Raw genomic sequence first — 144,179 nt, 5'->3', positions numbered from 1 at the left:
ACGAGCCCTCGTGTGCTGCTAGGATTCAAGGTCAGCTTTTCCTCTCCCCACCTCCTCGCTAATGCCGTCACCCGGCAGGTTTTCGGCATTCAAAATTGAAAGTGGCCCATGCGGTTTTCCCTACGTCATTGTACAATTTTGTAGGAGTATTGTGTACTAAATTTCAACCTAATTAAAAGTTTACACCGAAATCCATTCCCTTGTGAGGTTTGATGCGTTCAGTAGCTCTGGTCTGAAAGTAATTGCTGTATTTTAAATTTTCTTTCTACTGTGTGTGTATTTAGTTATAATGAAACCTCATGACTTAACCCCTAGAAAGAAAAAGTGTATTGAGGTTTTACACAACGAAGGTCTAAACAACACTGAAATTGTAAAGAGAAACTGTTCGAGGTTAGCTGTGCTTAGCAACATGCAGAAGCTGATAGCTGGAGGGAATATGGAAAATTTACCATGAGCGGGTGCCCACGCATTTCTCCGCCCAGGAAGGTCAGTATACTTCATCGACTAGGCCGGAAAAACAGGAGTTTCACTTCGATGGAAGTGGCAAAAGCATGGCAAGAGTCAAGGGGAGTTGATTCCAGCTCATCAGTTGTCAGGAAAAGACTGTGTGCAATGGGAATGAAGGCTGGAGTTGCCAAGAAGAAGCCATTTTTAATTGCTGCAATGAGTAAAATGAGGCTTGCATGGGACAGACTTTATGTAAACTGGACAGACGACCAGTGGAGAATGGTGGTATTTTCATATGAAAGCTTATGTTACATTATGACTGATAGACAACAGCTCCTTAGATGTGAGCCCAATGAAAGGATGGATCCTGACTGTCTTGTGCGAACAATGAAACATGCTCTATCAGTTATGGCATGGGGTAAAATGATGTACCAAGGTGTTGGAAGACTGTTCGTTGTTCAGGGTAGCTCCTTAGATGTGAGCCCGATGAAAGGATGGATCCTGACTGTCTTGTGCGAACAATGAAACATGCTCTATCAGTTATGGCATGGGGTAAAATGACGTACCAAGGTGTTGGAAGACTGTTCGTTGTTCAGGGTACAATGGACTTTGATCATATGAAGTTGTTTTCCGGTGCCCTCCGATTAACACTGCAAGTGATGCTTTCCAGGATGAGCAGTGGATTTCCCAACAGGATTTGGCTCCTTGCCATACATCAAATAAAGGTGAGTTTCGGTTATTTTATCTTTGTAATACAATTTCTAAAGTTACTGCTATTACAGATCACCTAAAACTATCATTTCAGATTCGTTCTGTCATGAATGAATTGGGTATCAGAGAACTTCCACGGCCAGGAAATTCACCAGAACTCAATCCAGTAGAGAATTTATGGAAAGTGGTAGGGAAGGGGGTTCAGAAGAAGAATCCTGCAATAAAACTAGAGCTGTTGGAGGTGATTTGAAAGTGTGGAACCATGAAATTGACATCGGTATCATTCCAAAATTGTCACCATGCATGACAGAGTAAAGGCTGTCATACGGGCCCAGGGGAATCCAACAAAATACTTATCGTATTTCAAATATGACTTCTGAATAAGTCACTTGTGAAACACAATATTTTAATGTATGACTAAATTAAATGGAAATCTCATCAAAATATTGAATATTTAACTTAAGTGTCATCAGACACATGGCATGTCATTGCACATACTGTTGACATATTTCCTTGAATTAAAATATTAGGCTGAGTGAGTTGGCTGTGCAGTTAGGGTCGCGCAGTTGTGAGCTTGCATCTGGGAGGTAGTGGGTTCGAACCCCATTGTTGGCAGCCCTGAATATGGTTTACCGTGGTTTCCCATTTTCACACCAGGCAAATGCTGGGGCTGTTCCTTAATTAAGGCCATGGCCACTTTCTTCCTACTCCTAGGCCTTTCCTATCCCATCATCGCCATAAGACCTATCTGTGCTGGTGCAATGTAAAGCAACTTGTAAAAAAAAATTTAGAAACAATCCTGACCTTCATTATAACCTGTCACTTGTGGACTATCATTCTTTAATAAATATTTGAAATTTCAAAAATGAATGGGTTTTAAGAAATCCTGTACTAAAATTCTCTAAATTCTACGTGGGCGTGCAATACTTTAGAAGTAGTGTTTTTAAAAATTTTTTTAATTTTACATGTGTACAAGAAACATGAGTGTTAAAACGACTTCTGCTGAAAACACATGTTACATACAGTATATCAAAGCATTGATATTTGGAAAAATTTTAGCTTTTGTACATAATTTACACATCAGCTTCAAAATGACAGAGAAACCATGAGTCCCATATTACTGGAAATCAGAGCTGTCCTCCTGTCAGAACTTCTTCATTCTTTCTGACCTGACTGACCTTTCTTCGTCAGTTATGGTGTACTGTTTGCGTATAAAAGTTTGTAGTTTAAGTCTCAAGTCTTTGTTTCTCAGGATCCTCTTCTCTTCTCTTCTCTTCTCTTCTCTTCTCTTCTCTTCTCTTCTCTTCTCTTCTCTTCTCGGTCTTAATTTGTTGCATTGTCAAGCCTAACCCATGTAAATCATCTTGGACTCCTTTGAACCAATTATTCTTGGTTTTACTTTTCAAAAAGTAGTTGAAAAGATGTTTCAGTACCCTGGTTTCTGGTAGTCTTGATATGTGGCACAAAAATGCAACCCTCCATTTCCGCATTGTGTCTGTTATTGACTTAGTTTCCTGGTATATAACTTCATTAGGTAATAATCGCCATTGTCCATTTACTTGGTGCTTTTGTTTATGATTGTTCTATGGAATCTTCTTTCTGTCTTCGTAATTTATCTGTTGTTGATTTGGTGTTCAAATTGAATAGTGTTTCACTAGCATAGGTTGCTTCAGGTTTAATAACGTTGTAGTAGTGTTTGAATTTTGCATTTATCAAGAGAGATTTCTTCTTGTAGGTTGGCCAAGTGATACGTTGTGCTTGTTTCAATTTAGTTGTTCTATTTTCTACTGATGCTTTCTCATTTAAGGTTCCAAGTAATAATCTCCTCAAGATACTTGAATTTATTTACAATCTTAATTTGTTTGTTATTATTCAGTGTGATAGTTGGTGTTTCAACCTTGAAGGATGGCATCATTTCCGTCTTTTCAAACAAGATTTGTAGTCCGACTTTTGCTGCTATTTTTTTTTAGTTCTTCGATTTGGTGTTTAGCCTCTTCCACACTATTTGCGAGCAGCGCAAGGTCATCTGCAAATACCAGGCAATTAAGTTTGATATTTTTGTCAATCTTGATGTTTGGTTGGCATTTCTTAGTCCACTCTCCAGTGTACAGTTAAATAGTAATGGTGAGAGACCGTTGCCCTGTCGAAGTCCAGTCCGGATTTCAAATGATTCAGACAATTCCCCTCTGAATTTAACTTTTGATTTAGTGTTTTTTTCCTATTTGTTTTACGTCACACCAACACAGATAGGTCTTATGGCGACAATGGGACAGGAAAGGCATAGGAATGGGAAGGAAGCAGCCGTGGCTTTAATTAAGGTACAGCCCCAGCATTTACCTGGTTTGAAAATGGGAAACCACAGAAAACCATCATCAGAGCTGCCAACAGTGGGATTCGAACCCACTATCTCCCGGATGCAAGTTCACAGCTGTGTGCCCCTAACCGCACGGCCAACTCGCCCGGTGATTTAGTGTTCTTAATGGTAATTCCAATAAGGTTGATAAGTTTCTGGTGTAATCCAAATTCCTTGAGGATGGATACTGTCATACGCTTTCTTGAAGTCAACAAAAGTGATGACTACTATGTTTCTCACTCTTTGATGTTTCATGATCCACTTAAGACTGATGATTTGATATGGACAACTTCTTCCAGGTCGAAATCCTACCTGATATTCTCCAGGATCTTGGTCGAGTTGTTCCTGAATTCTTGTTAGGATAATTCTAGACAGGATCTTATATGTGATATCAAGTAAAGAAATCCCCTGGTGATTATTTGGATCCAACTATCACCCTTTTTGTGTATTGGATGAATTATAGCTGTGTTCCATTCTTCAGGCAGTTTTTCAGAATTCCAGATGTCTATGAAATGTTTATGGAGGTTTTGAAGTGTTTGTTTATTTGCATTCTTCTACAGCTCTGCAACCACTTGATTCTCTCCTGCTGCCTTGTAGTTTTTGAGCCAACCAGTCACTTTGATTACTTCATTGAAATCTGGTGGTATAACCTTTTCTAGACATGTTTTATTTTTTGGATAAGGCTCAAATTGGTTCCTCAGCATTTAGTAATTCTTTGAAGTGATCAGCTAGAATTTTGGCATTCTCTTGATTATTGTGTGCTAGTTTCCCCTGTTTATTTTTCAATCATGAGTGTGGGTGTAGTATAATTTGATTGATATTGTCTAAATTTCCTGTAATAGTCACTTGTCTTATGTTGTTTGACTTACTCGTCTTTTTGATGGTCTCTTTTGATTTTTCTAATTTCTTTGGCCGCTTGTCTTCTAGCAATGGTTAGTTCTTCTCAAGATTTTTCAGTTTTCTTTTGTTGGTCATATAGCCATGCTTTGTGCCTTTTCTGTATTGCCATATCACATTCCTCATTCCACCAGGCATGTTTCTTTCTCCTTCTAATAAGACCAATTTCTTCGGCAATGTTTTTCAGTTTATGAATAATCGTTTCCAGTTTGTCACTTAGATTTGTTTTGGATCTCTGAATACAATGCATTATTTATTAAGTAGCTGGGGTCATATTTCCTCCTCCTAGTGGATTTCAGTGGTTTGTATTTCTTTCTTGGGATTAACTTGATTTTTATCTTTGAAATATAGGGATTTGAATCGATGTCCACCCTACGAAGGACTTTGACATTATAGATTTCTTTGTGGTACTTTTTATCCATTGCTACAGGGTCCATCTGAAACTTACCCATTTTAACATTAGGGCTTTTCCAGGTCATTAACTTGTGCAGTTTTCTCTTAAATCTTGTGGTTTCAAGAATAAGCCCAGGGTCTATGCAAAGTTTAATTAATTAGTCTTTGACCATTCTTGTTCATCAATTTATGAGCTGGCCATTTACCTACCACTGTACGATACTTTCTTTCTTTCTTTCTTGTCCAATTTTCGCGTTGAAATCTCCAAGCATTATTTTAACATGGTTATCAGGGATATTTGATATCAGTTGGTCAAGTTCTTCCCAGTTTCTTCTTTATTTTTCATGTTTTTGTCATTTGTTGGGGCATGGACATTAATCAATGTATATATTTTGTTCTCTACTTTAATCATTAAGGTTGCCGTTCTTGGGGAGTTTGATGAGAAGTCCTCCGCTGAATCTAATATGCTGGTATGGACCAGAAATCCCATTCCAAATTGGGGGACATTCTTCATTACTCTATTTCCTGAAGGTTCTTTGTAAAGATGATATCCTCCAGATTCAAGATTATAATCAGATTATAATACATTGAAACTGACCTCTCACTATCAACATTACTGACTGGGATCCAATAAGGCCTTCATTGCAGCTCCCGCAAAATGCCCTTTATTCTGATTTCAGAGACAGAAGAACGGCAATCACAGCAATATCTTTACCTGCTGTACATCAACTACCAACTAGGTACCTAAACACTGTGTAGGGTTCAAGATATTCTGATATTGAAAATTCTCGTAGGATGGGAATTTGCTTTATTAGATTAGAAACATTTTCTAAATCACCTTTTATTATGTCTCTTGAATTAGAGTGATTCCACATAATTTTGTCAATTGCAATTGTAAAAGGTAAATAGTTTTGCATTTTGAGCCAAATCTGCAAAATTTCATGCTTTTCAAAAAGTAGGCGCCTGTAGTCGTGGGCTTGTTTTAATTTGTGATATAGCCGGGCTGAGTGGCTCAGGCGTTCAAGGCGCTGGTTTTCTGAGTCCAAGTTGGCAGGTGTCTGTAAATTTGTAAAAGATCTCAGACAGGATAAAATTCCGGCACCTCGACATCTCCGAAAGCCATAAAAGTACTTAGTGGGACGTAAAACCAATATCAATATTATTATTAATAATTTTTGATAAGTTGCTGCCATGGTTTTCATAACTCCACCCTTGCCGGTCCCAAGCCTAGATGAGAAAGAAGTTTAGAATAGTCACATGGAACATCGGAACCCTAACAGGTGAAAGCTACGATTGGACGTAGTAGGAAGGAGGAAAATGAACACTGAATACATATAGGAGACCAAATAGGAAGGCCAAATAGATGGTCAAAGGACATAGTAATAGTTCTAAGTTCGTTTATATGGGCAATGACAACAAGAACAGAACAGAACGAGTATTGTACAAGATTCAGACTTTACAGATAAACTTGTTGAAGTCAAAAGACTGCACTTTGTAGACTCAGTTAATATAACTTCCAGGAACTTTCAGTCTGTTGAAACATGAAATGTAATAAGAAAATAATATCAGAATGACATGTTTTGTTGTATAAGAACATCTTCAGATTCTATCAAATCACTTTTAGACATGCATATACTGGTATATGTGATATTGTTTATGTTGCATAACCTTATCAATGATTGTGAATTGTGATATTTTGAACAAGTGTGACATATTACATGAATGTAGAAGTCTATTATTGAACACTTCAGTAAATTTGAGAAAGTTTTCTGTACTTATCAGCTGGACTCATACATCATATTTGTTCATAATATCACCAATTCACAATCATTGACATGTTTATGCAATGCAAGCAGTATTGTACATATACAGTGTACATGCATGAATAAAAGAGATTTGATAGACTCTAAGGACGTTCTTGTAAAATGAAAGATATCATTCTGTTAATAATATTATTTTTCTTACAGGTATGATATAGTGTTCTAAGTGAATCCCACAACACAAATATTTTTAAACTCCAGAAAGGGCACAAAGATCGAAACATATGAAAAAGTACTGGGGGAGGACCCCAAGGCCCGAATAGTCCCTTCAAAGAGACTTACATTATGAACTGACTAAAGTGATCCTATGTAGTCATAAAAGTGAAAGAAAAAAAATAGTGTTCCAAGTGTTATTTTTTGTATTTTGACAGACTGAAAAATGTTAAATGTTAATAATGCAGCTAAGACTTTTGTTTGGGAATACTTTTGTATGTGGTATGTCACTGCCTTGTTGTAAGGCATACACACTTACTCACTTATATCACATGAGCTCGGAGGCTAGAATTTTGTCGTGCAGTAAATGTTATTATCAACTGAAATACAAAATTACTCAAGTTGGATATGCACGTGATGAGAGGGAAAGCTTTACATGAAGACCATTTCATATCTTAATTTTCTCATCCTATACTATATTTCCTGTGCGGGCTGGGAAGACTTGGGAGGAAGGAGATGCTCGACTAAGTGGTATATAATACCAATATAATATTTTCAGATTCCCTATGGGAATCAATATCTAACGTAAGTGGTATGTTCTGAGCCGTAAGTGGAGAGATGGCGTGGAATGAAATTAGTAGACAAATAAGTTTGAGTGAGGCTTTTAAATGTAAGGACCCATTATACCAGGTGGGCAAAATAAAACTGGCCTGGAAAATATTTACTAGAGAACTGATGCGGGACAGACCCTTGTTATTGAACATCATAGAAGATGCTGGAAATGGCCACCGTTGACGTTAATGCAGCGCTGTGCTTGATTTATCAAACTGTGAGACACACAGAGCAATAGCTCTAGGATTATTGTAATACAACTGTTGCTCCATCTTGTTGAAAATATCCATACAATTGTTCATCTTCTGTGAGTTGATACACATATGGATTAAACAGTGTCAGGACATACCGGTTAGTGTGAAAGAATTGTTTTATGATGTGGACACCAGACATTGTGCACCACACACCTATCTTAAGATTATGCATGGCTTTTTAACATACTGATGGCGATTTTCTGATGCATAATGGTGCATGTTCGAGTTCACATACCTTGATGGGCTGAACCAGGGCTCATCTGAAGACATGAAAAGATGAGGATCCAAAGTTCTGACTCCACTTCATTCAGAAACCACTGACTGGTCTGGATGCTTTAATGCATGCACAACAGTAAATTTGTAAAGATAAGGTGTATACATAGGCATTACAATTATTGTAAAGTATTGAGTAAGTGGAATAAAACTTCGTTAATTAATTACATGCATGTCTTTTTAAATAATGTTTTGACACAACGATCTCTTAATTCCCACATGCACAGATAAACGGCGTTGAGATTTTGTCAGACTTTGTTCCAGGCTTTTCTTCACTCGAGCAATGTTTTCTTGTGTTAGAACTCGTGGACATATTACACATGACAGTAACCAATTGGTACATCAAAATCACGGTTTCCAGCATTTCCTGTAATCGGCAGCTCTGTTCATTATCAAGAATCAGTTTTACGTCAGTCTTATTAATATTTTCCGGGCCAGTTTTATTTTGCCCACTCTGTATTACGAGGCACGTTTTTTAATTAAGGGCCGTTTGAAAATAACAAAACAATGAAAGACGATTTTCTAACACCACATTTATTTGCAGATTCTATATACTTTACTCTATTTTTCAACATAGCTGCCAACTTTGTTTAAACACTCATCATACTTTACAACTAAGTTTTGAATACCCTCTTCATAGAAACTTGCCGCCTGCTCCGATAACCGAGAGCTTAGACACGTCAGGAAAAGCGTTTGAGAGAACTGTTATTGTGAAGTGTCCGTCCTTACGAATCTTCAACTGAAGCCACCAAATTGTCTGTGATCAGAGATGGGCAACCGGAGCGGGCCTCATCATGGATGTTGTCACGGCCATCTTTTAAGTCTCGTACCCGCTTACGCATTTTGCCTTAACTCATAGTATAAGCATCATATACTTCGCAAATCTGTTGGTGAATGTCCGCAGCAGACAGGTTCCTTGCCGACAAAAACCGTATCGCAGACCGAACCTCGCACGGGGCGGGCGAATCGATAATCTTGAACATTTGAGCAAGCACAGAACAGAACCATACAGGTTAGCAACAGAGCTGCAACTGAGAACCATTGTTCCCGAGGCATGCCGGCACAAGACGCACGCACTCTTTGCGACATGGGCGCGCACTACTAGTGTCTACAACAAAACGGCCCTTACTTAAAAAACATGCCTCGTATAACAGGAAAATAAAGAGATTAAGCCAGAGGTGCAGATTAGAAAGAAATAGAGTTAGGAATGGTTACGGAAGTAAGGAGAGATTGAAGGAGCTTACTGGGAAATTGAATTTAGCGAAAAAATCAGCTAAGTATAACATGATGGCAAACATAATTTGCAATTATACATTTCAGGGAGCAATGGAAGGATATGTATAGATACTTTAAGGTAAAAACAGATATCCACGAACCTACTACGCTGGCATAGCAGGGGGAGAGGTGATACTCCCAGGTGGCGGATAGGGGGGTCCTAACCAGCTTGCCGGCGGACTTGAGGGAAATAAAATACATCTCGCGGACCAAACACAAAAACCCCCCTGTGGGTGAGAGACGCAAAGGAAGAATACACCCACGGTATCCCCTGCCTGTCATAAGGGGCGACCAGGGGATGATCCAATTAGAACCATGAGACTACTTGTAAGTATTGAAAGGTGGACCATTACTACATTAATTTAATAATTATATTGTACTTGTGTGCCTTTGCTGGCAAGACGTAGTGTTTGCAGTGCACTATGTCTTCTGGTATGGGCTAGAGCAATTTTGTTACTTTCATTGATCTGTCTCAGCTTTATCCTTGGCTTTGACAATATGAAAGTGACTGAGGTATGAGTGATGCTAGTAATGCCATTCCTTCTGCAGCCAGTCCCTGCTATGAATGGTGTGAAAATATTGCTCATAGGGTCAGTTGGTGCTTGCATTTCAGTGGGCTTGGCAGACTGATATGTACTAGCAACTTCTGACTCGGTGAGGAAAGCAACGGGAAACTACCTCACTCCTCATTTCCCTAGTACGCCTCTTCAGTGATGCCTAGGCCATCTATGACAGCTTATGGCGGAACTGTTGAGGATCCAACCAGCCTTCGGGCTGAGGACTAAACATACATACATTGTACTTGTAATTAGTACCATCACGCAGGGAACACCATGGGTCGCATTTACTTGCGCATAGTACCACTGTGTTAGGTACGCAGTAGGTTTGTGATTAGTAGCAACAGTATGCGAATCAGGAGGTGAGTCTTACATTACCTGTGATTCGTACCCCTACATGACTGACACCATGGGATTAGCGACACCATGATTCTGCCTTACCTATGCTCAGTTCCCACTATGTGAGGAATTCCACGGGATAGTACGAGTTCCTGTGGTTAGTCCACTTATGTGAAGAACGCCATAGGTTTGCGTTGCCTGTAAATAGCGCCGCAATGTGCAAAACACCATACATCTGTGTTACATGTGCGCATTACACTACCTGTGAATAGTACCATAATGTGTGGAATACCACGAGTCTACGCTACTTTTGATTAGTACCGCAACATAATGCATAGCATGGTTCTACTTTCCTAGCGATAAATACCATTGTGAGGGACCGATGACCTGGATTGTGGACCCCTTTCGACTATAAGTATAATCGATTCAGCATCGTGCTATAGAAGCAGTCCCTTGGTCAGTAATACTCTTGTTTTGTGCCAGCTTCTGTGCATGTGAGGCACTGTGGGTCAGATCCACTGATCGTTTTAAATTCATATCCGTCCATCCATTCATTCTTCGTCCTCACGCTTTGAATTTTGGTCAGTGGAGGATTTTGGACTTTTTAAGTTGTCATTTCATTTCGTCTCATTTTGTACCATTAGGGGCCGATGACTTCAATATTAGGCCCCTTTAAACAACAAACATCAATCAAAACATGTATCAGGAAGGACATTCCAAGAATCATTAATGAACAGGGGGAGTGTATATGTGAGGACTCGCAGATCAGTCGGCAGTATGTAAAGATAGTTGGATATAAAGATAACGTCCAGATAGAGGAGGCAACTAATACTGGCAAAATACTGAAATTTATTTATGATAATAAAGACATGCATAACATGATACAAAAGTTGAAAGCTAGAAATGCAGCTGGGATTGATAAGATTTCTGGGGATATATTAAAGGCTATGGGTTGGGATATAGTGCCATATCTGAAATACTTATTCGATTACAGTTTGCATGAAGGAGCGATACCAAATGAATGGAGAGTTGCAATAGTAGCTGCAGTGTACAAGGGAAAGAGTGGCCAACATAAAGTGGATAATTACAGACCAGTCAGACGTGTAGTTTGTAAGCTCCGGGAAAGTATTCCTTCTGATTATATTAGACAAGTTTGCAAAATTACGAACTGGTTTGATAGAAGGCAGTTCAAGTTGACGAAATGTTTTGCCAGTGATGCTCAACTTGTAGGATTCCAGCAATATATAGCTGATATTTTAGATTCAGGAGGTCAAATGGACTGTATCACTATTGACTTATCCAAGGCCTTTGATGAGGTAGATCATAGGAGGTTACTGACGAAAATAAGGGCTACTGGACTACTAGACAAAAGAGTGCTTGAATGGGTAGTTAACTTTCTAGAAAATAGAACTCAGAGAATTAGAGTAGGTGAAGCGTTATCTGATCCTCTATAGATTAAAGGGGAGGGCGGGGGTCCCGCAGGGTAGTATTAAATTATTGGACCTTTATGTTTTCTTATATATACATATGAGTAAAGAACTGGATTCACAGATAACACTATTTGCAGATGATGTTATACTGTATAGTGTAGCAAATGAGTTGCAGGATTGTGGACGACTGCAGGAGGACCTAGACAACGTTGTAAGATGGACAGCGGATAACGACATGATGGTAAATGGGATAAAAAGTCAAGTTGTAAGTTTCACCACAAGGAAAAGTCCACTCAGTTTTAATTATTGTGTTAATGGAATGATAGTACCTCACGGGAAACACTGTAAGTACCTAGGTATTAAAATAAGGGATGATCTTCATTGGGGTATAAATGAGGTTGTTAAGATAGGTTACAGATCTCTTCACATGGTTATAGGAGTATTTAGGGGTTGTAGAAAGGATGTAAAGGAGAGGATGTGTAAGTCTCTGGTAAGGCCCTAATTAGAGTATGGTTCCAGTGTATGGGACCCACACCAGGACTACTTGATATGAGAACTGCAAAAGATCCAAAGGAAAGGAACATGATTTGTTCTGGATGATTTCTGACAAGAGTAGTGTTATGAAAATGTTGAAAAGTTTGGGCTGGGAAGACTTGGGAGTAAGGAGACGAGATGCTTGACTATGCGTGAAATGATATTAGTAGATGAATAAGCTTGAGCGGGATTGAAAGTAGAAAGTATCATAATATGAAGATAAAGTTGGAATTCAAGAGGACAAATTGGGACAAATATTCATTTATAAGACGAGGAGTAAGGGATTGAACTACATTATCAAATTTCCAAGTTCTTTGAAAATGTTTAGGAAAAGGTTAGGTAAAGAATTGATTAGGAATCTACCACCTGGGCAACAGCCCTACATTAAGGTCAATTTTAATAACAGTCCAGGATTAGGCCTTGGTAAAAAATTTAAATTCCATAATTTGAAGAAAATATTTCTTTTATTTTAACTGCACACATTTAGATGTACATATATTTTACAGAAACCTCAGTATAAAAAAAATAACAGCAACAGTATAATCTGCTACTTTCAGGTATCTTGTTTGAAGACCTTCGCACAGTTTTAAAATGCCCTTCTTAATCATCTCTTCTCTTTAATCCTTGCTGCTTGAAATCTCCTGCTTTCTGACAGGTGCTTTAACCAATTTTGTCAGAATAGTCCACGGACCATGCATGATGAAGTAAACTTCCAACTCCTAGATTTATCAGTAGCCAGAGAAGTGCTCTGAATTTCCAAAAGCTATCCTCTAAAGCTTGTTGTAAGATTCTAAAATTTACGAAGTTAGGTTCTTTGTATGGCAAGGTATGCTGGCAGAGTCAAGAAAATAACTGAACAAAATCTACTTTTCAAGAATCTACTTGACAAGGAAAGCATTTCACTGACAACTATTCAATGGGTGGGAAGTGCACATTCTTATCTATGAACTCCTTGCTCTGAATTTATTAAACCTCTCTGGAGCATTGCAGAGTCAAGTTCAAGGTGTAACAAGAAAATATATAATTATTTATATTAATGCTTTCACAGCCTGTAATATTTGTAAACATGATTATAAGCTTTTTGGGCTTATGCCATGTCAAGAAAACAAGGTGAAATTCTTTGTTTCACAGAGAACTTGCTCTATGTCTTCAGAAGAAAGTCTCATCTGTTCATGAAGAAGATTTCTCTAATAATAAAGGTTTGAATTTAAGAATGCTTTACTGTTGGTCTATTGTAAGTGGTACTCTAGATTGTCATCCAATGGCTCACTGCGTTAATCTTCCGAGTGGTAGGTGACGACACTATCTTAGCTCCAATTAAGATGTTCCTTGTTCAATTGATGTGTGTTGCAAAAAACAGCAAGGTCATCAGACTAATAAGGGACTAATGTGGTAGGAAAAATTAAATAAAAAAGAATCCACTTTCGTCAGTGGTGGCTAATTTCTTTATGGAGCCATTTTGAGGAGAAAGCTTTTTCTTCGGCACCCATCAAACCGATGATTTGGTGGAGGTATGTTGACGATACATTTGTGGTCTGGACTAGGTCATCAGAAACTTCAGCTATTTGTAAACTACATAAATCATCAGCATCCTTCAATTAAATTCATTATAGAGCTGGAATCGGATGGATACCTTCCTTTCTTGGATGTTCTAGTAAGCAACCAGACATCTCCTTAGAGTACACTGTTTCATAAGCCTGCCCACATAAACTGCTATCTCCATGCAGATTTTTACCACCATCCAGCACAAAAATAGAGCATTATCACGACAATTGCCACGTGGGAGAAACAAATTGTGAGTCATGAGCTATCCAGGAGAAGATGGACACACGCAGTCATGTTCAAAGGTAATGGTTACAATGTTGTACAGATGAATAGAACCCTGCATCCCAGAGGGACATCTAAGCATAGCTCACAGAACGAAGAAGTGAAGGGAACTGGACTACCTTTCTTTCATCCACAATACCACAGATCGAATTGCCAAGGTCCTCTGCAAACACAATATAAAAACTGTATTTGGCCCAGTCACAAAAAGTGCTCACAGTTTGGGTATATGAGGACGGTTTGAAAAGTTCTCGGAATCACTGCTAGATGTCAGTGCTAGAGCAACAAAGTTCCCGCGCAATAATCACACATCCTTTATGAGTGAACACGTGGCGCGTCAATGCTCTAGCTGCAGCAGTGTGGTAATGATGACTCTTTGTTGTTCCCGTGTAGTGATTTGTGACAATGGAAAAAACTGAGATTCGAGCAGTGATTAAATACTTTGTAAAGAAAGGTATGAAAGCAAAGGAAATTCATGCCGACTTTCAGAACACACTGGGGGACTCTGCTCCTTCATTTTCAACTGTTGCCAAGTGGACCAGCGAGTTTAAATTTGGTCGGGAGAGCTTGGATGATGATCCGCGTAGTGGACGGCCAAAAAGTGTAACGACCCCAGAATTTATCGCAAAAGTGCATAAAATGGTCATGGAGGATCGTCGACTGAAAGTGCGGGAGATTGCTGAAGCTGTAGGGATGTCTTCTGAACGGGTATATTATATTTTAACCGAAGAATTGGGTATGAAAAAAATTATCCGCAAGATGGGTGCCACGGCTCTTGACATTGGACTATAAACGCACCAGACTGGAAATGTCCGAACAAAGTCTGGCCCGTTTTCAGTGCAACCAACAAGATTTTTTGCACCGGTTTGTGACTACAGATGAAACTTGGGTCCACTACTATACCCCAGAGACAAAACAGCAGTCAAAGCAGTGGAAACGTGCTGATTCACCACCATCAAAGAAAGCAAAGGCAGTGCGTTCGGCCGGAAAGGTCATGGCCTCAGTTTTCTGGGATGCAAAAGGAATTCTGCTGATATATTATCTTCCTACTGGCCAAACAATTACGGGGCAATACTATGCAGACCTCCTAGATCAACTACAGGAAAAGATATGCGAAACAAGGCCTGGTTTGGCAAGGAAAAAGGCAATCTTTCATCAGGACGCTCCACTGCACACAAGTGTTATTGCCATGGCAAAACTTCATGAACTGGGGTACGAATTGTTGCCACATCCACCTTATTCACCTGATTTGGGACCATCAGACTTTCATCTATTCCCCAAGCTGAAAATTTTCCTCGGTGGACAGAGATTTTCTACAAGGGAAGAACTGACAGCCGAATTGGAGAGGTATTTTTGCAGGCCTGGAGGAATCTTATTTTTGAGATGGGATCAAGGCATTGGAACATCGCTGGACCAAATGCATTAGTCTACAGGGAGACTATGTTGAAAAATAAAAGTAGTTCCACCGAGGTAAGATACTTAATTCTAGTACATTCCGAGAACTTTTCAAACCACCTACGTACATTGGCCAAACATGCTGATCTATTGGCACACACATCAAGGAACACCAACAAAATATTCATCTCAACCAGCTAGACAAGCAAGCAATAGCTGAGCACGCCCTATCGTCAGGTCATGATGTCATGTTCCGAGATGTTCAAGCCCTTACCCACACTAAACACTACAGGTCTAGGGCTGTATGGGAAGCTGTGAAAATACATAAAAATCCTAGTAATTTCAACAAGGACACTGGCTATCGATTAAGTAATATGTGATTGCCAGAATTAAGGATTTATATAGGTCGTTCTCTTCCCTATACGTACTTTGACTGTCGTTATTTTGTTTCCGTGTTTTCCAAGTTTACATTCGTCTCGTCACCAGTTGGCTCACTCTAGGTTCATAACCTGTGTACCTGTTACTGTATTATTCTTACTTCTTTTCACTCTTGTGTCTTCAACGTCATCATAGAACGTCTTTCCCTCCACCGTCCAATGCACACTCATTTTTCTTGTTTTTCTGCTACACGCTTTTCTATCCATCTTCAACTCTATTCTCTTCTTCTATCCTGTCAGTCTCTGTTCCATTTTATTTTATTACTAGCTGATGTACCTGTGCTTCGCTACGGAATTCTACATTGTATACAGAATTCTAGGTTAAGCAGTGTACTCGTTGTGAGCAAGATTGTCTAAAATTTTATAGCTCTTAACGTTACCCTAGAAACGCAACGGGAGGTCACCAAACATCTTTTCTCATATGAAGACTGAGGAAATTTTCACTGTAATGGTAGACCCAATTTCATACCATCAGTCACAATCAGGTTGGGATGTTTTCATTATTATGCCTTTTACATCCTCAGAAAGACTGTCTTAGTGGTTTTGCCAACTGAAATGAACGTACAATGACGTCAATAGGAATGGCGCGATTAAAAGCAATGCTTTCATATTACGAAATACTTGTTCAAATGAAACACCACATATTTTCTCACTTTTAATGAACTGGACTACGCTGCCTATCTAACAGTCGCAAGTTCCAGACCTGGAATGACCAAACCGCAGACAGCCGTGATCCATGAACACTCTTCGGCTTTCTTCGGCGGGGAGAGGGTCGAATAGTGGAGACTCCCATCGTAAAACCCTGCCCAATTACTATTCTGTTTCCTAGGAGTACCCAATGAGTCGGAAAATATCAATTCACTACACTGGCGGCGGAAAAATCTATCTGACTTGAAGGCAAATGTGTCTTCCAAGCCAGAAGGGAAACCCCTCTTCGCTGCTAGTTTGGAATAAATTGAAAGTAGAATTTAATAAAAGTGAAGAGAAATACGCTTTTATAAGAAACGGCTATTTTCAGAGTTGAATTTTGAGTTATTTAGTGAATACTGTGGTGCTATAATTTGGAAAAGCCTAAATTGTTATTCTAGACCAGGCCATAATACTACTACCACTAACGGAGGGTCTGCCGTAAATATGCACACTAATTAAGGCCACGGCCGTTTCCTTCCCATTCCTATCCCATCGTCGCCGTAAGACCTATCTGTGTTGGTGCGACGTAAAGCAAATAGCAAAAAAAAGTATGCACACTGCCCATTCAAAACAGCGCGTCAGAGTAGGGGTCGAATAGCTGAAATACTATGATGATCCAGTGTGTTACGTACCAGCTGTATCAGAAAATGTATGAACCAGAGGAATGGCATGCTAAAGAAGAAAGTTTTCTAACTCCCCGGCTATTTCCCGCCAATATTCAGTCAGGCTGTTATACTCGGTACGCAGCAGGAATCCCATCTATCGGAGTTGAGAGGCAGCGTAAGAGACAAAGAACATCACAACAAACAATGGTCAATGTAATGTTATTGTCGATCAATGTTCGATATTTCGATGTTTCGATATTATAGGCCTTCACATTTCATTTTCTTCCGACTCTGAAATACCACTCTTATCATAGTCGGTACGGTAAAACTGAATAAAAGATACATGATTGGAAATTGTATTCTCTATAACTTTTTTAATATAGTATAGTAATATTCGATAGGACCAATAACATTGGTATTTAAAAATGACATTTTAGGCACCTTCCCCTAAACTACAAATTCATCCAGGATGAATAAAATTGTTTTTAGCTTAGACTCTAGTTTCTTATTCCCCGACTCTATATACCGATTTTCATTGAATTCTGTTAACCCATTTTCTCGTGGTTCGGCGCTGATATGGACTTAGCAACAAAAATAGAAATTCATGAATATCTGTGTTATCATAGCCGGTACGGTAAAAATGTGTAAGATATAAATGGTTGGAAATTTTTTCTCTATAACTTTGGTTATGTAGTATTTATCGATACGACAACTAATAATATACATATTTGAGAATTACATTTAAGGCTTCCCCTAAACTACCATTTCACTCAGCGAAAATAGAATTACTTATAGCTTAAATTGTAGTGGCTCATTTTCCGATTTTGCATACCAATTTTCAATGAAATATGACCACTAAAAACGTAAATATTTAAAAATTAAATTTTAGGCCTTCTCCTAAACTACCATTTCACTCAGCGTGAATAAAATTATTCATAGGCTAGATTGTAGCGACGTATTCCTAGACTTTGCATACCAATTTTTATGAAGATAGGACTATTAAAACAAAATTTTTGAAAATTAAATTTTAGGCCTTCCCCTAAACTACCATTTCTATCAGCGTGAATAAAATTATTTACAACCTAGATTGTAGCGACTTATTTCCCGGCTTTGCATACCGATTTTCATTGAATTCTCTCTGGCCGTTTTCTAGTGATGCGTGTACATACATACAGACAGGCATTACGGAAAAGTAAAAAGTGCATTTCCTGGTTACCATGGACATGACCGATACAGAAATACCATTATTTTCAAATTCTGAGCAATGTACAGACAAAACTCTTATATATATATATATATATATATATATATATATATATATATTTTTACATTTTTAAAATTTCTTTTTCTACCACATTTGTCCCTGATTCATCTGATGACTTTGCTGTTTACTTTGCAACACACATATGATTGAACAAGAAACATCTTAAATGGAGCTAAGATAGTGTCATCACATCCCACTTGGAAGACTAGCACACAGTGAACCATCGGATGATGAAAAAGAGTATCAAGACATTAGATGAACAGTTATGCACTCTTAAATTCAAACCTTAATTATTAGAGAAGTTTTCTGCAGATGCAAAGCAAAGTTCTCTGCAAAACATAAAGAATTTCACCTTGATTTTTTGAGATGGCTAAAGCCCAAAAGCTTATTATCATGCCTACAAGAAAATATGGTAACTTGTGCTAAAATTCATAAATATATTTCTTCTTCATAAAGTGAAATTATTTTATGACAGTAACCGTAGATGTATTATAGTGAAAACCGTTTCTTTTCCCTTTTGACTCAGTTTATAACTGTTAAGTTCTTCAGTCTGTCAAAATTAATTTATGGATAAATAACATTTAGAAAATACCTGAAAAAGAAAACAACTCAATTAAAATAGAATGGCAACTTTCGTTCCTGAAAGAACATATTCAGATTCTGTCAAATCACACACTTTATTATTATTATTATTATTATTATTATTATTATTATTATTATTATTATTATTATTATTATTATTATTATTATTATTATTATTATTATTATTCAAATAACCCTTTTGAAGGTACAATAAATCAACTCGGGTTATTTTTCTTTGCATTTAACTTTCTTCGTTTCCAAACTTCCTTCAACCGGGCGAATTGGCCATGCGGTTAGGGGCGCGCTGCTGTGAGCTTGCATCCAGGAGATAGTGGGTTTGAATCCCACTGTCTGCAGCCCTGAAGATGGTTTTCTGTGGTTTCCTATTTTCACACCAAGCAAATGGTGGGGCTGTACCTTAATTAAGGCCATGGCTGCTTCCTTCCAACTCCTAGGCCTTTCCTATCCCATCATCGCCATAAGACCTATCTATGTCGGTGCGATGTAAAGCCACTAGCAAAAAAACTTCCTTCATTTTCTGAGAATGTTGTTCCTTTTCCTCTTGAGTCCATTTTCCTTCAGTTGTTAATTTCTTTCTCTCCTGAAATCCTCCCTTTCGTGTTACTTCTCTGAAACATGTTCTGCATTCTATCATATCTATTTTAATTCCAGCGCTTTTCATATCCTTTTCAATTTCAATGAACCATGTTGGCTTGGATTTGAACTGTTCAATAAGGTGAAGATTTGTTTAGTTCGTCTATTGTTATTTTCAAGTAACAACTCTCATTATTGTTCCGTATTGAAGATGACGTTAGGCATAGATATCAAGGATAATTAAATAAAAAAACACCTATTCAATACTTTCCACGTTTAATGTGGTTATTATCTACATGATTTTATGTAGACTATTTGGTCAGGTACATGTTTCACCCATTATTTTGGGCATCTTCAGCCTGTAAACAAGCAATTTGGCTAAATTTGATGAGAAGAAGAGATAAAGTGACAGGGCAGAAATCGGGACTTATTCAGTTAGATTTTGAGTGAAATATAGGTGGTAAGAACGGCGGGTGTAAAGCAAGGTATGAATATTACAGGCAGATCAGAGGAAGTGCAGGATGTATTAGTTACTTGTAATTTGGTAGCCAACCAGGCAAAATACCGTTTAAATAGGTACTTCAACCTTAAGGTCAAGATTTGTAAACTAACTAAAGACATAGCCTTTCTAAAACAGTGTCTAGAACTAAAATTGATCCCAAAATTTTTGAAACCTACACAGCGAAAAAACTTATCTAACCAAAGTTTGATTAGAGTTCAAAACAAGGTCAACGACATTTGGTTAAGAAATGAAATTAAAGCGTCATATAAAAAGAAGTCGCTTTTAAATCTGCAGTTATATAGAGTTCATTTAGCGTTAGCTCAGGCTTTACATCCGTTAGAATGGAACTCTTTCCAGCTACATGTGGACAATAAACTGATTGCTTTATTGGATAGGAAGCAAGTTACTCTCGACAAGAAACTATCTCAATTAAAAGCATCCCAATCACGATTACCAAAACGCAGTTCAGACACGCAAAAAGCGGCTCCCTCACAGAACAATACACCCACAGTAGTTAATTTGACAGACGTACAGTTCTCTGAAGAAGAAATGGGGATCTTGAATAAAGGCTTAAAACATAACTGGCCTAGCAAGAAAAAAGAAACGGATATTATCAACACAGTAGCTGAGATTGAGGCTAACATTTCTAAACTCCCTTTAGAAACACAAAATGATACCAGATCTGAGGTAAAAAAGAAACTACCAAAACTAGCGGAAGAAATAAACGCATATTCAAATTTCGACCACAAAAAATTGATCCAGAACGTAAAAAAGAAAATAGACGACAACAACATTATTGTCACAAAAGCGGACAAAGGAGGATCCACAGTTCTCCTAGATCAAAACACATACATTCAAAAAACAGAAGACTTTTTTAAGGACAAAATATACACAATAGTCAACAAAGATCCAACCACGAGAATTCAGCGAAATCTAAAAACTCTAATAAGAAGTTCTAACTTTCTTTTCAATGAACAAGAACAACAAAAACTTTTTAACATGAACCCTAGTATTCCGACAGCCAGAGCCTTACCAAAGATTCATAAGAAGGACATTCCAATACGCCCTATCATAAACTGTAGAAACAGCCCCACCTATAAAGTATCAACATTCACGGCTTTCTAAAAAAACATTACGTATTCAATAAAAAACACCCTTTAAAAAATTCATTCACTTTTTGCGAAATTTTAAACAAGTTTAAGCTGCGCCCCAATCACTCAATGTGCTCCTATGACGTCGTAAATATGTACCCAAACATCCCTACCAAAGAAACTGTAAGAATTATCAGTGATAATATCAATAAACACAGCGGCCTTAGTAAGATGGAAATTGAAGAATTCATGAAGATATTAAATTTTGTCTTAAGCAACAACTTTTTCTCTTTCAATGGAAAGTTTTACCAACAAAAAGGCTTAGCGATGGGCGACCCTCTTTCTGGCATCTTAGCAGACATTTATATGGACACAATAGAACACACAAAAATTATAACACAAATAAAAGGCGTATGTTTATGGCTGAGATTTGTAGACGATACCTTCATAATTTTCGACAAAAATGTCACTAATAGTGACGAGATCTTGGAGTCCCTAAACAAAATTGACCCCAATGTTAAGTTTACTAAAGAGGATGAGGTTAGGAACTCATTCAACTTTTTGGACTTAACTATTACACGCGGACATAATACCTTCGATTTTCGAATATACAGGAAACCTACACACTCTCCCTTAACTATTATGAATTCATCCATACACCCCAAGTCCCAAAAACAAGCCTCTTTCTATAATTTAATTTATAGAGCTTTAAAAATTCCTCTTTCTCCCAACAATTTAAAAATTGAACTGAAGTACATAAGGAATCTTGCTCAACTGAACGGGTTTAAAATAGATATGGTCAACCGTTTGATTAATAAAATCAAAATTAAATTGTCCACTAACCTCATCCCAAAAAAAACCTCAAAAACCCAGTTTCGCCACATTTACATATAACAACCCAGCCGTCCATCAGATCGCAAATACTTTAAAGAAGCACAATATCAATATAGCCTTCAGGACAGTTAACACTAATCGAAACATGTTTTTTAACCACAACAAGGTCAATCACAATAGCAACCATTATTCAAGGTCCGGCATATATAAACTAACATGTACACAATGTGTTTTTTCTTATATCGGACAGACTGGCCGCAGCTTTAACACGAGATATCTGGAACATTATAACGCTCAAAAACACAATAAGTACTCAGCGATGAGCCAACATATGAGAGAAACAGGCCATCACTTTACATCCATAGAGAAAGATCTTACCATCATTAGAAGCATAGGTAAAGGGAAATTAATGAATGAACTGGAAAACCTACACATCTTTTTAGACCAAACCTACAATAAAAATAAAAATCTCAACGACGTCAATGAAATTAAAAATCCTTTGTACGAATTAACACCTAGATTAATTAATATCGTGAATTCAGATCAAAACAAAATCCCTCATTTATTTAAATCTCCACACTCAAATGCTTCATCCATCATGCCAAAAGTTAAACCCGCCCATATTGCTTCTAGAAACTCCCCTCCAGCAACAGCACACACGCCCATAGACCAGCCTACCCCCACTCTCCCTCCATGCCCCGCCCCTCCATTACCGCACCGTTACAACACCAGGAGTAGAAATGGTGACAAGACAGGCGCTGCCGGAACAGACAGATCCATCTAGTATTAACTGAACAAGTAAGTCATTTTACAGTTAAGAGGTGTTAATTTAATACATTTTATCACAACGCGTGCTCAAAAAATTTTTAATTCAAAATTATTTTCTACTTCATTACAGATATTCTTAAGATCCCTCCCAAAGACCAAGCAACACATCAACGGGAACAATTTTCACACAAGACTGTATCAAGTGTCTAGGATGTCTCTTCCCAATTAAGCAGCAGCCTAAAACTATGAAACAGCTAAATATTGTACTCTTGTCAATTCCTTGACGTTACATGAGACCCAAAGTCAAGACGCTAACAGTTTCATTCACAACGTTTTTGACCAGTCTACCTACAACAATCGGCTTTTGAATCTCCACTTGTACACGACAACACATTTAAAAATGAAAATCGTGGGTCAAACAAGCTCCAGTTTTAATATCACCCCTTCTCAAGAAGAAAAAAGAAGATCCGTTTCATTTTATTTTTAGTTTTGAACATTTTAAGTTAACCAGAACTGCCAAGTTAAAACACATTCAATTTAAATTTATATTTTCAATCTTGACCAACCTACAATCAGTTCAAATCTCCACTTATTGTTGACGACACATCCTGTCACCAGACACGATACGTCAAGTACTTAATATGATATAGGGGTCACATAAACCCCGATTTGCAATCCTCTTCACCGAAAAGAAGATCCATTTTAGTTTTGGACATTTTCCATATTAAATATATTAGGACCAAAAAACTTTACTGTATTGACTTATGTTTGTATATATTGTATATAATGTATATGTTGTATATAGTGTATATATTAGTATGCTTATATTAGTTAAAAAGGTCCCAAACCTTGACCTAAAGGTTGTTTACAGGCTGAAGATGCCCAAAATAATGGGTGAAACATGTACCTGACCAAATAGTCTACATAAAATCATGTAGATAATAACCACATTAAACGTGGAAAGTATTGAATAGGTGTTTTTTTTATTTAATTATCCTTGATATCTATGCCTATTGTTATTTATTCTATAAATATGTCCAAAAAAGTGGAGTCTTTTTTCCTCATTACAGTTGTCAGTGTTTCAACTTTTAAATATAGCTCTATCTTTGATCGTAGTCTAAATTCAGCATTGTTGTTTGTTTCTTATAGGTCCTAATATTCTTCTCAAAATTCTTCTTTCACCTTTTTCTAATTTTTCAAGATCTCCAATTCTTGTAAGTTTAAGAGTTTCTGCTGCATATAGAATTTCTGGCCGGGCCACTGTTTGATAATGTTTCAAGTTCCAGGATAGAGATTTCTTATTGTATATATTTTTGTCATATTATTATTATAATACAAGTAGTGATGAGAAATATTGGAAAGAAGACAGTAGGACAATGGATCCATGAAATTCAGCAATCAAAGCAGTTGGATTTAAGATAGCAGATGCAGAGAACTAAATTAAAATTAACATCCTTCTTAAGACTTACAAAGTTTCAGCAGAAATGACGCACAGAAGGACTATAGCAATTTGAAATGAATTGAAAAAATTGCAATCGGAACAAATAAAAAAGCACTGGGCAGATCACAAGAACTAAACAATACAACCTTCAAAGTGAAAGTGAATGCGGAATGACTCATGTGGCCCAATATGACCAATAAAGTTGTAATAATAATAATAATAATAATAATAATAATAATAATAATAATAATAATAATAATAATAATAATAATAATAATCCTAACAGTTATAGGCCTACTGTAGACAGGGGAGAAAAATAAATTACAAAGCTTTGGTCATTATTTATATTTACTCTGTGGAAGTGGAGTTTGCTGTTTCAACCTTCTCACAAATAAATAGCTGATGTTATACAAAATTTTCTTAACAAACAAAGCTGAAGGAGAAGAACATTAACTTATGAGGGGAAAGGAAAACTAGGTATATGAATATTAAGGGCATGCATGGATAACAACTAATAGGGAAAGAGGACAAGGCAAAAAGATAGCAGGAACATACCTAACAGTTGTATCAAGGTGTAAAAAAAAAGAGGTAAATATGGTTCTGGAACAAGAAGAGGTTGTTGATTTTGATGAAATGGGAAATCCAATTTTGAGGTCAGAATTCAACAGAGCTTTGAGAGACCTAAATAAGAACAAGGCATCTGGAATTGATGACATACAATCAGAATTTCTGACTGCCTTAAGGAAACTACCAAGGTAAGATTATTCCTTTTAATGTGTAAGATATATGATACAGGAGAAATGCCATCCGATTTTTGGCAGAATGTTGTTATAGCTATTCCCAAGAAAGCCAGTGCTAACAAGTGTGAAAACTACCACACCTTCAGTTTAATATCTCATGTCTGAAAAAATTTTATACATTATTTACAGAAGAATGGAATGATAAGTTGAAACTGAGTTGGGAGAAGATCAATTAGGCTTTGGAAGAAATGTAGGAACACGTGAAGCAATCCTAACTTTGTATCTGAACGTAGAGTATCGAATTAAGGACAACATGGCGTTCATAGATCTAGGAAAGTCGTTCGATAATGTTGATTAGACCAAGTTATATAAGATTCTGAAGGTGACTGGGATCAGAAACCGAGAACGAAGAATTATCTACAATCTGTATAAAAATCAGTCTGCAGTGATAAGAATCAAGGGCTTTGAAAAAGAAGCAGCAATCCAGAAAGGAGTGAGGAAAGGCTGTAGTTTGTTTCGCCCTTCGTTTTCAATGTTTATGTAGAACAGGTGGTAAAGGAAAATCAAAGATGAATTTGAAAAGGTAATCACAATCCAAGGAGAGGAAATCAAAACCCTGAGATTTGCTGAATGGTATGGACACAGTCTTGGAGGAGGAGTACAAGTTGGAAATAAATAAGTCCAAAATAAAAGTAATGGATTGTAGTCAAACAAAGTCACACGATGCAGGAAATATTAGATTAGGAAATGAACTCTTCAAGGAAGTAGATGAATACTGTTACTTGGGTAGTAAAATAACTAACGATGCCAGCAGTAAGGAGGACATACCAGCACAAGCAAGGAAGACCTTTTTTAAGAAGAAAAATTTGCTCACTTTGAACACTGATATAGGAATTACAAAGATTTTTTGAAGACTTTCACTGGAGCGCAGCATGGTATGGAATTGAAACACGGACAATAACAATCTCAGAAAGAAAGAGAATAGAAGCTTTTGTCATGTGGTGTTACGAAAGAATGCTGAAGGTGAGATGGGTGGATCGAATCACAAATGAAGAGATACAGAATTTAATTAGTGAGAGGAGACCAATTTGGCTAAATTTGATGACAAAAAGAGGCAGAATGATAGAACACATCTTAAGACACCCAGGACTTGTTCAGTTGGATTTTGAGGGAAGCGTAGGCACTAAGAACAGAGGGGGTAGACCAAGAAATGAATATGACAAGCAGATTAGACCAGATGTAGGATGTAGTAGTTACATAGAAATGAAAAGGTCAGTACAGGATAGGATGGCACGGAGAGCTTCATCAAACCAGTCTATGGACTGATGACTCAAACAACACATGAGGGTATCATTTTCTACTGTTTATGGACACGACAAAAAATGGAAGTGCATTCTAAAAATAAATATTCTGCATTTTGTGAGATATTAATAAACATTTTGAACAGGTAACTGAAACAGCAGGTTAAACATTACTGCCAAAACCGTACCTTTCTTCAACTGCTTGGTTTCTACAAAGACTTCAGGAAATTAACAGCTCCTTGCACATACTGACTTATTCTTTTATTGAGTGTGTTTTCTTTCACCAGCTATTCCAGGGCAATATGAATAATAGTACGTGGGTACCATGTATGAGACAGATATGAGGTTTTTCTCTCCACCTTCTTTTCTTTCAGAAATAGAATTGCATACATTAATCAAAACAAGCAAAGTATGAAAATTTTCACTTAATATTAATGCCAGTAACATGATAAGGTACAGTATCTTGGATATTTTCCACTGTCCTATTGCAGATTCTGAAGAAAAGGGTTCATATCGAATGGCATATTGATATGGTATTATAAAGTGTGGTGATTTTTAGCATTTTGAAATCAGAGATTTACCATTTTGATTCTTACATTTAGTCTTTTGTAGCATTTATACATTTTTAACTGTTTCATAGCATTTTGAAGAAAAATTGCGTTAATTCTAATAAATAGGTAACTTTGTCTTTTATTGACGAGGATAATAATAATAATGCAAAATAAAAACATGTAAAGTATAATAAAATTGTACATTCATTTAATCTGACGTAGGCTAAAGTTTTAAAAAAGTATTCTACTGTTCCAAAATCAGAATAATAAAAAAAGAAAATATAGTATTACTGTTACTAAAAGTGTTCTCATTCCATATTCTGAAGGAGTAGGGCAGACCACCTAGAGAGTAGGGATGGGAATTTCTCTTGCCCGAGAATCACGAGACAAATAGCCAAAATCTCACTAGTACTGTGATACAAATATTCTGGACGTACAGTACTTTGCATACCCCTGGTACTTCATTTTAAAACTACTTTCTTCCACTCTTGTTCTTCACATACTGACCACCATCTTAGTCAATCACTTGACTCTCCCGCTCCCCTGACATCAATTCTGTTTCTCGTAATTTCCAGAATGAATTCACAATCATATAAATATTTATAAATATAAATATAAATCAGACGACATACGGCTAAAATCATCCAAAGGGTTAAGAGAAATTATCACACCGAGATGTTACACTCTATTGACGAAGCATTTACTCAATATAAGACAAGAGATTACTACAAAACATTTCGGCAATACCAAACTAATTATACTCCCCCAACACTCCTAATGAGAAATACTAATGGAAAACAGGCACATACTAATCAAGATAATGCGGAAATTTTAGCTAGATACTTTGAGAACTTACTTAACAGTGAGGAACCTTCAGAATATCTGCAATATGACACACATCCAAAAAATAGGATACCTTTAGAAAAGGTTACACCGCCCGTTTATAATGAAGTACGAGCAGCAATTGATTCCCTTAAAAATTATAAAGCACCGGGAGAGAACCAAATCGTCGCAGAGGTATGGAAGAATGCTAATGACCAAACCGTTCAGAATCTACATAAACATCTTATAGATATTTGGAATACTGCTACAATGCCTGAAGAGTGGAATATGGCAATAGTTCAACCATTGCATAAAAAGGGCGATAGATCTGATCCAAATAATTATCGGGGAGTATCATTATTGGATATTACATATAAGATTTTATCTAAGATTATCTATAACAGAATAGAGGGACATCTTGACTGTGAACTAGGGGAATATCAAGGTGGATTTCGTCCAGGAAGAAGCTACCCTGACCAAATCATCAGTTTAAAATGGATTATGAAACATCATAGATCGAGAAACAAAAATTTAGTTATTACGTTTGTTGATTTTCAAAAGGCGTATGATAGTATACATCGTGAATCACTGTTGAATGTCCTTCAGGAATTTGGTCTACATTCCAAACTTATTAGCCTGATTAGTATGACTCTTAAGAATACTCAATCTAAAGTTAGATTCAGAAATGAGTTATCTAAATCATTTGCAATTACAACAGGCCTCCGCCAGGGAGATGGACTTTCGCCATTATTGTTCAATTGTGTATTGGAAAAAGTCATGCGAGAGTGGACTAAAGTATGTCCTCCAAAAGTCAAAATTGGTAAAAAATATCAAACTAAATTGCTTGGCATTCGTGGATGATCTTGCGATACTGGCAAATGGTTTTGAAGAGGCTAAAGTTCAATTGAAAGAACTTGCAAATGTAGCGAAAAAAGTTGGATTGCAAATTTCGTATTATAAAACAAAAATAATGCCTACTTTCAGAACTTTAAATTCAGAGCTATTATTAAATAATAATAAACGAATTGAAATTGTAAGTACATTTAAATATTTGGGTGAAAATCTCACTTGGAATCGCAATGAAAAACCATCAATAGAGAGCAGAATATATAAAGTGAAGCAGGCACAACGGATAACTTGCCCTACATACAAAAAGAAATGTCTTTCGATTAATGCTAAATTTAGGCATTATAACTCTGTTATTAAACCAGAAGCAACTTATGCTTGTGAAACATTATTTAAACTCAATACTAGATCAACAACAGAATGCTTACAACGAGTTGATTGAAGGATACTCAGGACGATCATAAACAAGAAACATCAGGTGGATGGACAGTGGAGATTGTTGCCGAATGAGGTTATCTATCGGGAAAGTGTGTCCATCATAGACACGATGAGAAAAAGAAGAATTGCCTTTTTTGCCATATATTTCGACTAAGTGATAACAGAGTTTTAAAACAATTATTTAATTACTTTTGGAATAATAAATCAAAAAACAATTGGTTTAAAGAAGTCCGAAGTGATTTGGAGGAGTTGAATATTACCATGCAAACCATAGAAAACAGAGGCGAGAAAAGTATTTTGAAGAATAAATGCATCAGGCTTCCTCTGACCACTGTACAGAGGAAACAATATACAGTGGAACCTCGATTATCCGTTCCCGGAAAATACGTTTTCCCGGAATATGCGTTCAAATTACGTGGTCCCGCGAGCAGCGTAATTAAATCACGTTGTAAAAGTCCCGCATTATCCGTTCCTCGAAGAAACGATTTCCCGGATCAACCGTCCAGAAATTCCAGTCCCATCAACGCTAAATCCTCGGTCAATCGTTTTTTTAATAAACTGTATCTCACGAAAAGACGGTTATGGCACACTTGTGGATCTTGGCGTTAATGCCCCGTCATTGCGATGTTTAGTAGAGCAAGTACTGTACCGGTACTGGAACAGCGATCGGCGGTCAACTTGCATAAGGGACCATCTTAGCATCGCATTCGGGGGGTATTGTTTAGAGAATTTCGTAAAATCATAAAGCAGACAGTGGCCACAACAATTGTAAGGAGACACGGCGCATTTCGACAGCTCCTGCTTGAAGACGGAACGAGTTTCGTCCAATGTTTGCACTTATAAAACGCCCATATTATGTCCAGGGTTAGATGTTTATATTTTTACACTTTTTCGATCGTACTGCCGAACAGGTTTTCAGCACTTTGCTCAGGGCACTGTACAGTAACTGGGCTTTCAGGCAGGAATCGAAACTGCTCCTTCTTAACACAAATTCAGTACTTTTTATATTATCGTACATGATTATGTTAGCGAGACCAGAACAGATGTTGCACCTTACATTAAAAAAGAAAGCCATGGGAGGTCTTGGGATTGCCTATTACTGTTTAAGTCCTAATGTAAGACTGGGAATTTTACGTTTCCGTGTTAAAATACCAAAAACCGCAGTCGTTTTATTTGCGCACGTTACATTTAAATCGTTTGCATCATTTCCAACTCGTACTGACATGTGCAGCGAGCGCGGTTTCCAGATGACCTCAAGGTCACGAATAATCGTAATTTCTGAAGTTGAGATGATATTTCTTTTATCTTTCCAATTTGATTGGATTTGTGACGGGCAGAATTGAATATAATGCATTCGAGAACTTTTAAGGATCGATACTTACATTCGAAACCATGTTTTCGAGTTCAACATAACCTTTAAAAGTCGACGTAGGCCTGATTTGCGCGGTACGAGATTTCTAGAAACTGACCACGATCAGTATACCGGAGACCAAATTACAATGAAAGATTAAGAAATGAAGGGATTTCGCCATCATGTTGGGTGCTTTTGTATCTAATGTGCTTTATTTTATTAGATGAGAGGATTAAAAACTACTTGTGGTCGATTATCGTTTGGCTTGGCGTTATTAGATTTTTCAAGAGTTTGGCTAGCCTAATCAAAGTTGCTGAACTGAAAGAAGTTTTCACGGGAAACTCATTAAGTTTTCCCCGGTAAAACTCAATGTAAAGTATCGAGATTTTGACTCGCGTACCGGTAATTAATGCGGTTTCGCGGTCTAACATGCCTGCTTCTCACCCAGAGGGCCCGCGTTCAATTGCGACCAGGTCAAGCAATTTTACCTGGATATAAGTCTGGTTCCAGGCCCACTCAGCCTACGTGATTACCTTTAATTGTGGAGCTGTCTAATGGTGAGATGGCGACCCCGATCTAGATAGCCAGGAATATCGGCCGAAAGGATTCGTCGCACTGACCATGCGTCACCTCGTAATCTGCAGGCCTTCGGGCTGAGCAGTGGTCACTTGGCAGGCGAAGTCGCACTGGGGCTGTAGTTTGGTTTGGCTTAGGAGTTTTTGTAAGATTATAATTATACATATTTAATTTTTGTGATGTTTAGCCAAATTGTTGATGGTTTTCATTCATTCCCGGATTTTCCGTTTTCCCGTGTTGTACGTTTTATTTTCATGGTCCCTCGAAAAACGGAGAATCGAGGTTTCACTGTATTATAACGGATGCGGAGAGGGCAGCCAGGTCAACCAGACTCAAGACTTTTTGGGAGAAGAAAAGGAAGACAAATTTGTTGTAGTCTGATTTAAGTGCTCCAATGTGGGCGTAAACTCTGTAAATAAATAAATAAATAAATAAATAAATAAATAAATAAATAAATAAATAAATAAATAAATAAATAAATAAATAAATAAATAAATAAATAAATAAATAAATAAATAAAATCAGTGGCGTATGCTGGGATCAAGATGTGGGCTACCACTGGACGTAGGTTACCCCTTTTCGATGGTTGGTTTAGTGAACGTCAAGCCTTCAGCGTTTAGACCTGAACCCAATAACCAACGGAGAAGCCTGCTGTGTTGTCAAGGCTGCTTCACAAGTTACTGCCCTGGTCTCTGCTACTGCCAATGCTCAACCCCTGATCAGTGGAGGTGGTAGTCTAAGGTTTAGCGAGTGAAAGTCCAGCTCTGTGGCTAAATGGATAGAATGCTTGCCTTTAGTCCGATGGCCGCGGTCCAGTTTTCAGAATCAAGCCCCTAATACTGTTAATTCCCCTGGCTTGGGGACTGGGTGTTTATGACGTCTTCGCCATTTATCCTCATTAGGTCGCCACCAAGACTATACAGATGTCATGCTCCATTATTATTATTATTATTATTATTATTATTATTATTACTATTATTATTAATTACTATTATAATAATTATCATCATCATTAAAATGTTGAATTTTACAGCGGTTGTACCCATCCTTCTTAGCTTTCTCGGGAGACCAGTGGTGGTGTCCGACTCATGATAATAAGAGAACACTAAACGTGAAAGATTGCATTCCATTTTAGCAGATATACCAACACAAAGAAAACTATATTGCTCCTATAACAGCAGCCCTGCAATATCTTCCTTCATGGATGTAGAAGTAAACGGGTGTAAAATACCAGCACTCTGTTATCAGAGGTGAGGAAGTATATACAACGAGTAACGCATGGTTGATAGTTACCAGTGGCGATCCGACGGACCAAAGCCTAGCACACCTATCCGCCCGGTCCCCGCTCCTAACTGATATACAGCAGCAAGCTGTGTGTGGCGAGTCGAGGGGCGAGAGTCTGGGCTGCAATATCAGTCTCCGATGACCTGCTCTCAGAAATACGTACGATGTTTCTTCTCACTTGTTTCAAGTGCTGTAAATGCAACAATGTGTCAGATGCCTACATTATAATGCGCTTTAGACTTCCATCATTCTCAACTGACATTTGGGCTTCACTGATAGCCTTGGTAGCCCTCAGTACACGCAACTGATATTTATATATTATATTGATAAGTATATCAATATGATGAGAATGCCAGGAGAAAGAACACCAAAAAGAACAGTCATGGATACAGAGACTGCAGAGAGACCTAGGGGATGGCCTAGAATGAGATAGAAGAGTTCTGTTGTGGACTGTATTGCAAATAGAGGAGTCTATTGCAATAAAGTACAAGAAGAGGAGTGGTGGAAAAATCAAGTAAGGTGGAGGGTTTTGGTACACTACCCTACCCAGAAAGAATCTGAAAAGGGAATGAATGAAGAGAGAAGAAGATAAATATGAGCCACCAGTTTAACCCAGCAGATTGAACGAGAGCCCATTCCCTGCTGGATGTGTGAGTGCATTATCTTGGACAGAGCTGATTCTCTCCTCCATCTACTGCAACAATTTTCCAGGCGAGACATAAAGAGCAAATAATGTGGCATATCTTCTCTTACTGTTCTATTCGTCATTGCTGATGGAGTTGGGGGAGTCATCGACTACAGACTACAGGCTTTTGAAACTACTCTAGGGCTCACATTGTCATTCAGTGCATTTGAACTGTTCTAACCTTTAATTCCTTGTGTGTGGCCGGGCTGAGTGGCTCAGACGGTTAAGGCGCTGGCTTTCTAACCCCAACTTGGCAGGTTCGATCCTGGCTCACTCCGGTGGTATTTGAAGGTGCTCAAATACGACAGTCCCGTGTCGGTAGATTTACTGGCACGTTAAAGAACTCCTGCGGGACTAAATTCCGGCACCTCGGCGTCTCCGAAGACCTTAACAAGTAGTTAGTGGGACGTAAAGCAAATAACATTATTATTAATTCCTTGTGTGTTTTGGACTCATTGCTTTGTACATCTAACATTAACATTTTCTGGTCGTGTGTCTCTGTTTCCTTCACTTCCTCCATTCCCCAGCCTATCCTATACCTTGTTTAAAAAAAATGTTGTATCATTCACAGTATATAGATCCTTAAGATATTTTGTATAAGAATTTAACAACCTTAACTTCTACTTAATTATTTGTCTAGCAAGTTTTAGTGAATTTGATTGTTGATCATGTTAAATTGGCTTATTTTCTTACCTAAATTGATATAGCACTTATTTATTGTCCAAATATATTCCACTGGCACATTAGTGTTTCTAAAAATTTCTGGCACAGATGTATGTACATGTATAAGCCTAGCTCAACTGTTTTTGCTTATGTTGTTTCCATCACCCTGTTTATGTAATGTAATCACCTAAGCATCTTGGGCTAACATTTTTGTGTAACTTACCTTAAACTCGCATTGGAAATTATTCCTGAAGTTGTTAGTTGTTATCCTGTTCTGATCGTAAATGTACACAGGATATTTATTGAAGTAAAAGTAACTGTTATTATTGAAACTATCACTTCCTTTAACTATATTTATCATTGCCACTCTCTACATTCCTGGAACCCTCTGGCCATATTATTTTCTACAGCGTATGCTTGCTATGATAACTGTTTTATTATTACTATTCTTGCTTTCTTAACCTCTTCTCAGTTATCGAACACAGACTTGCCCAACGACCCGTATCACACTTTCTTGAGCACGTTTGCGAATTACAACGAAATGTTAGTGTTACAACTTCTTGCTCGAAGCATGGCATTCAGATTATTTTAAATGACCACATTTTTTATTGATCTCGCATGGAACACCTGTAATATTCGCTTTGACTTTATATTCAGCCCATTCGCATCATTTGACGAGCTGTAGTCATGTGCAGTGTTTTGGTGCATGAATCAAATGATGAGCTTAGCTCGCAGTGATGCAGTGTCTCGCTTATCTTCGTATATTAGATTCCGTTTGCAATGTAAGTTCTCACAATACACTCTGTAAGGAACTAGAGACATGTACTATTGGTAAACATTGCTGTCTGTATTTCTGTGTGACACTGGGATTGTTGAACAACAGTTTATTTTCATTGGTATTCAGTAATCATTATGCAGTACAACTGGCATCGCAGTAATGACGATGAGAATTTGAAAGTGCTTGTGGACAGTGTTTTAGATGACGATTATGGCAATAATGATGTTGAGGAAAATGAATCCTAGTTTGAGGGTAGTGATAGCAACAGTAAAAGTGCCATGCCATGTCCAAACGCACGTGGCCGGTGACAGAAAAGAATCGTAGTGGTTGGAAATTGAAGAATAAAGACAACAATCCTGATATATATCCATTTTGTGGATACAGCAGAATTTCAGAAATACGAAAAATTTAGATTCCGCCCACCATCTGAACTTGCGATATTTTTACCCGGATCCGCTCTTTTTGAAATTATTTAAAATGAAACATTTGTTCCACAGCCAAGGAGTCATTCATAATTTTCATTGACATGAATGCCAAACTTGGGTGAATTATCTTCATTATTTAGTATTTTATGCAATTTTGTGTGTGACAGGTACACTCAAACTACTGGCGGGTAAATTAAATCTGATTCCACAGTCAACAATGTGGCCATTTATTGTGACTTGAATGGGTTAAGTTCATATGAACAAAGCTGCTTATTTACAGAAAGGAATGACACAGAATAAAAAGTTTAGATGATCTTAAAAAAATACACATTAAAAATCGACTCAAACAGTTCTTTCATTCCTAACCCTCGTAGATTAGGTTGGCCATCAGCTAAACAAAGTAGTTTTTCAGCCATGAAATATGGAAACATTATTTTTAAGGACATAGTTTTTATTATGAAGTACTGTATGTCTAGTACATACATAATAGGAATTGCTTAGTATGTGTTTCTGGCGCAGAAGTCACCAAATCAAATTTCCGCTCCACACTCGCTCGAACAGACTCCCCGTTTATTGAATAATACATTTTGTAGATTTTTACACATACCTATACAGTGGGTAAACATTAGCACTGAATCATACAATTATGTTGGCTTGAAGAATCAGGCGACGAGATCTTGCTGTCATTGAACTCTGAGGTATTATGTAAGTGACTACTGGAGTCAAACTTATTAGATTGTTCATAATGTCATTCTCAATACATGATGTAATAAAAGTAATATGAACTTACACTTTTTAAACACTTTGTTTTGAAAATATGAAATAAATTGTTTAATTTACATAAAAAAATTAAATTTGCAAAAATGATAAAAGGGAACAAAAAATATTGCAGGTTTTTTTTCTGGAACATCTGCAAAATATTCCCAGGTCCCTTATTTTCTCTTGGTAGCCATCAATATGTACTAAAAGTACTGTATTCCATTCATGCCAGTCAAATGAGTAGGCTTAAATAAAATGACTTATTTTTCTTCTTGGGTTGAGTGAGTGTGATGTTGCAGACCTTCTAGCTCGTTCATGTATTACAGCCTGCGAATGGAAGGCCAAACTTCTGTTCATGACTCAGGCTGTTGTCCCATTGGATAAGATGTCAAAGCCATACGAAGCGTGCTTATGTTCCCAAGAGTCTCATGAGGCATGCTTTTGTGAGAAAAGCTTTGAGAAGTTCTTGCAATTCTCGAGACGTGTACTCTCGTTTCCCATTCCTAGTAGACAGTTATGCCCTCTCTCAGGCCAGGAGATGTGAAGTGCTGATTTAAGGTGCAGAAAAGATTATAGGGTGGCGGTTGTGGCCTATAAAAGGATCTGTCCCGGCATTTGCCTTAGTGCAGGAGAATGGAAGACCACGGAAAACTATTCTCAGGACAGTTAGCGGTGGGGACCAGCCCCTCCTCCTCACAATGCAGAGCGGGAAGGCTAGTAAAACAAGCCGCTGTTGAGCTGAAGCCCACACTACTCGGTGAGAAAATATAAAAAATTAAGTCATGTTCATGAATCAGTGACACTGTTGAAATGAACAGGGACACTAGCTATCAATTAAGTAATACCTGGTAGCCAGCCATTAAGGATTTAGCTAGGTAGTTCCCTTCCCTGTCCCTTCACTACTGTTATTTTGTTTCGGTGTTTTCCAAATTCGTACGTTCCTCATCGCCAGATATTTCATTCCAGGCTTGTCTCAATGTCATGTTCCACTCCGATACATCTACTACCAACTTGGCACCTGAGGTTCCGACTTGGATCAGGATCTTTCCATATCATTTATGTATTCACAACTTACAACACAAGATCTTCAAGTACCACCTTAGCAAGAACCTCAATTACTAAAACCATTCCAGAATACAAATCGACATATTGAACTGTTCAATGGATCTAACTATCAACATCAGTACATAGTGAAAAAATTAACTCATCTATTTGCTTGCATTGAACATTAATATAATTCTTCCATTCTTAAGTCCAAGTTGAAGCTCCAATCAAATTTTATTGTACATATTTTATGTGGAACACCATTCGACTAAATGTTTGTTTACCTTTTTAATGTGTCAAACATGGCTACATAACTTCAATGAATTGACTGGTCAAAAAGTTAAAATATTACAGATTTAAGCCTACAATCAAATTTCACTATAGGCCCTAATTATATATTAGAAGAACAAAATTTCTTTTAACAAATTAACCTTTTAATTAGAAATATTAAGGTGTACACCTCATAGAATAATGACCATTCCCATTTTACTTACCTTTAATTTGTGTGTATATATATATCATATATATATACATTATATGATTAAAATAGTATATATTTTTAATCCACCATTGTAATCACACCATAAGAATCATGATCTATACTTGTCTTTGTTTAATTATTCTCGGCCGATGATGACAGGGAATCTGTCGAAACCGGTACCGAATGTACAAAAGTTGTGATGTTTTAACTGTAATGTAAAACTTTCACACAATATATAGTATTGAAAAGGTGGAACTTATTGTCCTTTCTTTGATGTCAATGTCATGTGCGTACACCTGTTATGTTATGTGACCCTCTCAGACTAATTCTGATGGTTCCGTCAGCTTCCGCTTCGAACGCTAGTGCTGTACCGCGTCTGGTGACGAATGAATGTACCATTTCCACTTCTATTATAATGTCTAAATTCAAACCTCATTGTTTGAGAAGCCTTTCTCGTAGACAGTCGAGATTTTCTTCTGAAGACGCAGAGTAAACTTCTCTGCAAAACGTAAAGAATTTCACCTTATTTTCTTGACACGGCATAAGCCCAAAAGCCTATATCATGTCTATAAGTATGGGCCGTGAAAGCATCAATGGCTACATTATAGTATTCCTTGGGCAAACTCTGGGTATGTGAGTTAAACAGCCAACAACATTTGCAGGCAGTCCAAAAGTGCACAAACTTCTCGGTTCAAGCTTCCAGAAGAAGTTTAAAAACATATACAAGGTTTTATTTGAAAAAAATTTTCAGTTTAGCATTTATTTTTCATTTTGAATAAATATTCCATTTTATCACATTTTCAAAACACTTTAAAAGGTGGTTTACATGTACAGTTTACATATTGTAAAAAGTGAAAATACAAAAGTACAAGACCTTTAAGCACTTCACATAATATTACTATTGCAAAAAATCACCACCCCTAGCCTATTATATACCAATTATTCAATATTGATGGCATCCTGAACTTTCTCACTTTGACAGACACAAAGTCACACACTACCTTTCCCAAGAAATAGAATGATAAAAGCTCAAGACAACACTGGCTGAACCAAAACAGTGATCTGGGAATTTAAACTGTCACAGAAAAATGCAAAAAATCATACGAGTTATAAAACAGTGTATTGACAAAGTGGACTGTTTCATTCCAGGCAGACACTGGCTGGTACTTCTCTTCCCTGTCCCTTCACTATTGTTATTTCATTTCAGTGTTTTCCAAATTTGTACGTTCCTCATCGTCAGAATATTATGAAATATAAGCCTTAAATACTGTACGCAAATTGTTTTGCCCAGCATTATTTTATTTTTTTAAATTGGATTTCCAATGATCAAGCTTTAAACTTACAAGCCCCCTGACACGAGTCCCCCTTGCCCTCCCCATCCCCTATGTTGATGATGATGATGATGATGATGATGCTTGTTGTTTAAAGGGGCCTAACATCTAAGGTCATCGGCCTCCATCCCCTACCTTTTGGGTGGCACTGGATATTACCATGCACTAAGATCATGGTATTTATACTGCTTGGCTGAATAACTGCAGATCAAATTCTTAAATATTCATCCTGTGGTTTTTGTTATGCTCTGTACACTGGTAGTGAAAGAGCCTATAGTCTATTCCGAATCACTGTCCATTGTTGTTGGATCTCCCCATAGTTTGATGACATCAGCAGCAGCAGAAAGAATGACATTTTTTTTTGGATGAGCAGAAAGGCTACTGACTGTTACTCCTCGAGCATGAGTGAGACGTTTTGTCACTGCTGCCGACACCAGGTCCCAACACCATACATCACCCTCCGTCGAGCCAGAAATGACATGCTTATCTGTACTGTCAGTGCTGCTCTCAATGAGATAGTCTCCTGTTTTATGTCCTACATACCTGAAACAAACAGTCAAAACAGACCTTCTTCAGTATTTAATCAACTCAGCTTCCAAGAGGAGTGAACACTTTGACTGAGGTGGTCTCTTTAGAGGTAGAGCTGAACCCTCAATGGAAAAAATCAAACACTAATCAACTGAAAATTACAAACATTTGATAGTGAACAAATCTGAAAATGAAATTTTAAAAATAACACAAAATTATTTTCTTCTTCTTCTTCTTCTTCTTCTTCTTCTTTTATGACCACATAGGATCACTTTAGTCAGTCCGTCGTTCAGGTCTCTTTGAAGGGATTGTTCGGGCTTTGCGGTCCTCCCAGTACTTCTTCAGACGCTCCGATCTTCGTGCCCTTTCCTCAGTTGAAAATGTGCGCGTTGTTGGTTTGTTTTGTGTAAGGGTAAAGCGGAGGTTTGTATTCTTGAGTTTTGTATTCAATTTTATCTTATTTTTGGTGTCTTCTGTTGTAAGGCCTATTTCCTTCAGATCCTCTCTTACTTCTCTGATCCATTTACATCCTGTTGTGGTATTTTTTGAGACGAGATTGTGTTGTACTAGTTGTTTCAGAAGTCTCGAGTCCTGCATCCTCATGATATGTCCAAAGAATCCCAGTCTCCTCTTACGCATAGTATCTGTAATGGGTTCTAGCTCTTTGTACACGACTTTGTTAGGTATTAACCGCCACTGTCCATCTTTCTGATATTTTTTGTTGATACAGGTTCTTCCAATCCTCCTTTCAATTTTCTGAAGTCTGTCAGTCTTTGATTGTTTATTCAGGTAAAAGAGTGTTTCTGCTGCATATGTAGCTTCCGGTTTTATAACTGTGTTGTAGTGTTTTATTTTTGTATTTATTGATAGACATTTCTTTTTGTAGATATCCCATGTTAATTTTTGTGCTTTAGCTAATCTATTTGTTCTTACTTGGATTGAGATTTTTTCATTTAAGTTATGTGTTATTACTTCTCCAAGATATTTAAACTGAGTTACTATTTTGATTTTATTACCATTTATGGTGACTTCTTTTAGCTGTGTTGGTTTTTGGGGCATAATTTCTGTTTTTTCAAATGATATTTTGAGGCCAATTTTATTTGCAATGTTTTGAAGTTCTGATATCTGGGTTTTTGCTTCTTTTATGTCCACTGCTAGTAATGCTAAATCGTCAGCAAAACCCAGGCAATTTGTTTTGATTTTTCGGCCAATCTTTATTTTGGGGGGACATTTTCTAAACCATTCCCTCATTACCATTTCTAGAGCACAGTTAAATAATAGTGGTGAGAGCCCATCTCCCTGCCGTAGTCCAGTTTTAATTTCAAATGTCTCTGATGTTTCACCCCTAAACTTCACTTTTGACTTGGTATTGGTGAGAGTCAATTTTATCATGTTTATTAATTTGGGGTGTAGTCCAAGGTGTCTTAAAATTTTAAACAGAGATTCTCTATGGATGCAATCATAAGCTTATTTTATTAAGCTCAAATGTACATAAACATATCAAAGGGAATATAAGTTCCCTGAGTTACAGAACACTTGAAATTTATATGTGCTTGAATAATCCACTCTCACACATAAAGCAAATGACAAGATAAGTAGTATTCTCATCCATTGGGTAGTATGAGTTCAAGTATGCGGGTATTATATGCATCATGGTTGGTACAGTACTCCAGACATACAGAGTTCTGGAAGTTGGTATTTTTCCACCCACTCTGTTGGCAACTCGGTTCCTGCCACATCGAGAAGTGTTTCGCGTACATATCTCTTCATTTGCTTGGCGTCAGTTTAAGTAGTAGCACATGTTGAGGATGGCTGGTGTGATTTCTCATTACAAGCTAAAGAAAAGCTCCACATTATTCAAGAGGCAGAGCAAATTGGTAATTGCACTGCAGGAAGAAAATATGATGTAGATATGAGTAGCATGTATGATTAGAAGGAAAATAATGCTTGTCTTCAACAGACAAATTTCGTAGTCAAAAACCAAAGTTTCCAGAAATCAAAAACAAGGTATGCAAATATGTGACTGAAAAGGGATGTTCGGATGTGTGGTCATGAGCGAAATCTGTCTGCTGAAAGTTATAGCAATAGCAAGAGAGTTAAAAATTACAGGTTAAAAGGCTAGCCGTGGATGGCTGAATGAAATAAATTCAGTTTTGCAGGAAAACTAGCGATATGCAAAATCTCCCAATCAATTAAGGAAAAGATGATTATGGTTTCTCAGATATTTACTTTCGGTTTGTGCCAGAGAAATTTGTATTTACTCGCAAACTGGTAATGACCAGACACCAGTATATTTTGAAATGCCATTGGACTACACTAAAAATAGTTTGATGACATCAGCAGTAGCAGAGAGAATAACATAACAATAGGACAAGTTGCTTCGTAATTATTTATATTTTATCGTACTGTAGTATTCATGGTTTTCAATATAAAAAGAAAATTCCTTTCCTAAAATAAGGGTACAGAGTTTATTCATTGGTGGGGATTAGTCACATGTAGAGTATACATAATGTAACCCGTCTCAGTGCTTTCATGGGGTAACACTGATGAAAATACTTGGTATTGAAAATGAAATTTCCACGGCTATTAATTTCCACGGCTATTTACCTGAAATAAATGTGCGTGGACTCCCTCCATCCTAAGCATGAAGGTAATAGGCATTTCAGGTATGTTTGTGACAGGTAATCAGTAAATCTCAAAATCATTTCGACATTACTGATCTAATTATCAAGGTTATAAGATAAAATTACATATCTCCAAATAAATAAATAAATAAATAAATAAATAAATAAATAAATAAATAAATAAATAAATAAATAAATAAATAAATAAATAAATAAATAAATAAATAAATAAATAAATAAATAAATAAATAAATAAATAAATAAATAAATAAATAAATAAATAAATAAATAAATAAATAAATAAATAAATAAATAAATAAATAAATAAATAAATAAATAAATAAATAAATAAATAAATAAATAAATAAATAAATAAATAAATAAATAAATAAATAAATAAATAAATAAATAAATAAATAAATAAATAAATAAATAAATAAATAAATAAATAAATAAATAAATAAATAAATAAATAAATAAATAAATAAATAAATAAATAAATAAATAAATAAATAAATAAATAAATAAATAAATAAATAAATAAATAAATAAATAAATAAATAAATAAATAAATAAATAAATAAATAAATAAATAAATAAATAAATAAATAAATAAATAAATAAATAAATAAATAAATAAATAAATAAATAAATAAATAAATAAATAAATAAATAAATAAATAAATAAATAAATAAATAAATAAATAAATAAATAAATAAATAAATAAATAAATAAATAAATAAATAAATAAATAAATAAATAAATAAATAAATAAATAAATAAATAAATAAATAAATAAATAAATAAATAAATAAATAAATAAATAAATAAATAAATAAATAAATAAATAAATAAATAAATAAATAAATAAATAAATAAATAAATAAATAAATAAATAAATAAATAAATAAATAAATAAATAAATAAATAAATAAATAAATAAATAAATAAATAAATAAATAAATAAATAAATAAATAAATAAATAAATAAATAAATAAATAAATAAATAAATAAATAAATAAATAAATAAATAAATAAATAAATAAATAAATAAATAAATAAATAAATAAATAAATAAATAAATAAATAAATAACAAAGTTGGCAATTATCATAAAAATAATATCTGAGTTTATTCAAATAGATCCCTAAATGACTACATTATTATTTACAGTACTTCCGTCATTTAGGGTATAATCTCATCATCTTGACATAATGATAGGGAGACTGTGGTGATATTCGCATTAATTATAGAGATGAGTATGCATATGGTAAACTTGTCACAGAGCTGGGAATGAAAAGCAAGTTAAATAACTGTAAGCTAAACATAACCAAACGACCTATAAGTCATATATTTTGTGTACTAATGTTGATTGTGGGGTGCTGGATTACTTAGTTCATCCTACAGTTCGTGCTCCACCTAACGTAACTGATGTTTTAATACATTTAGCTATATCTTAACTTTTCATTCATATTATGAAATTATCTTCAACTCTGTGGAAAATGTTCATGTTCTCACTGTTAACGAGTTGATACTGAAGAGCATGACTTCTGACTGATCAGATTTCTATTGTAGGATACAGAATCTATTAAGAAGTAGATGTACCAAATGAAGATAAAGAAAAAATGTCCAAGGCATACTACATACCTATAATGCCAAGTACGGCTAAGACCTGGCCAGTAGCAAGGAAGAAAAGAAATCACAGAGAAGCAGCAACAGAAATTAAATTTCTAGGAAATATGTTACAGAAGAGAAAGAGGAATGATGAATAAAGTCATTAAAGTATAAAATGTTAAGAAACAATGGAAAGAAAAAAAATTAAGATGATTTAAACATTATGCTGTTGTACTAATTGTAATGTGTGAAGCTCCATGTACACTAACAAGGGAATTTGTCTATTGCCCCCCCTCCCCAACTGCAATAAAACAGAGATTAAAGGAAAGCTCAACTTGTAGGATTGCAGCAAGATATAGCAGATATCTTCGATTAAGGAGGTCAAATGAACTGTACTGTGATTGACCTATCTAATCAGTATCAAAAAATTTAACCATATTGGTTCACAAATTGGTCCGTATTGACAATCTCACAGAATAACACAAGGGTTTTTTGTTAGGTCTGCCCTGTCCTTCAATAATTCAATATTAAATTTTCGAACATGTTTTGAGAGCTAACATTCTCTTCTTCAGTGAATAAACATCACAAGTAAAATTTCTCATTTCTAAGAAACACTTAAACTTAACACGCGAGAGGTCACACCCGTTTTAGAACGCGAGAGGTCGCGCAAAGGCAAATTGCTCACGCTTGATATTCTAATGAGCTGCTATTTTCCTTTTGCAGTGAATGCTCTGATAAAAATATAAATATGTACCCTGTTTAACTGCCTTTCAACTAGTACTAACATAATTACCCAGTAACAATATTTTCTCAATATAAAAAAATTAATGAAATGTTTTTGCAAATCTGGTAAAATTACGCGAGTTTTTAAAGAACGCGAGAGGTCGCGCGTGAGCATTACCTCAACGTTTGCATTTGTACATTTCAATGAATGATTTGGTCACATTTCAAGATAAAACTACAGCACCACACTTCACTGAAAACCAGCACAAACCTCATGAACTTTACTTAAGAAACTTTCTTGAAAATGCAGTCATGTAAGAATTCACTGCGCGAGGGGTCGCTCGAAGGCAATTTGCCGCGGCAGATGCGAGAGTGAAAGAAAACTTAAACTACTCCGGAACGCAGCAGGCAATACAATGACGATAATCAACGTCAGGCGGGAGAGAGAGAGGGGAGGGATGAAATGAGCGCCCTAAGCCCCACAGTGGCTAGCAATTAAATTATTAACAAATATTTAAAAAGTGCGGCAAATTGCCGCGGGTGCGACCTCTTGTGTGTTAATTACTTGAATATTGATATTAAAACATGAAATCATTACACATGACATTAAAAAGTTCTCTTGCAGAGAAAGACTGCACTTAAATTGATGTATAGAGTAGAACCTCGATTATACATTCCCGGAAAATGGCAGCTAGAGTAGACACGCGCAAGCTTAGTGCTGCTGCAGTTTGTGTTGTTTGTGTGGTAATAATCAGAATTGTTGCGCTTTACGGTTCTCTGCACGGGTCTATTCGAGTTAAGGAATCGGTGCGTGCAAGTGAAAAAGTGAGTTCTCCTTTTGCATGGCTACTAGCAGAGAGAAACTACTACATTCCGGCGTTCTCTCTGACTGGATGCGCCATTTTCCAGACTTATAGGCGCCTCCCTACTAGCTCTGAGCCGAACAAGCCTAGGCTTGGTCGCTCAGCGATTAGGGGGGTGCTTTGCCTCCTACTACTGGCTGGAGATGTTCACTTAAACCCCGGTCCCACCACTTGTGAAATGAAAACAGACATAAATATCTATTGTCAGAATGTGCAAAGCCTAAACAATAAGCTGTCTGATTGTGAACTATCCCTGCCAGACTTAAGAGAAGTTGACGTGATCGGACTTACTGAAACATGGCTCTCGTGGGCTAGTGACAGTGAACTACCACTCAGTGTTAATTACAGCATATTCCGTCGTGATCGCGCTACTCTAGGTGGTGGAGTGATGCTAGCAGTGAACAGTGCGTTACCGTGTAAACGAAGGACAGATCTCGAACGGAACTGTGAGTTAGTGTGGGTGGAGCTACTCTTTCCTCGACGCCCTGTACTTGTGGGATGTTACTACAGACCACCAAACAGCCCGTTCTGTGACCTTGAACAGTGCCTGGACTCAGTCATTGCAGCTCTTCCTCATGGTGAAGTAATTTTAATGGGCGACTTTAACCTGTCTATAAAGTGGTCTACTCCAACTACCGGACTGTCAGCTAACAACTGTGACACATACTTTATAGACAGTTTTATTAATGGCCTCGGACTGAAACAGTTTAATATGTACCCAACCCGTGGACCCAATACCCTGGACTTCATACTCTCCTCATTAGAACTTAAAACAATAACCCCAGGCAGAAACCTTTTCCTGTGCGACCACCAGTCTCTCGATGCTACATTCCTTCTTCCTCACCCCTCCTCAAAGCCTCACAGCAGGACATCGTACCGCCCTACCTACAACTGGCGATGTGCCTACTGGCCTGCAATGTGTCGTGCCCTGGAATGCCTTCCCTGGAGTCTGCTCGAAATAGCTGACATCGAATCGGCTCTTGACCTGCTGTACGACTGGCTGCAAGCTGCAATTAAAGACTTCGTACCTGCACAACGGGCTACTACCAGCAAACATCAACACTGGATATCACATGAGACCAGACTGATACTATTTAATAAAAAGAGAGCTTGGCGCCTGTGGAAAGACTTCCCTAACCCACACACTCACAATACTTTCGTTAAAATCCGCCGCCACACGAGGTTTATGGTCAGAAGAGACTACAAAACACATGTAGACACTGTCACTGAAAACGTCTGCAGCAATCCCAAGTGCTACTGGAGTCTCATCAACACACGAAGAAGGACGGAGCGGATTCCTGTCAGCGTGAACCACAACGATACAACAGCAGACGGGGCCGATCGCAATGAACTGTTCAACAGGTATTTCTTCTCCAACTTCTCCCCTCCCTTACAAAACCAACCGCTCCCATCCGTTGGTACAGCCTTAAACAGAACCCTATCAAGCATAACTACCACACCAAGTGAAGTTCATGACCTTCTTCAAACTCTTCGTACCAACAAAGCTACCAGTGCCGACACTATAGGTCCTCTTTTCCTAAAAAATACTGCCAGTACTCTTTGCGTCCCTCTATCTAAATTATTTAACAGATGTTTTGCCGCGGGCTATTTTCCTAATACCTGGAAACAGGCAAATATTGTTCCACTTCTCAAATCAGGCAACAAATTTAATGTTTCATCTTACCGACCTATTTCTATTCTCCCCACACTATCCTTTATCTTTGAAAAAATTATACACCAGCGTCTCCTCGCATTCACGTTGCCGTATATCTCAACCAAGCAGCATGGTTTTCTACCAGGTGGCTCTTGTCTAACAAACCTAGCCACTCTGCATAGCTTTGCATCACACGCCATTGCAGCTAAATCGCAGCTGGATATCTGCTACGTAGACATTTCGAAAGCTTTCGATTCTGTAGACCATACTCTGTGCTCCATAAACTCTCCGAACGATTTAATATACATGGCAGTCTTCTGACCCTTCTTTCTTGCTTCCTACATAACCGTTGGCAGAGAGTGGTAATATCAGGCACTTCATCCTCATGGTTACCAGTCACGTCCGGTGTCCCACAAGGCAGTACTCTTGGCCCCTTGCTGTTTTCTTTGTTTATGGACGATCTGCCGTCCGAACTCAACGAAACAGCCAATACCCTACTCTTTGCTGACGACTGCAAGATATTTAGGGAGATCAGGAATCCAGGAGATGCAGCTCTGCTACAGTCCTCACTTAATGCCCTCTCGAACTGGTGCCGTACTTGGAAACTTATCCCCAATCCACCAAAATGCAGCCACATGACCATAACACTACGTAAATCTCCTCTACCAACATCATATTACCTACTCGACAAGCCCATCACCGTAGTTACGCAACAGCGTGACCTAGGTGTAATATTTGATACAAAATTACAATTTAAGACCCACATAGAAACATATACAACCAAGGCTATGAAATTACTAGGCATTCTCTATTGCTTCACAGAAATTTCTGACCCCATTGCTCTTCGTCACTTCTTCCTCACGATCATTCAACCTCTCTTAAACTACTGCTCTCCTATTTGGACAACAGCCTCACCCTCCAATACTAAGCAGTTAGACAGAGCAGTGTCCTTCTTTGCTGCAATTGTAAGGAACAGAAACCCCGAGCTCAGAAATCTATCTACGCAGCAGGTATTAATGGCAATTAATATGTCACCGCTGCACATCAGGCGACAGGTAGCTGACCTGAGTTTCCTCCACGGGATCTTAAATGGGCATTACCGCTCGGAACATCTTGTCTCACTCTTCTCTCTCCGTGTTCCTTCCCGCTCCACCAGAACCAAAGACCTTCTCCACATTCCCCACACTCAGCACTCAATACTTCAACGATCTTTCCTAATCTGCCTCCCGACACTCTTTAACAATATTAACAGGAGACAAGAACTCGATATAGCATCAAATAAAAGTGTATTCGAGAGGTGTGTAAATAGCCTCTTAAAGATAAGTTGATGTGAAGGGATTATACCGCCATCTTGACCCACGACGACTTGGCTATCAATATAGACATTCTTATGGTTTTCGATTTGGACAGTTGTTATTAGTAGGCTGTGTACCTGATCTTGTTATATTTTGTTATGTTTGTTATATTTTATTATGGAAGTTTACGTTGGTTAAATAGTCTGTTGGCAGTGCAAGTGAAATTTGCTCAGTGTAGCTTATCTTGTGCTTTGTGAATAAATAAAAAATAAATAAATTACGTGGTCCCATGAGCATCCTAATTTAATAACGTTGTAAAAACCCCGCATTATCCGTTCCTCTAAGAAACGATTTCCCGTATCAACCGTCCAGAAATTTCAGCCCCATCAACTCTAAATCCTCGATCACGAGTTTTTCAAGAAACTGTATCTCACAAAAGGACGGCTAGGTCATACTTACGGATCTTGGTGTTAACGTACCGTCATTGCGGTAATTTGAGGAAAAGCGATCAGCGGTGAACTTGCATAAGGGGCCATCTTAGCATCGCATTCAGGTGGTATTGTTTAGAGAATCGAAATCATAAAGCAGAGTGTCCACAACAGTTGGAAGGAGACAGAGAGTGCATTTCAACAGCTCTACTTGAAGACGGAACAAGTTTCGTCAAATGTTCGTACTTGTAAAACGTCTACATTATGGCCAGGGTTAGATGTTTATTTTATTATTATTATTATTTTTTTTTTTTTACTTTTTTCGAGTGTATCGCCGAACATTTTTCGGCACTTCCCTCAGGGCACTGTATAGTCACTGAGCTTTCAGGCAGGAATCGAAACTGCTGCTTCTTAAGTAACACAAATCTAGTATTTTAATACAGTATTATCGTATACGATTAGCTCTATGTTACCGGTATCGAGACCAGAACAGATGTTGCACCTTACTTGCATAAATCCATGGGAGGTTTTGGGATTGCCCATTACTGTTTTGGTCCTAATGTACGACCGGGAATTTCACGTTTTTGTGCTAAAATGTTATTATAACTGCAGTTGTTTTATTTCTGCAAGTTACATTTAAATTTTTTAAATCATTTTGCACTCGTACCGACTTGTAGAGCGAGCGTGCTTTCCCAAGGTCGCGAATAACCTTAAATTTGGAAGTTTTGATGATATTTTTTCTCTTTCCAATTTGATTGTGATTAGTGACGGACAGAAATGAATATAATACATTCAAGAACTTGAATCGATACTTACATTCAAAACCATATTCTCGAGTTTAACATAACCTATGAGAGTCGATGTTGGCCTAATTTACGCGGTAAAATATTTCCATAAACTGACTACGAACGTATGAACAGTATACCAGGGACCAAATTACAATGGAAAATTTAAAGAAAGAGGGATTTCACCATCATGTTGAGTGCTTTGGTATCCAATGTGCTTTATTTTATTAGATTAGAGAATTAAAAACTACTTAGGGTCGATTGTTGTTTGGCTTGGTGTTATTAGGTTTTTCAAACAGTTTGATTGATCAAAGTTGTTGAACTGAAAGAAGTTTTCAGAGGAAACTGATAAATTTTCCCCGGTAAAACTGAATGTAAAGTTTCGAGTTTTTAAAGTCGCGTACCGGTAATTAATGTTTAAAGCCGGCAAACTTGCCTGCCTCTCACCTGGAGGGCCCGGGTTCGATTCCCGGTCAAGTCAGGCATTTTTACCTGAATATGAAGGCTGATTCCAGGTTCACTCATTCTACGATTACCTTTAATTGAGGCACTATGTGATGGTGAGATGGAGACCCGGTCTAGAGAGCCAGGAATAACGGCCGAGAGAATTCGTCACACTTACCACGCGTCACCTCGTAATCTGCAGGCCTTCGGACCGAGCAGCGACCGCTTGGTAGGCGGAAGGCCTATTGGGGCTGTAGTTTGGTTTAGGAGTGTTTGTAAGATTATTAAGTATACATATTTCTTTTTTGTGATGTTTAGCCAAATTGTTGATGGTTCACCCATTCCCGGATTTTCCGCTTTCTCATGTTGTACATTTTATTTCCGTGGTCCCTCCAAAAACTGAGAATCGAGGTTCCACTGTATCAGTTTATATAGCTATACACTGAGACAGCCTTACAAATACAAAGTCTTATACAGTTGTTTAACACTTGTGTAGTTATACACTGAATAAACCCTGTATAAGCGTTCCATATTTTTCTTACTAATAAACATGGTATACGCACTGTATTACTATGCTGCACGTATGAACTCAGTCCAAGCCATAGGAATCTCTGCCTGTAGTTCACTCACATATTTCTTCATGTTCATGATCACTTTTGCTGATTATCTGTATATAAATCTGAAAGTTATTGGTTGAAATAGGTGAATATCTATTTATGTTCAGAATTTCAAGCTACATCTAATGCTGTTAACAAAAATAACATTAAAAAGTAATTGAGTGTAAAAGTGTTACTATAAAGGAAAGTTACATCAAATAAAAAATCTTCATTGGATGGAACCTATCATGTCATAACTTTCATTTCATCTTCAATATGTTTGATATTTTTTCACTGCTGGTAAAGAAATATTTTGGCTCAACGTAGGTACATTTGATTTTAAATCTGAATGATATCTTTACTATTATTATTATCACTATTACTATTATTTACCCTAGTTTCATATGTTTCATATTATAGTGGAGTACTTACATATAAAAACTATGAATCCAAGGAATCTGTATGTGCACCATCATGCCTTACATAGAGTTCTATCCATCTCCACGTCCTCATTGATATCTTGCAGAGCATCTCAGGAGTTACGGAACAAAAGGCTTCCTCCACACTTTGACGCAATGCTTTCATTAGTCGTGTACCGACATTGAGCCACATGGGACTTGATTATTCCCCATAATGAGTTGTCTGGCGTGGTAAGGTCCGGGCTTTGTGGTGGCCATTTCAACGGGGCTGGAGATGTTGGTGAGCCACGGCCAATCCAGCGGCCTTGAAATTGTTCATCAAGGAACTCGCGCACCTGAATAGCAAAATGTGCTGGAGCCCCATCCTGCTGTAACCATACAACCCATGATTCCCTTGTCTTGAAGCTGAGGTATTAACCAAGATTGTAACATATGCAAATAAGATTTTCCATTAACATACCCATCAAAAATTATGGTCCGCACAAGTGACGTGATGATATCCCGGCCCATACCATAACATGAGGTGGGTTCCTTTTCAACTCTTGCACATAATGAGGGTTTTCCTTAGACCAGAAAACCACATTCCTCCTATGTGAACTGCGATATATCACACATTCATCAGAAAACAACACTCTTGAACGAGATACGGCAGTTGGGAATTGTGCCAACAAAGCACGGCAGGCTGCAACTCATTGCTCCATGACATTGTCAGATAATTCATTCACATGCATTGTTGACCGTGGTACTTGAACTTCAGCTGCTCTTTTGCGAATGGATTTCAATGGACACTGCTCAATTGATTGAGCGACGGCGGCACACGTTTCTTCCTGCGTCTTCTTACGTCCACTACGCGGCCTGTCTTTGACACTGCCTGAAGCAAACGCGCATTTCTCCCAATCAAGCAGAGTAGCTTTACGAGGTGGGGGTTTGCCAAAGCGATCTCTAAATGCACTCATTATCACTGTTATTGTTTACCCCGTGTGTGATCATTTGTGCACCTACACACATGCCACTAATCGCTCCTCAACAGTGTAACTGTGTCTGCTCACGTCCGCCAAGACTTAACAACTGAAATGAGACTGACAACAATGCTAGCAGCAGGGATACCAATACCAATAAAAGAACTACTGAATTCCCCAATTATACAAACTCAACTGTCCATGCCATAATATAACAAAATAATAATATGAAACTAGGGGTAAGGGGACTTCTCGGACACTCTGTAGAATTACACTACACGTAACTAATCTCATGATTAGGCCCGTATTGAAATTTGCTATAAATGCTTACAGTATAGTAACTATTTCAATCCACCTATTCAATACAAATTGGTTTTATGTTGCTAGTTCATAATATTACAACATGAATTTGCAGGGACATGTTTCGCTTTATTTACAAGCATCTTCAGCCTACACAATTGTCGTCCAAAACATAGTAACTACAATTTAAAATTTCTTTTTTGGTTGAAAATTGTTTTCACATTTACAATGTTGAATTGGAGTAACCCTTAATTCTAAAATTCATTGACGTCCAAAACATAGTAACTACAATTTTAAAAATTTTGGCTAAAATTGTTTGCACAAAGCTGTGGATGATTTAAACAACCGTAATATGGCTTTAAATTTGAGTCATGAATAAGAACTGAAAGTTAAAATATATAGGAGTCATTTTTTCTAAAACCGTTGAAATCTGGAACACAGTAACTTCCGATGTTGAGAATTTGAATAATAGTTGCGATCTCCAATGTAATTATTTAAAAACAACTATAATTTGACTCCATGTGTCGGTAATATTCTAAATTTAAATCTTAGAACAGTTGGAGACTAGCTTCTAGAATTTACGAGGCTTGCTGCAGTTTGGTGTTTCGATTAGTGAAGCATGTTTTGGACGTCAATGTATTTTAGAATTTAAGGATTACTTCTATCCAACATTGCAATTCATATTGTTATACTTTTAATGTGTACATATTTCCTATATTATTACCAAACATGGACATATACTCAAGCAAAATATATTGTAAAAACAATCCAATTACGACAGGTCTTAACCTTGAGACAATTGTGTAGAATGAAGATGCTTGTAAATAAAGCGAGACATGTCCCTGCAAATTCATGTTGTAATATTATGAACTTCTTCTTCTTTCGGTGCCTATCCGTTTCGGATGTTGGCGATCATGATGGCTATTTTCGTCTTGTTTGTGGCAGAGCGGAACAGTTCAACTGATGACATATTGCACCAGCCTCTAAGATTGTCAAGCCAAGATATTCTTCTTCTTCCAGGACCTCTTTTGCTGTTGATTTTCCCCTGGAGTATTTTTTGGAGTAGGTTGTATCTATCTGTGTTGCGCATTATATGTCCCAGATACTGCAGCTTTCGGCATTTCACTATCTTGATCAACTGAGGTGTTGTGTTCATCTTTCTCATTACTTCCACGTTTGTAATTCTCTGGGTCCAAGATATTCTCAGGATCCGCCTATAAAGCCATGTTTCAAAGGCCTCCAGCTTCTTCTCTGTGTTTTTATTTAAGGTCCATGTCTCTACACCATATAAAAGAACAGAAAATACATAACAGTGCAGAAGTCTGATTTTAGTCCCTAAAGTTAGATTGTGGCTTTTAAACACATTACTCATTTTCTGGAACACACTTCTTGCTTTTCCAATGCATACCTTGACTTCTTGTGAGCAATCCCAGTCTTCATTTATTATGGTTCCAAGGTATGTATATTGTTTTACCCTTTCTATACTCTTTTGATTTATAACCAAGTTTATTCCGGAAATTTTTTCCTTACTTATAACCATGAGTTTTGTCTTTGCGGTGTTTATTTCAAGCCCGTATTGGCTGCTGACTCTTACAATTCTATCCATTAGTGATTGTAGCACTTGGATAGTATCAGCAAATACAATTGTATCATCAGCATACCGGATGTTGTTTAATCTCACTCCATTTATCAAAATTCCTTCTTCTATATCTTCCAAGGCTTCTCTAAATATGTATTCTGAATACAAATTAAATAGTATAGGTGACAAGATACATCCTTGCCTCACTCCTCTCAGGATTTTGACTGCTTCGGTGTGTTCTCCTTCAACACGCAACACCGCTGTTTGATTCCAGTACAGCGTCTTGATGATTTGCTGATCTCTTTCCTCCATTCCAATATTTCTCAAAATATCCATCAATTTTTCATGTTTTACACAGTCAAAGGCTTTCTGGTAGTCTATTAAACAAGCAAATACATTCTTATTTACATCTCTACATCTCTGAAAGAGGACCTGCACACTGAACAAGGCTTCTCTCGTACCTACTGCTTTAATAAACCCAAATTGATTAGGGGCTATCTGATCTTCACACAGTCTGTATATTCTTCTGTGTATCACTCTCAAGAACACTTTCAAGAGATGACTCATCAAGCTTATTGTGCGGTAATCTCCACATTGGTTTGCGTTTTGATTTGAGCCATTCCGATGGAATATTCCCGGATACATAAATTTGATTGAAAATTTTGGTCAACCATTTTACATGATGTTCATCCATCAGTTTTAAGAACTCTGCTTCTACTTTATCTGGTCCCACTGCCTTTCCGTCCTTCATCTGATTGATGGCTGTTTGAACTTGTTCTTCTAATATATCTGTGCCACTTATTGCATTTGTATTTTGTGTAAAAGCACATCTAGTGTCATAAAATAAATCTTCTATATATTTTTTCCAGATCTTTTTCTTGTCTTCTAAATCCACCATCAAGTTTCCGGCTTCATCTATTAACTTTCCACCAGCGCCATTCCTGTATTTCCCTGTTACTTCTCTTACTTTCCTGTGTACATTGAAGCTGTCATACCTACTTTGATATAACTCAATCTCCTCACATTGCTCCACTTTTTCTTTTTCTTTTGCCTCCCTGATCTTTCTTCTGATGTCTGCATTTATCTTTCTGTATTCTGCAGGTTTTCCTTTATTGACTCTTCTTTTCTCCATTAGGTTCAGTATTTCATCTGTCATCCATGACTTTCTCTTTTTCTCCTCTGGTTTCATGTACTTCTCTTTTATTTGCTGAACGGCGTTTTGTACTTTAGTGAATTCTAATTTGACATTATTGCTGGTGATGTTTTCCTCTGTGATAATCTTCAAGTTAAGTTCTACTTGCATGTTCTCTTTCATTATTGGGTCTTTGATTTTCCTCAAATTGTAGTTTTGCCTGTTCTTCCTCTTCACTTTCTTCATTTTGACTTTGAAAACTCCAACAAGTGGTGTGTGATCTGAGTTGACATCTGCACCAGGGTAGGTTTTCACTGCGGTGCAACTGTTCCTGAAACGTTTATTTACCAATATGAAATCAATCTGGTTTCTCACACATTTCCCGGGTTTGTCCATTGGAGACTTCCATGTATATAGTCTTCTAGGTGGGAGTTTAAACCAAGTGTTCATGATCACTAAATCATTTGACATCGCAAAACTTTCAAGATCATCCCCTCTGGAATTCCTCTCTCCTAGTCCAAACGGTCCTACAATGTCTGATGTCCTACTTTCTCCCACTTTCGCATTGAAATCTCCCATCACAATTGTCAGATCATGTTTGTTAAGGTTTTTCAAAATCCCATTTATGCTTTCGTAGAATTCTTCTACCTCTTCATCTTCCTTGTCCATTGTAGGCGCATACACTTGTATTATGTTTATGTCAATAGGCCTAGCACTCTGCTGTAACATCATTACTCTGGCTGATACGTGTGTGAAACTTTTGAGACACCTTGCTACTTCCGCTGAAAGTATTACACCGACTCCATGTTCATGCGTTCCATCAGCTCTACCCGAATATAGCACTCTATGTTTATTTATGGAAACATCTCCCGTATTCGGCCATCGCATCTCACTAAAACACCAAGTATATCTAACTCCATCCTATCCATTTCTTTAATCGTATTATGTATTTTTCCTCCTTGGCTCATTGTTCTCACGTTCCAGGTTGCCACTTTAATTTTTTCTTGCCACTTGATTTTCTTCATGCCTGTACTCACTACTGTTCCTCCCGGAGATCCGACTGAGGAACTTACTCCGGATGATGATAATTTCGTCAGGAGCATAGCCATAATGATTACTAGGACTTGCCATCAGGCCTTTAATGTAGTCGTTGTCCAGTGTGTTCTACATCCTTATGCCGTTGACCACCTTTGTGGTTCCTCCGCCTTTAAAGCCAGTTTCCCAACTCAAGGACAAAAGAGTGCCCTTTAAGAGCCAATTAAGGCGAGAGAGGATATTTCTGTCGGGGTTTTCTCCCTTAGCCTTTGATAGTCCCCTATCAACCTGCAAGGCAGCAGGCTGTACTCGTATTAATCCCCAAGTACAGGGCTGCCTCTTCCGCAATCTCCACCGTTCCGAAGTCCATCTTCTCCGTTAAAGATTCCGTTGAGGTCTTCACTCGTAACCCTGAGCTGGGACCCTTACCAGATGTTACACACCGGGCCAGTGTGCTCTGGGACTCACATAGGCAGGGGCGCCACTCCCTGGGTAGGGCTACCTCTGAAGAGGGTCCCTACCTGCTACTAGCAACATAAAACCAATTTGTATTGAATAGGTGGATTGAAATAGTTGCTATACTGTAAGCACTCTGTAGAAGTTATTTTTAAAACAAACCTCAAGTCCTTATCTTGCATAGTTCCTAATTTATGACAGGAAGAATGTCTTGTGTGTGTAGGTTTTGCGCATGAAAGTTAATAACTGTGTTTGTGTAGTTTATGAGTGCATGCTCATTCGTGGAGATTCTTAGTTCAAAGAACAGAGGCAGAAGGGTGCACAGTGGATCCCCAAATTAAGAAGAAATGTTCCATAGAAATAATTATGTCAATGACAATAATTACTAACCTCATTTCGCACTCATATCTGTAGTGCAATGAGAACACGAAATTCGCAAAATGTAGAGACACCTGTAGGATCTTTCATTAAGTCACTTCTGACTCTTTTAATGGCAGTTCGAGCATACTCCTTCATAAATCAATATTTAATTTTAAAACTTCCATCATCTAGGAGAAATGGGTCACTCCACCTCTTGAAGTGTTTTAGTTTTATAAAAAAATTTAACCTCAAAATGTTCTGTCTTCTATGTCAAAAATATTGTGGAGATCATCAATGTTATTTTCTGTTCTTTCAATGTATGCTTAATGGATGTAGGATATTTCACCACGATTACATTACTGCACACAGTAAATACCACTAAAATAAACTGTTTTTTTGTTACTTGCTGCTATACAACACTTATACACTGGTCCTGGTCTGTATAAGCAATTCATTGACTAACTTATAACAGATGTACACACAGGAGGCTTATACACCATTTATTAGTAACAAATTGCACATAAACATTGAATAAACCTGATATAAAAGTTATACACAGTTTATTAACAAGACTGTGAAAGTTCATATTAAAACATTATCATAAAACAAAATGTCAGAATTAATAGGTAGTCCTGCTGCGGTTATCATTTCCTTCGTGGCTTACACTTAACTGAGTCTCATGACCCATTGGATTATGCTGCCCCTTATACCACACTATGTAGAACCCAAACCAATCAATACTGGTGCAAGTACAATTAAAAACAGCACGGATTAACAACTCCCGCAGTGTCCTTAAGAAGTCAAATTAGATACTCTTCTTATTGTTACATAGTAAGTCAGCATAATCTCACTCAACAGCCATATACATACTGGTATAGCTCTATTTAAAATAGCAAAAGTTAGTGCCAATACTTTCAATTAGTAATAATCCCTTGCAAAAAGTAACACAATGTTTTAAGAGCCCCTTAATACCATTTAAGAATATGAAAACAGAATATTTATATCTTCAATGGATTAGAAGTTATTTTGGTGTAAAATTTTAGGTGAAAAAAACCTGTATATGATGTGCAGGTATCAGTTTGGAATGCTACTATATTAATGCTACTTACTCTCCAAGAAGTTCTCCTGTATCTTTATCAATAAGTCGAACAGTATTGTCAGAGCAACCTACAACCATGCATTGATCATCCCAGGTGAAGCGGACACTGGTCACCGATTCTAAAACACAGAAGACAGAAGCATAATTTGATATCAGCTATTCATTATCCAAAACAGCCTTCCACTGGATAAAAGTATTTAGTATCATGCAATCCAATTCTGTTGTTAATGTTAGATTTCCTGATCAGAGTAGGACCAGTGTATCTGATTGCTTCTAAGTTGTCCTTTCAAGACTACTCCATCATCAAAGGTGGCTTGTGAGTAAGAAAGTGCTAATATGGTGCTGGTATATAAAAAGGGCAATAAGGGTTGAAAATTAGAGGCCCATGTCTTTTAACCCTTTGGGGTACAATGTCGGACTCAGTCCGACATAATTAATTTTCTGTTCCGGTCCTATGTCGGACCTAGTCTGACACAATTTTAAGGGTGATTCGTTGACCAATTCTGAAAGTAAAATTGGTGTTCTTGAATCTAAGAACAATTCTTCAAGTGAGGAGGAAGAGGAAATTGAGGTGGAAGACAGTGGATAGAACGGTGATGTAGAGGGTGATGAATGAAGAAGGCGACGGTGATTTTTAAAGTATTCTCACAACAGTGCTATGGAATGCATGCCTCCTAATACATGAAATAATCTGGTAACTTTAGAGAGCAGTTTTCATCTATACAATATGCAGCAAAAGGCAGAAAATAAGCCCAAAGTGAGTCAAATCTTTCAGATATCTATTTATCAGGAGCCTTGTGTGGGGCTGTTACAAAACAAAATGCCTTTAAGTACAGCCGACGGAGCAGCTGAGATGAATAATTTTGTCAGAATGCAAAGCTACATATCACAGATACTTGACAGGCCAAGAAAAACTAAGGACTGTGCCATATGTTCTGACAGGAAAGTGAAAAGAGGCAGAAATAAGACATAATTTTATTGTGAACCCTGTCCAGGGCCTCCAAATGCCTCCAGAAAAACCATACTTTCTCAAAATATTGCTGATAATTTTGTTATCAGGATAAAGAATGTGCAGTTCATAATTTTAATGTAAAAAATCACCATTTTACTTATGGGAGTATTTCCTTCCCATACTTGCCTAATGTTAAATTGGACCTGTGCAAGATGCAGCTGGGAAATTAATTGTATCCCAAAGAGTTAACATCCATTGTCTGTAAATATATGGAGCAGTTGGTAGTAAACAGTATGCTGGAATTTTTGTGGGAGAATAACTTGCTTAACTCCAACTAGCATGTTTTTCTCTCAAGGCATACCTACCTATCGACAGAGGTTGCTGATGACTGGCAGTTTAATTTTGGATGTGATACACATTGATTGTGTCACATTAGATTGGCCCAAAGCCTTTGACCAGGTTTTACACCAGCAATTTTTGATGAAACAGCAGCAACTCAGCATAGGGGGCAATTTATTGGCATGGGTGAGATCCTTCCTGGAGGGTCAGTCATAGTGTGTAGTGTAAGGAGGTGCTTTTTCACTAGTTGTTCCAGTAACATCTGGAGTAATACAAGGTTCTGTGATCAGACCTCTCCTCTTCCCTACTATATTCTCGATTTCCCAGGCTGTTTTATCATCAATGGCCCAATATACCAACAACACTGTGCTGTATAGGTGTATCAGAAAGAAGGTGGATGCCCATCTATTGATGTGATGCTGTGTAAATAGCCTGAATATAATGAAAATGAGTGTAAGTAGGTCCAAATGTCCCACCATGAACAGTTACAACTAATGAGAAGTATCATTCTGCAGTGTGCTAGTTTTAAATTACTCAAAATAACTATCTGCAGTAATTTAAAAAAGGAATATACAGTGTGAAGAGGCAAAGTGCAAGGCAACAAAAATCCTAGGGTTCGTATATAGGAATTTAAGAGGTTTCAGTACACGAGTTGTAAGATTAACGTAACTTTATATGGTCCAGCCCGTTCTGACATACCGTCTACCTGCTTGGCATCCTACAACAGTGGAAAACATGAATAAGCTGCAGAGTGTACAGCTCCGCACGGTAAAGCTAACTAACAGTCAACACCCTCCAATTCCACTCAGACAACAGCCAAACAAATTGACTTAACCTTTTCTGCCTCTATAGATACTGATCCCTTCCACCGTTTATCACTTGTTTACCTGCTCAAAGAGGGGGAGGAGTTACCTTTTTACCACTTTCACTGGAATCTTTGCCTTCCAGAAGGGCTATTATTGGCACTCCGCAAAGCTATGGAATTCACTGTTACAGAATATTCAGAACTTGCCTCTTCCAAAATTTCAGGTTTACATAAAGAAAAAATTTATTTAAAGGAATTGCTGCAAGTGTCTGTGGGTGTGTGGGGAAATGAGTGAATGACAGACTGGTAGAGGGAAGGGACTATGTGAGTACACAAATAAATAAACAAATGAATGAAAGATTATCTAACTGTCGACTGAGAGAATGAATGAGCAGTAAGAAATTAATTCGTATACACATGTATATTTTACACAGTATTATTTATGTATTTTGTAAACCATGTAAATATTGTAAGTAATATCTAATTTTTAAGCACAGTTCTTGAAAACATTTTGTATGTACACAGACCTGCCATATTTCTGTTCACAACTGTATACTAAGACTCATTGAATCCTCTCCCAGACCTTTTAAAATAAAGAAATAACCAATGCAGAGTCACAGTCAAGTCTGAAACCATCCACAAAGCGGGCAGATGCTCCAGACACTAGACTTGGATGATTGTTGTTCCTATGTGGCAGTGTAAAGCCTGCTGAGCTAATTCCAACAAAGATTTTGGGGTAAACATTTGATATTCCTGTGTTTTAGTCTTCTTCTAGAGTATTTGTTATTTAATACTGAGCCAAAAATACTGAATTTATTTACTGTGTTGGGTATGGCCAGCCTTGAAGGTCGTCAACTGCTAGGAAATCTGTTAAATTTCATTCTTTTCATACAGATAGTGAGCTTGCTCATTTTTTTCTTTCAGAAAAACTCTTGTCATGTCATAATATTAATATCACACGTAACTATAGTTTCAACTGATTAAGGATGTTCGTTGGGCTATGGAAACAGTCAACAGCTAGTCAAAATGTTAATTAACAAGCTGGCAGGTGGCACCAGACCAGGGTTGGCTCTCTCACCATAAACTTACATAGCGGAAAGCAGATAATGCATTACATAAGTGTCTTGTAAATGCATGAATTAGTACAGTAGTTACATAAAAGGAAAAAGAATAAGACTGGACCTTCTCAATATCATCATCATCATCATCATCATCAATGTCCCACTCCAGTCGCCCAGGAGTGGTTAACAAGCCTCCTCCACTCCTTTCTGTCCTTCCACTTTTCTTGCTCCATTACTTCCGCCACATCCAACCCAGTTCCTCTAATGTCCTTCCAAATCCGATCCATCCACCTTCTCCTCGGTCTTCCAGCTGGTCTCTTTCCCTTAACTTCTCTTTCCAATTCCCTTCTTGCTACCTGTTCCTTTTCCATTCTTTTTACATGTCCAAACCATCTCGGTCCTGCTTTCTGTATCTTCTATACTAACGGTTCAATATTTAGCTCTTCTCTGATGTTAATATTTTGAATTTTATCTCTTCCTATCTTTTTAACCGATGTTCTTAAAAAATTTCATTTCTACTGCTTGGATCTTACTATCTTATCTCTTATTAGTTACCAGCGTTTCTAGTCCATATGTTACAATTGGTATGAAATTTTGTTTATATAATGATAATGTCATTCTCTTGGGTACTTTGTCATTCCATAAAAGCCCTCTGACCTGATGATAAAATGTTGTACCTTTACTTAGTCTGTTATTAATTTCAGGGTTGATTTCATTACTTCCATTAACAAAATGATACCCAGTCTCTAACTGTTCTACATTCTCTAACCATTCTCCATCTATATTCACTTGGCTTCTCTTTTTCTCTTTCCCACAGTGCATGTCTACAGTTTTCTTTTTACTAATTACCATTCCAAACTCCTTCAGATTTTCATTCCAAATGTCCAGTCTCCTTTGTACTTCCTTTTCTCCCTTTCCCCAAATCACCAAATCATCTGCAAATACCAAAGCATTCACTTCATCACTACTGATACTCTGTTTTACACATTTTATGATTTCATCCATCATTATAATAAACAATAATGGTAACAATGCACTTCCTTCCTTGAGACCTTTTTTTTTTGCATAAAATGTTTTAGAGTTACCATTTCCCACTTGTACACTGATTTTACTCTCATGATACAACATTTTTATCTTGTTAATTAATGATTTTGGTACATTCCTTTTCAGGAAGCATTCCCATACATGTTTTCTCTTAACATGTTGAAGACGATGTCACCCCTTATGGGGTGATGGACGCTCATAGAAAATATTGTATATCGCCCCTCATGGGGTGACACTGTAGTGTGTCCAGGACTCTCAACTTTAGGCTGTTGCGCGAAACTTGCGCTACTATTCACTGTTGTATTGCATTGCTTGTTCACGTAAGGTGTTCATAGAGTGCAGCACGGTGCCCATTCCTTTCTCAGCACGCTGTGTATTGTGCAACAGATAGTGGAATTTCTCTGGCATCTGTCACACCGTATGGGGTGATATATGCAACCATCAGAATTCAATTATTAATGGCAAGGAAAATAATACGGTTTGGAGCCTATTATTGCTTTATTCTTACATACTATTGTTACATAATTTCATAAATGGTTAATATTAGATCAATGGAGCTTCATTGTTCTAAGGAAAGTTATAATTACAAAAAAGAAAACAACACAAATGATGATATATCATGCTAGTCATTGAATTTATGCCATGGTATAAATGATATGAAAGGATTATAGTTTTTACAAGATACATATCACTTGTGAACCAACTCATTGGACATTGTTTACAGTATGTTGTTACTTTCTTTGCTTTCCTTGCAGCCTGTTGACCTCCAGTTTTGTTAGCCTCTTTGTAGCATATGCTGCAGTATTTCCTTCTCTTCCATGAGAAATTTCCAGCCTTTTCAGTTTCTTCCGTCTCCACAAGGAGATGGAACCACAATTGTGACGAAGTGTTTCTACTTCATCCGACAAGCACATCAGTTCAAGAGCACATTTCTCCTTGAAGGTAGTGATGGACATTTTCTACAGCTTTGGCACTGTTAGATAGTTTCTGTATGCAATCCATGAATTCACCAGGCTCGCTCCAATTAGTAGTTCTGTTGCTACCTTGTGATACCATCTGACAGTCTTCTGAACAGATGTATTATACGACAACAGCTGATCAGATACATCAACGCCAGGCTTTGCTTTGTTATAGTCCATAACTACGGATGTTTGAAAATTTCCATGTTACTCTTATCATGTCTTCCTGAAGATACGATTCTAACTGGTGCTTAGTTGAGAGCATATAAACCTCTTGCTCGTCCATCCATTTCAGTGCTAATGATCCTTAGCAACAATTTCTCCTTTCTTGACTCTTTCTTTTAGACCTGGCGGAAGCCCAACTGTATTCTTCCACAAGGTACCAACCAGGTGAGTGCATCTAGCTAGGAGTTTATTCGCCAGATCAACAGACGTGTAGAAATTGTCTGAGAACAAAGTTGATCCACTGTCTAAATAAGGATCCATAAGTTCCATCACAACAGCTGTAGCATGTGCTGGTCCAGGGTTAGTAGTTGTCCCTTTGCCACAGTACACTTTTGTGGTGTAGGTATAGCTGTCTGTATCACATACTTTGAATACCTTTCACCCGTATTTATGAGCTTATTTGGAATAAACTGTCAAAATATTAGTCTTACCCTGAAGGGGATCATAGATTCATCAATGACTAATTTTTCTTGTGGCTCATTTAGTCCTTTGAAACTCTTATTGAGCTTTAGAACAAGAGGTGCGATTTTATACAACCTGTTATTATTTATAAATTACATTTTCCGTATTGACAGATTCAAAGTATAGATAAGAAATGTGTTTTTCCACCATTCAATACACAATTTATTTTAATAGATTAAGCTAGTACCGGTTTCGGCTCTTTAACGGCCATCATCAGCTAGTACATGTTTTGTTTTAGCCATTAGACAATTCACAAGTTGTTATTGTATTTTTATTTTATTTTTTTTTGCTAGGGGCTTTACGTCGCACCGACACAGATAGGTCTTATGGCGACGATGGGATAGGAAAGGCCTAGGAGTTGGAAGGAAGCGGCCGTGGCCTTAATTAAGGTACAGCCCCAGCATTTGCCTGGTGTGAAAATGGGAAACCACGGAAAACCATCTTCAGGGCTGCCGATAGTGGGATTCGAACCTACTATCTCCCGGATGCAAGCTCACAGCCGCGCGCCTCTACGCGCACGGCCAACTCGCCCGGTTGTTATTGTATTAGGCAGCCGGATGTCTAATGGGGGATGGAAATGTATACAATAGCATATAATTAAAATATCAGTAGTCAGGGTAAAAAGTTACAAATAGAACATGAGTATGTAAAACATATTAAAAACACACAGGCCACAATATATAACATTTAAAAAGTTTCAACACATTAAAATGGTACGTATAGGTAGACACTTGTTAAAATTTTTCAATTCATGCTATATAGATTCCATTCTTCTGTCCTTTGTGCAGTTCGTTTGCTTCTAAGTTATGTTGATTTTAGTGGCGTAAGGTAATCTTCGAGAACATTTTGAAACTGGTGTACGTCTTATTGATATGGGCCTTTGTCATGAAGAAATTTTGTTATGTTATAAATCCCAACTTGTGATATACTATGGCAAGTTTCAATATAGCAAACAGCAGGTCTCGAGCTTGTATTTAGAGGTAGTCGGTGGCAACACCTCTCTCGTCTATGTTTGTTCTTGTAGTCTGTAAAGATAAGGTGATATAAGTATGCCGGTAGTGTGTATATGAAGGAATGCCTAGTGTGTGTATGGAAAGAGTACTTACTATAGTCGTTGTGGAAGTCTTGTGCCGATGTGTTTGAAGGCTTGTTGTGTTCTACTGCGAGTGCGTCTGGGGCTCATATTAGCTGTGGAGGAGAATGTAGGTGGAGGGGAAGAAGGAGTGGCCATTGGAGAAGTAGGGGCGGGGTCAGGCTTGTGATTTGTTGGTTTATTAGAGCGTGTGTTTACTATTTTGAGGTAATCATTCTTTAATGTCGGAATGGCTTTGTCAAAAATGATGCTGGTTTTTTCATTAATATCATTAATGTTATGATTGGGGTTGGCGTATTGGTCTAAAGAAATGTAGAAATCTTCGGTTATGTTGAGCAGGGGGCCCTTGGAGTTTATATTTAGTATCGTCATGTCGTTATTGATGTTTGTGAAACTATGCTTGGATTCTTCTACATGTTGGCCTATTGATGAGAAATGGTTATGTTTTACTGCATTTATATGTTCATTGTAGCGGATGGTGAAGTTTCTGCCTGTACGTCCTATGTAAGTTATGTCACAGTTGTTACATTTGGTACGGTAGACACCTGATTGGTTGTATTTATTGTTATTATTGACTGTATTAGTGTTATGTATAATGTTGGTACTATTGTGTGTGGTTTTGAATACTGTTTTTATGTTGTGCTTCTTGAAAATATTAGTTATAGTATATATGTGGGTGTTGTTAAAGGTAAATAGGGCATAGTCTTTTTTAGGTTTGGCTGTTTTTGCTAATCTAGTTTTAGGTTGTGATTTTATTTTGTGAATGATTTTGTTGACCATTTCTTTGCTGTATCCGTTGTGTTTAGCTATGTCGTGGATTAACTTCAATTCATTGTTTTGGTCTTCTGTTGTCATTGGGATGTTAAAGGCTCTATAAATCATACTATAATAGGCTGCTCTTTTTTGTGTATTGGGATGAATGGAATCATTTTTTATGGTATTTGAGGTGTGTGTGGGTTTCCTGTAGATCTTGTAAGATAAGTGGTTGTCGTGTCTGGTTATTGTTAAGTCTAGGTAATTTAGTGTACGGTTATTTTCGGTTTCTTTGGTGAATTTAATTTGGGGATCTAGAGTGTTAAGCTTGTCTAGTATAGTTTGTGCGTCAGTGGATCTGTTATCTAAAACTACAAAGACATCGTCAACAAATCTGCACCAAAAATGTATATTATCTATTTCTTTGATTGACGTGTGTTCTAAGTTATCTATATATATTTCTGCTAATATTCCGGAGGCAGGAGACCCCATAGGTAGGCCTCGTTGCTGATAGATGGTATCGTGAAATCTGAAATAGTTATTGTTTATGGCGAATTCAAGTAAGTTTATGAATTCGTTTATTTCTAAGGTGCTCAAGTTGCTATTTTTTTTTTAGGTTAGATTCTATTATTTTGATTGTTTGTTTAACAGGAATGTTAGGGTACATATTTATTATGTCAAATGAAGCAAGGGTATGGTGTTGTTCGATCTTTAGCTCTTTGGTTCTGTTGCAGAAATCTATTGAGTTTAGTATTGTTTTGTTTGCTAAAAATGTATAGTGCTTTTTTAAGAATTTTTGGATGAATTGCGATAATTTGTAGGTTGGACTGGCTCTATAGTTTATAATTGGTCTCATAGGTACGTCTTCTTTATGTATTTTTGGGTAGGCTTTCGCAGTCGGTAATTGGGGGTTCATTGTTATGAGTTTAGCAGATTCAGTTTCGGTGAGAAGAAAGTGTGTGTTTTTAAGTAAAATTTTTAAATTCCTTTGTATGTTGTTGGTTGGATCTCGGCGTTTAATAGAAAAAGTATTGTCTTGGAAACATTTTTTAGTCTTTGTTATGTATTCATTTTTATCCATAATGACCGTAGTGTTGCCTTTGTCGGCCTTCGTTACTAGTAGATTGTTCTGTTTTATTTTATTTTTAAGTTTGTTTAAGTTCGATCTATTGGTGGTATTCATGTTTGGGTTATTATTGTGGATGCTATTGATGTATTGCGGGATCTTTCTACTGATTTCGTGTCTTACTTCGTCTCGTATGTCATATGGGATCTTTTGTAAAGCAAGTTCTGTTTCGGTAATGGCAGTTATAATATTCTGGTAGGATGATGCATTACCCCAGTTGTGTTTGGGTCCCCTGTTCAATATATCCGTTTCTACGTCGTCAAATACGGTTTGCGTAAGATTTTTTATAGGCGGATGGAATTTATGTTGGGAATCCTTGTTAGGAAGAGAGGGATCTTTGTTTTGGATTATGGTTAGTGGCTTTGGTTTACTTTGTTGTTGTTTCAGTGTTTCCAGTTTTTTGTTTAGTGTGTTTTGTTTCTTTATGGCTAAGTCTTCTATTTTTCTCTGGAAATTCGTTGAAAGTAATTCCAATAGCTGTGTGGGAGTTCATGGGATGCTTTCAGGTGTGTTGAGTAAAGTTCATTATTAAGGTGTTGTTTCTTACGATATAGGAATTTTATTTCTTCTTTTAACCAAATTTCATTAGTCCTGTTTTGTGTTTTGCATGTCTGAGCAGTTCGTCTGTAGTTCGTATCTGACGACGTAGAAACGGATATATTGAACAGGGGACCCAAACACAACTGCGGTAATGCATCATCCTACCAGAATATTATAACTACCATTACCGAAACAGAACTTGCTTTACAAAAGATCCCATATGACATACGAGACGAAGTAAGACACGAAATCAGTAGAAAGATCCCGCAATACATCAATAGCATCCACAATAATAACCCAAACATGAATACCACCAATAGATCGAACTTAAACAAACTTAAAAATAAAATAAAACAGAACAATCTACTAGTAACGAAGGCCGACAAAGGCAACACTACGGTCATTATGGATAAAAATGAATACATAACAAAGACTAAAAAATGTTTCCAAGACAATACTTTTTCTATTAAACGCCGAGATCCAACCAACAACATACAAAGGAATTTAAAAATTTTACTTAAAAACACACACTTTCTTCTCACCGAAACTGAATCTGCTAAACTCATAACAATGAACCCCCAATTACCGACTGCGAAAGCCTACCCAAAAATACATAAAGAAGACGTACCTATGAGACCAATTATAAACTATAGAGCCAGTCCAACCTACAAATTATCGCAATTCATCCAAAAATTCTTAAAAAAGCACTATACATTTTTAGCAAACAAAACAATACTAAACTCAATAGATTTCTGCAACAGAACCAAAGAGCTAAAGATCGAACAACACCATACCCTTGCTTCATTTGACATAATAAATATGTACCCTAACATTCCTGTTAAACAAACAATCAAAATAATAGAATCTAACCTAAAAAAAAAATAGCAACTTGAGCACCTTAGAAATAAACGAATTCATAAACTTACTTGAATTCGCCATAAACAATAACTATTTCAGATTTCACGATACCATCTATCAGCAACGAGGCCTACCTATGGGGTCTCCTGCCTCCGGAATATTAGCAGAAATATATATAGATAACTTAGAACACACGTCAATCAAAGAAATAGATAATATACATTTTTGGTGCAGATTTGTTGACGATGTCTTTGTAGTTTTAGATAACAGATCCACTGACGCACAAACTATACTAGACAAGCTTAACACTCTAGATCCCCAAATTAAATTCACCAAAGAAACCGAAAATAACCGTACACTAAATTACCTAGACTTAACAATAACCAGACACGACAACCACTTATCTTACAAGATCTACAGGAAACCCACACACACCTCAAATACCATAAAAAATGATTCCATTCATCCCAATACACAAAAAAGAGCAGCCTATTATAGTATGATTTATAGAGCCTTTAACATCCCAATGACAACAGAAGACCAAAACAATGAATTGAAGTTAATCCACGACATAGCTAAACACAACGGATACAGCAAAGAAATGGTCAACAAAATCATTCACAAAATAAAATCACAACCTAAAACTAGATTAGCAAAAACAGCCAAACCTAAAAAAGACTATGCCCTATTTACCTTTAACAACACCCACATATATACTATAACTAATATTTTCAAGAAGCACAACATAAAAACAGTATTCAAAACCACACACAATAGTACCAACATTATACATAACACTAAAACAGTCAATAATAACAATAAATACAACCAATCAGGTGTCTACCGTATCAAATGTAACAACTGTGACATAAGTTACATAGGACGTACAGGCAGAAACTTCACCATCCGCTACAATGAACATATAAATGCAGTAAAACATAACCATTTCTCATCAATAGGCCAACATGTAGAAGAATCCAAGCATAGTTTCACAAACATCAATAACGACATGACGATACTAAATATAAACTCCAAGGGCCCCCTGCTCAACATAACCGAAGATTTCTACATTTCTTTAGACCAATACGCCAACCCCAATCATAACATTAATGAAAAAACCAGCATCATTTTTGACAAAGCCATTCCGACATTAAAGAATGATTACCTCAAAATAGTAAACACACGCTCTAATAAACCAACAAATCACAAGCCTGACCCCGCCCCTACTTCTCCAATGGCCACTCCTTCTTCCCCTCCACCTACATTCTCCTCCACAGCTAATATGAGCCCCAGACGCACTCGCAGTAGAACACAACAAGCCTTCAAACACATCGGCACAAGACTTCCACAACGACTATAGTAAGTACTCTTTCCATACACACACTAGGCATTCCTTCATATACACACTACCGGCATACTTATATCACCTTATCTTTACAGACTACAAGAACAAACATAGACGAGAGAGGTGTTGCCACCGACTACCTCTAAATACAAGCTCGAGACCTGCTGTTTGCTATACTGAAACTTGCCATAGTATATCACAAGTTGGGATTTATAACATAACAAAATTTCTTCATGACAAAGGCCCATATCAATAAGACGTACACCAGTTTCAAAATGTTCTCAAAGATTACCTTACGCCACTAAAATCAACATAACTTAGAAGCAAACGAACTGCACAAAGGACAGAAGAATGGAATCTATATAGCATGAATTGAAAAATTTTAACAAGTGTCTACCTATACGTACCATTTTAATGTGTTGAAACTTTTTAAATGTTATATATTGTGGCCTGTGTGTTTTTAATATGTTTTACATACTCATGTTCTATTTGTAACTTTTTACCCTGACTACTGATATTTTAATTATATGCTATTGTATACATTTCCATCCCCCATTAGACATCCGGATGCCTAATACAATAACAACTTGTGAATTGTCTAATGGCTAAAACAAAACATGTACTAGCTGATGATGGCCGTTAAAGAGCCGAAACCGGTACTAGCTTAATCTATTAAAATAAATTGTGTATTGAATGGTGGAAAAACACATTTCTTATCTATACTTTATACAACCTGTCTTGACCTCGGTTCGCTTCATTGTTGAAATGCCAGAAACGCAAAATCAGTACGAACTTGTCCTGCTTCATTACATGACCCCAACATTGTTTTTATACAGTCTGTTCTTTCTTGACCAATAATTATGTAGTTTGGGAAACTATGCTAGGCCCATCCACATCTATAAGCCTAAAAACTTTTTCATGTCAGCACAATTGATATCAGTCCAGTGAGTGAATCTACTTCGCCTACTCAAGCGTTTCCCTTGCAACATATTCCTTGCATTTTCATTGGTTTCATGCACCATCATATTGGTGATGTCATCATTAACTATAGCATGATAGAAATCAACTGGTTGAGATTTATCACTCAGATTAAAGTTTAAACCAGGGCTACGTGTGAATAAAAAATGTTTCTGCAAACCTGAGAATGTTCCCCAGTAATTGTCACTGGCTGGTGATATGGTTGAATCATTGCATGATACAGCACTGGAATCTTTGCTAGTGTTCTCACTACACAAACTACTGTCCAATTCCAACTCGGAAAAGGTGGCATCACATTGCAAATCCGAAATGTCAACATCACTTAATTCAGCACTTCTCAAGTTCTTCTATCTCTCTATCGGTAATCATGTCTTACAACACGGAAACATATATAACATTAATTAAAAACTTGTCACAAAACTGTATATTACAAGGAATTTGTTGAAAGGTGCGCAAACCAACAGTTCACAACACAGAGCACATTCCACAACAACAGAGGTAAAAATTCTGTCATGCGCACTTTCCCTGTTGCATTGTCAACCTAATAACCATATGTCACTCCAACAGGGGGACACAAAAATAGTAACTTTGAACATAAATTGTCTTTGATTATCATCTACGAATGAAATTATGCACATCCGTAGCCCACAACAAGCTGAAATATATATATTGCATTTCCACAGTTTACCATGAAAAAAGCAAATGTACGCGTCGTTAACGTGTTAACTGTATCATAAGCTTTTTCCAAATCCAAAAATACGAAGATGATTTGCTTGTTCCTTTCCAGATGTTTTTCCATTATCGTTCACACTGTAAATATCAAGTCTATTGCTGATCTATTCGGTCTAAAGCCATATTGTTCTTCCTCTAACTGTGTTTCTATTATATCTCTCAGTCTTCTGTCTATGACTTTCCCCATTATTTTTAGCCCATGTGATAATAGGATTATACCTCTATAATTTTCACATTTATTTCTATTTCCTTTTTTGAATAATGGTACAATGCTTCCTTGTTGCCAATCTTCTCAACATTAGTATAAAATGACTTGCAAATTACCTTCCAATAAGGAAATAAAAGTCGATGCAAATATTCCAGTTAAATGTCTACTAGCAGGTACAGTAGAGTGACTACATGCTACATATTAATAATATATAATGTTAATAATATTGAACATATTAATTATAATTAATTAATAATGGCCTCTGTTATGGAGGGTAAGAGAAGTATAGGTAGACCAAGACAACGATGGTTAGACTTGGTTTCTAACGATTTAAAGATAAGAGGTATAGAACTAAATGAAGCCACAACAGTAGTTGCAAATCGAGGATTGTGGCGATGTTTAGTAAATTCACAGAGGCTTGCAGACTGAATGCTGAAAGGCATAACAGTCTATAATGATAATGTTTGTATGTATATTAATTATAACAAATCTGCAAAAAATGCATTTGTAATTTTTAACAGTTAGAAATGCTTGAAATAGATTTTCAGTCTAATAGATCATGTTGAGTAAATATAGTAAATGCCAAAGAGATTTTCTCAACATGCTTAATAAGCTAAGAGCCAATTGCAGAAATGGTATTTAATGTTTACGGTTAAACAATGTCTAAATATTTTACCACCTGTATTTATCTTATATTTCTTCCCTTTTCCCTGTTGCATTGTCAACCTAATAACCATATGTCACTCCAATAGGGGGACACAAAAATAGTAACTTTGAACATAAATTGTCTTTATCATCTACGAATGAAATTATGCACATCCGTAGCCCACAACAAGCTGAACTTTCTTATTATCCTACAGTTCCCACATCACCATTCAAGATCTGTGAAGCTGGGAAGCAGAGGTGAGCTGATTGATGTCTGAGAAGAGATGGATTGAGAAGAACTGGGATTGGTGAGGAGAGAGCCCATACATCTGAAGACGGAAGTGTTTGAAGATGTGGAGTATGTCCTTGACCTTTTGTGTTTTCATATTTGTTCTTGTGTTCACTTTCTATTGCTCCCTCTTCTTACACCGACCTGCCACTGTATTCATCTTATTATGTGTTCCATTTCATGTTCTTACCTCCCTATATATGACTTGATGTGACACTTCTTTGTTTCCTTCCAATACTAATAATTTAGCTAAATCTATCCTAACAATTGTAATGCCAACCACATAAAATATAAGCCAAAAAGAAATGAATTAAATTTAAAGCAAGACTATTCTGAGAAGAGTAGATTTACAATATCAAATTGAAGCTATTTGTTTGTTCTCCTGAACAGCAGGGAATTTTACATTCATTCGTATAACATGGTGCTGCTGATGGCATGTCCTTACTGGTAAAATGGCTGGTAACATAAAAGGAAGGTATTTGGAAGAAAGCTACTAACTAAGCTAGTAGAACACAGTGCTATGGATTCTGTTGCAGATTTATACAATGAGAAATGTTGTGCAGAGGAAGGGCGGCAGTGGTGGCAACAATTTGCTAGTTGCTTCACGTCGCACCGACACAGATAGGTCTTATGGCGATGATATCTGTGGCAACAATAACAACAACGATGGGTTCTGGGAATTGACCTGGGAGGAGCTCTTGTGACTCTGACAAATGGGAATGAAATACACAAAATATTGGATTCATCAAGAGAATCCAACCAGCCTCTTTCACTCCGATTCCAGCACATAACAGACATGAGGTGCCCCTATTAAGACGAGCAACCCAGTGGAAGGTTGGGTAATAAGTCCCAGTGGACTGGCAAAACTGATCATTGTTGAAGGGAAACACAAAGATGGTCAACAGATTCAATAGTGGATGAGCAATGCAAATCCAAAAGGTGAAGAAGGTGGAAAAACTATCTTTGAAATATAAATCCACATGTCTGCTCCTGCAACAGGCGATGTTGTGGTCACCGTCTGTACCCAGGTGAGGGTCATACTCCAGATCTTACAAATCTGATTCGAGCATGTCAAAGTTTCCAGTTCTGCGTTGTACTTGATATTGTAATTAAAGGCAGTTACATTGAATAACCCTGCATCTGTGTACCAAGTTTTGCATCGATACATTTCATTATTCATCAGGTAGGTTATTTTTTGTACTGCCTCTAATGTCTCCCCAAACACCTTACACACCCAATATATAATGGGTCCCAATAAGAAGATATGAGAATGTTTCCCTACAATGTACAGAAACAAATCAAAAGCATCAATTCCCTTACAGCTGGGTTAGGGCAAAGATATTCTTTTCGTGTCACTCTACCTTTCTATCAAAATTTTAATCCAACTCTCCTTGCCTTATGGTGTTCTAAAACCTCTTTTCATAATCTGGGTCTTCCACTGCTTCTTTTTCAATTGTATTTTAATAGTTGGTTTTCATTCATCCATGTAATATGTTCAAACTAATCCTAACAATTTTTCTCCATTTTATCACTTAGTTTTTCCGTTATAGTGATCTCATTCATCAAAATGTCCGCCTCTGTAGCGTAACAGTTAGTGTTATTAGCTGCCGTCCTCAGGGGCCCAGGTTTGATTCCTGGTACTGCCAGAAATTTAAAAATGGCGGGAGGGCTTGTATGTGGTTGAAATGGTACATGCAGCTCACCTACAATGGGGGTGTGCCTGAAAAGGGTTGCACCACCTCGGGATGAAGACACAAGTTTACTTTATCCATCACAAGAATTGTAAACAGTAAAGGGGGTAGTATACTTTGCTGACTGAAGACTGGTTTTAATTTCAAACTTGTTTTGGTCATTTGTGTCTTGACCAGGGGCATGCATCGCACTCTTTCAGCTTGTGCCAGCTCGTTGCCAACGAAATGATGAAATGCTGGATCGTCTAAACCAATTCAACTCATCGAGCTGGAATAGAGCTGCGAGCTAGTGCACTAGCTTCGACTAGCCTTAGGTGATGCATAAGCTACAATCTGAATCACAAATGTTTATACGACCAGGATGCTAATACCTTACTTGGTTATACACATTCATTTTGAAACTTACATGTTAATGACACAAACAATAAAGCGGAAGTGAGTATGAAGTAACATCATCATACAATGACCATATTTCTGAGAGTTGAAGCTGAAACCAAATGGCTAACAATTGTAAGACTCCCCACTCCCCCCACTTTCTTAGTAGTGCAGTTCAAGTAATGCTCAACAGTCATTATGCAACATATTATTGAAGCTAACGACAGAATGAATTAAATTAAATAATTAGTATGATATATTTTAATGAATATTTAATTTTCACAACTGCATAGTACTCTAAATAAGGAAAAGTAAGGAGATAATGTACAAAATGTACTATGTACCCATACTGACTTTTGCAGCTGAGACTTGGACTTTGACTAGCAGGCAAGAGAGTAGAATTCAAGCCAGTGAGATGAAATTCCTAAAGATGTATGATAGGAAAGACAAGAAAGACAGATTGAGAAATGAAGATGTTAGGAAGAAAGTTGGGATAGGAAAGCTAAATGAGAGAGTTGAAAAGAATAAACTAAGGTGGTATGGACATGTAAAGAGGATGGAGGAAAATATACTTCCAAGACAGATGCTGGAGGCAAAATGTGAGGGCAAGAGAGCAAGAGGAAGTCCTAGAACAAGGTGGATTGAATCAGTTAAGAGCAGCATAAGAAGATGAAATTTAGAGTGGGGCAAGATCGTGGAAGAGGAATGGTGGAAGGAAAGAGGAAGATGGAGAAGTGCCATAAATACCTCGACCCGGCAGGAGCTGGATAAGAGTAAACGATGATGATGGTACTCTAAATAAGCTTTCAACATAGTGATGGGCAGCCTGAAAAAGGGTCTCAAGATTTCTCGAGACTAGCGCAGGCACTGTTTCTCGCAAGAAATTTAAAGAGATCTCGAGAGCTTTGTCCCTGCATTGTGTGGCGAGCAGCATGCTGTAGCCCTAAAGATAGGCGAAGCTGAATGTTGTTTGTGCCAAGTATGTGAATAGCCAACCACGGGCCTTCCCCATTCCATAAACACGTGTCAACAAACGACTAGGGCGTTCATTTCTTTCATTTCTACCGAGATCTATTTTGACACAGTATAACATAATTACAAAGGATACAGATTCTGTCATTGTATGCAGCGGTAAGTATGCAAATGAGTAAACTAGGTACAGAAACTGATGGCTACTGTAGGTGTACATCGTTATCAGAGCCCATGTTCAATATCCATAAGACCAGTGCTTATGTTTACCAATATGTTGGTGACGAAGAATTCCTTACGTTATAGAGTATTCGCATCATAATTAGGTACTTTGATATATGATGGTGCAATGCGTAATTGTGTCTAATTGTACGCGACAACTTTAAGACAATTTCCGAAACACAACGTAAGTTGTGGATGTAGATTATTTTGAAGAGATGCCACATAGCTCAGCCCACTGTGTTGTTTATACAAAAGAAGTAAAACACGTCAACAGGAATACTTCTGGAATGATCCAGCACTTAAACACACATAATATCGCTGAAGGGGAATTGTCACAGGGAACACCTCTGACTCGGCCTGCATCACTAGAAGCTACCCTGTCAACAAAAATTGCAAGGTATCCAGGTAGGTGCACATCCCATCTACAGTCATTCGCAAATTATGCTGAACTGTTCAGCTAAGATATACGTCAAATAACTCGTGAACCATTTAAGATACTGACATTTTGTTTTCATTTTTGTTAATGGTATTAAGGGGCTCATAGTTGAACATGCAGTACTTTTTGAGGCTTTTGAAAAAATTTATCGGCACACACATTTCCATATGAGAATATTATTTCATGCAATAACTGCTTTTAATATACTACCAAGCTTACACTCGTGGATACTGGGATGTTGCACAGATTGCAGCACAGGAGAATCGGTCTTGCGATTCTTGTGAGAGTCTCAGGATCTGTGGCGTCAGTCTCGAGTGTCTCGAGCGAGAGCACTGCCCGTCACTATTTCAACATATCAGATTGTGTTCAATATATGTACTAAACTCAAATACTGTACATGTACTGAATACCACCTATTATGAGATAATGTATTTTATTAACACACATTTAGTATAGAATATTAAACTAATAAGCAAGCCATATATTAAGGAAAGAGAGGATCAGTGAAGGAACACTTAACAGGATAAAAAAAATAACAAGTCTGAGTAGGAAGAGCTTGTTGAGGACTAAGAAGAAATGAATATACAGTAGAATTGGGACTGATGAGGAGAAAGCCCATCTATTTGAAGATGTGGAGATTGCTCTTGTCCATTTTAGTTTTCTTTCTATTTTTCCCACTTCCTGTCTTTAAAGTGCCCATCAGTGATTTTGTAGTCAAATATGTTTGAAAGTGTGACAATAGGACGGAGGAGGAAAGGGGTGTGGGGAGGTTGGTCAGACATGTCCCGTATTTTCCTTTATAAAATCTGCCAACCCTAATTATCTTGTCACTACTGAACTGGATTGAATCTGTCAGCTATCAGGTGGTCCAGTAAACATGTGGTACACTGATATGATGCATATGAGCTAGTTACGAGTGACATTTTTAGTGTTATGATGATGAGTTTGCTTGCTAGAGCTGAGCTGACACAAGCTGCGAGAGCACGATGCATACCTCTGGCCTTGACACAACTGTAAGATATAGAATAGGCCAACATTGCTGGTATAATTTTTGTTTCATCTGAATACCTTTCATAGAAATAGATACAACTGTAATTAATTAATGGCAAAATTTATATTATTGCTTTATTCAAATTACCTGTTCATGAAAGGAAGAAATAAGTTTTAGCCATGACACATCTGGATGCGATTCCTGCCCAAGACTTCTTTCTGATTAAAACTTGATTTCTATCTGGTCTCTTGAAATGCACATTTTCACTGTATTGATTTACAGTACCATAGCACTGCTGCAGTCATTCTGAACTTTTAATATTCGGGAGATAGTGGGTTCGAACCCCACTGTCGGCAGCCCTGAAGATGGTTTTCCGTGGTTTCCCATTTTCACACCAGGCAAGAGTGCCTCATTTCTGTAATTAATTTCCTACCAATCACATTCTTCTTCTTCTTCTTCTTCGATTTTGAGTGTAACTTTGAAAGTACCCAATAAACATGAGAGGGTGTGGCTAGTTTAATCTTGAATGGTCTCAAACTTTCCCTGAGGGTTTATGAACTGCGGCTTTGCACATCTCTTGGCCTATTGATCGTCATCTTACTGTGCGTGTGTATCAAGCAGGAGGCGGGAGGCCTCTTCGTCAGCGGCTAGAGCTTCTCAAAGGTAATGACCACATAACATCTTTCTTTCTTTCTTTCTTGCTAACTCCGCAGTTTAACCCAAGGGAAAGTTACGTATCATCAAATATGTAACCTACTTTTCTGAAAATGTAACTTCTGTCGGCTAATGTAATAATTTCATTAAATCTTCAACTGTAAATCGGGGATAGAGAGTGATGTATCCTCTTGAGACCCTTCATCTTGGTTTGAGGTGCCACGTTTTGGTAATCTCTCGTTTCTGCAATGTATTAAAGTTATTTCTATACGAGTAACCTCAGTAGTTTGGGAATAGCCCGTTTCATCAGCCTCGTGCCCTTTCGTTTTTAAGAGCTCATATCTAGGAGTGCAAGTACATGCCTCCATTCAATTTGTGTTTCAGGCCATTTACTTAACCTGTTCTTTTCCGCAAAGGCCCAATAGGTTGGGTACAAGATACCCCTGTTTCAAATTTTTAAGTTGTGCCTTGATGGCGAGTGATTGTAATTTTCTGATATTGCCTTGAATAGGCTAGAAGAAACTGAGAGCCTCTTAGCTCTTTTTCAAGTGTTGTAAAAGTGCCTCTGGGAGGCTTGATATTGTAATCTACAGAGCAAGTGCTGCATGTACACTGACTGACAGAGCAAATGCAACACCAAGGAGGAGTGGTTCGAAAGGGATGAAAGTTGGGGAAAAAACAGAGACGGCATGGACGAATAATTGATGTTTATTTCAAACCGATATGCAGGTTACACAATGCGCACGGCATCGACTCAGTAGGACGTAGGACCACCGCGAGCGGCGATGCACGCAGAAACACGTCGAGGTCCAGAGTCAATAAGAGTGCGGATGGTGTCCTGAGGGAGGGTTCTCCATTCTCTGTCAACCATTTGCCACAGTTGGTCGTCCGTACGAGGCTGGGGCAGAGTTTGCAAACGGCGTCCAATGAGATCCCACACGTGTTCGATTGGTGAGAGATCCGGAGAGTACGCTGGCCACGGAAGCATCTGTACACCTCGTAGAGCCTGTTGGGATATGCGAGCAGTGTGTGGGCGGGCATTATCCTGCTGAAACAGAGCATTGGGCAGCCCCTGAAGGTACGGGAGTGCCACCGGCCGCAGCACATGCTGCACGTAGCGGTGGGCATTTAACGTGCCTTGAATACGCACTAGAGGTGACGTGGAATCATACGCAATAGCGCCCCAAACCATGATGCCGCGTTGTCTAGCGGTAGGGCGCTCCACAGTTATTGCCGGATTTGACCTTTCTCCACGCCGACGCCACACTCGTCTGCGGTGACTATCACTGACAGAACAGAAGCGTGACTCATCGGAGAACACGACGTTCCGCCATTCCCTCATCCAAGTCGCTCTAGCCCGGCACCATGCCAGGCGTGCACGTCTATGCTGTGGAGTCAATGGTAGTCTTCTGAGCGGACGCTGGGAGTGCAGGCCTCCTTCAACCAATCGACGGGAAATTGTTCTGGTCGATATTGGAACAGCCAGGGTGTCTTGCACATGCTGAAGAATGGCGGTTGACGTGGCGTGCGGGGCTGCCACCGCATGGCGGCGGATGCGCCGATCCTCGCGTGCTGACGTCACTCGAGCTGCGCCTGGACCCCTCGCACGTGCCACATGTCCCTGCGCCAACCATCTTCGCCACAGGCGCTGCACCGTGGACACATCCCTATGGGTATCGGCTGCGATTTGACGAAGCGACCAACCTGCCCTTCTCAGCCCGATCACCATACCCCTCGTAAAGTCGTCTGTCTGCTGGAAATGCCTCCGTTGATGGCGGCCTGGCATTCTTAGCTATACACGTGTCCTGTGGCACACGACAACACGTTCTACAATGACTGTCGGCTGAGAAATCACGGTACGAAGTGGGCCATTCGCCAACGCCGTGTCCCATTTATCGTTCGCTACGTGCGCAGCACAGCGGCACATTTCACATCATGAGCATACCTCAGGGACATCAGTCTACCCTGCAATTGGCATAAAGTTCTGACCACTCCTTCTTGGTGTTGCATTTGCTCTGTCAGTCAGTGTATTAGGGGAGTTCTGCCCTTGTATAAAATTTGTGCTCTTTTGTAAATTTGAGCTAGGAGCTCAGGAAAAGTTAAGTGTGGGCTTGAAGCCCACGATCTGGTTATACCACCAATTTTGTCGTTCCTAGACTTGTTTAATTTTGGCTACTTGTACCTGTAAATTGTGAAATTTTGTATTATGAAAATATAACCTTCAGTTTAAGTTTTAATTAATTTTGACATTGTAATTAGACCCATTCGCCTCGGCACCTTCTTTCACCTCTGCAATCCACGATAAACAACGGAACAATAATAATAATAATAATAATAATAATAATAATAATAATAATAATAATAATAATAATAATAATAATAATAATAACTAACCCCACGACACTACAGCCCTGAAGGGCCTTGGCCTACCAAACGACCTCTGTTCAGCCCAAAGGCTTGCAGATTACGAGGTGTCGTGTGGTCAGCACAACGAATCCTCTCGGCCGTTATTCTTGGCTTTCTAGACCGGAATAATAATAAATAATATTATTGTCTTTATGTCCCACTAACTACTTTTACGGTTTACGGAGATGCCAAGGTGCCAAAGTTTAGCCCTGCATAAGAGTTCTTTAATGTGCTAGTAAATCTATTGACATGAGGCTGACGTATTTGAGCACCTTCAAATACTACTGGACTGAGCCAGGATTAAACCTGCCAATTTGGGGTCATAAGACCAGCGCCTCAACCATCTGAGTCACTCAGCCTGACTCTAATCTTAGAGAGAGCAAGACAGCATATTAAAACTTTCCTTGATGCTTACCTCCCATGAAGTCAGATATAACTTCTCCAATTCTAATATCATAACGACGAACTCTGCAATCAACAGACCCTGTCAGAATTTCATGGTCAGTAACCTGTACACAATGAGAAACAAAGTTTTAAAATCATATTTTATAACAATGGTCCCATTACAACAATCAGTGAAAAATGTCTGAACAGGGGAAGAAAGTATAAATTCTGAACTAATAAATTCTCATTCTCAGCAACACTTTTAGGCAAAAGACAACTGACTTAAATAAAATAGCATAACATACCAAAAATGTTTATATATAAACAGAGATAAGTGCTGTTGAATTTCATTTTCCTAACAAAGTGACTAATCAGGCCAATGGAAATCATAAGCCTACTGCTAGGTCTGAACACCTAAGATAGAGCACAATGGATAATAAAAGTTATAACATGTAAGGTTAGTCTCTTTTTCCTAAACTGATTTGTACACTTCAACACCAGCTAAGCAGGCCTAGTGCATTTGCTTGTTTCATGTTGTCAAGGTTGCAGAATTGAATGCTATTTGCTGAGAGTTTATAGGAGAAAGACCCATATCACTATATTTAGTGATACATTAAAGATCAATTTTTAGGACAAAATGCCTGCATAACATCTCTTTTAAGACCAATGGTGAGTTAGTAGAAGTGAGAATAAACACATAACATTATTATCACCGATCCCTTGAAAAGCATTTAATGATTTTTCTTTTACAATCTGCTATATGTCACACCGACACAGATAAGTCTTATGGCAATGATGGGATAGGAAAGGGCTGGCTAGGAGTGGGAAAGAAGTGACCGTGGCCTTAATTAAGGTACATCCCAAGCAATTGCCTGGTGTGAAAATGGAAGAACACGGAAAACTACCTTCAAGGCTGCCGACAGTGGTGTTCAAACCTGCGATTATTAATAATGGCATAGCACTAATTTGGTCTTTCAGATGATCATATCTTAGAGAGAAAGTAATGGAAAAGAATACACAAATGACAAAGAAAGACAGGAAAATACTAGGCAGCGGAGTGGCCATGCTTGTTAACATGCTATGACAATGGAGCCGAGCTCTGCATTCGGGAGACGCATGGATTTGAACCCCACCGTTGGTTGTTCTGGGAATGGTTTTCTGTGGTTTTCCATTTTCACTTCCAGCCAAATGTTCGGAGAATTCCTATTCATAGGCCACAGCCGATTCCTTCCACCTCCTTCCCCAACGACATTCACAATCATTCATTTCATCTTCATTAGCTCCTTAACTGAGGTTGGCATGAGGAAGGGCATCTTGCTGTAAAAACATGTCATCTAAATTCATCTCACCTCATCTCGAAACCCATATCAAGAAATGGGACCAAGGGAGATACATACATACTGATGCAAGTGTGGTAAACTGATAAAACTTGAAAACAATGTTCTGTCACCCATGGGTAAATAATGCAAGTATCGAGCTTGAATAATAATAATAATCGCATTGTTTGTGAGGTTATCTCATGAAACATGTAATTTATATAGACATTTATATGTTCAGTTAATGTAAGAAGTTGTATATAATTTATTATTACCTGTATTAATCCACTACAGTATTGTGAAATACACTGTAACATCCAGAATGGCACTAGGTAGACGAGAATTATGGAGAATATTCTGTACATTTTAAACATCCAGAATGGCACTAGGTAGATGAGAACTATAGAGAATATTCTGTACATTATATCTATGTATTAAGCACTCTAGAATTTACAAAAAGGTATTTTGTAACGTATCTTTCTAGAAGCCTGACCAGGCACCTATATAAGGAGGTGGTCTTGATGGTAGAGAGGAGTTACTGTTTAGTTGGAATTATGGTTTAACAGGGGTTGTACTTGTGACCTCGTAGCTGACATGTTTGTAAACAGTCAGCAGTCAATTGTTTTAAAGTTGCAATCTCCATGTGGCTTGTACTAAGTGATGGGCAGTTGTTATAATTTGGGAGTGAAGTGTTTTGTTTGCAATGGCAGTAATTAAGGTTATGTATACTGGTATTTAATTTGTAAATAATTGTGAATAAATCCGTGTACGCAAGTTGACAGCATTTTGTGTGCGTCTTTGTGACTATATACATACATACATACATTATATACATTACATACATACAAAGACAGGAACGTGAATAGTAATGCAATGGCAGGTTAGTATGGGAATAGGAAGCAACAGAAAGAAGAGACAAGGACAAACATGAAAACACAAAAGGTCAAAGAAAATCTCCACATCCTTATACACTTTCACCATTTTCAAATACAGGTAAACCCCGTTATTCACGGATTGGTTATCCGCCATTTTCGTTTTTAGTCTTATGTCGCCATCTGTTAACAGATAATGTAGAGTTTGAGGGATGTTCCACCATTCAACACATTGCAACAATTTATTAAATTATAAGAAGACCGGTTTCGACTCCCATGGAGTCATCATCAGTTCTTGGTAAAATTAAATTAAGGGAAAATCTGATAACAATCATCATAACGAAAAATCCTTGCACCTATAGGTGGTTGCATGGAAATACATCACTGAGTTGATACATATAACCTTGAAATGCAACATACACTTGGCAAGCAGAACTTGGAGCTTAGAAAGTTCCCAGTTCTGGCTCTAACAGTCTTGTGTTCATAGAACTCGGAACACTGGAATTACATGTACTGGACTGAAAATAATTACAAAACACAATAAGGACACTTATAATAGTGTAGAAAACTTGGCTCTCTAAGAGCATTCTTGGATTTGACAGTCCTGTTTCTGTCTGAAAAAGATTGGACGAAATACACAATGAAGCAAAATGTATAAATACATATATCTAGTCTAAACTGTTGCGCGTTCATGTACATGGAACACTGGGAACACTTGTATTGTTTGATAACACACTTGTTCCAAGTTCTGAAGTCTTATATGTCTGTTCTTCAGAATCCTTTTCTCTATTTGAAATTTATTGCATTGTAATATTCAATTCTTCTAAATCATCTTGGACTTGTTTGAACAAATTATGTTTTGTTTTACTTTTCCACAAGTAGTTAAAGAGTTGTTTCAATAGTCTGATTTCATTTAGTCTTGATATATAACAGGAAAAAAAAGGCAATTCTCCTTTTTCTCATTGTGTCTATTATTGTGTCTATTATTGCCTCGCTTTCCCAGTATACCACTGCATTAGGAAACAATCTCCACTGTCCATCTGATCCGTTGTTGATTTGGTGTTTGATTTAAATATTGTATCACTAGCATAAGTCACTTCAGGCTTAATGATGGAATAGTAATAGAACATGCCATACATAATGACCATCAAATGACCACTTTTCATGCAACTTCTGTCATTTATGAAGAGAAACATTTTTTACCTACAATCATTCGTGAGGCAACAGAAATTTCTAAACACCCGAATAATTTTAACAAAGGTGACAGCTATATATTCAGTAGATCATGGCTTCCCTCCATAGTTAACTCACCAATATCTTTCTACTCGACTTTGGAGGCCCTGAAATGAGCTATATTTCTAACAGGGTCTCTCTATCTTGAGTCTGGTTACTATGAAGTGACAGTTGCCAATACAATACATTATTTGTTATTGCTCTGAAGATGATCCTGGTCGGAGGATCGAAACATGTCAGCAGATTATTAACATTACGCGACCTAATATGTCCAAATGATTATAGGCCTAATGTCATTTAGGGTTCATGAAAGCCTACGTATTAAAGTGATGCTGATATTTGGCATTCATGGAAAGAGATTTCTTCTTGTATGTTTGCCAGGTAATTCGTTGTGCTGATAGTAACTTAAATTTTCTGCCTTCTATTGATGCTCTCTCATAAGAGTTCCAGGTTATAATTTTGCCACAATATTTAAACTTATTTACAATCTTAATTGGTTTTATATTGTTTAGTAGAATAGCTAGTACTTCAACTTTGAAGTTTGGCATTATTTTTTGTTTCCAAATGAAATTTGTAATCCAACTTTTGTTGCCATTTTTTCAAGTTCTTCTATTTGAAATTAAGCTTCTTCTATATTATTTGTAAGAAGAGCAAGATCATCTGGGAATGCTAAGCAATTAATTTTAATATTTTTGCCAATCTTGATATTTGGAAAGGAATAAACAAGCGCCAAATCAAGTCCTGTATAAGGAGGCAGGAACAAGAGGAACATGATCATAATAGGATAAACATAATGATAGGTCAAGTAATAGATAGATAGAAGGAACAGATAAGGCACACAAAATAGGACATATTGGCAGGTCAGTGTGGGGAAAAGGGAGCAACAGAAAGAGGAGAGGCGTTTCCAAAGACCGTCAAAAGTAATTAGCGGGACATAAAAACAATAACATCATTTAGGAAAGAGGAGAGAACGACAAACATAAAAACACAAAAGGACAAGGATAATTTTCACTTCTTCATACACTGATTTCTTTGAACAGATAGGTGATCTCCTCATCAATCCCTATTCACCTACATCCATCTCTTCTCAGCCCCCGATGACGAGGTTGTTCCTCCTATCTACAGTATCCAACAAAAGCATAAGACCACCAAGGAAAACCAGTTAATGAACTCCTGGTACTATATTTATGGTACAAATTGGTCTGTAAATATGTTGTGGCTTATTTGTGATAATATAAAACTTACATGAAACAACCGTTGGGATAGTGAATGAAGTTTAAGAGTAACAATTTTTTAAAAAATATTTTGTGAACCTATTTTTTGGGTGAAAAGGCAAGTATATGGTTCCTTAATTCTTTTCTAAATACCTCACAAAAAGTATGTAAATTTACGTAAAAGCCAAAAGATGAAAGTATAATAGGGTCGTTTTTCTGCTGTTTTGACTACACTCACTTCTCACTTTGGACAGTGACCGGATATAATTCTGGATTTGTAACACAATTTGTAACATGCGACCTGTTGAGCAAAGCCTGTCCTACGTAAGAAGTGCAAGTTCGGTGATGGTGGCTCATTCCAAAGATTTTTCAAGCATTTCTTATTACGACATTAGTTCTCAGTCTTTCAAAATTTCAAAAAGGGCAACCCCAGAAAAAAGGCCTACTGTACTTTCATCATAAGACTTCTCTGTGTCGGTGCGACTTAAAGCAAAAAAATAAAGCAGCTCACTACAACCATCTCAAGCCATGGCGCGTGGCATACTAATTCAGCAGAAGTTGCTTAACCCTAGAAATGCTGAGTGTTTTTTCCTAAATGCCAGGCCATTGCACATTTATTCTTTAAACAAATTTAAGCATGCTTACAGTAGTTAGAGAAAAGTTAGACATGCAGCACACCTTATTACTCTAAAAATATTGAGTTCTTAAAAGTAAACATAGAAACAAAAAAAAAAGAATTAAAAATTCCGATCTGCACTGAGTTCTATCAGCCATTGAGCACTACTCGGAGTCATTCTTAGAGAGTTTTCTTTTCCTGCCAGGCCTCATAGGTCTCCAGAAGTGCTGCACCACCCAATTACAATTGAAAAGAAACAATTTAAAATAAAATCAAATAATCGGTCGAAAAATAGTGAAGGGAATTCAAAGAAAGTAACAGCAAGCGAGCACGAAGTTGCATAGCAAGTGAGACCACAGGGGGATGAGGAAAGAGCAACTGACTTTATACTACCCTGACCTTGACCAAATCATTTGCAGCTAGTGAGAAATTTGTGATGAAAGACTTGAAGCTTTTGTCTTCAATGTCTTACTTTTATAATAGCATAAGTGAAAGAGAAATGATGTTAAAGAGACTGGAAGAGGCTCTGTGAATGCCCTACATAAGCAGAAATGTTTGAATAATAATAATAATAATAATAATAATAATAATAATAATAATAATAATAATAATAATAATAATAATAATAATAATAATAATCGAATGCATGTACTATGCATCATGCATGTGACACTGGCATTCCAGTGATATTATATACCATAGCATCACAAGTGCAACGTTTGGCAGTTCAAGGGTTAACACGATGCACCTAGAGGGAGAAGCCCAAACTACAAGAGCGATGTGCGCAGTGAATTACGCCCGGTTATTTTTGGGTCCCCCTTTGTATACTGCATACAGTTGCCCAACTATAAATTTTAAAAATTACAGCTTTCATATGCTAGCCGTTCTAGTGAAACAGATAATGTACTCGTCTAGTAATTCATTCTCAATAATTCCAGCAAACTGCTAATTACAAGCTTCCCTTGACTTCCGTCAAAATAAAGAATTTTTACTTTGAATCCAATGTTCATTAATAATTTCCTCCTGAATTTTAGCCTGTAACTTTTTTAATGAATTTTTCTTCTGTGAAAAATTCCTTTATTCCTTACTGCATCACTGCATCACCACCATCTCATTTTACTTCCACAATTCCTCAAATGTTTAACTTACTTGCAAAGAAGTAATGGTGTCCTTCGCATCCTTCAACACTTGGATAGGCTCACGTCTACGACTTTTTACATCCCAGCACATTACAGTATTATCCTGGGAGCCTGAAACAGCTACAGACGATTCCTCATTGAACTGAACACATGTTACAGATGAAGCATGACCATGATAAGTCCTCAGTATTTTGCCAGTGCTGACATCCCATAAGATGACATTCTTGTCTTTTCCACAGGATACAATCTGACTGAAAATCCAAAGGAACTACATAAATCAAAACAATTTCATCACGGCATACAATAACATGCAAATATGTAAATTTTATAAATTTGCCTGAAATTACAGGCGACTATAAGAAACCAAAATGCTACATAAAATATATAAATGCATAGTCTCCAGCAATTGTGAGCAAAGGGAATGAATTTTATATAGGTATCTGAGAGTAAGTTTGGGCAATAGTTCAGCTTCCTGGAGTGAAGTAAACTGGGGAATTCTTCAAGGTTCTGTGCTGAGCTCATTATTATTTTTGCTTTTTATTAACGATAAGTAACTAAACTAAGATTACCAACCCATTGATATCACATCAGCTCTCGCTACAGTTCTAGAACAGATCATCCATGCTCAAATGTTAGAATTTCTTCTTAAACATAATCTAATAGACCTTCTCCAGTTAGGTTTTAGACCAAAACGTAGTACTTGTACAACCCTCATCAAAATCACAGAAGACATTAAAGGTGCTATGGATAAGAGGAAAGTAACTCTATAATGTCTCTAGTCGATTTCAGTCATGTATTTGACAGTGTAGATCATGGTATTCTTATTAAAAAGCTCAGAAACCTCAACATGGCCAATGGCATGGTGCAGTGGTTCAATTCCTACAAAACCTATAGGAATAGTATATGAGAGTAATTTTGGGCAATAGTTCATCCTCCTGGAGTGAAGTAACCTGTGGAATTCCTCAAGGTTCTGTACTGAGCACATTATTTTGCTTTTTATTAATGATATTTCCAAGGTACTGACAACTTCTAGTTACCATATTATTTATGCTGCTAATATCCAGATTTACAAACACACTGATCCAATTCTGAACTGTCATCTCTTTGTATTCTGGCAATACAAAATGGACTCAAAATCAACCCTGATGAGATCTAAAAAATAAACAAAAATACCCATGGCACAACAGCCCTGAGGGGCCATGGCTTACCAACCGACCGCTGCTCAGCCCGAAGGCCTGCAGATGAGGTGTCGTGTGGTCACGATGAATCCTCACGGCCGTTATTCTTGGCTTTCTGGACCAGGGCCGTCATCTCAACATCAGGCAATTCCTCAATTGTAATCACGTTGGCTGAATGGACCTCAAACCAACCCTCCAGATCCAGGTAAAAATCCCTGACCTGGCCGGAAATCAAACCCTGGGCCTCCGGGTGAGAGGAAGGCATGCTAACCCCTACACTGCAAGGTCAGCATGATAAGATCTGGATATCATAATAGAACAGCAAAAAGCCTTAATTCACATTAGGAGTAGGAACCTAAAAACAAAAGCTGCACGGAGCAAACCAGTAAAAAAGACTGGGTTTTATGTTTGATGAAAGACCTCTCGTGGTCAGAGTATGTAAAATACACCTCTTTGAGAGTGAATCGGTCCCTCCAGTTTGCTGAGTTGTTTCCAAGAAGTCCCTGTCAAATAGAAGTGGAACTCCATCATTTTTGTAAGAGGCTTAATAAGTTATAAGATGAAATGAAAGATCTGGTTAAAACCCACATACCTTTATTTCCAAAACAAGAGAACTACTACTCTAGGAATTTAAGTACAAATGCTTGCCTTAATCCTGATCTAAATGTGACTTACATGTGGGGACTGTTTCGTGCAGAGCATTCTGATGTCATCTGTTTCTGAAGTTACTACTGGGACACCTTAAACTCAGAATTCAGCCTTAGATTAGGTGCACTGAAGTCAGATACAATGTACAGTGTGACTGCTTGTGTACAGGGTGTATCAGAACTATACCGACAAAAATAATCGAAGATGTTTCTTCGTGCTATGATAAGAACGACACTGCAATCGGATTGGTGGAGAAAATTTTTCTTTTCGAGAAAATGAGGTTACTTTGTTACTTTCTGGCGCACGATTCAAATTGACGAACTCGCCGTATTTGCTATGCCAGAGCACAAGTTGCTGCCATGCTCCACAGAGGGGAAAGGGAGGGAGGGGAAGTGGGGTGTATGTTGCAGATAGAGATATGCTTCGAGCATATACACAAGTTTCCTCGTTTGATTCGCACAGGGTTGTCCTTGTCCCTTACAGGAAATATCCACAGTTCATTTATTAAACAGCCGTAACTGCACACACGGTACAAGAACACACTGTAATTAAGACACACATGTCAGTCAAGGAATGCATCAGATCGTTTCTCCTCTCGTCTGTTGGTCGCAGTAATGTTCTTTATTATTTAACACGTTCGAAAATGCAATGCTGCTGGCCCACAATTGTGTATTCTTTCACTCACAACATCGTAAATGGAATGAATTACGGAACGAAGGAAACAATATGCCCAATGGTTTGATTACAGTAGATGTTCAATATGCTCCCCTCCTACTACAATGGTGTAGGTAGTAACCTTTAGACTCTGTTCAGGATATGTGGTGTGTCACAAACGACTTGGAAAGCTGCCGGTATTCCTGGTACAAGTTCATCTTCTCTGTCTACGGGGTTCGCATAGTAGTCAATATGTGCAGAACAAACTGTGCACTGCCTACTGAGGCTGGGAAGCGACTATACAAAATGAACGAGAAACTTGTGCATTCGCACTGAGCACTATCTCTGTCTCCCACTTCCCACTTCTCCTACATTCCCTTCCCTTCTCTGATGCACAGCAACAGGCTGGCTGGCTCTCTGGCATAGCAAATACGGCAAGTTCATCAATTTGAATTGTATGCCTGGAAGTAACAAAGAAACCTAATTTTCTCGACGAAAAACCATTTTCTTTGCCAATCCGATTGCACAATCATTCTTAACATAACCTGAAGAGCATCCCTGATTTTTTTGCTGGTATAGTTCTGATACACCCTGAATAAAAATGTGTGTGGCTGATCACAACACAGAGCTTAAGAAAATCGATGACAGACACATGTTATTTGCATGCAGACGTTTCCTATAAAGTAATATCAGCAGATTCAAGTGCAAAAACGCTCAAAACACTATTGTTTTCTGCATAGACCTTTAGCAAGTATCATTTTGCCCAAAAATGACCCACAGCAGTGCTTTTTATCAATGACAGCTGTTTTGCTATAACTTAGCAGTGCACAAACAACAAAATAATAAAGCAATGATGTTCTTCTGGGATGAGACTACTGCTAAGTGTGGTGCTCTGGAAATTTCTTCTTGAATTCTGAAGTACATTCAGGTGAAATTTTTTCCAATGCAACCTGGACACATACGTAAATTGATTCTGTGGTTTGATCATTGCACTGACTAAAACAACAACTGGCACATGATCACACTAATGCAGCACCTTGAAATTTGGAAATATTTCTCTTGGGTTGGGCAAAAATTTCTAACAATCGATCACAGCTTCCTTGCATGCAACCAGGGTTTTGCCCTAATCAAGAAGATTAGACTGCTGCTGCTTATGTGTCTACGGCCTGCGTTCGTGTGATTGCTAAAGCATCCCACGATGGAAAATTTCTGGTTTGTATCATGGAAACTGATGATGATTTCAAAGATGTAAGCATAACTGCAAATGCTTTGAATAAAGGAGCATTCGAAACAACAGAAAATGCGTGGTACCAAATTATAAACAACGACTGAACTATGCCATGTGGAACAGACTTTGGCCATAGGTGTCTCATTCCTTTGTGAAAGAGGACTAGCACAGCAAAATCAACCTCCTGTTGAAGTGCAAGAGTTCACCAGTCCCTACAGTGGCCTCCTACCCACCAAATTGGCAAAGGATAAAGACCTGGAAGACAGGTGTCAATACATTCCACCCACAATTGTGAGTTTTTATAAAAACCTGAGAACAGAATGAATATTCTCTTTTTTATTTTTCTGATAGCAGCATTTCATTTTATTTCTTTAGAAGAATGAGTATTTTGTTTAAATAATGTGGTTAATGGGTTCTTCTTTATTTACTGTTGAAGAATGTTGAACAGCTCTTCAGGCAGTGTAAATATGCTTCTTGATAGTGATCACCATATCAGTAAAATAACAAAAATGTTGTTTTTGTATTGTTCAGTTTCTTTGACATTATTCTGAGGTCAGATGAAATATTTTGTTCCAATCTTAAAAACCATTCATATTTTACATTTATTTATAAGATGAAGATGTATTAAATTTGCTACTCAAACTGTATCAGGGAGTGTTTTACATCATATCCTTTAACTAATAATAATGCTACTGATTTATGTTCCAATACCTACATATTTTCTTTTTACGGTTTTCAGAATTTTGTCCCGCAGGAGTTCTTACATGCCAGTAAATCTACTGACACGAGGCTGATGTCATTCAATTGTTCAGAGACTGACAAAATGAAATTATCTACACCAATGAATAAATGGTCTTTGATTTAATCACTACAGCCTTACATTGTTGAGGATTGTTTTCAGCATTAATGTAACCACAAAACTCTTAGCATGTTGATAATCTGCAACAGAGTTATTTTTACACAAAATGTACAAATAAGGCATTTTAGCTACTTGAAAATCACAATGATCAATAAGCAAATCAATCAATGATATATGATCTGCATTTAGGGCTGTCACCCAGGTGGCAGATACCTCTTTGATAATAAGTTTTGCGCGGTTGTGAGCTTGCATCCGGGAGACCGTGGGTTCGAGCCCCTCTGTCGGCAGCCCTGAAGATGGTTTTCCGTGGTTTCCCATTTTCACACCAGGCAAATGCTGGGGCTGTACCTTAATTAAGGCCACGGCCGTTTCCTTCCCACTCCTAGCCCTTCCTTGTCCCATCGTCCCCATAAGACCTATCTGTGTCGGTGCGACGTAAAGCAGCTAGCAAAAAAAAAAAAAAAAAAAAAAAAGATAATAAGTTTATGACAGAGGTGCTTACGCCGGACATTTCGTCCCGCAGGTGCACAGAACTGTAAGCAGGCAGGCAGGTGATGAGCATATGCCATTCAGCCACAGTGACGTCACAAGTCGTGAAGGTTGCGCAAAGTTCTGCCAGTCACACTCGATCAGTGTGGCAATACACGAGTTTGAAATTGAGGCAGAAAATAATCAAAGAAATAGGGCATACATCCATGTCATTTTCAATTTATGTTGTAAGAAATGTATTTATGTTCATTGCTGTTTATGTATTTTGACTGGGCCGGGCTGAGTGGCTCAGACGGTTAAGGCACTGGCCTTCTAACCCCAACTTGGCAGGTTCGATCCTGGCTCAGTCCGGTGGTATTTGAAGGTGCTCAAATACGACAGCCTCATGTTGGTAGATTTACTGGCACGTAAAAGAACTCCTGCGGGACTAAATTCCGGCACCTCGGCGTCTCCAAAGACCGTAAAAAGTAGTTAGTGGGACGTAAAAAGCAAATAACGTCGTTATTTTGACTGGATACAATCTATATATAAAATAAGAGTTTTGTCTGTACATTGCTCGGAATTTAAAAAGAATGGTATTTCTGTATCAATCATGTCCACAGTAACAAGGAAATGCACTTTTTACTTTTCCGTAATTTCTATCTGTATGTACGAACATACATATGCGCATCACGAGAAAATGGGTAAAGACAATTTAATGAAAATCGGTATGTAAAGTCAGGGAATGAGCCACTATATTCTAGGCTATAAATCATATTATTCACGCTGAGTGAAATGGTAGTTTAGGGGAAGGCCTAAAATTTAATTCTCAAATATTTATGTTATTAATAGCGCTATCAATAAATACTACATAACTAAAGTTATATATAATTACATTTCCTATAATTTATGTCTGATACATTTTTACCATATCGGCTATGATAACAGAGATATTCATGAATTTATATTTCTGTTGCTAAGTCCATATCAACACCAAGCCACGAGAAAATGGGTAAATAGAATGTAACGAAAATCAGTATGTAGAGTCGGGGAATAAGAAATTACAGTCTAGGCTACAAATAAGTTTATTCATCCTGAATGAAATGATAGCTTAGGGGAAAATGCCTAAAATTTTATTTTTAAATACCTATGTTATCGGTCCTATCACAAAGTACTACATAACAAAAGTTATAGGGGCTGATGACCTTCAATGTTAGGCCCCTTAAAACAACAAGCAAAAGTTATAGAGAATACAATTTCGGATCATTTATGTTCTATTCAGGTTTTTTTTTCTATTTGCTTTACGTCGCACCGACACATACAGTATATGTCTTATGGCGACGATGGGATAGAAAAGGCCTAGGAATTGTAAGGAAGCGGCCGTGGCCTTAATTAAGGTACAGCCCCAGCATTTGCCTGGTGTGAAAATGGGAAACCATGGAAAACCATCTTCAGGGCTGCCGACAGTGGGGCTCGAACCTACTATCTCCTGATTACTGGATACTGGCCGCACTTAAGCGACTACAGCTATCGAGCTCGGTCTACTCAGTTTTATAATACCAATATAATGGTCCGTTATTGGACATTATAAATTTTCCAGCTAACTCATTCTTGGTTGCCTGCGTTTCGCCCTCGTGTGCTAAGTTGGGCTCATCAGTTGGTACTTAGCACACCTACCAAGACGCAAAGCTAGTGCATACCGTGGAGGCCACTGCATAGGCCCCTGAAGCCACTAGCAGTGCCAATGCACTATGGGAGACTATTTCTCACTTCCAAAAATTGATGCCTGCCTGGCCATCAGATGATATAGATGTTGATTCCCATAGGGAACATGAAATATTTGCCCTGAATGAGTAAATTTATAATACCAATATAATGGTCCGTTATTGGACATTATAAATTTTCCAGCTAACTCATTCTTGGTTGCCTGCGTTTTGCCCTCGTGTGAGAAATAGTCTCCCATAGTGCATTGGCACTGCTGGTGGCTTCAGGTGGCCTATGCAGTGGCCTCCACGGTATGCACTAGCTTTGCGTCTTGTTTGGTGTGCTAAGTACCAACTGATGAGCCCAACTTAGCACTGCCAGCAAAAATCTAGTGTTGAACTTAAGTAAGAAGAACAAAAATCCTTGTGCTTTCAACGTAGTGTCTTCATCCCAGTCGTCTGAAGTATCCTGTACATGTTGAAAGTATTTCACCAGCGTATCATAATATTCTTTCACAGTATTAATAAGACGTGAAGCAAAATTTCATCTCATTGGTGTTACTGTTGGTAACTTCTTCTGAACAAAATCTCGAAGAGCAGCTATTCTCTATGTAGACTTTGAAAAAAAAAAGCAGCAAGTAACAATGCACAAATGTCGCATATGGATACTGGTCTTGAAGTAGTTTATTAAGCCCATTCACATGACCGGCTAAGACAGCAGCACCATCGTATGTTTGAGACACAATCTTTTCCTCACAACTGAACTCTTTTAAAATAGCACGAACATGATTTAAGAGGGCTCCAGCAATGCGATCTTTACTAACGTCAGCAAAAACAAGAAACCTCTCTTGAATTTCACCACTTTCATCTACAAAATGGAGTAAAGTAGAGAGTTGTGACTTATTAATATATCGGACATTTCGTCCAAAATTATTGCCACAAAAGTTGCTTGTTTAACCCCCCCCCCCTTTATTCTTCTGACAATTACTGAACTTATTTCTGCCATTAAATCATTTTGGTTTGTAGACGACGTCCCTCTAAAAATGGCGGAGTCTTTCAGATGAACTGCCAGAAGAGGATCATATTCACTTATAATTTGTAGAAGTTCGATGTAATTCCCTCTGTTTACGGCAGTTTCAGACTAGATATGTCCGCGAAATGGTAGTTCCTGTTTTGCTAAAAACACACTGCATCGATCAGTCGATTAAGTATGTCACGATTTTTCTTTACCTTTTCATTATGAAGTTGGTCACTGATGGGTTTCTGTTCATTCAGCTGGTGGTCGATCCTTGTACGCCCAAAGCTATTTAACTGCAAGAAGCACTTCATATGGTTTGCAGATTTCTCATGTCTTATAATGCACTGTGTCAAGGTGATCAAATTGTCAAAGCCACTTTTACACCATACACCGTTATCAGCAGAAAATAGTAAGCACGGCCAGTAAAACAGTGTATTCAGTTTCTTGGACCCTGTTAACCAGTGCGTATTATTATATTGAGATACAGAGAACGAACGTACATATTCTCTATTTTTCTCCGTGTGCTGTGTCTTTTAATCTGGCAGCGCTGGACAGGGCCTGCCATTCTTAATAATGTCTGTTTTCTCTTGGATAGTCCTCCGAGAAGATGGATTTGATAACAAGCTGTCAATAACGCACGGTTCGGAACCCATTGCAGCACGTCAAATCATTCAGAATAGATGATCAGGAACTTACAGTACACTACTCACTGACATAACACACTAGATCTGTAGCTCTCAGACCAGAGCTTCCAACTACACATTACAAACGTGACAGCTTGCAACCCGCCTTGGAGAGAAGAAACCTGCGCGCGCATACATTTCTCGCTGTGTCGACAGCTCCGCTGAAGCTCCTAAAGCCGCGTATACACTTGAGCATTCGCCCCGAATGAGCATGCGTTGCCGATGCGGGAGCGCACAAGCACGACCCGCATGCCAATCTGTTGAGCAAGTTTCCACTGTGTTCGGACCTCGTGCGGACCGAGAACACCGTCTGTCTTTAGGTGTAGTGTAGTGTTTTGCCTAACCTGAGGCTACAATGGTGAATCGAAAATTGATCGTCGCCAGTTATTGTTATATGTATTTATTACATTCCTTGAAAACAAAAAGGAGAAAGCAGTGGTGGCAAAGAAAACTGTATGAAGAGAGATGCATTGCTCAATTGTTAAAAACGATCGGACATGAAACAGATGACAATTTTAAAAATTTTATGAGAATGTCATCCGAGGATTTTGAATAGATATTGCATAGTATCAGGGCTACGATTGAGAGAGAGGACATAACATTTAGGAAAGCCATATTTGCCGAGGAACGCCTAGCTGTGAAACTGCGATTTCTGACTACAGGAGGCTCTTACACGAGTTTGCAGTACCTCTTCATTGGGAGAATCATACCTGAAGTGTGCCAAGCCATCGCAGCCTGCTTAAAGGATTATGTGAAGGTATGAAATGGCGTATGGCATTTAGTCCCGGGAGTGTCTGAGGACATATTTGGCTCGCCAAGTGCAGGTCTTTTGATGTGAATCCTGTAGGCGACCTGCGCATCGTGATGAGGATGAAATTATGATGAAGACGACACATACACCCAGCCCCCATGCCAGAAAATTTAACCAAGGGAATCGAACCCGGGACCCCTGTGACCAAAGGCCAGCACGCTAAACCATTTAGCCATGGAGCAGGACTACGTGATGGTATTGTAATAGAACTCGTCCTTGGGGTTCCACAGAACGGGATACTTGTGGTAGTATCCCAGGAGGATAAGAGAATTATCCTGGGACAATACCATTTCAACTTGAAATTATCTTTCACACTTTTCCTTCGCTTCACGTGCACGAGTGAGATCGCATATGGATAGCGATAGCGGAAGCAGTCGGCTCATACTGTTCGGGCTACCCTACTCGTCATCAACCGTCCACACTGAGCACGAACAGAGCATGTGCTCACTTTGAGGTACCGACAACATTCGGATCGGGCTGAGGCATGCGGATCCATTCCGTTCGCCCTGTACTCATCTGAGCAAAACTGGGCAAACGCATGCTCATTCGGGGCGAATGCTCAAGTGTATACGTGGTTTAAGACACGAGCAAACCTCGCTGGACTCGGCAAGATATATGCAACATGCGATTTGTATAATGCAGATCTATTACAGATACGATACATATTGTAATTTTTTTAACTCACCTGCTTTAGAAAAATATTCCGCTTGCGTAGCAAGCGTAGCATGCTCGGAGAAATCGCCCCTGTAAACAAGGTTGTGTATTTGTACTAACACTCTTTGTCCTGTACCTGGCAGCCATGCTCAAAGAAACATCATCTGCAAACAACACTGGTGTGGAGCTTGAAGTATTGGTTTAATAGAGTACTATTTAATCAAACCAGTCTCTGATCAGAAAGGCTTACAAATCTTATGCATGTAACTGAACTGCAATATGCAGAAGAAAATCTTTCCCAAGCTCATACACCTGATAGGCTGCAACTATCAGTTAACTGTTTCAATAGGGCATATGCACGATTTTGCCTGACCATCATCATTCCAAAGATGAAGGCACATGCACACCCAGCTTCTGGAACTGCCTTTCCGAATTTCAATATTTCCATTTCCAGCATGCCTCTGGAACAAGTATGCCACTTCCTCTATCTAGGAAGTATTCTCTTAACTAATTGCTCAATGGAGAAGGACATGGAGAACAGAATTTGTGCTACTCACGTAGCTTTTGGATGTGCAACATATCGATCTTCCTGAATAAAGATTTAAGAATACACACCAAACTGATGGTGTATTGAGCAATTGTCTCACCTTGCTCTATGGATGTGAAACTGGACTCTATATTGCTATGATATCTAGAAACTAGAACTCTTTCACCAACAAAAGCTCAGATCCATTATGAATGTCAAATAATAGTTCTTGAGAGTGCAAAGGTTACCAGTATAAAGGCTACCATCATTGGTCACAAACTCAGATGGATTGGGCATGTCCTTGCTATGAGGGATGACCAACTTCCTCAACAAACTCTGTACTGTACAGGAAAGAGACCTGATGATGCCCTTCTGATGCGCTATAAGGATCGATTCAAGAAGATCTTGGAGCTCAAACATTGATCCAAGTACTTACTGTGCCTTTGCAGAAGATCATACTCGCTGGCGCACAACCACTTCAGCAGCTCTTTCACAATTTGAACGTGAACTTCGAAAACAGGATGAAGAGAAAGGTCAAAGACAAACTACACCAGATCCAGCCATGTCCTCCACTTTCCATTAGATGCAATCAATGTGACAGCATGCTTCATGCCAGGATAGGTCTGTTAAGCATCAAAGACATTTTGCAGAGAGCATGCTGATAATGAAAAAATTGCAGGAGAGAAACAAATACTCTGATACGAGTATCAGCCAACGACGACGATGCTGCTAGGAAAATCCCATACAGCTTTTTCTATCATTCTTGCTATTGTAAAATTCATATTTTGTGGCTTACAGCACTGTTGAAGAACCCACAGTTTAAATGAAATAAGATGAGATAAAGCTTCCAGCTTCTACTAAATGTAACCTCGGAACCAAGGGGGATAAAGAGGTTAGATCTATGCCCAGCTGCTTTTGCCCTCAGGAATTAACCTGAGTCTCATTTTTGGCATTGGCTGAGTGAACCTCAGGGCCACATGCAATTCCAGATGTCAAATCTTGCTTCTTAAATTTTAATTTTAATTAAATTTTTTGACTTCCTGACAGGAAATCGAACCCACGTCCTTTCAAGTGAACTGAGCATGTCCTTATTGCCTCGGCTAGGCAGTCCGTATTTAAATTTTTCTAAATACAATTTTAACATTGTTAACTCATCTATGTTAGGAACACCCACTATGGTCTGTGTCAAATGGAAAGCTGTTTTTGTTTCGGTAGTTTTTATGAAGTAAAATGATATTTCATGTAGTAAAATATTCTGTGGAGCCCAGCGCATTGATTAGGTGAGATAACATGACAACATAGCAGGTGCTTTATTGGACAATTCCGAGTAGCCTCTTTAGACCATAACAATTTCCATTTGACATTAAAGCCAATACAAACATGATGATAAAAGTCTCAAAGATTTTATTCTTCTTTCCTAATTACTCTTCTATCTTAGAATGTAAAAGCGATATAACTGAAGATTTTTTTTTTTTGGTAATATCTGAAGCCATCTCTTTTTAGTTTTGACTCAGTTAATTTATAACTGAAAGAGGCAATGAAATTTTACAACAGAATCACCACTTTCCTGAATATTAATGAATAAGCCCTACAGTATTAATAAGAGCTTAGAGCAAGAGTAACATGTGGTGTTTTTCTTCTTTTTCTACCGCTTTTCCCACACCTGTGAGATCGCAGGAGTAAACTGCATCGCACTTGTGGATTTGGCCCTGCTTTACGGCCGAATGCCCTTCCTGACGCCAACCCTATATGGAAGGATGTAATCATTATTGCATGTTTCTGTGGTGGTTAGTAGTGTGGTGTGTTGTATGAATATGAAGAGGAGAGTGTTTGGACATACACAAACACCCAGTCCCCGAACCAGAAGAATTAATCAGAAGCGATTAAAATCCCCGACCCGGCCGGGAATCGAACCCGCGACCCTCTGAACCAAAGGGCAGTACGCTGACCATTCAGCCAACGAGTCGGACAACAAGAGTAACATGTGATACTACAAAAAAAAATTATAGTCTAGAAATACCTGTTGTCACAAGAACTGCTCACTCCAAGTACATCTTGTCCATGGCCCTTATATGTTTTCAGTGCTAGCTTTCGATAGGGATTCCAGAGCTTAATATTTCTATCAGCACCACCAGTTAAGCAGTATGATCCATCAACTGCAATGATATCACAATAATAGCCTATTAACAGAGTGAAAGAAGTTAAAAGAGTTAATAATGTTAATTGATATTATACAGTATTCTGATAAATATATGAGAAGAACAGACAATAGGCCAGGTTTTGTTAACTTTGTACCTAATTCTGAGATCATACTATGAATAACTGTTGTGTCTTCCTTCCACTTACGGAATAGAAGTGCTGAGTACAAACCAACCATACCATTCAGAGGAGAGAATCTACAGTATTGTAGTAACCCAAAATACCTGGGAGTCACCCTGGACAGGTCCTTGACCTACAAGAATCACCTCTGTAATGTGTCAGCCAAGATCAAGACCAGGAATAACATCCTTCAAAAGCTGGCGGGTACATCCTGGGGTTTTAATGCTCAAATCCTGAGATCCACTGCTCTTGCACTTTCTTATTCTGTCGCTGAATACTGCTGCTCAACCTGGCTTAACAGTGCTCACAACTGGACTAGTAGACACCCAGCTGAACCAAGCAATGCGTATCATTACAGGATGCATCCGACCAACTAACACACACTGGCTTCCCACCCTAAGCCACATACCACCTCCATCCCTAAGAAGATCACAGTCACTGCTTAACTTATGGAAGAAAATAGAAAACAATCCTCACCTCCCTATTCATTCTGACATAGCAGCTTCTCCAGTTAAAGGACTAAAATCCAGACACCCTTCTTGGCGTACTGCAATGAATCTACAGGACACCTCATTTAATATATCGGACACCTGGAAAGAACAATGGCAACAGCAATCCTCGTTACCACATCATCACATCACTGAGAACCCCTGCAAGTGCCCAGATGGATTTTCCCTTCCCAGACGGCAATGGAAGACACTAAACCAAATTAAGACCAGCCAAGGTAGATGTGGAGCCACTCTCTTCAAATAGGGATGGACGACATCCCACAATGTGACTGCGGAGAAGAGGAGCAGACAGTGGATCACATTATATTTGAGTGCCCTTTGCATGCTTATAGAGGCTCTACAGAAGACTTAGACTGTGTCTCAAGTGAAGCTCTTTTCTGGCTCTCAACTTCTGAGATGGAACTTTAGTTATGAACTTGAGATGGTAGTTGTACATATTGTATATAACATTGTTTTCATCATACGCTAAATAAATAAGTTGTTTGTTTTATTATTAACTATCACTGTAGCAATTTTCAATATACCTAATATATCACAAGGTGTATAATAATATTTTCTCTTATTGGTTATTTTCATAATGTAATATTCCTACAATTACACTGAATTAATGTCTTTGAATGAAGTTTAAGATGTACATACTGGTTTAATTTTTACAATAAATTATTTTTTTTAAAGTACCATACTCTATCTTATCCAATTAATATCAAAATTATTATACATTAGAAAGATATTTAAATACCTAGTACACCTATACAACAACAAAAATGCCAAAACTTGAAACTATGAAATATTTATGTTGTTTTGTGCACTGAATTTGAAAATGCATTCCATTTTTCGTATCACATTAAGGTTTTTGCTTTTTGTTAATACTCACCGGGTGGGCACTCCAGCATGGTCTGATTGAAACATAAGATAGACTGCAGACAGACACTAATGGAAGTTATTGGTTATATGACAGATTTCCTGTTTACATTCTTTCCGAAAGGTATATCATTCCTCCACTGCTAAATATATATAAGTATCAATAAAATCCCAGTATAATAACTTGCTATTGTGCAGAACGTTTTTACGTAAAATTCTGAGTTCAAATGTTAACTCTGTTTTTGTGAATAACAGCGATTATAACAATTTGAAGTATGTTAAACAGATAGTTTGTAAAACTCATACAAAGTGTAATTTACAGCAACTATGTTGCATCAGTGTGTAAATTCTCCAAATGTATTCTGCTGTGTGGTGAATACACTATAAATATTACTTCTATGATTAAGAAAGCATATGAATTGTACATTAACTCTAAAGTAGATAAGGACAAAAGTTTTGCACCTAAATATTCTTGTAGCGATGTTCTCGTAATTTGAGACTCTGGTTAAATGACAGTCGCCTTTCTATGCCATTTGTTGTTCCTATGATATGGACAGAGCAGAAGGACCATCTTTTGGACTGTTATTTCTGTGTAACCAAACTTCCTGGTTTCTGATCAAAAAACAAACAGTGTATGGTCTAACCAGATTTGCCCTCCGCATAAAGGCCCGGAAACTGTTTCTATCATAGTGTAAGAAACATGTTATGGGACAAAGATGTGCCAATCAAAGGAAACTATGTACAAGATGTATTACGTACCCATAACAACTTACGGAGCAGAAACTTGGACAATGACAAAGAAGGATGAGAGTCGAATACAGGCAGCCAAAATGAAGTTCTTGAGGAGTATGATACAGAAAAGTAGAGGAGGCAAAATAAGGAATGAGAAAATCCGGGAAGAAATTGGAGTGGAAAAAATGAATTATAGAATAGAAAAGAGACGACTAAGATGACTTGGGCACATAAAGCGAATGAGTGATGAAAGATTGAAGAAAAAAAATGGGTGATGGAAATGCAAACGCAAGGAAGGCGAGGACGTGGATGACCATGATTGAGATGGAAGGACACAATCCCACGCAGTATTATAGAAAGAAACTTGGACTGGGACACAGAGTTGGAGGAGGAGTGGTGGAAAGACCGAAAAAAGTGGAGAGGAAACATATTTACCCCTACCCGGCTATAGCTGGATAAAGGGAAATGATGATGATGATAATGATGATGATGATAATGATGATGATGATGATGACAAAGGCCTGTTAAGCGTGGTGATTCATTTCCTATTCCAATGCCACTCGGAAAATTGACCCCACAAGAGAAAGCATCAAGTTCTTCCCCTGAGGCTGGTCCAAGTAGGTACTTCTTTCACTCGCAACTCTGATTCTAAATTTGCGGATTTCAAAAAAACCTGTCTAATTTCACAGTCAATGCTAAATGATCTTGAAATCAGACACAAGCCCAGTCTGAATATTAGCATCTCGACTAAAGGAATGGAATCTCTTACAAACTAGGTACCAAAGTTTTAATTTATCAAAAGCATTGACATATTATTCTAAAAAGGGTAGGCCCTATCTTATTTATTGCAATAATGTGAAAGAACATATGTGTCAGCTAAGTAGAGAACATATTCCAGATGAATGGTGTTTATTTGTTGATTCTTCAAAATCTAAAAGCCGTATTGCTACACAGTGGTAATAATTAGCCTTTGGTACAATGGCTTATGCCGTATACATGAAAGAAATGTATGAAAACATAGATATCCTCATAAAAGTAGTAAGTTATAATGATCACAAATGGCAAATATGTGGAGACCTAAAAGTAATTGATCTATTAACCGGAATGCAACCGAGTTTTACAAAATATTGTTGTTTCTTGTGTGAGTGGAACTTTAAGACAGAGCCTGGATTTCTATGCAAATGCATGTTTTTAAATAAACTGGTTACACTTCTCAAACTTTGCAAATATTTGTTTTATGGCTTAACGATTCCAAATAACCGTTCTTTTTCCCTGCATGTTTTCGCCTTTTTAGGAGAAAACTCATGCATAATGCACATATTTTGAAGATTTTGGATTTAATAGCAAATATTTGGATGTTTATTACTGCATAATATGACTTTTCTTCAGACTTGGGCACATATGTAATGTTAACTTGCATGATAGTGTCAGCTAAGTAGAGAACATATTCCAGATGAATGGTGTTTATTTATTGATTCTTCAAAATCTAAAAGCCATATTGTTACACAGTGGTAATAATTAGCCTTTGGTTAGATGAACAAAACAAAACTTGTATCAAGCAGAATTTGGGACCATTTTTCCACGTTATACATTATGTCTATTACTGAGAGACGAAGAGAATGCATTCCTAGCATCCTGTTACAACCAAAGTTATTACATATGGTAGAGGTCCTATAATCCAGTTAACCAAGCACTTTCGTATCTGTTGCTTGCGTAAACATTGATGTAAGCTGGAAGTCTCGACATTGATCTCTGTAATTCTTATGAATCAGGTGTCCCAATTATACACTGGTATAAACTGAACATTAAATTGTGCATTACTCATTGATGGCTGATATGTTCATCTGTGTTAGACGAACAAAACAAAACTTGTATCATGCTTTTGTGACGCTGCGTTACTGAGATAGCAACTTAAAACCCTTGATTTTCCATTGAACCCTCTTTCATTCTTATCCTGGAATTTTCTACCTGGAACTCTCACTTGTCACACGTCTTTGTTACCGTAGCAGGCAATCGTTACCAGTCATTAAGGACATTCAAAAGTGTCTGCAATCATCGCACGAAGTAGTAGCTGTGATAGATAGGGATAGGTCGAACAAAGTGGTTCGTTCAAATCCTGAATTTGAATTCGTCAAACTTATCTAAGGCACATTGTGGTGAAAATGCAAAAGACGTACAATTTGACCTCACTTTGTTCCAAATGTCTTCATTTAAGTATGCACCTGTCACTTCTTGTGACATAGAAAGATCATTTTCTGCATTTAAGAATATGCTGACAGATAAACGGATGAGCTTAAATCAAGACAATTTGGATAAATCAGTTGTACAATATTTCAAAAGGAACCGAATTTTGATAGTGCATATTTTCCAGTTTATTGTGCATGTTTTGCCATATGACAGTGCATGAATGCATGCATATTTTGAGATTTGATAGTGCACGGAAATTCAGGCTCTAGTTATTACTATCGCTTCATATAAAGCTGGGTTTAATGAAGAATTTTGTTAAAGCATGGACAAACATGGGAATGGTTTTCAGTATTTAAGAGTCAAATTTTCCAGGTTGAGTGAAGAAAAATTAAAAGAGGACATTTTCATTGGTCCTCCATTCTGAAAAAAAATCCAGCAGGATCCTATGTTTGAGGGAAATCTCACCGAAAGAGAAAATGTGGCATGATGAGCGCTATATGTCCCTTTAAATGAATTTCCTGCACTGCCATCTTAACTTCTTTCCACCGAACCTGGGAATGGTCAGCGATAAGCATGGAGAAAGGTTTCATCGGGAAATATCACAAATGGAAAGTCAATATGCAGGAAAGTGTTCTCCTAACATGCTTGCTGATTACTGTTGGTTTCTTGTCTCTGAGTGTTCTGGGTTCAGTCACAAAAAAAAAAAAAAAAAAAAAAAAAAAAAAAAAAAAAAAAAAAAAACAACTTTCAGAAAAACATTCTAAAATGGTAAGTTTTTAAAATAATTTTTAAAGTTATTTTCATGTAATAATTTTTTTTAGTTTTTAAACTCTTCTACATTTTCTCAATAGTCAGTACATCCTTCTCAATAAAATGGGTACTTCTGAAAGCTGAGTGTAGTAAAATTTTCACTCTGGAACTACAACTATGAAAAAATATCTAATTTTTAAGCAAAAAATTTAATATAGTTGCAAAAGAAAATGGTTCATGTTAGAGAACTTTTGACTTCAAATTTAAATTTAGGAGACCTGAATTAGTAAAAGTTACATATTTTCATTTCATGGCATAAAAAAGTTAATATTTTGTTGTACAGAGTTATGATGCCATAATTTAATTAATGCATCTTACACATTACTAATTTATCCAGGGTGTATCTGTGATGAGGTTACAAACTTTCAAGGATGATGCAGGATGGCAAATGGATCAATATGAGATGAGGAACCATATTCCGGAAACAATTGAGTCAAACGTTCAGCAAAATTCTACTAATTTAAGTCCATTTACCTGCACAAGATTCACAAGCAGCTCAATTTATAACAAATGTTCGAAATGGTGTCTCCCTGCATCAATGCAGGCATGGGCATCGTCGCACGAAGTTCTGTCGTACCCATTCAAATATCCCCAGCGTCATTTGAACACCGTCGCAGGCAGCGAGAATTCTTGCCAAGAGATCCTCTTCAGTCTCGACAAGTGTCTCATACACAAGGCTTTTCACATGGCCCCACAAGAAGAAATCACGTGAACGAGCAGGTCACGAAACAGGACTTCCTCTTCGTATCCACTTTGCAGGGAATGTCTGATCTAGGTGTTCACGAACCCACAGTCCAAAGTGAGGTAGAGTTCCATCATGTTGGAACCACATCTGTTGACGAAGAGCAAGTGGGATGTGTTCCAGGTATGTGGGTAGTACATCTCTTAGCACCACTGTGTACACTGCTGTATTTAGGCGGGGAGGAAGAATAAACAGGCCTACTATGTAATCATTGACTATGCCTGCCCACATGTTGACTGAAAGTTTGTGCTGATGGCTCTTCACAACTGTAGCGTGGGGATTCTCATCAGCCCAAATATGACTATTGTGACTATTTAGCTTTCTGTCTTGGTGAAACAGGCTTCATGTGTGAAAAGCACATATGCAGGAAAGTGAGGATCGACTGCAAGGCCCATTGGCTGAACACGACTCAAGGTGCAAAGTCAGCAGGACTGAAAGCCTGCACTTTCTGTGGACGGTAGGTGTGTAGCTGCATTTCACGTAATATACTTGGGGACAAAACATAACAACCTCGTCTCACACCACTACTCTCCAGCGGCATCCTGGTGCCTATTCATGGCTTATAGGATTTACTATGTCTATTGTCAACGGGGTTGCCAAATAGTGTACTGCACTTGACACGAAGAAAGGGTAAGACTGAAGAGAATGTGGAAGAAAGTGGTTTGGCAACTTCTCTACACCAAACAAGGATCACTTAGAACTTGTTAACTCAGCAGGATGCTGGGAGTGACTGACTGCTGGCTTCCAGCTCACTTCCAGGAACTCATGTTTTGTCCCCAAGTATATTATTATTATTATTATTATGCCATCACTTGTTAACAAGTATGATTGTCCTCTAAAGGTAAAGTTCAAATCACATGAGTTCTTTGATGGTTGTATAATCCAATTCTGGAACCATAGACTTTTCCACAACGTTGGCACACAGTGTCATTGGTAGCCACTGGTCCTTGACGGTTGATACTTCTGCTATTCATACGCTCTTTCCTCGAACTGTGTTTATCAGCCAGAAGTTTCCTCTGCTGAAGTTCAAAGGATAGATGTCCTTGGTGGATGAGGCGACACCATTCTGGACAAGTGGATAGAACAAATTCCCAATTTTCAGGGTCATCTTGACATTTCTTTAGATTTTCTTTCAGAATGTCTTTATAACGTTTTTGTTGCCCACCCTTTTTCTCTGTCTGACCTTCAACTGACAGTATATAATTTGTTTTGGGAGATGTGACTCAGGCATGCAAATTACATGATCTGTCCATCGAAACTGGTGTTTTATTATGAGAGCCTCAACGTTGGTTGTATTAGCTTGCTCCAAAACAATTACGCATGTGTCTGTCTTGCCATTTTATTTCTAGGATTCTCCTAATGCAGCATTGATGGAATTTTTACAGGCATAGTAAGTGCCTTCTGTATGTAACCCAAGTTCACAACCATACAGTAGAGTCGAAACAACAATGACTTGGTATACGTACAACTTAGTTATACGACCATAGGCTGCGCTAGCACATTTGAGACGATATTGAATTTCAGCGTCAATGTTTGCATTTGTTGAAAGGTGACTGCCCAGATAGGGAAAGAGTTTAATATTTTTTAAGCTAGTTCCATTAATCACGATAGCAGGAGCAGGAGCGTTACAGGTTGGTGCAGGTCGATATAAAATTTGCGGTTCACTGGTGCTTATGTCTAGATCAATGCTCCTATATGCCTCGTTAAATGCATCCCAGGTATGCTGAAGATCATCTTCAGAGTTTGCCAATATAACATTATCATCTGCATACTGGAGTTCAAGAATAGAAGTAGCAGATGCCTTAGTTTGCCAATTGACATTATTGTATGCATACTGGAGTTCAAGAATAGAAGTAGCAGATGCCTTAGTGTTTGCTTGCAGTCTGGTAAGTTTGAATAATCCTCCATCTGTCCTATATACAATTTCTACCCCCTTTGGAATTTTGTCTTTGACCAAATGAAGTATGACATCAATATATATTGAAAATAGTGTGGGGGCAATCACACAGCCCTGTTTTACACCCATTGCAATCTTAAATGCTTCTCCTTGTCCACTGTTGTTAAGGACTGCACCATTCATATCATCATGTAGTAATCAAAGAATCTGTATGAATTTTGGAGGGCAACCTCCAAAGGATCCTCCAAAGAGTTTCTCGACTGATTGAATTGAAGGCCTTAACAATATCTATGAATGTTAAAAATTAAATAACTGGAAAGGAGGTTCAACCTATTCAATACTCAAAAGAAAGAAACGTAGCAATCACATTTCTATTTAAATGGGACCGGTTTCGACCTTAGTCTAGGTCATCATCAGCCATAAAAACATATAAAATGTTTATGAATGTTGGAGGTCAGTTCCACACTCTGTTAGGCACAAAGACACGACATCACATTCTGTCCTGCACAAAGTCACAACACTACACTACTAATCAACATACGAAGATCAAAAAGGCTTGAATTCGCAGACGAACAGATCTGTAGTAGAAAGCCGCCAGCTCCCGGTGACCAGCGCGGCACACTCAAGGTCACGCGCTGCGGCCCTTAAATCACCAGGTATGGTTCCAGTTTACCATACTGTATCTTGTCAATGAGCTTGTGTATGTAGTGAACTAGTGGTGTGTTCCCTTTCTTGAAGAGATCAGCAGGAATTCCATCCATGCCTGGTGCCTTATTTTTCTGGAGTTTACTGATGGCAATTTTCACTTCTAATAGACTGTAAGCTTCATCAAGGTTGTCTTGTAAGGGCTCTGAGGAATTTGGGTAAAGATGTTGTCATCAATTTGTGTGTCTGTTTAGTAGTTCTTCAAAATATTCCTTCCAGCAGGAGTTGATGGAGTTGTGTTTCTAAGAAATTCAATATGATCTTTCGATTTTATGGAATTTATTCCATGGTGAGGTGGACCATATATAGTTTTAGTTGCATTGAAGAAAGCATGGGTGTTGTTTGTGTCAGCTGCTAGATGCTGTATTTTATGGGATTTGGGCATCCACCATTGGTTTTTCATGACCCGAGTTTTCCTCTGGACTTCAGCTTTTGCATTTTGATACATTTGCCTTTTGGAGGTTGATTTAGGGTTATTTTGCTGGACACTAAATGCTTTCCTTTTTGTTTCTATGAGAGACTGAATTTCTAGGTCATTCTCATCAAACCAATCTGCAAGTTTCTTTTTGACAAAACCAGCCGATTCGTCACAGACTGAGAGCACTGCTGACTTGAACATTTGCCAATGGTCTTTGACATACTCTGGATAATTCTCAGGCAGCTGTTCATCAAGGAGTTGGTGTAATTTTGATTTAATGCCATGCAGCCAGATGCAAAATATTTATTTCAGGTGCAACTGCTCGAGTGCTGATTGAAGGCGCTTCATCCATCCAAGTAAGCACTGCATCTTCTAAGTCGGGAGTCCGTATAATTCATCACCCTCCTCGGTCATTTTACTGTGGTACCAATTGCCCAGTTTCACTTAATGATTGCAAGAGTCATGGAAACATGGTGTGAGCCTGATGTCTCCTGGATATTTGGTCCTGTACAACCGTTCGGCTTCTCTGCTGCTTCCATTTGCTTGCCCGTACACAAACACCATATCTTTAAGTTCCGTAACTGGGTACAACTCCATCTGGATATGGCTGATCAACGTACCACTTTAACCCATAAACACAGACTGAAGCCTAGAGCACAGATATCGCACACCCATCACGTCAGTACTCATTATTACGCCTTCTGCATTGGAGTTGTTGAGTTATTATCCTAGCCTCTTCTGCTTGATAGGACTGTCTCGCCTATTGTACTCTTACATGTAAATGTACAGTACAGTCGGAGGTATCAGACCGATTTTTGTTTTAATTTTTGACTGCCGGCCGCAGTGATGTAGTGGATACGGCGTTGATCTACTAATCCCAAGTTAACGGATTCAAACCCAACTGAGGTCAGTAGCTTTTAAGTGTGTTTAAAGGTGACAACGCCATGTCGTTGGCTTCCAGCACGCTAAAGAACTACTGCAGGCCGAAATTTCGACACCCCAGTATCTGTTAAGAATGGACAGGCATTAAGCAAATTGGATTATTAATAACTTTTGACTCAAATGTTTCCAGACTATGGTTCCTTATCTCAAATTGATCCATTTGCCATCCTCCATCATACCTGAAAGTTTGTAACATCATCACATATGCACCCTGTATATAAATCCTGATCATGGCCCCCAAACACAAAAATGCATACTTATTACATCATTTTTCATCACCTTTTGCCATTTTTTACTGTACTTCATTTTTTCAATGTTATCTCATTATTTTGTAATTTCCATCAATATGTTACATTTATTTCTTGTTTTCAAGTCTGTTTCTTTGTTTTTTATTATTTTATCCTTTATTATGTGCTGTATTTACATTGGGTAATCAACATAACATCTGAATACCATTCAAGCTTTCCATAAATGAGAATACAGAGGCATCAAACGGTTTAAAATTCAGTTCAAAAACTGTGATATAAGGTAACCTCCTACAACTGTAATATGCACTCTTTGGAAATCCACAAATCCAGAGAGCGACGAGACATTGCTTTATGTAATGTGGATGGACTTGTGATGAGAAGGAGAGGTATTATCACTGTACTAGGTAAAACATATGTCAATAAGGTTTGCTGAAGTGCTTAAGTACTGAAATACATAACTTACAGGTGCTTGCAAATTTCATTTTATTTATTTTATTTTTTTATTCATTCGTGGGCGATTCATTTCAAAGAGTTAGAATGCCACAGATAAAGCCATCTAAAGCTGTCCATTGAAGGAAAATTATTTCAAAATTAAGCGAGAATATTTTTTCTACAGATTATTAGATGACTTTCTGAGAAATATGCGAAATGAAAAAGGCAGCAGATAAAAAGATTTACCATTAATCAACAAGCAGGTCACGACAAACATGAGTTATCCAGAATATCAGTGGATTGCAGAGATTCCAAAATATTCAAATAATGAAGAACATAGAGATGCTTAGCTATTTTTCTTGTAAGAACTGCAGTTAAAAAAAGACTGAAATATTTTCATATTACGTGTTTCTGTATTTAATATCATTATTACTGATGACACCTATTAATCCTATTCACTCAATTATGAGTTAAAGGTAACATGAAAAATGTAAATATTTACTATTTTGGGTAAATCACTCATGCTCATGAATTAAGGATAATTGCATATTGTGGTGCCACATAACGTGGCACTACACAAAACTGGCGCTAATAGCAAACGCACATAGTGAACACAAACGAAACATATCTGTAAGTCCACGGAATTGGTGATAAGTTGAGAAAACCGTCCTAAAATACATGTGCTACAAAACGCCACTGTTTCCTGCGCATGTACCCCGACATCAATATGGGATATGATCACCATGCATACGTACACAGGCCGCACAACGGGTTGGCATACTCTGGATCAGGTGGTCGAGCAGCTGCTGGCGTATAGCCTCCCCTTCTTGCACTAGTGCCTGTCGGAGCTTCTGAAGTGTCCTAGGGGTTTGAAGACGTGCAGCGATACATCGACCGAGAGCATCCCAGACGTGCTTGATAGGGTTTAGGTCTGGAGAACAGGCAGGCCACTCCATTCGCCGGATATCTTCTGTTTCACGTTACTCCTCCATGATGGCAGCTTGGTGGGGTCATGCATTATCATCCATCAGGAAGAAGGTGGGACCCACTGCACCCCTGAAAAGGCGGACATACTGGTGCAAAATGACATCCCGATACATCTGACCTGTTACAGTTCCTCTGTCAAAGACATGCAGGGGTGTACATTCACCAATCATAATCCCACCCCACACCATCAAACCACTACCTCCATACAGGTCCCTTTCATGAAAATTACGGGGTTGGTATCTGGTTCCTGGTTCACGCCAGATGAGAACCCAGCGAGAACCACTGTTCAGACTACACCTGGACTCGTCCGTGAACATAACCTGGGACCATTGTTCCAATGACCATGCACTGTGTTCTTGACACCAGGCTTTACGGGCTCTCCTGTGAACAGGGGTCAGTGGAATGCACCTTGCAGGTCTCCAGGTGAATAAACCATGTCTGTTCAGTCGTCTGTAGACTGTGTGTCTGGAGACAAGTGTTCCAGTGGCTGTGGCAAGGTCCCGAGCAAGGCTATCTGCAGTACTCCATGGCCGTCTGTGGGCAGTGATGGTACACGTTTCCTGTCTGCTGGAACCGTGACCATAATCTTGAGATCACACTTTGTGGAACACGGAGGGCCCGTGCTACGATCTGCTGTGTTTGACCAGCCTCCAGTCACCCTATAATTCTACCCCTCATAACGTCATCAATACGTGTTCGTTGAGCCATTTTCACCACACAGTTACCATTAGCACGTCTGAAAACATCTGCAAACTTACTTGCTGCACCATACTCTGACATGCACCAACACACCTCAGCGTATTTGGACTGCTGCCAGCGCCACCATGCGACGACCGCAGGTCAAATGCATCACATGGTCATACCCCGAGGTGATTTAAAACCGCAAACCACCCACCATAGCATTGTTTCACCATGTATCAGCATTATCCTTAATTTCTGAGCATGAGTGTATATTCCTTCATATTTATGAGGCATTATATTTTTTCAGAGGAGTTAACCCTTAGGGGTCTTCTTGAGGACATTGTGTACGAAATGACACACAAATTCAACTGGAAGCTGCTGCCTTGCAGATGTGGCAGGGGACTGCTAAAGGCTAAGGAAGATAACCCTGACCGAAAATCTTCTCTAACGTTAGGCCTAGCAAGTCAGTTGGAGAGTAAATGCAATCGCTTTTAACACTTATACGAGCCTCGGATGCAAACAAAGAACTCGGAGTAGACAACAGCACCTGCAGACCAACACCAGGTATGATGGCTTACAGCCTGATGATAGGCCAAGCCTTGCGACTGTGCAACAGCCCCGGAGAAGACAACACAATCGAATAGGAACAATCAATGTACTGAGTTTGACTGGGAAATGTGAAGAGTTATTGGACATCATGGAGAAAAGGAAAATATCAATCCTAGGACTACGTGAAACTAAATGGAAAGGTAAAGGGAAGAAAGAGTTGAGGAAAAATTATACCCTCTACTGGAATGGTAACAACAGAGAGATGACAAATGGAGTAGGACTGATATTGTCTAAAGAGTTAGAGGGTATTAGAGAGATCCAGTACATTAATGAAAGGATTATAAAGGTAACAGTTCACCTTGGGAAAGAGAAGCTGACACTGGTGCAAGTGTATGGCCCTCAGATGGGTTGCAATCAAGATGAAAAGAACAAGTTTCTCGAAGACCAAGAAGAGACCATCAGTGAAGAGAGGGCAATCATCATCGGGGACCTCAACGAACAACTTGGGACAGACAGGAATGGCTATGAGAAGGTAATGGGACCACATGGCTAAAGGAGAAGGAATTCAGAAGACGAACATCTCCTAGACTTCTTCATAAGAACCTCTTTGGTAGTAAAAAAATAGTTGGTTCAACAAAAGAGTTAGTCACAAAATTACCCATTACAGGTGGGATGGAAAGAGCAAGATGGTCATTGACTATAATGTCATTACAGATAAAGAAAGAAGTAGACTTGTGACTGATGTCAAGGTAATTCCAAGTGAGAACCTCAATAGCAACCACCGGCTATTAGTAGCAGATCTGAAAGACATTAATGTACCAAAGATAACAACCAGGAAATGACTGAAGATTAAGGTGTGGGAACTACAACAGATTGGAAAAAAAAACCCAACTATCAGCACTGTATAATAGGACAACTACCTACAGAAGAAGTGGAGAGTCGTGAGGTAGAGTGGACAAGATTTACAAACACCCTGATAAAAGAAGCAATAGAGGTTTGCGGAAAGACAAGTGCGAGAGTATGGGAAAAAGAGACATCCTGGTGGAATGAAAGAGTAAGATCCACAATAAAGGAAAGGAACATGACACAAAAAGAAAGAGATAGAGAGAAATCCAAACCAGATCAGGTAAGGGATAAGGGGAAGATCAGAGACCTCGAGTAAGTTTACCGGGACAAGAAATTGAGAGTTTAGTAGAAAAGGCGAAGATAAAGTGCTGGGTGAAATTTACTCAAAAACTGAAGGAAGACAGCAGAGGCAATTTGAAACTATTGTTCAGAGTGATCAAAAACGAAAGGAATTCAGTTGAAACCATCAAAGCAAGTGAGGATCCTAATGGAAACCTGGCCAGGAAGAAGAGGACATCAGAGAGGTTCTGAGGAATCATTTTGATCACCTACTGAACAGGACAAAAGCAGATCGGAGAACAAAAGAACAGCTGTTGAAACCCGCACAGACGAACCTCCCATTACATGGGCAGAAACAAAAGCAGCCCTTATGAATATGCCGCAAGGGAAATCCCCAGGAATCAATGAAGTCAGCACGGACATGATTAAAGCAGCAGGAGTCCAGGGTCTACAGTGACTACACAGAGTGCTCAATGCAGTTTGGAAAGATGGCAAGATACCTACTGATTGGAGCAAGGGTGTCATTATCCCCCTGTTTAGGAAAGGAAATCACCAAAAATGCTCCAACTACCAGCGAATAACACTCGTTTCTCATGGGCTTAAGATTCTTGAAAAAATCTTAGAGAGCAGATTGCAAGTCATCTTAGAGCCATACTTTGAAGAGGAACAGTATGGCTTCAGGCCTAACAGGTCCAAAACAGACCTAATCTTCAGAGTTCATATGTTAATGGAAAAATATTGGGAAAAAGGCAAAGATCTGTTTATGGTTTTCCTTGACATTGAGGAGACATATAACAGCATTACAAGAGAGAATATACGAGAATGCCTGAGAAAAAAGAATCTGCCAGAGGGACTGGTGAGGAAAGTTCAGATGATGTATGAGAACTGTACCAGCTGTGTGTGATTGGGTGACGGACATTCATCCTGGTTCAAGACCGAAAGTGGAGTCCAGCAAGGCAGTGAACTAACCCCATTATTGTTTATCACCATCATGGATGACATAATGAAGAACATCAAGAAAACCTCTGGTGAACTAAATGCAATGGCCTTTGCTGATGGTGTTATGATCTGGGGAGAAACTTAGGAACAAGTACAGTCAAGACTCAATGAATGGAAGGTTAAGTTCCAGGAGTTCAATCTCAAGATAAGCAAACTCAAAACAGTAGTGATGGCAATAAACAGAGAGGAACGACCACTGAACATCATGCTAGGAAACCATCCACTAGAAAGTGTAGAAAGCTTTACATACCTCGGCAGTCTATTATCTCAAGATACACTAGCCACAAAGGAGGTGCCAAATAGAGAGCAGAAGAGCTCTCACTTTTACCAGCAAGTACGAACACTCCTCTGGAATCCCAAAGTGCCAACAAAATCAAAGCTGGTGATGTTCAGTCAGTACTTCATACCAATCTTAACCTATGGTTTTGAAACCTGCACCCTTACTAAGAAGGACTTATCAAGGTTGCAGGCATCCAAAATGAAGTTCTTTAGGTCCACAATTCAAAAAAACAAACTGGACAAGTTGAGGAATGATGAGGTTAGGAAGGAAGCTGGGATTGTTACATCATTGTTAGATCAGATCAGCATGTCCAGACTGAGGTGGTTTGGGCATGCAGGCCTAATGACAATGGAGCCAACAAGGACAGCATATGTTAATATGGAGAGACATGTGGCCGGGAAATGGATGGTGGGAAGATCAAGAACCCACTGGATGGACATTGTAAAGATGGACATTGCAGATCGGGGAAGGACACTGGAGGACATCGTTAACAACATAACGTATCTCAATAAGACAGAATGGAAGAGGCTCACTAACAGTACCCAGGAAACTGGGACTGTAAAATGATGATGATGATGATGATGATATCTTGCACATTTTGTCATATTTGAAGATTTTTGTGGCCATTTTATAGGTCATTTTTACGTATTTATCGGTCATCAAAATATGACCCTGCTGATTATCTTATAAAATAATTCTGCATCAGTGTCAGCACTACCTATTACAGGTCTGTACACCCCAAAATCATCAAGTTGCCTATTATCTTTAGAGATGAGCCATGACCTACACCTACAATTTCATGTTTCTCATTTGTAACTTTTTCAAAGTTTACAAATTCTTATTTCACCAGTATGAATACTCCTCCTCCTTTTGATTCTATCCTATGATAAACACTTCAGTTCCAGAAGAATATTTCTGCAACCATAATTCAACTCCTTTTATAATATCTCTTGCATATCTATTAAATTATTTCATTCTATTCCTTTCTTTACAATACTTTGACAGTTTAACACCAGCAACTTTATGTTATCTTTACTTTATTTCCCACTCACTCCCTATACTCTCATCACTGCTCTCTAGTTCTCCCCCATTTCCCTAAATATACCTCTCCTAAACAAACCCCCTTGTTAAAATGTACCATTGCAGTTCAAGTGAAAAAAATCATCTAAGCATAGATTTCTATCTCCTACCCATCCATTAGGATCTAGAAATCTCGCTCCCAATTTCCAATATACCCACTCCATAGTCTGATTGGATGGTGCCTTCTGAATCTCCACCCCCTGGTCATCATTTGGAATGAACAACCTGGAAGGCACTTAATCGTTTGAGGAGTGGAGTAGGTAAATCCAAGGATAACCTTAAGAAATGGGGTTATCTGAAAGATCAGTCAGACTTCTGCGATTGTGGGGAGCAACAAACTACCCAACACCTGTATGACTGTCAGTCCTGCCCTGTTCGTTGTACACTTCAAGACTTGATTCAAGCCACTGAAGAGGGAATTTCTGTTGCCCATTTCTGGGCAGACATTGTGTGAAACATATTTTGTGACATAAAATGTATTCTGTTTTATTTGTATATACTACCTTATTTATATTTTCAAGTTTCTCAACACTCTGACACGAAATAAATAAATAAAACTCCATAGTCTCATTTAAATCTCCTATCATCCTCCAGTCAGAATTGCACAGTATCCACTGACAACAATCTCCACTCTCTTAAAGTTCTCCTGTGCTGTTATAACCAAATCCCACACATTCCCAACTATAGTATGTTAGTACCTATTTCTGCTTGCCTTACGTTGTTGGTACCAACAAGGAAAATTACCATCTTCTCCTTACCCTCCCCTTTCCCTTCTACTTTCCTCATCATCTGCCTTAACCTATGAATGAAAATGAAAACCTAAACCTGTTTTCCAGTCAGTGACCAGGTCAGGGATGGAATGAATGAATCCTGGCGGCAAGGATAGGAATTGTGCCAGCTGCCGAAGCCTGTCGCACTCCTCTGGGGCAATGATTAATGACTGACAGATGAAATTGGATAATCTACAGAGAATGGCATGCATAGCCATAACTGGAGCTATGAGAACTATGCCGACAGAAGCCTTGAATACTTTACTAAACCTCCCATCACTAGGCAATTTCATAAAAGGACAGGCTAGAAAGAGTTCATATACATTGGCACAATCAGAGTGCTGAAATGCACAAAGACCCTATGTAGAACACTGTAAACAGAGTAATAACAGAGGAAGTTCTACACATGCCTTCTGATCATATGATACCAAAGTACAACTTTGAAAAACTGTTTGAGACCCAGATAATAAAAAAGAAGACTGGGATATCAATAAATGGAATACTGAAAAAGAAGATATAGTGTGGTGGACTGATGGCTCAAAGACTGTGGATGGCACAGGAGGAGGGATCAACGGGGGAAGACCTGAGAAATCAATCCAGATGAGCCTGGGCAAACACACTACAGTCTTTCAAGCAGAAGTCATAGCTATCACAACATGTCTTGAAGAAAATCTGAAAATGAACTATAGGAATAAGAACATTTTCACTTTTACGGACAGCCAAGCAGCCATTAAAGCACTAGAAGCAGTCCAGATAATATCCAGAATTGTATGGTATTGCCATTCACTTCTCCTGCAGCTCTCAAAGTACAACATTGTCAAAATAATCTGGGTACCAGGGCATGCAGGTATAGAAGGAAATGAAAAGGCAGATAAACTGGCCAGGAAAGGGGCAGAAACACATTTTGTAGGCCCAGAACCTGTATGCGGGATTTCCTACGGACAAGCCCAACACTACATAGGAAAATGGGTACAAAAGAAACAAATTGGAGAACTGGAAAAATACTCCAGGATGCAGGCTTGCAAAGGAACTGATAAAAGGACCAAACAAGAAGCATACTAAAGAACTGTTGAAACTCAGCAGAGAAAATATAAGATGGGTAGTAGGACTGTTGACAGGACACTGCCATCTCAAAAAACACCTACACAAAATTGGAGTAATAAGAGACAATACATGCAGGAAATGCAATTAAGCAGAGGAATCAGCTGAACACATACTTTTCTAATGTGAGGCGCTGGGTAGAATCAGACTCTCCACTCTAGGACTACCAGGAGAAGAGAGAGAAAAAAATCCAAGAAGACCCAATAAAAACAACCTGCAGCTTTGTGAAGGGAGCAGGTATATCTAGGTGGGAATGAAGGTCAAACATGGTAGCAAAGGATCTTAGAGGTCGACGCTAATTAGGAACTATAGAGGCCCTATGAAGAAAAGAAGAAGACAGATGAAATGAAATGATAGTGGAGAGTGTTGCTGGAATGAAAGATGACAGGGAAAACTGGAGTACCCGGAAAAAAAACCTGTCCCGCCTCTGCTTTGTCTAGCACAAATCTCGCATGGAGTGACCGGGTGCCTTAAACAAATGCCTGGATAACACTCTACCCTACTTTGCTTTCTTTCACGTGCTTTCCCCATATGCCTAACAATAGAGTTTCCCATGACCAGAGCCTCAACCCTACCCTCTTCATTAGTCCCCTTCTTTCCTGGTCTCCGATAAATCCCTGACGGCTGCAGAACCTACTTCCTCCTCTCGCTCTCACGACCCTGTTCCATCTTCTCTTTCCTATTCTCTACTTTATGTTACCCCTTTCCTCTACCCTCACCCTTCTTCTGTAACACTTCCTTGTTCCCCTTCTTCCCTTTCCCTTTTCTACCTACAGTGACTCATAACATTTCCTCAGTGATACCTCTCCTGAACTCACTCCCTGATGTGAATCCTTAGTCCTCAGTTTCCTTCCCCTTAAAGCATTAGCCCACATGTCTTCCACAACTTTTCCCCTTCCTACCCCTCCTTCTTGTCTACCAACTGTAAGTCAAATATTGCTTGAGAAAGACCTATCTTCATTCCTGTCCTCTGTTATATCATCAACATATATGTCATCTACATGGGTTACATTTTTTTCCATTAGGTTTTAAATATTGTTGTTGGTTCTTCAGGGTTGCTGTGGGAATGACAACTTCTCCACTAACTTACGCATTTTGTTTAGATTCCCTCTTAGGATATCCAGATGTCAAATTACTAAGGTGGATCTATGAATGGGAGCAATTTATATGGATACACGAACCACTTTCCCATTTATAAAACACGCAAGTGTGGGCATTTAACCTCAAAAGAATGTGTATGAAAGTACACACTAACCTCATAACAATACACAACAACAAAGATAATAAACAGCTATAGAAATATAAAAGATGAGAGAATTAGCATAGAACATTATTTGTCAAATTATGGTAAACAAAAGGATTGAACTGATATCCGGTTCACAGTTAATTAGCTAACTTGTTATGTCTCAAATAGCATGGATAAAATAAGATTTTTTAAATCTCTCTAAAGACACCTGTAAATCTGATATCAATATTAAGAAAGTTAATGAATAAAATAAATTATGTAAAAATAAAGAAATCAAAGTACTATACAAAATTTCACCTCAAATAAATAATAAAAGAATAACAATTAGATTAAGTAACAAAAAATTATGAGAAAAATCTTAGAGCCAAGAGTTAAAAATGGAATTCATCACCCTAAACCTAACTGTGAAATATATCGATGTCTTTCCAAAATCACAGATACAATGCAGCTGTGATGAATCCAATTTATGGGGCATTTAGAAACAATGAACTCTACCAGACTTTCCCATACAATTTACAAATTTCTGTAAAGCATGGCCACTAGATCGAAGTAGTACAAACTAATATTGAAATATCATATTGAACAAGAGTCACCAAATTTACTAGATCGGAATGATATCAGAATTACAGTCCAAACACAGGAATTCGAGGAAGGAGAACAGGAAGAACACAAGGTAAATGGTTGGAGGAATTGAAATTTGCACAGTTGTTAAGACTGAGGAACTTTTTTTTTTTTTTTTTTGCTAGGGGCTTTACGTCGCACCGACACAGATAGGTCTTATGGCGACGATGGGATAGGAAAGGCCTAGGAGTTGGAAGGAAGCGGCCGTGGCCTTAATTAAGGTACAGCCCCAGCATTTGCCTGGTGAAAATGAGAAACCACGGAAAACCATCTTCAGGGCTGTCGATAGTGGGATTCGAACCTACTATCTCCCGGATGCAAGCTCACAGAAGAATGAGGAACTACTGGGTAAGAAGGAAGGCCAAAAAAAATGTTGATTCCACGTGCTCCTAGGCCTACATGTACAGATTAACTGAGCTAACTGATGCCTGAAATTCAGTAAAACATCAAAACAATACTCCATGCACAAGAATATAGAGCCTACATTAAACGTGCAATCATTTAGGTGTGTTTTTTTTTTTTTTTTTGCACCGACACAGATAGAGCTCGAACATTTTGCCAGGCATGAAAATGAGAAACCACGGAAAACCATCTTCTGGGCTGCCAACGGTGATATCTGAACCTACCACCTCCTCTAATCTGATCTTCTGTACCGTAATATAGGATCCCGTCTTCTCAGTCACTAGCAATAATATACTTCGTACATATTCCTTACCGTTAAATCTGACTGTCCTGACTAGACCCTGTTTACAGTTAATAGACTTTAAGCACTCAGTAGTTTCCTCCCTATTAACTGGGCCTACTACCTTCTTATTGCTGTTAAGCTCCATATCACATACAAAAGAATGCCACTGATGCTACTCCATGAACACAAAAACATGCTACACGACACACGAGCCCCTTCGTGAGTTGTCAGTGGTTGCCATGGTAATGAAATGACTTCTTCTTCTTCTTCCCCTTTATGATATTTGATTGGGTTCGGAATTTAGCTACCATCCAGTTCCAATACCTCATGAATGAAACACTTCACAACACTATTAACCACTTATTTATGATGAATGATAAACACTCTGTCTCACAGATTTTGCAACTGGTAAGACCGTAAAGTTCTTGGTCATTATCATGTAGGGTTCGTACCGTAGTATGTGGAAGTAATGCAACTATTCAGAAAGTACTTTAACACAATGATCACTAGTAAGAGTGAAAATTTAAATCTTGTGGATATAAGGGAAATAGACTTAGGAGTAAGCACGTGCACACAAGATACTATATCTTCAAGCCGAAGTGATCCATATTGGCGTCTTGCTACTATGCCATACTAGACCGGGTCTATAATTGGGAAGGACATAGAATATAACTCAACTACTGAAGGAGTTAACATTGAGGATGGGATAACACAAATCAGAGGGTTGTAATGTAGATATTGCTCAATGTGTATGTAAAAAGTACCAAGAGCGTGTGTTATTACAAACGACGTGTTACCTTAAACCTTACCAAAGACAGTAGAGACAATACGCGACACTTACGGATTTCGCCTTGCTAAAATGGGAGACAATTCGATGGTGGCGCTCCTAGTGACTTGACCTGAACGCGCTAAATTCAAACATCAATGGAAATGTATATACGGAAATGGATAAATAAATTACGTCTAGAAAGAAAGTAGTATTGAGATATTAACTTCGAAGTTGCTAAAGCAATTCTAGATAAATGAATGAAAAATTATTCAAAAGGTTATTATTCAAAGACTGAAATTAGACACATAAACAAGATATGAAATGGGCTGCTGTGAAATGGCTTGATCTTTCATTTATGCATTACTTTTTTTAGCTTTAGCATTCCTGCCTTAACTTTTACGGTTGGATTTGTCTTTTTTCTCATTTATAAAACATTGTATGATCACATTAAGACACTTGTCAATAAAAATATCGGCACATTCCTTACACACATGATGCAATGAATTAACATTTAAAAGCTGGACAATTTTCCTCTTAACATGAAGCCTACTAACAGAAAGAAAATCTATATATTTCCGGCTTTAATCTGAGAAGAGGGATTAAAGACAGAAAAGTATGAAAATGTTGTCAATAGTGATGCTTTGAGGAATATTTACGTACAATTAGAGTAAAAATGTAACATACCCTTGGCTGTATAGTCGAGGATTTTTAAAGTCGCTGGCTTGGAAATGATCTGAACAGATCTTATAATTCTTATATAAGCGTAACGTCCCTTCATTCTTGTACACCTTATCCAAATCACTTCTGTGGCATTTCAAAACCCACAGATTACACCTACAACAACACATCGGTGTTGAAGGTTAACTGCAGCACTATACAATAAAATATGCGTATTACATTTTATGCCAGTTAAAATATGGGTCGAGCAGGTCAGGAGATTATGAAGTACTATAAAAATCTCTGTCACTGGAAGAATATATATGCAAACACAATATTACTTGCATGTTCTTGTCACGAGGGAACCTGAAGAACGACCGCGCATTTTTCTCTACTTCGTAATTACTGCAGCCAAACACAGTACATACCTTACCCCTCATGTTGAGAGGAGATATCAAGGAATGACACACGTTACTATTTAATTATGTCAACTCACTGAAAACGCATAAATAACACCAAAAACTTCACACAAAAATACACGTGCTCTTATGAGAGAATCAGTACTGTTCAGGTCTATCCGCTAGAGTGAGCTCCAATAGCTGTCCCTCGATATCTCGCTGAGTGTCGCGTATTGTCTCTACTGTATTTGACCTTACCTACTGAATTTCGATCTTTGTAACAAAAGAACAACGCACCAAAACACATGTGATAGAGTCGACAAATGACAGTAGCGGTGCGAACAAGGGTCTCAGTAGCTGTAATAGTTGTATATCAAACAAAACTGAAACATATCTTAAATAGACATAGTAGCCAATGAGAAATAAGACTTTTTAAATGGCACAACTAATAATGAAAACGCTAACCGGATGGAATTATTTATAGTATGAATTTCGTATCATCTAAAAATCTGTTTAATATGTATATTACCTCCGGTGTCGGGTTGTAAACAAGACAATCAACACTTGTCGGAAGCGGTAGTCGTAAACGTATTAGACTTGTAAGTAACCGTGTTCGAGCCTGAATATATAACGGGCACTGTAGAATGAGGTGATTTGTATCCGCCTCATTTGAACCACACTGACATATCGGTTGGTTGACAATGCTGAACCGATATTTATACATAGGCGTAAACGCATTGTTGAAACGTAGCCTAATAATATTTACTATATGACGCCGTGTGTATGTGGTTCGTTGATACCAGTGTTGGATTGGCAGAGAGGGTTGGATTCTGTGGTAGAACTTTCCTTTTATACTTACAGTTTCATTCCAGAATTGTTGCCATGTTGATTTTTGATGTTTCTTTAGTATTGGAATTACATCAGTTACTGGAATCATAAATGTCATTGGAGGGGTGTTGAGCAGTGATGCTTCTTTGGCAGCTTTATCCCCTTTCTCATTACCGGGAATATTTTTGCGCGCCGGAAACCATATAATCGTAATCTGCATACCATTATATATGCATTATAAACATACCAGTTAAGCGTGAATTTAGAGGGCTGGATTGATTGTAACGCTGATAGTGGGTCTGTGAAGATATTGGCATTTGAAATTGATTCGTTTTTTATACACAGTAGTGTTTGTCTTATCGCTATAAGTTCTGCTGTGAATATAGAGAAATACGGGTGTAGTTTGTATAGTTCAGTGTGTTGTATTCGTTCATAATTAAACGCTGCGCCTACTCCACAGGCATTCTTAGATCCATCTGTATAGAAATTATAAGCAATAATAGAGTATGATAAACGAAGTTTTTTCGAGGTTGATGAAAACGTAGACATTTTATACTGTAGCAAAGCAAAACTAGTAGTTGTAGCTTTTATAGTATCTGGATAGTATTGGACTACGTCATATGATACTGTATAATGGGGGAGGTTTGTGTTCCTTATAATATTGGTATTTTAGTGTCGATGTGTGTTGGAATACGCTTATTATAGCAGGGGTTCTTTTATCTCTTATATTATACGAATTGTATCTTTCATACAGTAGTTGGAGTTTCGGTACACTAGGATTAGAAACTGTTATTAAAGGTAGGTACTTGGAAGCAAGGTATTGTCGGCGAATATGGAGTGGTGGTTCTCCCCTTTCCACTTGCAAAGCATTCGTCGGTGTAGATTTTAATGCACCAAAACAAGTACATAATGCTAGGTGTTGTATAGTATTTAGCTTATTCAGTGTTGCGGGATTAGCAATATCAATGATATGTGCGCAATAATCTACTCTTGAATTGTAGCGCAGTACACTGACTTGGCTGTTGTAGGGTCTGCCCAAAATGATCGTCTCGTTATAGCTTTGAGCAGTTTTATATAAGTGCCAGCCGTGTTTCTGAGGTACGGGATTTGGAGATGTCTACTAAAATTTAGTTTGTTATCTAGGATGATGCCTAGATATTTATGATGTGTATTTATCGGGATCTCATAGGAACCCACTATTAGTGGTTCAGTGTTGTAGATCCGTTTCTGCGTAAAAATGAGTGCTGAACACTTAGATGGAGATAGTGATAAACCATGGGCACTTAGCCAGTTCTGTACTTCAAGCATTACTTTAGTAATAGTATTACGTGCACTATCAATATCTCTCTCTGATGTGTAAATGACTATATCATCCGCATAGAGTCAGATACCGGCATATTGTAGTACAAGTTGTTCTAGGTTTGAGAGATACAAGGCAAATAATATGCCGCTATAAATATCGCCCTGAGGAATTCCATCCATAGCCTGACGTGAAAGAGGTGGAGCATCAGGGTGTTTTATTATTAGCGTTCTAAATGTAAGGAGGTTTCGGAGTACTGTGATGGACGAAATAGGAATGCCTTTGCATGATAATGAGACCCATAACATATGCAATAGGACGGAATCAAACGCCCCCTGTCAGTTAGTAGGATATTAATGGCATCATGTGAACTGCGACCTTTAAAATATGCATATTGGTATTTGGGAACTATTTCATGGTATTCTAAGTACCATACAAAACGTTGTAGTATTATTTTTTAAAATGTTTTGCGTATACAAGATGCTAATACTATTCCACGTATATTCTTGTGATCATTCAACGGTATACGTGGTTTGGGAATAGGTATTAAGAAAAATGTATTCCAGTCGTCTGAAGGGGTATAGGTTTGTAGGACTTGGTTGTAGTGATTGACAAGTTCTGTAATACCTGATTAGGGAGGACTTTTATCATCGTGTAATTAATGTAATCCGGACCAGGTGTGGATGTTTTATATTTTGGTAACGTAGCTGTGAGTTCACGGAGGGTGATGTTCCGTAACAAAACTGAAGATGATCGTGTAGAATCGTTGTTGTTAGGGATAAACTGTGGGACCACCGCATTCGGTGTTAATGAGTGAAGGAATTGTTCCAATATATCGGGCTGAATTAAAGGTCTAGTAATTTGTCTGGAGACACGCGTCAGTGCTCTGACCGCGTTCCACAACCTTGTAACTGATATATGTTTATGGAAAGAATTGATAAATGTTTGCCAAGTTTTGCGTCTTTTTGAGGAATATGCAGCGTAGTGTAGCAGTATGGTATTTCAGCCGAATATAATTCGCTAAGTTTAATGTTTTCCGATAGATTTTAAAAAGGCGTTTCCGTTTAAGTATTAAGTGGTGACATTCATCATCCCAACATACAAGGGAAATAAGAAAATTAAAAAGAAAATGTAGAATAGTACACAGGAAAATCAAAGAGGGTAGCGAGAGTCGAGGAACTAGAAAACAGCTAATGAGGGAATTGAATAGAGTGAAAAAGGAAGCAAAAGAGAATTATATGAATGGCATACTTCAAGAGGGTAATGACCACAAAGGGAAATGGAAAAAGCTGTACTCATATATCAGGAATCAAAAAGGAAAAGGAATCCAAATTCCTACAATGGTAGGAGAAGAGGGTGAACACTATTTAACAGATACTGAAAAAGCAAACCTATTTAGAAGGGAATTCAGAGATTCAGTAGACGATTTTCAGGAGTTGGAAACCGAAACAGAAGATAGAGAGGGAGAGGCACAGAGGGAAACAAGAAGCTTCTCATTCACAAATGAAGATATTTTCAGAGAAATCCAACTGCTTCAGCAAGGAAAAGCAGCAGGAAGTGATCAAATTACTGGGGAGGTGTTAAAGACAATGGGGTGCTACATAGTGCCTTATTTAAAATTTCTCTTTGACTATGTCATAAATAATAGTGTAATACCAAAGGAATGGAAGGAATCTATAATAATACCAATTTATAAAGGAAAGGGTGATGAAAGGAAACGAGAGAACTACAGACCAATCAGCCTGAACAGTATAGTTTGTAAAATATTGGAAAGTTTAATATCAAAGTACATCAGAGGAATATGTGATGATAAAAATTGGTTCATGAGGAGCCAGTATGGATTTAGAAAGAAATTTTCTTGTGAGGCACTGGTGGGATTTCAGCAGGTCATATCAGATCAATTGGATACAGGAAGCCAGTTAGATTGCATAGCCATAGATCTTTCCAAAGCCTTTGATAGAGTGGAACGTGGAATATTATTAAAGAAATTGGAGGGAATAGGATTGGAAGTAAGGGTTACACATTGGATAAAAACATTTCTAAATTCAAGGGTTCAGAAAGTCAAAGTAGGAAATAATGTATCGCAGGAAGAGAAAGTTTGGAAGGGAATTGCGCAGGGTAGTATAATCGGTCCGTTACTTTTCTTAATATACGTAAATGATTTAGGGAATAATATAACATCAAAGTAAGATCGTATGCAGATGACATAATTGTTTATAGGGAAATAAATAACATTGAGGATTGTTCAGAATTACAAAGGGACCTTGAGAGTATCCAACAATGGGTTGAAGAGAATAATATGAAGGTTAATGGAGGCGAATCAACTGTTACAACATTTACATACAGGAGCTTTAAAACTGAATTTGAATACACTTTGAATGAGGTAGTTATCCCAAAAGATGGCAAGTGCAAATACTTAGGTGTGAGATTTGAAAGTAATTTCCACTGGAAGGGTCATGTGGATGACTTTGTTGGGAAAGCATACAGATCGTTACATGTCATAATGAGGCTACTTAAGGGATGCAACAAAGAATTAAAAGAGAAAAGTTACCTAAGTATGGTTCGTCCATTATTGGAATATGCAAACAGTGTTTGGGATCATCAGCAAGAGTACCTAATAAAAGAAATAGATAGTGTGCAGAGGAAAGCAGCAAGATTTGTAACAGGGTATTTCAGGAGAAAGAGTAGTGTATCAAAAATGTTAAAGGAACTTGGGTGGGAAACTTAAAGTAAGAGAAGGGAGAAAACTAGACTTATAGGATTATATAGAGCCTATACAGGAGAAGAAGCATGGGTAGATATCCGTGAGAGGCTTCAGTTGGAAAATAATTTTATCGGCAGGACTGACCACACATATAAAATTAGAAGGAATTTTAGCAGAAGCGATTGGGGTAAATTTTCATTCATTGGGAAGGGTGTGAAGGAGTGGAACAGTTTACCAGGAGTAGAGTTTGATCCTTTTCCAAAATCTGTACAGATATTCAAGAAGAGAATAAACAGGAACAGAGAAAATAAATGAAATGTTAGAGGGCATTCGACCAGTGCAGGTTAATGTAAATAAAAAATGTGTGTGAATAAATTAATTCCATCAACTGGTCTAAGGAGTTTGGACAGCCAAAGTAGGGGACTGCCTGTAGGGGTGAAGTACAGTGGGGAATTCGAGGGCCCTGGGACCGCTACGGTAGCTGTGAAGGCCCTTCAGGAACTCTGAAAAGTGGTGGCAAAAGGGGCTCTGGTTAAGACGCAGCAGGTCGTTATGCTACTTAGGTTCCAAAATGGGTAAAATATAAATATGTAAATAAATTCAATGTTAATTTTAATCTTATATGAGTTGTATATTACTATTATAAGTAATTTCACATACTGTATATGAGTTGACTATGTTTTTAAGATATTATAAGTAGAATTTCGTAAACAATATAAATTTATTGATGTGTGTTTTTAATAGAATAAATTATTAGCGTAAATTGTATAATATTGTATTATAGGAAAATTTTCTTCTTGTTAATTTAAAATTTAGTGCTTGACAATAATGTATTTTAGTGTACCATTTGCCACCGAGGTAGACACCTCATTTGCAAATAAAGAGATTTTGATTTGATTTGATTTGATGTTCACTGCAGGAGCCCAAAAGTTTGCAGTGGAGAGTCAATCTATGGTAGGATGAAACCTTGGCTGCTAGAGGGGTGCGCGGGGCTGCAAGAGGGGTGCTCTAAGGCTGCTAGAGGGGTACACGGGGAGAGGAAAAGATAGGCGTGGCTTCTTATACATTGCTTAAATGGAGGTTTATCAACGTGGCTCCTCCCACCACGGCCGACTGGATCCCTCGCTGCGCTCCAGCGCCGCATCAAGTCGGTCGTGCTCCTACGTAACCAACTAGTATATAGCACGGCCAACTGGATCCTTCGCTGCGCTCAGCTACAGCGACGCATCAAGTCGGCCCTGTATATAGTAAAGTCGCTAGAGACCGTTGCTGCTCAATGTGAGTGTCTGTTATAGAACAGGAATGTCATCTGGCGACATTAGATGGAAGTTCATCTGCTGGATCACGGCCGACTTGATCCCTCGCTGCGCTCGGGTCTAGCTAGAGTGATATATCAAGTCGGCCGTGACTCGATATATAACTAATGGCTTTAAATTTGAAAATAAAAACCGCCATTTCTTTCAGTATAGTCGTGAGCTTTGTTATATGCATACAAGCTAAGCAGCTTATTGAATTCATTGAGTAAACATTCGTGTCAGCGTGTGTGTTTTTATTATTGTGCATTTTTATCAGTTAGTGGTATTTTCCCAGACCATGAATTCGGTGCAGTCTTTAATGTCTGGGCTGTTTCCGCAACGGACTGCCGAAGAAAAATCCGAGGTGAGACGGATAGGTAGGCCTACGCGACGTTTAATTTCGAAACCAGATACATTAAAAAAAGGATTTTTTCAATACCGGAATTAGGCTACTTCAAAGTGTTTCATTCCAATATGGTAAAAGAATATTTAAATAAAATTTTTTAATAGGTTGTAGTAATATTCCTGAAAATAGAAATGTAAAATGATTGTTTTATTTCTAATAAAAAGTATTGTTGATGTATCTGGATTTAAAAATTAGCCTGTAATCATATTATATCATTGGGAAAAATTGTGCACCACTGAACTTTGAAACCACCAGCCGCCACTGGGGGATTGGAAGAGTGAAATGTGAAAATGTGAGAGGAGAGATGAAAAATGGGCAGCAAATTGCTCTATTGGTAACCTTGTTAGTAGTCACAGTGATAGTCACAGTGATAGCAATCTTCTTGGAAATTTGAGGAGTTCAGCTAAACCCGGGGCCTGGACCAGTTGGTGCATTCGGATGGGAAGATTTAGAAATGAATAAGGAACTAATCAATGAAGCATGTCAGGATGAGCACACAAATGACCTAATTAGAGAACAATCCAAGGCAATAAATAAGGAAATACAAGAGTTAAAACAGTGTATTAAAGAGGAAATGAATGTGATAAAAGAGAGAGTGCTCATAACACGACGGAAGTAGAACGACTGAAGACCAAAGTCAGGGATTTAGATGAGAAACTGCGTCAAGTAAAGTGGTCTGAAAACAGGAATAACCAATTGCTCAGGAGGAAAAACTTTTTTTTTATGATGTGCCGAAGGGAGACAACGAAAGCAAGGTGGAAATAATATTTAAAGTGGTAGAAGTAATATAAAGTAAGACGAAGATAAACTTTAATGGGGTGGACATAGACGATGTATATAGAGTGGAGAAAGTGAAGGACAGGAGACCAATCAAGGTTAAATTAATATCAACCCTGATAGCGGAAATAGTGCTGAGGATTACCAGCAGCTTAAAAGGTGAGAAATTTGGGTGAGAGGGGACATGGACAATGGCGTCATCAAGGAACAAAGCATTTTACGCAGGCGCCTAGGCAAAGCAAGATTTCAAGGCCAAAAGACCTACATTAAAGGTGAGCGTTTGGTCGTTGGAGACGGTCGTTGGTAGCACACGTGGCCACCAGCTCAGCTACAGGAAATAGACGAAGCACACGAACATCAGGAAAGTGTAACGTGTGAGAAAGGAGCAGAAGTGAGCAAGGTAACTCTGACGGAAGTCAGTGATGACGTAGGTGGAAGCGATACGGCAGAAGGAAGAGGAGCGGATACAGGAGACGAGCAGTTAGCCGCTCACGCGGGAGCAGAGGGCAATGCATTGGTAGAAAAGCCTATCTAGCAACGCCCAGGGGTCAGCGAGGGGATTGAAGAAAGAAGACGAGGGACAATGGTAAATGGTAAAAACCTAAGTCTAAACGAATTATGGGAAAAAAGAATTAAGTTACAGACTGATAAGTTGGAAAAGAGAATGGCGAAACGCATAAAACTCCGGAAGAGGATAAGGTTGAAATAGAACAAATGGAAAGATCTAGAATGACCAGAAGTAAGTCAGGGAATTTAGAATATAAAAGTAAAAAATATCTAGAGTTAAAGGTATCATGTGTTAATATCGAAGGAATGGAACAAAATATGTAACGAAGACTTTAAATAGCTACTGGAAGAAATGGATATACTTGGACTTGTAGAAACTTGGGTTGATGGTACAAGAAAGACTTAAAGATACAAGGGTGTATTGTATGGAGTCAATATGGATCAAGCCGATCCAATAGAGGGAGGATATCGTTATCGGTGGAATTTCGGTGGTAAACAAGAACAACTTAAAGTATAGGATACAGCTCTAAGAATCTGAGTTTAAGGAATTAATCTGGATAAGAATATTACATAGGGTCAATTGGAGGAATGAAATATATGTAGCTTTTATATATAATCCACCTTTGAGCTCCACATTTTCACAGAATGAGTTTTTTGAGAATTTAGCGGCAGAAATTAGACGAATGAGAAGTAGCCTACGTATGATCAGGCAAGCAACATTATTATTATGGATGATCTTAAAACGAGGATTGGGGATAAGAAGCCAGTTTATAGTCAACATGAGGATGATGTATTAGTAGTTAATAGAAATAGCCAGGATAAAGAATGTAACAGAAATGGAGAAAAACTACTAGAATTATGCGCGGTAGAGAAGCTTTATATATTGAATGGATGGTGGATTGGAGATTAGAGAGGAAAACTAACCTATATAATAGAAAATGGAGGCAGTACAGTTGACCTAGTTGTATGCTGTAGGGATAGTTTGCAAGTTATCAAAGAGATATGCGTTAGGGATTGGGTGGAGGCAAACCATATGCCAGTATCTATAAAATTAATGATTCAAGATATAAGAGTGCAGAAGATAGTTTACGATAGCGTAAAGGAGAGGAAAATACCCAAGTATCGCTGTAGAGAAGAATTAGGGAATTCATTTAGAGAGTACTTCAATGGAAAGAACTTTGAGATCTGGAAAATAGGTACTGTACAACTGATAGAAGAGAATAGAGTTGAAGAAGCCTTAACCAGGATAGAAAATGTAATTGGAATGGCAGGGAGGCACTTAGGAGATACAGGGAGATGGTGGTCAAGTAGCTAGAGACGCATTTTGTAAAAAAAAGAATAAAGAGAATTGTTAAGAAAGACGAAGTCGGAATGGCAACAAATAATGGCTGCAGACATAAATAAAAAGTGTAAGGAAAATGACAGTATGAAAGTATGGGATAAACTAAATCAGATGACCAGGTCAGGTTCAGGGGGAACAATATGTCATAGTACATGGGTCCAGTATTTCTAAAAATTAGTGAATAAAGAAGACAAATGGAGAGTTCATCATGAAGGGATTATTGTCTCGGGGAGCTTGAGTGTTACTCTGCCTGAAGTAGATGAGGTTATTTCGACTCAGAAAATAAGGAACCTGTTGCGAGGAGCAAAAAAAAGGGAAAATCAGGAGCTATTTCGGGTATCACGTATGAATTTTGGAAAAAGGTGGTAAACGGCATGTGGGAAATTTTGACAAGGATATTCAATAAAATCTTCGAGAAAGGGATATTCCCGAAAGCTTGGAAAGGGGGGATAATATGCCCTATATACAAAAACTAGCATGATACCCGTGCTTCGCTACGGTATTATACTGAAATTTATATTTTAATGCTTATTGTTTTATATATAATCCGCCGAAATTCGCGATCTGACTCTTTTTCTGAGAGAATCAGCCAAAATTCTCGATCTGACTCGTTTTCTAATAGATTACTGGAAGTTTCCTCCCACTTTTCAATCATTCCTTCCAGCAATGGATTTCGTACTTCCCGGGCTAGTTCCAGGTACCGGTATACCACCCGGTCACTTGGGTCCCTAAATCTTTGCCATCTTTTCCTAAAAGCATTTTTAATATGGAACAAATCCTTCAGATCAGGCGTGGTGTCGTCTTGGGTGTCTTGGCGGTACTGAACCCGCGACCGGACTGCATTCTTAGTCATTAGGGCCTGCCCGTCCAGGACCCGTTTCCAGCGCGGTCCGCACATTTGACGACGGTCCAGAACATTATTATTATTATTATTATTATTATTATTATTATTATTATTATTATTATTATTATTATTATTATTATTATTATTATTATATATGTTCTGGACCCCACAGCAATATGCAAGACCGCTACTTGGCGGTAAAATACATCTGCTGCCATTGTCATTGCTAACAATGTGACCAGCACCATTGTTGCGCGTAGGCAAGTGTGCGGAATTTCTGGCGATACGAATGACATACCTCCGTGTATTATTGACCTTATTATAGAGGTGAACAATTTGACGGCCAATCTCATTCCTATCGTTTATTTCAAATGTGTTTAAATTTTTATTTATATGCCAGGAGAATCTACTCTAATCTAAGAACGTTCTCCGAAGGAAAAGATGGCTGTTGAAAAATAACCCAGGAAAGATTAAAAATGATCAGTTTATGATCAGAATAAGTACATTGCAAGTCTACAGTCTGTTTCCTATCATTCGACAGGATCAGGGATGGAATGAATAAAGCCCCATCTAGCGGCGACAATAGGAATTGTGCCGGCTGCCGAAGCTCCCCTCTGGGGCAATGATCGATGAGTGACAAATGAAATGAAATATTGGACAGTGTTGCTGGAATGAATGATGACAGGGAAAGCCGGAGTATCCGGAGAAAAACCTGTCCCGCCTCCATTTTGTCCAGCACGAATATCACATGGAGTGACCGGGATTTGAAACACGGAACCCAGCTGTGAGAACCCGGCGCGCTGCCGACTGAGCAACGGAGGCTCCTTATAAGTACATTACGAACAGAAAAATTAATTGGTCTCACCTCCATTTACACCCCACCGCCGTTAAGTTTATTTACCCCCACCCTCCAAAAAATTAAAAGAAGGCGTGTTTGTTTATGTTTAAAGGAGATTCCAAATACCAATGTTCACGTTTATTACCTTCAGTTTAGAGATATAAGTATCCCCTTAGAAATAATTCATGTTTTTAACTTCCTTCCACACTCCCCCCCCCCCTCCCTCACAAAGTGATATTAAAGCAAAAAATACTTGTTCCTTTAATAGTAAAGGATCTTCTAAATACCAATTATCACCACTCTAACCTCTTCAGTTTTTGATTTATGTGTCCTCATGAAAGGAATTCAACTCCTTTTCACTCCCGCCCCCCCCCCCCCCAAGGTTGTTTCCCCCCCAAAATGCGCTTTTCTTTGTTTTTAAAGGAGATTAAAATACCAATTTTCACGTCTGTAACAACTTTAGTTTTTATTAGGTGTATGTATTCTCATACAATTAAGTCAATTAATTTTTTCTATTCTTTAACACTCCAAATCCCCTTCATTGGATATTCCGAGAATACGTGTTTGTTTACTTTTAAAGCAGATTCCAAAAATAAAATTTCACGTGTGTAACATCTTCATTTTTGAGATATCAGTAGCCTAATTAAAAGAATTCAACACCATTTTCAGTCACTTTTACCCCCCACCCCCACTACCCAAGTTGTATTTCCGAAAAATAAAAATACACTTTTCTTTATTTTTAATAGGATAAAAAAATGACCATTTTTCACTTCTGTACATGTTAAGTTTTTTGAGATATTCTGTAGAAATTCTCATTTTAAAATTTCACCCCATTTTAGTTCCCCTTAAGTGGAGTTTCCAAAGACAAATCACCTATGTTTCTTTACACTTACAGGAGATTCCAAATACCCACTATTTACGACTGTAACATTTTACGCTTCTCAGATATTCTGTAGATATAGTCTTTCAAAAAATTCACCCCAATTATCCACTCCTGTTTAACCGCCATTAATTGAATTTTCCAAAAGCAAAAATATACGTGTTTCTATATTTTTAAAGGAGATCCCATTTACAAATTTTCAGTTCTGTAATATCTTCAGTTTCTGGGATATATGTATCCTCATTAAAGGCATTCAACCCATTATTCACCCTTTTACACCCCTCCTATTGGGATTTAGAGAAAACAAAGAAATACGTGTTCCTTTATTTTTAAGGGAGATTCTAAACACCAATTTTTACATCTGTAAACGTTTAAAGTTTTAAGATGTAGACACACTCATTTTAAAAATTCGCTCCCCTTTTCACCCCCCCATTATTTGGATTTTCCAAAAACGAAAAAATGCCTGTTTCTTTATTTTTAAAGTAGATCCCAAATACCAATTTTCAGGTCTGTAATATCTTCAGGTTCTGAAATATAAGTGGCCTCATTAAATGCATTCAACCTATTTTTCACCCTTTTTCACCCTTCCCAGCCGGGATGAGTGCCTCATACGGTTAAGGCGCTGGCCTTCTAACCCCAACTTGGCAGGTTCGATCCTGGCTCAGTCCGGTGGTATTTGAAGGTGCTCAAATACGACAGCCTCCTGTCGGTAGATTTACTGGCACGTAAAAGAACTCCTGCGGGACTAAATTCCGGCACCTCGGCGTCTCCGAAGACCGTAAAAGTAGTTAGTGGGACGTAAAGCAAATAACATTATTATTATCACCCTTCCTATTAGGATTTTCCGAAAACAAAAAAATACGTGTTTCTTTATTTTTAAAGGAGATTTCTAAATACCAAATTTTACATCTATAAACTTTAAAAGTTTTGAGATATAGATACACTCATTTAAAAAATTTCATCCCCCTTTTCACCCCCATTATTTGGATTTTCCCAAAACGAAAAAATACCCGTTTCTTTATTTTTAAAGTAGATCCCAAATACCAATTTTCAGGTCTGTAATATATTCAGCTTCTAAGATATAAGTATTCTCTTTAAAGGCATTCAACCCATTTTTCACCCCTTTTCACCCCTCCTATTGGGATTTTCCGAAAACAAAAAATACGTGTTCCTTTATTTTTAATGAAGATACTAAATACCAATTTTTACATCTCTAAATTTTAAAACTTTTGAGATATAGATGCACTCATTTTTAAAATTCACCCCCCTTTTCACCCTCGTATTAATTGGATTTTCCAAAAACAAAAAATACGTGTTTCGTTATTTTAGAAAGCGATCAAAAGTACCAATTTTGAGGTCTGTAATATCTTCAGTTTCTGAGATATATGTATTCTCTTTAAAGGCATTCAACACATTTTTCACCCCTTTTCACCCCTCCTATTGGATTTTCCGAAAACAAAAAAATACGTGTCCCTTTATTTTTAATGAAAATTCTAAATACTAATTTTTACATCTCTAAACTTTAAAACTTTTGAGATATAGATGCACTCATTTTAAAAATTCACCCCCCTTTCACCCTCGCATTAATGGGATTTTCCAAAAACAAAAAAAATATGTGTTTCTTTATTTTTCACAGTGATCAAAAGTACCAATTTTGAGGTCTGTAATATCTTCAGTTTCTGAGATATAAGTAGCGTATCCGGACTAAAGGCATTCAACCCCTTTTTCACCCTTTTTCACCCCTCCTATTGGGATTGTCTGTAAACAAAAAAATACGTGTTTCCTTATTTTTAAAGAAGATTCTAAATACCAATTTTCACATCTGTAAACTTTTAATGTTTTGAGATATAGACACACTCATTTTAAAATTTCACCCCCCTTTTCACCCCCTTAGCGACGGAATATCCAAAAATCCTCTCTTAGCGAGCACCTACATCTTAATATGAATATATCCCCAAAATTTCATTTCTTTATGTCCAGTAGTTTTGGCTCGGCGATGATGAATCAGTCAGTCAGTCAGTCAGGACAAGCTACTTTATATATATAGACTAGCAAATGTACCCGTGCTTCGCTACGGTATTCTACATTGTATACGGATATCGACGTAAATACTGTGCGTGCAGCAAATGAGATTGTTTTAAAATTGCATGTCTCTTGGCCTTATCCGAGAAATAGCATGGGGAGGTCCACATACGTTGTTTCCAATGTAAAGTGAGGGTTGCGGAGTTGTGATGATAACGCCAGGCTCACTTGCCTACTGCCATTCACAATCGAGTTGGCAAGTTTACATTATAATTGCAGGCCCCAATGCCTACTGCGCGGTCACAATCGATTTGGGGAGTTTTAGTTACAATGGCAGACCCATTTCCTACTTTCAGACAGGTTACAGTTGAGGAGTTTTTATTATAATACCAGGCAACTTCCCTACCACCAGTCAAAATTGAGTTGTGCAGTTATCATTATAATGACAGTCCCTTTTTACTGCTGCTAGCCAGCTTACTGCCAGTCACACAGAATTAGTGAGTTTCCATAAAAATAGCAGGCCACTATGCCTAATGCTAGTCAAATTTTAGATTGGAACATTTGTTTAAATGGCGGGCACCCTGGCCTAGAGCCAAACACAATAGAGTAGGGGACTTTCGAACAAAACTGCATGATCCCTTGCCTTCTGCAAGACAAATCGAAAAGTGAATTATTCATTAAAATGGTAGGCCCTCCTTACTAATGCCAGTTACACAGGAGTTGGAGAAGGACCCCATTCCTACTGCCAGCAGTCAAAATCGGTGTAGGGAGTACTGCTTACAATAGCAGACACATCCTTTCTCGATCGCTATAAATCGACATCAATGAATATATACAGATGGACATACGAAAGTATATGAATGTTTACAATATTGCAGACCTTCATTTACAGATTAACTGCTGCTAAACGGTACGTCATATCGACAAAGGATTGTACCGTAAGGCGCAGTATTTAGCGATCTAAATGGCTGGTCCTATGATATTTTCTCGCATCTAATCTATTCATGGGTCAGATTGAATCAGAAACGTTGAATAGGTTGAAATTTGTGTAAGATTATCTTACATTGCATTACTTTTCGGATAATTATGTGACATAGCATTTGGCTCACATATGGGTACTGGGTGGGCCAATGTTCGTGTAGAGTTTGATCATACTATCTTTCCTGTAAGTGATTGAAATGATGCACATGAGAAGAAAAGGTTTAGAAATTAATTTCCATTAAGGCAGGTAGATTTCCATTAAGTTTGGTTGTGTGTATTTTGAGGGAGTGCAAAATCACGGTTTCGGTTTCGTATAAACCCCCAATTAGTTCAGGGATTTAGAAACAATATTTGCCCTAAAACCTCCCCAAAGGATAGGTGGATTCTAAATATGAAGTTTGGTGGAAATATATCCAGTAGTTTTCAAGTTAGAGAAAGACAAACAGACCAAACAACAAACAAACAAAGAAACGAACAAACAAACTAACTAACTAACAGACACCAAGGAAACCTACCCTTGGACAGATGGATGCTATATATAAAATTTGGTTCAAATATCTTGTTAGTTTTCAAGTTGTAAGAAGTACGCTTTACACGTACCCGCTCTTGCGTTAAGTCCGCTGGGATTTGTACCGAAAAACGGCCCGTTAATGATATCTCCCTTACTAAATCCTGTTATCGAAATGATGCACATGAGAAAAAAAGGTTTAGAAATTAATTTTCATTAAGGCAGGTTGATTTCCATTAAGTTCGGTTGTGTATACTTTGAGGGAGTGCAAAATCACGGTTTCGGTTTCGTAAAAATCCCCACTCAGTTCAGGGATTTAGAAACGATATTTGCGCTAAAATGATATCTCCCTTACTAAATCCTGTTATCGAAATGATGCACATGAGAAAAAAAGGTTTAGAAATTAATTTTCATTAAGGCAGGTTGATTTCCATTAAGTTCGGTTGTGTATACTTTGAGGGAGTGCAAAATCACGGTTTCGGTTTCGTAAAAATCCCCACTCAGTTCAGGGATTTAGAAACGATATTTGCGCTAAAACCTATCCAAGGAGAGGTGGATTCTAAATATGAAGTTTGGTGGAAATATATATTTAGTAGTTTTCAAGTTATAGAAGGACAGACAAACAGACAAACAGACACCAAAGCTAAAAATGATGCAGATGGTCATTATTACACCTGAAACGGATAACTGTACGGAAATTTCGCCAAAATAATCAATGTACGGACACACAGTCGTTACGATTTTATTTTTTGCGCTAAAACCTACCCAAGGACAGGTGGATTCTAAATATGAAGTTTGGTGGAAATATATCCAGTAGTTTTCAAGTTATAGAAGGACAGACAAACAGACAAACAGACAAACAAACAGACAAACAGACACCAAAGCTAAAAATGATGCAGGTGGTCATTATTACACCTGAAACGGATACCTGTACGGAAATTTCGCCGAAATAATCAATGTACAGACACACGGTCGTTACGATTTTATTTATATAGATGACGGATAAGCATGAGCACGTTGAAAAGTGCAGACTTCCACTTCGAGATTCATATCTCCTAAACGGTTTATGATATTAAGAAACGGTTTGCGCCATCAGACGCCTCATTTATCGCTCTACATGTTTGTTTCTAAACCATATCCTCGTATCTCCCATATTAAGGGGGTAAATTGAGTTCAAAGTTTGAATAGGGTGAAATTTGGGTGCATTTTTAACATTTTACATTACGTTTTGCCTACTTATGTATAAGCTAGAATCATGAAATTTGGTACACATATGTCCCTCAATCGTGCCAATGTGCGCACCTAACGCGATGATCCTATCATTCTTATAAGTGTGTCAAACAATGAAATATACTTGTAAAAATCACCAAATTTACGAACAATCCAGAAATACGGCCAAATTTAACGTATAAGGGAGAGAGATACGACAAAATGTCACAGGACCAAAGTTGTAGATCACTCCGAATTGAAGAGACATTGTGCCATCCGTTTTGTGATACGACTTACCGTTTAGCCAAAAAATAGCTCAAAAGGAATGTCTGTACAGTCATTAAAATTGCCTTCATATTTCGATATCTTTGGGGGTAAAAAGTGAAACATTTGAACATCTTGGAATTTTTCCGTCGGTTAGGGACCAAAATCTATAATTTCACCAAATTTCAATTGTCTACCTCGTCTGGCAGGTTGTGCCGCCATCTTGATTTGGGGGGATAGGGGATAAAAATGAGGAAATTCCCGAAAATTTTTAAGCCCACGAAACCTATAGGTTATCGTTTTGGATATACTATACGACTGTGTTCTTATGCTGAGCCCAAAATTTGAGCCCCCCAGCGTGCCCCCTTCAGGGAATTTTGAGAATTTCCGATTTTTCTAGGGATCCTGGGGTCATCAGTTTCCCTCGTACCAAGTTTCAAATTTCTGAGATTTCTGGAAGTGCCTCATTAATTCACGTCTTTTTTCATTTTTAAATATTTATATATACATCGCTCCAGCCCGACTTGCTTTTATATATATAGAATGACGGATAAGCATGAGCACGTTGAAAAGTGCAGACTTCCACTTCGAGATTCATATCTCCTAAACGGTTTATGATATTAAGAAACGGTTTGCGCCATCAGACGCCTCATTTATCGCTCTACATGTTTGTTTCTAAACCATATCCTCGTATCTCCCATATTAAGGGGGTAAATTGAGTTCCGATTTTATAGGGTGAAATTTGGGTGCATTTTTAACAATATACATTACGTTTTGCCTACTTATGTATAAGCTAGAATCATGAAATTTGGTACACATATGTCCCTAAATCGTGCCAATGTGCGCACTTAACGCGATGATCCTATCATTCTTATAAGTGTGTCAAACAATGAAATATACTTGTAAAAATCACCAAATTTACGAACAATCCAGAAATACGGCCAAATTTAACGTATAAGGGAGAGAGATACGACAAAATGTCACAGGACCAAAGTTATAGATCACTCCGAATTGAAGAGACATTGTGCCATCCGTTTTGTGATACGACTTACCGTTTCGCCAAAAAATAGCTCAAAAGGAATGTCTGTACAGTCATTAAAATTGCCTTCATATTTCGATATCTTTGGGGGTAAAAAGTGAAAAATTTGAACATCTTGGAATTTTCCCGTCGGTTAGGGACCAAAAGCTATAATTTCACCAAATTTCAATTGTCTACCTCGTCTGGCAGGTTGTGCCGCCATCTTGATTTGGGGGGATAGGGGATAAAAATGAGGAAATTCCCGAAACTTTTTAAGCCCACGAAACCTATAGGTTATCGTTTTGGATATACTATACGACTGTGTTCTTATGCTGAGCCCAAAATTTGAGCCCCCCCAGCGTACCCCCTTCAGGGAATTTTGAGAATTTCCGATTTTTCTAGGGATCCTGGGGTCATCAGTTTCCCTCGTACCAAGTTTCAAATTTCTGAGATTTCTGGAAGTGCCTCATTAATTCATGTCTTTTTTCATTTTTAAATATTTATATATACATCGCTCCAGCCCGACTTGCTTTTATATATATAGAATGACGGATAAGCATGAGCACGTTGAAAAGTGCAGACTTCCACTTCGAGATTCATATCTCCTAAACGGTTTATGATATTAAGAAACGGTTTGCGCGATCAGACGCCTCATTTATCGCTCTACATGTTTGTTTCTAAACCATATCCTCGTATCTCCCATATTAAGGGGGTAAATTAAGTTCAAATTTTGAATAGGGTGAAATTTGGGTGCATATTTAACAATTTACATTACGTTTTGCCTACTTATGTATAAGCTAGAATCATGAAATTTGGTAACACATATGTCCCTAAATCGTGCCAATGTGCGCACTTAACGCGATGATCCTATCATTCTTATAAGTGTGTCAAACAATGAAATATACTTGTAAAAATCACCAAATTTACGAACAATCCAGAAATACGGCCAAATTTAACGTATAAGGGAGAGAGATACGACAAAATGTCACAGGACCAAAGTTGTAGATCACTCTGAATTGAAGGGACGTTGTGCCATCCGTTTTGTGATACGACTTACCGTTTAGCCAAAAAATAGCTCAAAAGGAATGTCTGCACAGTCATTAAAATTGCCTTCATATATCGATATCTGTGGGGGTAAAAAGTGAAAAATTTGAACATCTTGGAATTTTCCCGTCGGTTAGGGACCAAAAGCTATAATTTCACCAAATTTCAATTGTCTACCTCGTCTGGCAGGTTGTGCCGCCATCTTGATTTGGGGGGATAGGGGATAAAAATGAGGAAATTCCCGAAACTTTTTAAGCCCACGAAACCTATAGGTTATCGTTTTGGATATACTATACGACTGTGTTCTTATGCTGAGCCCAAAATTTGAGCCCCCCCAGCGTGCCCCCTTCAGGGAATTTTGAGAATTTCCGATTTTTCTAGGGATCCTGGGGTCATCAGTTTCCCTCGTACCAAGTTTCAAATTTCTGAGATTTCTGGAAGTGCCTCATTAATTCACGTCTTTTTTCATTTTTAAATATTTATATATACATCGCTCCAGCCCGACTTGCTTTTATATATATAGAATGACGGATAAGCATGAGCACGTTGAAAAGTGCAGACTTCCACTTCGAGATTCATATCTCCTAAACGGTTTATGATATTAAGAAACGGTTTGCGCCATCAGACGCCTCATTTATCGCTCTACATGTTTGTTTCTAAACCATATCCTCGTATCTCCCATATTAAGGGGGTAAATTAAGTTCAAATTTTGAATAGGGTGAAATTTGGGTGCATTTTTAACAATTTACATTACGTTTTGCCTACTTATGTATAAGCTAGAATCATGAAATTTGGTAACACATATGTCCCTAAATCGTGCCAATGTGCGCACTTAACGCGATGATCCTATCATTCTTATAAGTGTGTCAAACAATGAAATATACTTGTAAAAATCACCAAATTTACGAACAATCCAGAAATACGGCCAAATTTAACGTATAAGGGAGAGAGATACGACAAAATGTCACAGGACCAAAGTTGTAGATCACTCCGAATTGAAGCGACATTGTGCCATCCGTTTTGTGATACGACTTACCGTTTCGCCAAAAAATAGCTCAAAAGGAATGTCTGTACAGTCATTAAAATTGCCTTCATATTTCGATATCTTTGGGGGTAAAAAGTGAAAAATTTGAACATCTTGGAATTTTCCCGTCGGTTAGGGACCAAAAGCTATAATTTCACCAAATTTCAATTGTCTACCTCGTCTGGCAGGTTGTGCCGCCATCTTGATTTGGGGGGATAGGGGATAAAAATGAGGAAATTCCCGAAACTTTTTAAGCCCACGAAACCTATAGGTTATCGTTTTGGATATACTATACGACTGTGTTCTTATGCTGAGCCCAAAATTTGAGCCCCCCCAGCGTGCCCCCTTCAGGGAATTTTGAGAATTTCCGATTTTTCTAGGGATCCTGGGGTCATCAGTTTCCCTCGTACCAAGTTTCAAATTTCTGAGATTTCTGGAAGTGCCTCATTAATTCACGTCTTTTTTCATTTTTAAATATTTATATATACATCGCTCCAGCCCGACTTGCTTTTATATATATAGATAAAGGGATAGATTAAATCCTGGACACTGTAGGGGGATTTCATTATTGGATACATAGGGGGAAGTATATACTGGTATACTAGCAAATAGACTAAGGAACTGGGCGGAGAGACATTCAATCCTGTCGAGATTTCAAAGTGGATTCAGAAGAGGGAGGAGAGCAATAGATAAGTTTTATATAGTGAGAACTCGTATTGACGTGTATATAAAGAAGAAAGGAGATAAGCTCTATATAACATCAATAGATTTAGAAAAAGCATTTGATACTGTGAACAGTTAGTATTCGAATATTAGATAACAGGATGCCTAATATTGATTTTAGGGTACAAAGAAATGTGTTCAGTGCTGTGATTAAATCAAAAATGTTATACGGTGCAGAAGTATGGGGCACAGTAAAGGAAATCCCAATGATTGATTCAGTTGCTGGTAGATTTATTAAAATAATTACAGGTTTACCAATATGTACAGCGAATAGTGGAGCTAGATTACTGTGTGCAGACATTAATATAAAGGTAGATATAATTAAGAGAGTAATAAAATAGTGGTTTAGGTTAAAAGAGGAGGAGGGGGAGAAATCTAGATTTAGCTTACGAGTACCAATTGAGGTACCAGAATGGGTGCTGGGCGGGCAACTTAAAGAAAGTGCTAGAAGGAATTGAGATGGGGAACTATTGGGACAAAGATTTAGAAGAAAGAAAAGTCTGTAGGGAAGTGGCACAGAGGGTAGCAGATACAGAAATACAAATGCTAAGAGCTGAGGGTAATAATAGGAAAACTCTGGAGGAATTCATGTATATATATCCAGGTATGAAAATAATACATGATAAATTAATATGGTGGCTAATGGAAGTTTATAAAAAAATAAGGCTTTTACAAAAGTGTCAAATACATGTTTATTGTGTAAGAAGGAGTTAAGAAATGCACATTTCTTGAGACAGTGTGAAAGTATAAGAGCATTACGGGTTAAATACTTGGAAGCGGAAGAGATAAATGAGATGGAAAGAGAATCTGCATATTATACTCTTATCAAATTAATAAACAGGGAATGGAGAAGGCCAGGGAAACTATCGAAATTATTGAAATTGTAAAAAGCTTGTGGGAGAAAAAAAATAAAAGCGATGAAAGAGGGATACACAGATATGGAACATTATAGAGTTCAAGTCAGTAATAGTAAGGGCGACAATAATTGTAATTTAAGTATTATGTCCCGTTTATATGCATGTTCAGTTTTGTGCCTAGGCTCCTTACGTATTGTATATTTTATAATTACTAGTATTTTAGTTCATTGATATGTAAGTCGTATTGTATTTATTCTAATTAGGTTGTTTGTTGTTGTTGGTAAGTCGTTTGTCTGCCTGTTTTTTAGATAGTGCTTGTGACGTAGAGATGGAAGAGGGGAGATAGGCCTGACCTATCTCAAGCTAAGTGCTGATTCAGTACGTCTGCACGTGTAGAATAGAGTAAGGCAGTGAGTAGTATTAGGTTAGAGGAAGTAAGTTGTAAATGAGACAGCGAAAGATGAGCCGAGTCATACCACCGTCGAGACAGCGAAAGATGAGCCGAGTCATACCACCGTCTCGGCAGGAGGATACACACGTGACGGCCTACATGTAGAGCTGGCATCCGCACATATGTGGGCTGTTACATGAAGGAGTGTTGAGGAATAACATTGACAACTTAAGGGGTCTACGAGGTATCGGTTTCCAAGCCTCGTGAGACAAGTCTGGTTGTGACATCCCAGGGAAATGTGGTTGCAGTTCCTCATCAGGGTGGTGTCGCGGCCAGACAGATTTAGGATAGAATTAGTATAGATTTAATGTAGTTAAGTAGTTAGTTATAGGCTTAATTTAAATGTAGGTGGTGCCCTAGCATGTAGGCTGGTCATCCGCCCATGTTAGAGGCAGCTTAGTAGATTTAGTTAGGGGTCTGGTATTCCGCCCGTGTGGGGGGGGGCACCAAGTTAGTTGTAAGATTGGAGGGTTGTATGGCCCTTATATGTGGATTGGTCATCCGCCCGTGTAAGGGGACGCTTAGTAATTTTATTGGTGTGTTCTTTTAGTACTACCACATAAAAGCTCAAATATTTTTTCTGTTGGCGCGGTGGTTAACAGCAATCAAGCATACAATATCAAAAGCTAATTCAACCAAGACTTCGAAAACCTTGAGTCTTAGACCACGCAGTGTTCCAGAGTTCATATTCTTCAGCGGAAAAGACCAAATAGATCTTTATTACCAGAATTCAGTGAAGGAGCCATAAATACTTGCATGGTAGATGCTGCATCATATTCTGAACTATTTTCAGCCATTCCTACTAATTTATCAGCTTTATATGGGAATTTTGAGTTTACATGAACCTCGTCAACCATTACTGACACAAATTTTTCATTCCCATTTAAAAGTTTGTTTATTTCTCTCAAAACATCTCCATGAGCATTACCTATCCCTGGACTGCTGCTGCCTATTTTCGATAAAAAAAATATTGTCTTAAATATACATGATGAGGCAATGTCATTACATTTGCTTTACGTAAAAATGTACTCATCAGGATACGAATAAGGGAAAGTCGCAGCCCATATCAGTAGTTCTGAAGAGCTTGATTGGCTATAGGCAGTTCTAACTGTTCCAGGAAACACTTTATTTTACTAGTTCTCTCTTTATTACTTATCCTAAGGACTTTGACAGGAAGAAGTTACGCCTGTAGAGTGGAAAG

The 144,179-nt window shown here is 38.0% G+C and overlaps 1 protein-coding gene across 2 annotated transcripts; it reads right to left on the bottom strand.

Moving 5' to 3' along the window:
- Positions 1–38,062: 38,062 nt before the first annotated feature.
- Positions 38,063–119,566, bottom strand: LOC136874114 (WD repeat domain-containing protein 83). 2 transcript variants are annotated; one of them, XM_067147668.2, is made up of 6 exons: positions 119,363–119,566; positions 98,427–98,562; positions 85,987–86,227; positions 79,618–79,711; positions 57,055–57,163; positions 38,063–38,693 (listed from the first exon to the last, which is right to left on the bottom strand). In XM_067147668.2, the coding sequence occupies exons 1-6, from the start codon at positions 119,475–119,477 to the stop codon at positions 38,429–38,431; spliced, it is 960 nt and encodes a 319-aa protein (XP_067003769.1). In that variant the 5' UTR covers positions 119,478–119,566; the 3' UTR covers positions 38,063–38,428. The 2 variants fall into 2 exon arrangements, with proteins under 2 accessions (XP_067003769.1, XP_068083763.1); XM_068227662.1 differs by lacking the exon at positions 98,427–98,562 and having other exon boundaries at positions 119,454–119,563.
- Between the last annotated feature and the right edge of the window lie 24,613 nt (positions 119,567–144,179).

This window comes from Anabrus simplex, chromosome 5, assembly GCF_040414725.1.
Source record: "Anabrus simplex isolate iqAnaSimp1 chromosome 5, ASM4041472v1, whole genome shotgun sequence".
Taxonomy (NCBI): Eukaryota; Metazoa; Arthropoda; class Insecta; order Orthoptera; family Tettigoniidae; genus Anabrus; species Anabrus simplex.
The sequence above is the reverse complement of the archived record's forward strand: the minus strand, read 5'-3'. Positions and strand labels throughout refer to the sequence as shown.

What these genes read in the sequence shown, in the direction of transcription:
- LOC136874114 (XM_067147668.2), bottom strand. Translation starts at nt 119,477, where the DNA reads ATGGAGCTTAACAGCAATAAGAAGGTAGTAGGCCCAGTTAATAGGGAG. An exon ending in TATATCTGACTTCATGGGAG is followed by an intron (nt 57,164 to 79,617) that starts GTAAGCATCAAG and finishes TCTGTGTTTTAG; the next exon opens with AATCGGTGACCAGTGTCCGC. An exon ending in ACAGGAGAACTTCTTGGAGA is followed by an intron (nt 38,694 to 57,054) that starts GTAAGTAGCATT and finishes TGTTTGTTTCAG; the next exon opens with GTATGTAGGACATAAAACAG.